This window comes from Saimiri boliviensis, chromosome 2 (assembly GCF_048565385.1).
Source record: "Saimiri boliviensis isolate mSaiBol1 chromosome 2, mSaiBol1.pri, whole genome shotgun sequence".
In the NCBI taxonomy this organism is placed as follows: domain Eukaryota; kingdom Metazoa; phylum Chordata; class Mammalia; order Primates; family Cebidae; genus Saimiri; species Saimiri boliviensis.
Genome location: NC_133450.1, coordinates 168,661,647 through 168,779,150, shown reverse-complemented (window position 1 = coordinate 168,779,150; position 117,504 = coordinate 168,661,647). Strand labels below are relative to the sequence as shown.

At 43.0% G+C, this 117,504-nt stretch overlaps 1 long non-coding RNA gene and 1 pseudogene across 1 annotated transcript; one reads left to right on the top strand and one right to left on the bottom strand.

Moving 5' to 3' along the window:
* The first annotated feature begins 4,027 nt into the window (after window positions 1-4,027).
* LOC141582840 (uncharacterized) lies at window positions 4,028-116,496 on the top strand. Its single transcript, XR_012515754.1, has 4 exons — window positions 4,028-4,383; window positions 56,716-56,889; window positions 68,882-68,949; window positions 116,366-116,496. It is a non-coding gene; the product is annotated as an uncharacterized LOC141582840 (long non-coding RNA).
* LOC101045256 (small ribosomal subunit protein eS1 pseudogene) lies at window positions 37,028-37,864 on the bottom strand (annotated as a pseudogene).
* Window positions 116,497-117,504: the final 1,008 nt, after the last annotated feature.

The window sequence follows — 117,504 nt, the reverse complement described above, 5'->3', positions numbered from 1 at the left end:
AGATAGCCCACACCTGCTGCACTAAAGTGTTCGTTGAATGCAGGTGACAGGGGGAAGCAACAACCAGGGCATACGCATTAAGAGACAAAATCTCGGGCCGGGCGCGGTGGCTCAAGCCTGTAATCCCAGCACTTTGGGAGGCCGAGGCGGGTGGATCACAAGGTCAAGAGATCGAGACCATCCTGGTCAACATGGTGAAACGCCGTCTCTACTAAAAATACAAAACATTAGCTGGGCATGGTGGTGCGTGCCTGTAATCCCAGCTACTCAGGAGGCTGAGACAGGAGAATTGCCTGAACCCAGGAGGCGGAGGTTGCAGTGAGCCGAGATTGTGCCATTGCACTCCAGCCTGGGTAACAAGAGCGAAACTCCGTCTCAAAAAAAAAAAAAAAAAGAGAGAGAGACAAAATCTCCGAGTATGACCTTCTACGGGAACTCTACCGGAAAAGGAAAGAAAGCGTCAGATGGGCATGCATACAACTTCCTACACACTGAGCTGTGCTCACTTCCCAGGGGTAAGGAGGGCACTGCGCATGGGCGATCCACCGTAACGGAAGAATCATCGGAAAGAAATCACCCCTTAGAGTCCTAGGATCGGCCGGGCGTGGTGCATGCCTGTAATCCCAGCTACTTGGGAGGCTGAGGTAGGAGACTCGCTTGAACCTGGGAGGCAGAGGTTGCAGTGAGCCGAGATTGTGCCACTGCATTCCAGCCTGGTGACAGAGGGTGACTCCGTCTAAAAAAAAAAAAAAAAAAAAAAAAAAAAAGCCGGGCGCGGTGGCTCAAGCCTGTAATCCCAGCACTTTGGGAGGCCGAGGCGGGTGGATCACGAGGTCAATAGATCGAGACCATCCTGGTCAACATATTGAAACCCCGTCTCTACTAAAAATACAAAAAAATTAGCTGGGCACGGTGGCACGTGCCTGTGATCCCAGCTACTCAGGAGGCTGAGGCAGGAGAATTGCCTGAACCCAGGAGGCGGAGGTTGCGGTGAGCCGAGATCACGCCATTGCACTCCAGCCTGGGTAACAAGAGCGAAACTCCGTCTCAAAAAAAAAAAAAAAAAAAAAAAAAAATTCTAGGATCAAGGTCAACATCACAGTCGACCTTGGTGCTGGCTTGGTGCTCTTCCAAGCATGCTTTCTTCTTTCCTTTTCTAAAGGTCTTTTAAATAAACTTCCAATCCTGCTCTCAACCTTGCCTCTGTCTCTTTTTCTGCCTTATTGCCCCTCAATCGAATTCTTTCTTCTGAGGAGGCAAGAATTGAAGTTGCTGCAAACCCATACAGATTTGCCCTGGTGACTTGGATACGTGCCACCTGTAACAGGTTTATCCATTTTGTAGTATGTGTCAGTACTTCATTCCTTTTCTAGCTGAATAATATTGCATCGTAAGTATATACCACATATTATTTACGCATGTATTGGAAAATTTCTGTGTTGGCTGGGCACGGTGGCTCATGACTGTAATCCCAGCACTTTGGGAGGCTGAGGTGGGTGGATCACGAGGTCAGGAGTTCAAGACCAGCCTGGCCAAGATGGTGAACCCCAGTCTCTAGTAAAAATACAGAAAACTTAGCCATGCGTAGTGGCGGGTGCCTGTAATTCCAGATAGCTGGGAGGCTGAGGCAGAGAATTGCTTTAACCCAGGAGGCAGAGGCTTCAGTGAGCCGAGATCGCGCCACTGCACTCCAACCTGGGTGACAGAGCGAGACTCTTGTCTCAAAAAAAAAAAAAAGTTTCTACCTTTTGGTTACTATGAATAACGCTGCTATGAACATTCATTTACAAATTTTTGTGCAGATATATTTTCATTTCTCTTGGGCATATGCCCAGTAGTATATAGTCAGCCCTCCATATCCGTGGGTTCTGCATCCTCCAGTTCAACCAACCACATATCAAAAATACAGTATTCCCAGGTTGCAGAACCTGAGGATAAAAGGAATTTTCCTATGGGCGGTTTCCACAGAACTGACTGTAAGATGAGCATCTGCCAATTTTGGAGTCCACAAGGGTGTAGAAACAGTTCCCTATGCAGATGCCAAGGGATTGCTGTATTTATGGTAACGCTATTTTGAACCATTTGAGGAACCGCCAGACTTTTCCAGAGTGGCTGTCCCATTTTATAGTCCTCCCCAGCAAGATTCTCCACATCTTTGCCAACACTTATCTGAACTTTGTATTATAACCATGTTAGTGGGTGTGAAATGGTGTTTCATGATTTTTGATTTGCATTTCCCTAATGATATTGAGCACATTTTCATGTGCTCATTGACTATTGTGTATTTCTTTGGGGAAATGTCTTTTCAAGTTCTTTGCCTTTTTTTTTTTTTTTTTTTTTTTTTTTTTGTGAGATGGAGTCTTGCTCTGTCACCCAGGCTGGAGTGCAGTCTTGGCTCACTGCAACCTCCATCTCCCAGGTTCAAGTGATTCTCCTGCCTAAGCCTCCTGAGTAGCTGGGATTACAAGTGGCTGCCACCAGGTTCGGCCAATTTTTGTATTTTTAGTAGAGACAGGGTTGCACCACGCTGGCCAGGCTGGTCTCAAACTCCTGACCTCAGGTGATCTGCCCACCTCGGCCTCACAAAGTACTGGGATTACAGGCATAAGCCACTGCACCGGGCTTTCTTTGACAATTTTAAAATAAGGTTATTCGTCTTTCCATAGGAACGCTGTTTGTTTGTGTTTTGTGTTTTGTTTGATACAGGGTCTCTGTCACCCAGACTGGAGTGCAGTGGCATGATCATGGCTTACTGCAGCATAGACCTCCCAGGCTCAGGTGATAGTCCTACCTCAACCTCCAGAGTAGCTAGGACTACAGGTACACTGCCACCACACCCAGCTAATTTAAAAAATTTTTTTTGTAGAGAAGAGGTTTCGCCATGTTGCCCCGCCTGTCTTGAACTCCTGGACTCAAGTTGTCCTACTGCCTCAGCCTCCCAAAGTGCTGGGATTATAGGCATGCACTACCATGCTCAGCTGGAGCCCTGGTTTTTATCAGTACATTGTTGTATAGGAAACATCTGTTGTTTTTGTCCGCCTAGCATTATTTCTTAGATTTCGCCTTCCCTGCTCCTTTTGATCCTCCTGGGGCTGCCAGTCATAGAACCATTCCCAGTCTGGCCACAGTAATTGGTCCAAGGATGAGCAAGTGTTTCAAATGTAGCCAATCAGAATCCTTCTGTCAGGTTTTATCTATAAACTAAGAAGCTCTTTATCCATTCTAAGGACCTAAGGATGTGTCCTAGATACAGACTGTGCCTGCCAGTGGAGAGCTAGAAGGAACAGAGGCAAGAGTTTGAACAAGCAAAGGCGGAAAATGGAGAAGAGAGAAATCAAATGACTTGGAGCTATTGGGGCTGAGGCCGTCTGCTCCCATATATTTGCCATTATGTAAAGGAGGGAAAATTTTGCCTCTGCGCTCTTAGGATTTTTCAGGTGGGCCTGAGAATTAAATTGACATAAGAGAGCAACAAGAGAAAAACATGCAAATTCATTTCATACAAGTGTTAGTGTCATAGGATATTTCACAAGGAAGACCCAGAGAAACAGTTACAATTGAACACTTATGAACGGAATTGGTTAAAGAGTAGTAAATTATGAAAAATGTGGCCGGGCGCGGTGGCTCAAGCCTGTAATCCCAGCACTCTGGGAGGCCGAGGCGGGTGGATCACGAGGTCAAGAGATCGAGACCATCCTGGTCAACATGGTGAAACCCCGTCTCTACTAAAAATACAAAAAAATTAGCCGGGCATGGTGGCACGTGCCTGTAACCCCAGCTACTCAGGAGGCTGAGGCAGGAGAATTGCCTGAACCCAGGAAGCGGAGGTTGCGGTGAGCCAAGATTGCACCATTGCACTCCAGCCTGAGTAACGAGTGAAACTCCGTCTCAAAAAGAAGAAAAAAAGAAAAATGTGACAAAGTAAAGCAGTTCACAATAGAGTAGTTAATTGAGTGGAGAAGTGACTCGGAAGATAAGAGTTAGTTTAACAAGGTTTTTTTGTACAGATTTCCTTTAGCCTGAACTTCCTGTCCTTGATGATAAGAATGATGCTGTCCTTCTGGGTATAGGAAGGACAACTTTCACATGGGAATTTCATCTCCTGCTTTTAAGAAACAGAAGAAAAGTCAGAGTGAACTTCTTGCACCTGCTGTTTTCGAAGTGATTGGGCTCCGATGAGTGGAGGAACCAGGGTTCTTGGCCCTCGTGCTGGTTTAGATAAAACAACACGGATACACGTGGAGTGGTTTTAAGGAGCAGAGAGTTTAATAGGCAAGGAGGAAGGGAGAAGGCACAAGGAAGAATCTCATGCATACAGAGACAGAAGGAGGGGGTCTCCAAGCCGAAAGAGGAGGTTCCCCACCTGTCACGGATACCAGCCAGGTATGTGCAGATACTGGAGGAGGTGATGTCTGATTTGCATAAGGCTCAGGGGACTGGTTTGACCATGAAATGTTGTTCATGCAGGCGGAGGAAAAAGCTGGCCCTCCCACTCTACTCTTTTAATATGCAAATATGGGGCACCACAGTTGTTCTACACAAGTGGGGATCTGTGGGGGTGGCCATGTTACCGGAACATAGGGGGCAAGGGCAGGGAGGCCCGGGATCGCCCTGTTGGGTGGACTCGGTTCTAATGGCCTGTATTTACAAATAAAAGGTTGCCAGCCTGGTTCTAAGAGCCGGGGCTGTACAAGAAACTTTCCTGGAAATGCTTTAAAAAATGAAAACTTCGTAAGAACTCATTTTCCTCTCTATCTGCCTAAAATAATTTCTTAATAACTCCTACCACACAAGTGCCTTTAACTCAATATGCCGTTACTTTGGGGTGGCATGTTCTTAACTCTTTCACTAGTAACTTATTTATTTTTTATCTTAAAAAAGTTTGAGTTGGATTCTCTTGCAACCTAAAGTCTTCTGAGGCCCTGAAATACTTGACCCAAATTCATCAACAGGGGGCGCCCTCACTCCAGAGAATGAGGTCATGCTTCAGGTAGAACTGGTCTAACATATATCTAGAGATTTAGTAGCTTTGGCTTCAGGAGTGGTGACCTGAAGACACATAATTGTTAGGTTCACCAGGGTTGAAATGAAGGTAAAAATGCTAAAGGCAGCCATAAAGGCAGGTTGGGTTACCCACAAAGGAAAGTCCATCAGATTCACAGTGGAACTCTCAGCAGAAACCCTGCAAGCTAGCAGAGAGTGGGGGCCAATATTTAACATTATTATTATTATTATTATTTTTTTTTTTTTGAGACGGAGGTTTGCTCTTGTTACCCAGGCTGGAGTGCAATGGCGCGATCTCGGCTCACTGCAACCTCCGCCTCCTGGGTTCAGGCAATTCTCCTGCCTCAGCCTCCTGAGTAGCTGGGATTACAGGCACGCGCCACCATGCCCAGCTATTTTTTTTTTTTTTTTTTTAGTAGAGACGGGGTTTCACCATGTTGACCAGGATGGTCTCGATCTCTTCACCTCGTGATCCACCCGCCTCGGCCTCCCAAAATGCTGGAATTACAGGCTTGAGCCACTGCGCCCGGCCTTAACATTCTTAAAACACAGATTCCTGGGGAGCAGTGGGTAAGGGCAAGATCAGAGTGACTGTAACCAGAGGAGGTGATTCATTGACGCCGTGAAGAGTAACACTTGGGAGTAGCAGCTTCAGAGGTGGGAATTGCAGGGATCAGCGAGGAAAGAAGAATTGATGGTGAGCATCAGCAGCAGTCACAACAACACAACAGTCATTTGGGTCTTAGCTTCCACGTAACACCTCTTCCTGGAAGAAACCATAATCATATTAGCAGCTGCCCTTCTTGGAATAAGATCATGGCAAAGGCAGCATCTAGCTCTGTGGCAAATTTGGTAAAAGATGGGGGTGTTGTAGGCCTGGCACTAGGAATAGCAGCAAGGAAGTGGAAAGATTCAAAGGTCCTGGGATAAGTATAGTCTCTGATTCTGGATGAGCTTTCTATAACTCTTGAGGGGAAAACCCCTAAGGTTTTCTGATTATGGTTATTGAAACCAACCACTGGGTTGGAGTAGTGGTGTGAAATTTAGAGTCAGGAATACTGAGCAGTGGCTCAAACCAAGATGATTATGGAGTATTACGTGGCTCTTGATTTCCCAACTCTGCTTATTGAAGAAAAGATTAAAAATTGGGGAGTGGGAATAGGGACCACGAGCTCTTACAGTTGGCCTCTGAACCAGCTTTGTCACCTGAGATACTTACATGGGCTCTGCAGTTGATGAAAATGAGAAACACTTGCTGGTACAAACGATGGCAAACTGGGGAGCCCTCTATCCTCTATCGGGTACAGTTGTGACGGTGGTCTCTGACAATGCAGGCCTCGCCTACCAGAGGTTTCAGAATTTGAAAAGATCCCAGAGTTAAACCATAGAGGTCTTTAAAAAAAAAAAAAAAGCGGGGCGCGGTGGCTGAAGCCTGTAATCCTAGCACTTTGGGAGGCCAAGGCAGGTGGATCATGAGGTCAAGAGATCGAGACCATCCTGGTCAACATAGTGAAACCCCGTCTCTACTAAAAATACAAAAAATTAGCTGGGCATGGTGGCGCGTGCCTGTAGTCCCAGCTGCTCGGGAGGCTGAGGCAGGAGAATTGCCCGAACCCAGGAGGCGGAGGTTGCGGTGAGCCGAGATCGTGCCATTGCACTCCAGCCTGGGTAACAAGAGCGAAACTCCGTCTCAAAAAAATAAATAAATAAATAAATAAAATTTGAAAAAAAAAAAAAAAAAAAAAAAGAATTTCAAAAGAACGCAGATAGCAAATCTGGTTAAGCGTAAAATCTCTTGATCCTAAAATGTTGGCAATTAATTTATACAAAATTTCAACACAATAGTTCCTTCAAGGCTAGTCTGAGCAACATAGTGAGGCTGTGTGTCTAAAAAAAATTAAAACAATACGCTGGACACAGTGGCTCATGTCTGTAATCCCAGCACCCTGAGAGACTGAGGTGGGTGGATCACCTGAGGTCAGAAGTTTGAGACCAGCCTGACCAACATGGCAAAACCCTGTCTTGACTAAAAATACAAAAATTAGCCAGATGTGGTGGTGCATGCCTGGAATCCCAGCCACTCAGGAGGCTGAGGCAGAGAATCATTTGAACCTGGGAGGTGGAGGTTGCAGTGAGCCAAGATCACACCACTGCACCTCAGCCTGGACGACAGAGCAAGACTGCATCTCAAAAATAAATAAATAAATAAATACAACAGTGTGCAGTATTCAAGCCAAACACAACTCCCAGGTATCTGGTGTTCATGCTCTCTAATCTGAACTGTGATTTCTGATCTGTTATATCTCTAAAATCCATCCACTTCCCAGTTTATGCAATTCCATATGTGAAATTCTTTCAGTTTGTTTTCCAAAGTAATTCTGTCACTGCCCTAAGGCCTTCTTTCTTGTAGAAGACTAAAGGTACCTGGGAGCCTCACTGGGATTGAAGTCATGTCGGTATCCCACCATTGCAATGTTGGCTGTCTAAGTTGTATTTTCAGTTGGTTTTCCCTACTGTCTAAATCAGGCATCCCCAAACTACGGCCCGCGGGCCGCATGTGGCCCCCTGAGGCCATTTATCCGGCCCCCCGCCGCACTTCAGGGAAGGGACACCTCTTTCATTGGTGGTCAGTGAGAGGAGCACAGTATGTGGCGGCCCTCCAACGGTCTGAAGGACAGTGAACTGGCCCCCTGTGTAAAAAGTTTGGGGACGCCTGCTCTAAATATTTCCTATAGAAAAGTCATTTATTTTATTATTATTCTCTGGCTTTGGTTTCTTTTTCTCTGAATGTAGAATTGGTCTAGATTTTTAAAAATTACTTTTACCAGCTTGGCAACATGGCATTTAGTATTTTTCTACTAAAAATATAGAAAGGTTGCTTAGGGTGGTGGGGCATGCCTGTAGTCCCAGCTACTCAGGAGGCTGAGGTGGAAGGATTGCTCGAGGCTGGGTGGCAGAGCAGAGATTGTGCCACTGCACTCCAGCCTGGGTGACAGAGACCCTGTCTCAAAATGAATGAAAAACAAAAATAATAAAAATTACTTTGAATAATTTATAACCTTATAAGAGACATAATTTAAATAACCTTATAAGGGACATAATTTAAAAGATATTATAATAACAAATTATACATGTGATTTATGTTCACTATTTGTTTCTATGTACATATTATTGAATATAATGTACAGATATTATATAGTAAAAGATAATTTTCCCTTCGCTTTTCCCCAGCCATGTAGAGCTCTTTCCTGGAGGCATCCATAATCATATTAGCAGCTATTTGTTTGGTATTCCAGGTACACAAACATACACATACGCACACACAATTTTTGACACACAGTGATAACATGCATACTACACACACTGTTCCATAGTCTATGCTTCAGATTTTCTACTTCACCACGTATCTTAGACATCCTCATATATTAACATATAAAGAATATCCTAATTCTTCTACTCTCAAAATATGTTTAAGTTATTTGTAGTCTTTTGCTATTACAAATAAGGCAACAATGAATAATCATTTTGCTCATGTATATCTGTGCTCTAACCTTAATTAATAATTCTATTTAAGGATTATTCTTTTTTTTTTTTTTTTTTTTTTTTTTTGTGAGAGGGAGTTTCGCTCTTGTTACCCAGGCTGGAGTGCAATGGCGCGATCTCGGCTCACCGCAACCTCCGCCCCCTGGGTTCAGGCAATTCTCCTGCCTCAGCCTCCTGAGTAGCTGGGATTACAGGCACGTGCCACCATGCCCAGCTAATTTTTTGTATTTTTAGTAGAGACAGGGTTTCACCATGTTGACCAGGATGGTCTCGATCTCTTGACCTTGTGATCCCCCCGCCTTGGCCTCCCAAAGTGCTGGGATTACAGGCTTGAGCCACCGCGCCCGGCGGATTATTCTTAAACTGGGCATGGTGGTACCTGCCTGTAAACCCAGCTATGTGGGAGATGGAGGTAGTAATATTACTTAAGCCCAGGAGTTCAAGTTCAGCCTGGGCAACTTAGAGAGACACTATGTCTTAAAAAAATGTTTTTTAAACATTTCTTCTGTTGCACTCTTGGATCATTCACCCTGGAGGAAGCTAGCTCTATGTTATGAGACACTCAGACAAAGTCCTCTTGCGAATAACCAGCACTAACCTGTCAGGAATGTGGGTGAGGTACCTAGGAAGCAGACCCTTCAGCCCCAGTCGAACCTCTAGATAACTTGAGTCTGCCAGTATCATGACTACAGTCTCATAGGTGACCTACAGCAACCTAGCTTAGCTGCTCCCAGATTCCCAACACATAGATGTGTGAGATAATAAATATTTATGTTTGTACGCTGCCAGGCTTTGGAATAATTGGTTACATTGTAATAGATAACTAATATAGAGAATGATATGAACAGAACCATGTGTCTGTGGGGTGAATCTATACAGTGGGCCTGGGGAGGCAGACTGGGAACAGGGAAATACTTTAGGAAATAAGTGCAATAGTCCAGTCAGAGGCAATAACGTTTAAGAATAGAGAAAGGCATTCATGAGAGAAGTAGAGAAGAAAAGGAAATATGAGAGATGCAAGGAAGAAGGCTGCTAGGTCTAAGGCAGGAGTTCCCAACCCCTGGACTGTGGACTGGTACTGGTCAGTGGCCTGTTAAGAACTGGACCACACAGCAGGGGGTGAGTGGTGGGTGAGTGAGCATCGGTGCCTGAGCTCTGCTTCCTGTCAGATCACTAGTGGCATTAGATTGTCATAGGAGCGTAAACCCTATTGTTGTAGGGAGCCCCACACATTGGGTGCCAGAATGTAGGGAGCCAGACCCCATATCACCATGGGTACTCCAAGTTTGGTGGTGACAAAGGATTGAGAAAAAGACAGACTAAGACTGAAAGGGGGACCAGAGGGCCATCGCTTATTTTTTTTTTTTTTTATTTTTTTTTTTTTTGAGACGGAGTTTCGCTCTTGTTACCCAGGCTGGAGTGCAATGGCGCGATCTCGGCTCACCACAACCTCCGCCTCCTGGGCTCAGGCAATTCTCCTGCCTCAGCCTCCTGAGTAGCTGGGATTACAGGCACGTGCCACCATGCCCAGCTAATTTTTTTTTTGTATTTTTAGTAGAGACGGGGTTTCACCATGTTGACCAGGATGGTCTCGATCTCTCGACCTTGTGATCCACCCGCCTCGGCCTCCCAAAGTGCTGGGATTACAGGCTTGAGCCACCGCGCCCGGCGGCCATCGCTTATTACTGGAGGCAGTGAAGGCCCTGAGCTCTAATCTCTCACACTATCTGTTGGTTATAATCACTTTGCTCTATAGGGTAGGGATGGAGTAATGGTGGGGAGAGGGTGACATGATGGTGGAGTGAATCAGTGCGCTGGAAGTGAGTCATCCTAAAGATAACAGTGGCGGGTTGGGAGTTTCACAAAACAAGAACATGTGGTTATCTTCAGCCTCTTATCTATGTGGAGCTGGTGGAACTTGGGCCTTACAAGAAGCCTGCAAGTTTGGTTACATCTTAGTGCTACAAAGGGGTTTTATGTACTTGAACACAATGTTTATGGGAACAGAGCCTAGGTCACCCTGCCCTGGAACGTGAGGCATGGAGAAGTTTGCCTCAATTTGTTGTTCCCAGTTTATATGTTACTCATGACCAATTCACGTAGGCTCTATGTAAGTCCTTTCTTCTTTGCTGCTTCTCCCAACAATTGTGAACTATGCACGGGAGGGATCTATGTTGCATGCTCCTTATGAGAATCTAATACCTGATGATCTGTCACTGTCTTACATCATCCCTGGATGGGACTGACTAGTTGCAGGAAAACAAGCTCAGGGCTCCAACTGATTCTACATTACTGTGAATTGCATAATTATTTCATTATATAATACAATGTATAATAATAGAAATAAAGTATACAATAAATGTAATGCACTTGACTCATTCTAAAACTATCCCCCCCACCCCGGCCCTGTCATGGAAAAAGTCTCTTCTGTGAAACTGGTCCCTGGTGCCAAAAAGGTTGGATACCACTGGTCTAAGGTATTTGGTTTTTTTATTTTGTTTTGTTTTGTTTTTTGAGATGGAGTCTCACCGTCTCACCAGGCTGGAGTGCAGTGGCGCAATCTTAGCTCGCTGCAACTTCCGACTCCCTGGTTCAAGCGATTCTCCTGCCTCAGCCTCCCGAGTAGCTGGGATTACAGGCATATGCCATTACACGCAGCTAATTTTTGTATTTTTTTTTTTTTTCAGACAGAGTTTCGCTCTTGTTACCCAGGCTGGAATGCAATGGCGCGATCTCGGCTCACTGCAACCTCCGCCTCCTGGGTTCAGGCAGTTCTCCTGCCTCAGCCTCCTGAGTAGCTGGGATTACAGGCATGCACCACCATGCCTAGCTAATTTTTTGTATTTTTAGTAGAGACGGGGTTTCACCATGTTGACCAGGATGGTCTCGATCTCTTGACCTCGTGATCCACCCGCCTCGGCCTCGCAAAGTGCTGGGATTACAGGCTTGAGCCACCGCGCCTGGCCAATTTTTGTATTTTTGGTAGGGATGGGTTTTCATCATTTTGGCCAGTATGGTCTCCATCTCTTGACCTTGTGATCCGCCCACCTCAGCCTCCCAAAGTGCTGGAATTACAGGTGTGAGCCACCGTGCCTGGCTTGTCTAAGGTTTTAAGCTTACGTAGCTAGAAAGATGGTGGTAATGTTATAGAAATTGGGAACAATGGAGGGAGAAGCAAATGTGTGAGAGAGAAACAGTAACTTTTAGAGTAGTCTTCTAAGATGTTTTTATTTTTATAGAAATTTGTATTTTGCCCAGTTAAGAATTTGAGGCTAGGCCGGGCACGGTGGCTCAAGCCTGTAATCCCAGCACTTTGGGAGGCCGAGGTGGGTGGATCACGAGGTCGAGAGATCGAGACCATCCTGGTCAACATGGTGAAACCCCATCTCTACTAAAAATACAAAAAACTAGCCGGGCGTGGTAGCACGTGCCTGTAATCCCAGCTACTTAGGAGGCTGAGGCAGGAGAATTGCCTGAACCCAGGAGGCGGAGGTTGCGGTGAGCCGAGATCGCGCCATTGCACTCCAGCCTGGGTAACGAGAGCAAAACTCCGTCTCAAAAAAAAAAAAAGAAAAAAAGAAAAAAATAAATAAAAAATAAAAAAGAATTTGAGGCTAAGAGTGATTCCATGATGGGCTTGGTTTCCAGAGTTATGGCTCTGAGCTCAGAAAACAGTGCCTCAAAATATGGTACTTTGATATGCTGGCTGCTTTGAATTAAAGAAAATTAAAAGGCTTCGGCAATAAGCCTCAGAAACAGGGTCTGTCTCTGTCCGTCCTCTGTTCCCCTGTCTCTCTGATCCTCAAACTCTTAATTGGGAAAAATGCAAATTTCTATAAAAATATTTTAGAAGATTATGAAGGTTACTATTTCTTTCTTTCTTTTCTTTTTATTTATTTATTATTTTATTATTATTTTTTTAAAGATGGGGTTTCACCTTGTTGGTCAGGCTGGTCTTGAACTCCCGACCTCAGGTGATCCGCCCGCCTTGGACTCCAAAGTGCTTGGATTACAGGCGTGAGCCACCGCGCCCAGCCTATTTTTTTTTTTTTTTATGGAGTCTCGCTCTGTCACCCAGGCTGGAGTGCAGTGGTGCAATCTTGGCTCACTGCAACTTCAGCTTCCTGGATTCAAGCAATTCTCCTACCTCAGCCTCCCAAGTAGCTGGGACTATGGGTGTGTGCAGCTAATTCTTTTATTTTTTAATTTTTTTTAATTTTTTTAATTTTTAATTTTTATTTTATATTTTATTGCATTTTAGGTTTTGGGGTACATGTGAAGAACATGCAAGATTGTTGCATAGGTACACACGTGGCAGTGTGATTTGCTGCCTTCTTCCCCATCACCTATATCTGGCATTTCTCCCCATGCTATCTCTCCCCAACTCCCCACCCCACCGTCCCTCCCCTATTTCCCCTCAACAGACCCCAGTGTGTAGTGCTCCCCTCCCTGTGTCCATGTGTTCTCATTGTTCAACACCCGCCTATGAGTGAGAACATGCGGTGTTTGATTTTCTCCTCTTGTGTCAGTTTGCTGAGAATGATGGTTTCCAGGTTCATCCATGTCCCTACAAAGGACACGAACTCATCGTTTTTTATGGCTGCATAGTATTCCATGGTGTATATGTGCCACATTTTCCCTGTCCAGTCTATCATCCATGGGCATTTGGGTTGGTTCCAGGCCTTTGCTATTATAAACAGTGCTGCAATGCATGTGCAGCTAATTCTTTGTAGTTTTAATAGAGACAGGGTTTCACTGTGCTAGCCAGGATGGTCTTGATCTCCTGACCTTGTCATCTGCCTGCCTTAGCCTCCCAAAGTGCTGGGATTACAGGCATGAGCCACCAAACCTGGCCTCTTCTATTTTTTTATTTTTAATTTTTTGAGATGGAGTCTTGCTCTGTCGCCCAGGCTGGAGTGCAGTCGCATGCAAACTTTACCTCTCGGGTTCAAGCAATTCTCCTGCCTCAGCCTACTGAGTAGCTGGAATTACAGGTGCCTGCCACCACACCTGGCTAATTTTTTTTGTATTTTTAGTAGAGGCGGGGTTTCACCATGTTGGCCAAGCTGGTCTCAAACTCCTGACCTCAAGTGGTCTGCCCACCTCGGCCTCCCAAAGTGTTAGGATTATAGGCATGCCCGGCCTGAAAGTTACTATTTCTGTCCCATACGTTTGCATCTCCCTCCACTGTTCCCTATTTCTTTTCTTTCTTTCTTTCTTTCTTTTTTTTTTTTTTTTGAGATGGAGTTTCACTCTTGTTGCCCAGGCTGGAGTGCAATGGCACGATTTTGGCTCACCGCAACCTCCGCCTCCTGGTTCAAGCTATTCTCCTGTCTGTCTCCCAAGTAGCTAGGATTATAGGTGCATGCCACCACACCTGGCTAGTTTTTGTATATTTAGTAGAGACACTGTTTCATCATATTGCTAAGGCTGGTCTTGAACTTCTAACCGCAGGTGATCCACCCTCCCAAAGTGCTGGGATTACAGGTGTGAGCCACCACACCCAGCCATTGTTCCCTATTTCTATAACCAGCATTCTAGCTATGTAAGCTTGAAACCTTAGACCAGTGGTCCCCAACCTTTCTTTCCCGAAGAACTGGGGGGGACACTCTGGAATTTCCTTATCAGACTAGGAAAGCTTCTTTCTGGAAAAAAAAAAAAAAAGATAGAAAAATAAAAAAAAGGGAAACGGGGACTCTCAGCAAAGTGAGAGTCCTGCTAGCAGGTTTCCTGTCTCACAGCTTGAAGCCCAGATAACCACCTGGGACTCTGAGAGGCCAGGCTCCTCCCTGCTGCAAACAGTGTGAACTTTCTGAGGCTCCACCCCAGTGTGCATTCTTCCCAGTGCACAGGCTGGTTGGAGGTTCTCTGGGGGAGCCCTTTCTTCTTGGCTGTCTCAGAAGGTACCATCTATGAACCAAAAAGCAGGTCCTCACTAGACACTGAATATGCCAGTACCTTAAATTTGGACTTCTCAGCCTCCAGAACTAAATTTCTGTTGTCTATAAATCACCTATTCTATGGGATTTTATTACAGCAGCATAAACAGACTAAGAGGGAGCATACCTCAATTCTAACTTTTTAGTGGCAATCACGATGTGCTTAATTTTTTCTTTCTGTTCTGAAGGGCAGGCATTTGTATCAGGTTCAAAAAAAAAAAAAAAAAAAAAAGCTCCTGAGAGACTCACTATGAAATAGCTGCAAGTATGGCCAAATCCCTTTGGCATTTCTAGTGAGCAGGGTGTAGGGGCAAATGCATAGTCCTCACCCATCCCTTAGGCATTGTGAGACTTTAGGAAAGTACCTAGCCAACTCTTCCCCACAAAATGATTGGGGACTTGTTGAAGATGTGAAAAGGAGAAAAATCTTTGCTTGGTGTTTTCCCTGGATCCTCTGCTTCAACAGGTTGAGTGTTCAGGTGGATGATTGCTTTCCTGAATCCAGGGTACCACATGAGGGCTTCTCTGCCAAAGAAAGGAAGAATAAAGTCAGCGAAGGGAGATCAAGAAAGAGAGCTGAAGAGCTCTTAGTCATAAAGGCAGTTGGTAGAACAATAATAAACATTCAGTAAGGAATAGACTTAAAATCATTCTTTTTTTTTTTTTTTATGGCAGTTTTACTCTTGTCACCCTGGCTGGAGCGTACCCACCAGCACACCCAGCTAATTTTGTTTGTTTGTTTTCTTTTTTTGAGATGGAGTCTCCCTCTGTTGCCCAGGCTGGAATGCAGTGGCACCATCTCAGCTCACTTTAAACTCTGCCTCCCAGGTTCAAGCAATTCTCTTTCCTCAGCCTCCTGAGTAGCTGAGACTCATGTACCCGCCACCATGCCTGGCTAAATTTTGTATTTTTAGTAGAGATGGGGTTTTGCCATGTTGCCTGACCTCAAGTGATCTGACCTCAAGTGATCTGCCAACTTTAGCCTCCTAAAGTGCTGAGATTACAGGTGTGAGCCACCATGCTAGCTCGATTTTTTTTGCTAGCTGGATTTTTTTTTTTGTTCAGAGATGGGAGTCTCATTATATCATCCAGGCTGTTCTCCGACATCTGGGCTCAAGTAATTCTCCTTCCTCAGCCTCCCAAATTACTGGGATTACAAGTGTGAGTCACCAACCCTAGCCTAATTACAAAGAATTCTAAAAACTGAGGTGAAAAACCTTAATCTCCTGTCCTTTTTAATTGTAAGCAGTGCTTTTTTCAAGGCTGATTAATTGCTAATAGATACATATTTACATAATGACTTTATTTTTATTTATTTATTAATTTTTTAAAGACGAGGTTTCACCATGTTGGTCAGGCTGGTCTTGAACTCCCGACCTCAGGTGATCCACCCGCCTTGGCCTCCAAAGTGCTTGGATTACAGGGGTGAGCCACCTCGCCCAGCTCTTTTTATTCTTTAAATTGCCTCCAACTAATAGCCTTAGGATATCTCTACTGTTTCTTGTTCCCCCCACCCCCTCACCATCCCAGCTCCACTGATACATAAAAATTAGGTAATTAGCCTTTTCCAATAGTGACAAATTTATTGTAATGTAGCAGGAGCAGACTGCAGGAAATGGATCTCTCATATACCAAATATTGGAGGAAGGAGTTTATTCAGCTGGGAGCCAGGTGGCATATTTGCCTAATAACCAAGCTCGCCTAACAAAGGAAGGTTCCTTCTTTATATAGGCTTATACTTTAGATGCTACACTTGGAAGAATCTTAGGTTTGTAGCTTAACATATGAAAAGGGTTTCAGTTTACAGTCTTAGGAATGAAAAGGGGAAGTTTATAGTCTTAGGAATGAAAAGGGGAAGTTGATCTGAGATGCTTGGGTCTCCCTCTTCAGTAAATTGCTTTAAATCTTGGATTAGCAAAGAGAGCAAGAAAGTTTACTGATAGAAAATACAGAATCAGAGAAAAAAATATGAGTTCAAGACCAGCCTGACCAACATGGTGAAACCCCGTCTTTAAAAAAAAAGAAAGAAATTGACTTAAGTTACCCTATACCTCTGGTGAGACACATATCCTGAAACAAAGATAATGGATCCTGGAAATGAAATAAAATGATTGAAGGTGAAAAGCTATGGGAATGGGTAATCTGAAGCTAATCTAAGATTCTGCCCCCATCTTGCAGGGAAAGCATTTTTCTTTTCTTTTTGTTAAAATGTGTGCTGTGAATGAAGAGACCCCAAACAGGCTTTGTGTGAGAACAACATGACTGTTTATTCACCTGGGTGCAGGTGGGCTGAGGCCAAAACTAGCATCAAAGGGCGGTGGGATAGAAGTTGATTTTATAGGTTTGGGTGGTGCAGTGGAAAGCTACATAAATTACTTTAGGGAGGAGTGGAGTCAGGAGGTTGGAAACAATAGAAAATGTTACTTAAAGTTAAGTAGGCACCACAGGGGTTGATCATTTCTTTTGACTTCCAGTTACTTTAGATTTTCCAGGAACTCATCTGGAGTGTCTGTGTAGGTCACAGAGGTTAACATGGCATCCATGGCACTGTCAGTCAGCCTAAAAGACCTTACACTTTTTTTTTTTTTTTTTTTTGAGATGTTGTCTTGCTCTGTCACTCAGGCTGGAGTGCAGTGATGCGATCTCCATTCACCGCAACCTCCGCCTCCTGAGTTCAAATAAGTCTCCTGCCTCAACCTCCCGAGTAGCTGGGACTAGTGGTGCATGCCACTGTTACTGGGAAGTACCCAGCTTGTAGGTTCTTGGCCTCTCTAAGCCTGAAGAATGGGGAAAGGAACCCCAGAGGCATGGTGAGTTTACCATCAGAATAAAATCGTGGACCCAAAGAGTTTTGCAAAAGAGCAATTTCTTAGAATGAGAGAGAGAAGACAGCTCTCCTGCTTTTGTGGGAGGGGAATCTAGAGAGGGAAATCCATTCAAGTAGGAGCAGCTGAAGTTTTAACCCCGGAATTTTTCCCTCCCCATTCATGTTCTTGTCCAATGAGAGCAGTTCTTTCAGACTTCCTCTGGATTGATTGATCTTTGACTCTGATACTGGATTGGCTATTTGTTTTACAACTCTGAGTCACAGAGCCCCTCCCAGAGCTTTCTGGGGGAATTTGGGACAAAAGAGCCCTACGTGGCTCTCCCCTACATGGGAAGATCAGACAAAGAACTTTACCTGGCCTGTGTGGAGGATGTGCTCAAAGAGCCCCAGCAGCCTGAGGTGGGGAGCCGGGAAATTCTTGTATTTGAAACCCTTTTGGTCTTAAAGAGCACCGTTGCCTGAGTCGAGGAGCTGAAAAATTCCTGCATTTGAAACCCCTCCCCTAGGGACTCCGGAAGAGAAGTTTCTTTAACACAGTCCCTCACCACCACCATACCCAGCTAATTTTCTGTATTTTTAGTAGAGATGGGGTTTCACCCTGTTGGCAGGATGGTCTCAACCTCCTGACCTCATGATCGCCTGCCTTGGCTCCCAAAGTGCTGGGATTACAAGGATGAGCCACCGGGCCTGGCCAAAAAGCATTTTTCCTATTTTTTTTTTTTTTTTTTTTTTTTTGAGACAGAGTTTCGCTCTTTTCGACCAGGCTGGAGTGCAATAGCGCGATCTCCGCTCCCTGCAACCTCTGCCTCCCAGATTCAAGCGATTCTCCTGCTTCAGCCTCCCGAGTAGCTGGGATTACAGGCATGTGCCACCACGCCTGGCTAATTTTGTATTTTTAGTAGTAGAGACAGGGTTTCTCCATATTGGTCAGGCTGGTCTCAAGCTTCTGATCTCAGGTGATCCACCTGCGTTGCCCTCTCAAAGTGCTGGGATTACAGGCATGAACCACTGCAGCTGGCCCAAAAAGCATTTTTCAACTGTAAAGTTCTTTTTCCCCTTTCCATTCACTATTCATTGGAACAAAATTACTCAACACAGCTCATACTTAAGGGACGAATGTTAAAACTTGTGCTCTGAATGAAAAAACCCCCAAACAGTCTTTGTGTGAGCAACATGGCTGTTTATTCACCTGGGTGCAGGTGGGCTGAGGCTGAAAAGGGCGTCAGCAAAGGGTGGCTGGATAGGAGTTGGTTTTATAGGTTGGGAAGGTAGTGGAAAGTTAAAAAAGTTACAGTTGGTTTTTTTGCAAGCTGTGAGGGGGTTGTAGGGTGTGGTGTCATGAGGTTGTCCAGAGTGGATTACAAACTCTAATGGCTTTGTCAATTGAGGCCTGAATAAGAAACAATAGAGAATGTCTCAGAGTTAAGTAGGTGCCTCAGGGGTTTATCATTTCTTCTTCTTTCTATCATCTTACAGCCATTTCAAGTTTTCTAATTCCAGAAGGCCCTCCAGATGTGTACTGCGGTTCATGGGGCCGCTATGCTGTCCATAGTGCTTTCAGACCTTACAGGGAGGAGTGAGGATTAAACCCTATCTCCTCAACTGGGGAATGATTACATAAATTATTTCAAATTCTATAAAAAAAGGTTGTCTTATTTCATCATTCAGTGTTGTATTTATATCAGTATGGGCTCATAGATATTAATTTTATTTTTATTTATTTATTTATTTATTTTTTTGAGGGAGTCTTAGTCTGTCGCCCAGGCTGGAGTGTAGCGGCACAGCCTCAGCTCACTGCAACCTCCACCTCCTGGGCTCAAGCAAGTCTCCTGTCTCAGCCTCCCAGGTAGCTGGGATTATAGGTGAATATTGTAAGGTCAGCCGAGAGAAAGGACGAGTAGACCCAAAGTTAGGCAAACAAGTTTTATTAACCTGCCAGGCTGCTCCGTAACAATCAGATAGCCCCAAGGTTACAAAACGAGGGGTTTATATGGGGTGAGAGGTACATAAGGGAGTTTCAGGACTGAGATAATCTATCAGCTTGTAATAAGCACAAAGATAGTTTGTTAGCTTGTCCCAGACTTACAATACATCATTCTGTGACTTTTGTGGTGGCAGTTTAAAAAACAGGATTTTGGGCCGGGCGCGGTGGCTCAAGCCTGTAATCCCAGCACTTTGGGAGGCCGAGGCGGGTGGATCACGAGGTCAAGAGATCGAGACCATCCTGGTCAACATGGTGAAACCCCGTCTCTACTAAAAATACAAAAAATTAGCTGGGCATGGTGGCATGTGCCTGTAATCCCAGCTACTCAGGAGGCTGAGGCAGGAGAATTGCCTGAACCCAGGAGGCGGAGGTTGCGGTGAGCCGAGATCGCGCCATTGCACTCCAGCCTGGGTAACAAGAGCGAAACTCCGTCTCAAAAAAAAAAAAAAAAAAAAAAAAAACAGGATTTTACAGATATGTGTAAAACAGGAACTTAAACAAAGATTGTTTTCCACGACCTCCCATGTGCTGCCCAGATGGCTGTAATCAGACTTTGCTTAATTGTAGAATATCTGGAAGCCTTGCTGTGGTGACTAGATAGGAATATAGCTGCAGAGCACAGTGGGGAGTCAGCTGCACAGAGTGGGTTTTCGGGGGCAGCTTGTCCCTAACAAGTACCACCATATCCGACTAATTTTTGTACTTTTGTAAAGATGGAGATTTACCATGTTGGCCAGGCTGGTTTCAAACAACTGGTCTCAACTGATCTGCCCACCTTGGCCTCCCAAAGTGCTAGGATTACAGGTATGAACCACTATGCCCAGTTGGATGTTTATTTAATACTTGAGTTATCATCCAATATGACTGTATCAACCATGTGTGTTGGAAGCTTTAGGGATTTTGGGCCTTGCTGACCTTGAAGAGACTGCTCTTCCCAGGGACAGCCAATCCCTAGCGATAATAAGGAGCTCTCCTGTGAGTGGAACTTTCATATGCAAACCAACCAACTCACAGCCTGCATGCCCACCACCATCTCACGGGGCTCTCATACTCAGGGCTACTGTTTCCCTGCCCTTATCATTCAGATGACCAGGGATAACCCTTATGCCCCAGAACCCACTGAAATCACTTAAGCTAGACAATCCTACACCCATTTACCTTTCCTCACTCACTCCCTCCTATGGAAAATACAACAAAGGCTCTCACCCACATTTTCCCTTTACTCTTTTTTTTTTTTTTTTTTTTTTTTTTTGAGATGGAGTTTCGCTCTTGTTGCCCAGGCTGGAGTGCAATGGCGCGATCTCGGCTCACCGCAACCTCCGCCTCCTGGGTTCAGGCAATTCTCCTGCCTCAGCCTCCTGAGTAGCTGGGATTACAGGCATGCGCCACCATGCCCAGCTAATTTTTAGTATTTTTAGTAGAGACAGGGTTTCACCATGTTGACCAGGATGGTCTCGATCTCTTGACCTCATGATCCACCTGCCTCGGCTTCCCAAAGTGGTGGGATTACAGGCGTGAGCCACCGCACCCGGCCCCTTTACTTTTCACCAACCCTGATGCTTCCTTTTTGTTAGAAGCAAAATTTTTTGGTGCCACAAAAGAAATAGTACTTAAATATAAATTTTCTCAGCAAAGCAATTTTTTCTTCCGTAGAAGGGTGTGTCTCGTGGATGGAGCAGAGCACACAGAGCAAGGAGATCAGAGGTTTTCATTATCTCTTTTTGTTTTTCTTTTTTTAAAATACGTATTTTTTAGCTGGGCATCATGGCCCATGCCTGTAATCTCAGCTACTCAGGAGGCTGAGGCAGGAGAATTGCCTGAACCCAGGAGGCAGAGGTTGCAGTGAGCCAAGATCGTGCCATTGCACTCCAGCCTGGGTAACAAGAGCGAAACTCCGTCTCAAAAAAAAAAAAAAAAAATATATATATATATATATATATATATATGTATTTTATTGCATTTTAGGTTTTACAATACATGTGAAGAACGTGCAAGATTGTTGCATAGGTACATACATGGCAATGTTGTTTGCTGCCTTCCTCCCCATCACCTGTATCTGACATTTCTCCCCATGTTATCCCTCCCCAACTCCCCACCCCCTACTCTCCCTCCCCCAGTTCCCCCCACACTGGCCCCAGTGTGTGATGCTCCCTCCCTGTGTCCATGGGTTCTCATTGTTCAACACCTGCCTATGAGAGAGAGCATGCAGTGATTGATTTTCTGTTCTTGTGACAGTTTGCTGAGAATGATGGTTTCCAGGTTCATCCATGTCCCTACAAAGGACATGAACTCATCCTTTTTTATGGCTGCATAGTATTCGATGGCATATATGTGCCACATTTTCCCTGTGCAGTCTCTCATCGATGGGCATTTGGGTTGGTTCCAGATCTTTGCTATTGTAAACAGTGCTGTAATGAACATTCATGTGCATGTGTCCTTATAGTAGAAAGATTTATAATCCTTTGGATATATACCCAGTAATGGGATTGCTGAGTCAAATGGAATTTCTGTTTCTAAGTCCTTAAGGAATCGCCACACTGTCTTCCACAATGGTTGAACTAATTCACACTCCACCAACAGTGTAAAAGTGTTCCTATTTCTCCACATCCTCTCCAGCATCTGTTGTCTCCAGATTTTTTAATGATTGCCATTCTAACTGGAGTGAAATGGTATCTCAATGTAGTTTTGAATTGTATTTCTAATGACCAGTGATGATGAGCATTTTTTCATATGTTTATTGGCCTCATATATGTCTTCTTTTGAAAAGTATCTGTTCATATCCTTTGCCCACTTTTGAATGGGCTTGTTTGTTTTTTTTCTTGTAAATCTGTTTCAGTTCTTTGTAGATTCTGGATATTAGCTCTTTGTTAGATGGGTAGATTACAAAATTTTTTTTCCTATTCTGTTGGTTGCCGATTCACTCTAATGACTGTTTCTTTTGCTGTCCAGAAGCTGTGGAGTTTGATCAGGTCCCATTTGTCTATTTTAGCTTTTGCTGCCAATGCTTTTGCTGTTTCAGTCATGAAGTCCTTGCCTATGCCTATGTCCTGAATGGTTTTGCCTAGATTTTCTTATAGGGTTTTTATGTTGTTAGGTCTTATGTTTAAGTCTTTAATACATCTGGAGTTAATTGTAGTGTAAGGTGTCAGAAGGGGTCCAGTTTCTGCTTTCTGCACATGCCAGTTTTCCCAATACCACTTATTAAATAGGGAATCCTTTCTCCATTGCTTGTTTTTGTGAGGTTTGTCAAAGATCAGATGGTTGTAGATATGTGGCATTGCCGAGGCCTCTGTTCTGTTCCATTGGTCTATATCTCTGTTTTGGTACCAGTATCATTCTGTTTTGTTTACTGTAGCCTTGTAGTATAGTTTGAAGTCAGGTAGCATGATGCCTCCAGTTTTGTTCTTTTTGCTTATAATTGACTTGGCTATGCAGGCTCTCTTTTTGTTCCATATGAAGTTTAAGGTGGTTTTTTCCAGTTCTGTGAAGAAGGTCATTGGTAGCTTGTTGGGGATAGCATTGAATTTATAGATTACTTTGGGCAATATGGACATTTTCACAATATTGATTCTTTCTAACCATGAGCATGGAATGTTTCTCCATCTGTTCATGGCCTCTCTTATTTCCTTGAGCAGTGGTTTGTAGTTCTCCTTGAAGAGGTCCTTTGCATTCTTTATTAGTTGTATTCCTAGGTATTTTATTCTCTTTGTAGCAAGTGTGAATGGCAGTTAGTTCTTGATTTGGCTCTCTTTAAGTCTGTTATTGGTGTGCAGGAATGCTTGTGATTTCTGCACATTGATTTTGTATCCTGAGACTTTGCTGAAGTTGCTTATCAGTTTCAGGAGATTTTTGGGCTGAGATGATGGGGTCTTCTAAACATACAATCATGTTGCCTGCAAATAGAGACAGTTTGACTTTCTCCTTTTTTAATTGAATACCCTTTATTTCTTTTTCTTTTTCTTTTCTTTTTTTTTTTTTTTTGAGACGGAGTTTCGCTCTTATTACCCAGGCTGGAGTGCAATGGCACGATCTCGGCTCACCGCAACCTCCACCTCCTGGATTCAGGCAATTCTCCTGCCTCAGCCTCCTGAGTAGCTGGGATTACAGGCATGCGCCACCATGCCCAGCTAATTTTTTGTATTTTTAGTAGAGACGGTGTTTCACCATGTTGACCAGGATGGTCTCGATCTCTTGACCTTGTGATCCGCCCGCCTCGGCTTCCCAAAGTGCTGGGATTACAGGCGTGAGCCACCGCGCCCGGCCCGTTTATTTCTTTTTCTTGCCTGATTGCTCTGACTAGAACTTCCAATACTATATTGAATAGGAGTGGTGATAGAGGGCATCCTTGTCTAGTGCCAGATTTCAAAGAGAATCCTTCCAGTTTTTGCCCATTCACTATGATACTGGCTGTGGGTTTGTTGTAAATAGCTTTTATTATTTTGAGATATGTTCCATCAGTATCTAGTTTATTGAGAGTTTTTAGCATAAAGAGCTGTTCAATTTTGTTGAAGGCCTTCTCTGCATCTGTCAAGATAATCATGTGGTTTCTGTCTTTGGTTCTGTGTATGTGGTGAATTACACTTACAGACTGGTGTATGTTGAACCAGTCTTGCATCCCTGGGATGAAGCCTACTTGATTGTGATGGATAAGCTTTTTGATGTGCTGTTGCAATTGGTTTGCCAGTAGTTTATTGAAGATTTTTGCATCTATGTTCATCATGGATATTGGCCTGAAGTTTTCTTTTCTTGTTCAGTCTCTGCTGGGTTTTGGTATCAGGATGATGTTTGTTTCATAAAATGATTTGGGAAGGATTCCCTCTTTTTGGATTGTTTGGAATAGTTTCAGAGGGAGTGGTACCAGCTCCTCTTTGTATGTCTGGTAGAATTCGGCTGTGAACTCATCTGGACCTGGGCTTTTTTTTGGTTGGTAGGCTATTAATTGCTGCCTCAACTTCAGCCCTTGTTATTGGTCTATTCAGGGTTTCAACCTCTTCCTGGTTTGGGAGGATGCAAGTGTCCAGGAATTTATCCATTTTTTCCAGGTTTACAGGTTTATGTGCATAGAGTTGTTTGTAATAATCTCTGATGATGGTTTGTATTTCTGTGGAATCAGTGGTGATATCCCCTTTATCATTTTTATTGCATCTATCTGATTATTTTCTCTTTCCTTTTTTATTTTTTTTTATTATTTTTTTTTGAGATGGAGTTTTGCTCTTGTTACCCAGGCTGGAGTGCAATGGTGCGATCTCGGCTCACCACAACCTCCGCCTCCTGGGTTCAGGCAATTCTCCTGCCTCAGCCTCCTGAGTAGCTGGGATTACAGGCACGCGCCACCATGCCCAGCTAATTTTTTGTATTTTTTTTTTAAGTAGAGATGGGGTTTCACCATGTTGACCAGGATGGTCTCGATCTCTCGACCTCATGATCCACCTGCCTCAGCCTCCCAAAGTGCTGGGATTACAGGCTTGAGCCACCGCGCCCGGCTACTTTTTTATTAATCTGGCTAGTGGTCTGTCTAGTTTGTTGATCTTTTCAAAAAAACAGCTCCTGGATTTATTGATTTTTTTTGAAGGGTGTTTTTGTGTCTCTATCTCCTTAAGTTCTGCTCTGATCTTAGTTATTTCTTGTCTTCTGCTAGGTTTTGAGTTTTTTTGATCTTGCTCCTCTAGCTCTTTCAATTTCGATGATAGGGTGTCAATTTTAGGTATTTTCTGGCTTCTCATGTGGGCATATATTGCTATATATTTTCCTCTAGACACTGCTTTAAATGTGTTCCAGAGATTCTGGTATGCTGTGTCTTCATTCTCGTTGGTTTCTAAAACATCTTTATTTCTGCCTTCATTTCATTGTTTATCCAGTCAACATTCAAGAGCCAGTTGTTCAGTTTCCATGAAGCTGTGCGGTTCTGAGTTAGTTTCTGAATTCTGAGTTCAAACTTGATTGCACTGTGGTCTGAGAGACTGTTTGTTATGATTTTCGTTATTTTGCATTTGCTGAGGAGTGATTTACTTCCAATTATGTGGTCAATTTTAGAGTAGGTGTGATGTGGTGCTGAGTAGAATGTATATTCTGTGTATTTGGGGTGGATAGTTTTTATTATCTCTTTTTTTTTTTTTTTTTTTTTTGAGATGGAGTTTTGCTCTTGTTACCCAGTGCAATGGTGCGATCTCGGCTCACCGCAACCTCCGCCTCCTGGGTTCAGGCAATTCTCCTGCCTCAGCCTCCTGAGTAGCTGGGATTATAGGCACGCGCCACCATGCCCAGCTAATTTTTTGTATTTTTAGTAGAGACAGGGTTTCAGCATGTTGACCAGGTTGGTCTCGATCTCTCGACCTTGTGATCCACCCGCCTCGGCCTCCCAAAGTGCTGGGATTACAGGCTTGAGCCACCGCGCCCGGCCTTTATTATCTCTTAACACAGCTTGTCCCTCTTACTGTGTCTTGCCTCCATTGGCTGGAGTTGGACTGCAGAATCTAAGCTGAATCTGGCTGGCTAACTTGAAAAGTACAGGAATGCAGTTACACCAGTGGGAAGGTGGGAAGGGATAAGTCACTGCGGTGGGAGGGGTAATTCACAGAGTGGGAAGCAGATGTGGGCTCCCTCCATGGGCTCTATAGATAAGGACTGGCGGGAAGGTTGTTTACCAGGGCCAGGGGAACACAGAGAGTAAAGAAACCTGGCCCTGAAAGTGAGGAACAAAGGACAAGAAAATTGAAGCAAGCTAAACCTTTAAAGAAGAATCTCCTACTGTATGTAGCATTTGTGTGGCCCCTGTGTGGTAGGACTTTCCCCTCTCACCTTAGGAGCAACCAAACCATCTTTCCAATTGTCTCCTCGATCTGTTGACCTTCTCCATACCGAAATTATAGTAAAACCTCCATTTAGAAAACAACTACTTACTCATTTTTCTTTGCCTATTCCTGAATGAGCAACTACTTACTTATTTTGTTGATCAAATTGTTCTAGCTTTGGCCATAAGGATACCAAGAAATGCCACCCCAAAATATGCCACCTTAGCTTAAGGATTATTTTACATTAAAGGCAATTGAGAACCAGGAAATGCAGAGAAAGCTCTTTCCTCCCCCTAACTACTGAAAAATAAAGTATCAATTTTCCCTTTTGTAAAGAAAATTTCTATTTGTAAATGTGACTGTACCAGGAAGAGAAGTACTCTGAAAGACAACTCTTGTCAACTGAGAGATTGTTATTTGCATAACCAGGCAACCTCTATTTACCATACCTTTCCCCTCTCCATTTCCCAGAGCTTACCTTCTGACCTGGAATCCCCAAGCCCATTTTCCTTTGTTTAGTCTAACAGGATATATAAGCCTCAATCATCTGACTGCCTCCTTGAACCACATTTTTTTCTTTGTGAAGTCCTCTATGCAGGTTTGTGATTAAAACTGGTTTTTCTCTTGTTTGTCTTTTTTCAGTTTGATTTCTAGGACCCACCTAGTGAACCTAGGATAATGTAGAAAAAAGATTTTTTTTCTTTACAGCTATCGAGAGCTGTTTTAGTTTGGCTCCTGTGTCCCTTTGACATGCTCCCAATTCTCTTGTGTTTTGAGGACTTGTTTACTTTCTGGCACTATAAGATGCCATGGCTCATCTTGTATACTTCCTGCCTCATGCCTAGAATCAGCCATTTCTTCCAGGAGCCCAGGTTTCTTTTATTGGAGAATACATTGTCACTGTATTTTGTTAAATAAAGTTTTTATTGGCTGGGTACAGTGGCTCACACTTATAACCCCAGCACATTGAGAGGCTGAGGTGGGTGGATCACGAGGTCAGGAGATTGACACCAGTCCTGGCTTACATGGTGAAACCCCGTCTCTACTAAAAATACAAAAAATTAGCTTGTCATGGTGGGGCGTGCCTGTAATCCCAGCTACTCAGGAGGCTGAGGCAGGAGAATCACCTGAACCTGGGAGGAGGAGGTTGCAGTGAGGCAAGATCACGCCACTGCACCCCAGCCTGGGTGACAGAGATACTCTGTCTCAAACAAACAAACAAACAAATTTAATTAGAACACAGGCCTTCTCATTTATTTTCATGTTGTCTATGGCTGCTTTTGCATTATAATGCTAGAGTTGAGAAGTTATAGGAAACTGTGTGGCCCGCAAAGTTTGAAATATTTACTTTCACAGAAAGTGTTTATTACGCCTATAATCCCAGCACTCTGGAAAGCTGAAGTGGGCAAATCACCTGAGGTCAGGAGCTCAAGACCAACCTGGCCAACATGGTAAAACCCTGTCTCTACTAAAAATACAAAAAGTAGCCGGGCGTGGTGGCACAAGCCAATAATTCTAGCTGCTCAGGAGGCTGAGGTGGGACAATCATTTGAACCTGGGAGGCAGAGGTTGCAGTGAGCTGAGATTGCACCACCTCACTTCAGCCTGGGCAACAAAGCAAGACTCTGTATATAAAAAAAAAAAAATTTGTTAGCCGGGCGCGGTGGCTCAAGCCTGTAATCCCAGCACTTTGGGAGGCTGAGGCGGGTGGATCACGAGGTCAGGAGATCGAGACCATCCTGGTCAACAAGGTGAAACCCTGTCTCTACTAAAAATACAAAAAATTAGCTGGGCATGGTGGCTCGTGCCTGTAATCCCAGCTACTCAGGAAGCTGAGGCAGGAGAATTGCCTGAACCCAGGAGGCGGAGGTTGCGGTGAGCCGAGATCGTGCCATTGCACTCCAGCCTGGGTAACAAGAGCGAAACTCCGTCTCAAAAAAAAAAAAAAAAAAAAAAAATTTGTTGGTGCCTTTTCTATATGAAGATGGTTGTTGTGCCTATTTCTATAAGGATACTGATGTGGTTTGGACCTGTATCCTTGCCCTAATCTCATGTCAAATTGTAATCCCCAATGTTGGAAGTGCAGCCTGGTGGGAGGTGATTGTGGGGCAATTTCTCATTAATGGTTTAGCACCATCTCCTCGGTACCATTCTCATGATGGTGAATGAATACAAGATCTGGTTACTTAAAAGTGTATTTCTCTCTTTCTCCAGCTCCCACTTTGCCTTCCACCATGGGTAAAAGCTTTCTAAGGCTTCCTCAGAAGCAGGTGCTGCCTTACATTTTGTACAACCTGCAGAACTATGAACCAGTTAAACCTCTTTTTTTTTATATAAATTACCCAGTCTCAGGTGTGTCTTTATAGCAGTGTGAGAATGGACTAATACAGATACAGACAGGTCTCATAGAAGCCCAAGAAAGTAGACCAAAATGTTAATGGGATCTGATTCTAGGAATTGATGCTACATTTTATTCTATAGCTTTTAGGCTTTTATTGTACATGTCTTCATTTTTTCCTATCAGGCGGGTCTTACTGCCTCCTTATGTAGACTGTTAAATTATGGGGGAAATTTCTATCCTAGCTCAGTTGAGAAGGGAAATTTATAATACAACAAAATAAGAATATAATTAGAGCCGACACTGCTACCTAGAATGGTAAAGAGAGCCATGTATACCTCTGGTCACATAAGCCAGGCACAGGGGGGGAAAATCTAATTGTTTCTCAACACAATTACCCTTTTGCTACTCTTCAAATTTATATCATTTTTGAAACTCCCTTTGCAAAGATTATAACAGTGAGAAAATTATGACAGTAAAAGAGACCTGATCTAGCCAGGCACAGTAGCTCAAGCCTGTAATCCCAGCACTTTGGGAGGCTGAGGCAGGCGGATCACGAGGTCAAGAGTTCGAGACCAGCTTGGCCAACATGGTAAAACCCCACCTCTAAAAAAAAAAAAAAAAAAAGAGAGAAATCTGATCTAACCAACCCCCATCTTGTAGCTAACCTCCAAACTGCCCTTAAGCATTCCTGGGCTTGGGCCAAGCTAACTTTGGGAGACATTAATTTGCAGTCTAAATGATAATAGCCCCCCTCCATGTATAAAAATAAAAATTTTTTAAAAAGAAAAATATGGTATTAGCCCTTCCCCAAAACTAAACCACCTTTGTAAAGCTAATGAAAGATCATCAGGCTAGGAGGATGAGAGAAGCCAGAATTCTGCTAAAGTGTAGACATAAACAATTACCAGCCATTATTCCAGAGGTTACAAGAGTCTCAACTTCCCCGGTGACTCCTGCAGATAGCATCACTATTATAGAACCTAAGGTTGGGCTGGGTGTGGTGGCTCACGCTTGTAATCCCAGCACTTTGGGAGGCCGAGGTGGGTGGATTACCTGAGGTCAGCAGTTCAAGACCAACCTGGCGAACATGGTGAAACCCTATCTCTAAAAAAAAAAAACAATAAAAAAAAAAACTAAGGTTGGCCTTTTGAGATATCTTTTCAGGTTTTTGCATTTCTGACTACTGATAAATTGATGGCTCCACCTGGAATCACCAATGACTCTGTGGTTCTACCCAGAAGCAGACTCAGCACATGAGGACAACTTTCCACATCCCTAGGATTACATTCACAGTCAGCACACATTCCATTGCCACCAATCTATCCTTGAAAAACCCTAGTCTCCAAATCTTCAGAGAGATTGATTTGAGTAATAACTCCATCTCCCACATAACATGGCTAACCTTGTGTAAATTAAACTTTTTCTCTATTACAATTCTTTTGTCTTGGTAAATTGGCTTTATCTGGGCAGACAGCAAAATGAACCCATTGGGTTGTTACATTTTCAGGAAGAATATTCTTACATTATAGGTGATTAGACACTGTAGCTAAGAAAAAAAATACACACCTTGGAGAAATGTGCCTTGCTTTTTAGATACATTTCTGGGGATGCCAAGTGCATCTAACACTAGGGCTTATCTTCACCTCCCAGAGTCTGCTGTGTCTAAGCAAAGCACAGTCTCTCAGGTGTTCATGTTTGTACGTCCTCCCAACCTGCTCCCACCCACAAGAGACAAAGGGGGAATGTTCTCTTCTTAGGAGGAGGGTAGGGATTCTTTTTTTTTTTTTTTTTTTTTTTTTTTTTTTTTTTTGAGACGGAGTTTTGCTCTTATTACCCAGGCTGGAGTGCAATGGCACGATCTTGGCTCACCGCAACCTCCACCTCCTGGGTTCAGGCAATTCTCCTGCCTCAGCCTCCTGAGTAGCTGGGATTACATTTGCCACCATGCCCAGCTAATTTTTTTGTATTTTTAGTAGAGACAGGGTTTCACCATGTTAACCAGGCTGGTCTTGATCTCTTGACCTCATGATCCACCCGCCTCGGCCTCCCAAAGTGCTGGGATTACAGGCTTGAGCCACCGCGCCTGGCCTGGGTAGGGATTCTTGAGGGAAATGGTGGGGATGGGGCACCTGACAAGGGGCTTCCAAGAAAGGCAACATTAACTAGAAGGGTCTTGAAGAATGATGGAGAGAGGGAACATTTATACTGGAACATTTACCTAGTCAGGAAGGCCCTGGTGTATAGTAGAGAAAAGAGCAAAGTCAAATAGTTACAATGTGATCCCTTGGTGTTGAATATCTACAACTATCGCTGGGCATGGTGGCTCACACCTACAATCCCAGCACTTTGGGAGGCTGAACAGGTGGATCACCTGAGGTCAGAAGTTTGAGACTAGCCTGGCCAACATGGTGAAACTCCCTCTCCACTAATAATATAAAAAAAATTGCTGGGTGTGTTGGTACATGCCTGTAATCTCAGCTACTCAGGAGGCTGAGGTGGGAGAATCACTCAAACCTGGGAGGCAGAGGTTGCAGTGAGTCATGATTGCGCCATTGCACTCCAGCCTGGGCAAGAAGAGCAAGACTCAGTTTCAAAGGAAAAAAAAAAAAAAGAATATATCTTATTCATGGTACAGTGTGTGTGTGTGTCTTGTTAGGGAAAAATGAATAGCAAAGATTCCCAGAAAGAAACAGCAAGTAGCCTGGCACCAGTGGCTCATGCCTGTAATCCCAATTAGAAGATGCAGGTAGAAGGATTAAATGTGCCCAGGAGTTCTCTGGGCAACATAGTAAGATCTCCAGCTCTGAAATGCCAGATATAGGTGAAGGGGAGGAAGGCAGCAAATCACACTGCCATGTGTGTACCTATGCAACAATCTTGCATGTTCTTCACATGTACCCCAAAACCTAAAATGCAATAATAAAAAAAAAAGAACTCCAGCTCTACAAAAAATTTAAAAATTTAGCTGAGCATGGTGGTGGTCTGTGTCTGTAGTCATAGTTACTTGGGAGGCTGAAGTGGATGGATTACTTGAGCCCAGGAGGTCAAGACTGCAGTGAGCCATAATTGTGCCACTGCACTCCAGTTGGAGCAACAGAATGAGACCTTGTCTGAAAAAAGGAAAAAAATCCAAGCTGGGCACGATGGCTTATGCCTATATTCCTAGCACTTTGGGAGGCCAAGGCAGGTGAATTGCCTGAGCTTAGAAGCTTGAGACCAGCCTGGGCAACATGGCAAACCTGCCTCTACTAAAAATATGAAAAATTGGCTGGGCATGTCTGAATAAACCAACAAATGCAAACCAGAAACACTAAGTGCTCTTCAATCGCTTAGTGGGGTTCCAGCAAAGAGAAGACAGGAGACATACCTGCAGCATCAGAGAACAGTCCGCAGGCATCAGAGACAGTTGGATGACCTTCCCCTGTAGGGCAGAAAAGGAGAGATCCTGTATTGCTTTGCCGCATATCTTACATATTCACACAGTGTATAGGGACTCCAGATAGGGTTGCCAGTTTACCAGATAAAAAATACAAGATGCCCAGTTAAATTGAATTTCAGATATCAATAATTAATGAATAACTTTTTAGTATAAGTATGTCCATGAACTATCTGGGACACACTTATACTACATTTGTCTTTTTTTGGGTTTATCTGAAATTCAAATTCAACTGTCCTGTATTTTACTTGTAACTCTACACCTGGTCCACAGTCTAGTTCATAACTTTTCAGATCAGTTCATAGAGCTACAAGAAACTTTTTGCTAGATGTCCCGAGAGGAAGCAAGAGGTAGAAAAAGAGAGGATAAGATTTTCCCAGTTTTTCTTGTTTGGGATAAGCTGTTTGAAACAAGTCATGCTAGTATAGGGGAAAAATAAAAATCCTCATAGAGTCTTAGTTGGAACAGACCTCTGTTAAAAAAAGACCGATTAAGAGGGGAAAAATAAAAGTTTTTTAACATGTGGCTGGGCTCAGTGGCTTACACCTGTAATCCCAACACCTTAGGAAGCTGAGGCAGGCCAATTGCTTGAAGTCAGGAGTTTGAGACCAGCCTGGGGTACATGGTAAAAACAAACAAACAAAAACAAATTAGTCAGGTATGGTGGCCCATGCCTATAGTTCCAGCTACTAGGGAGACCAAGGTGGAAGGATTGCTTGAGCCCGGCAGGTTGAGGCTGCAGTGAGCTGTGATCTCGGCACTGCACTCCAGTCTGGGTGACAGAGCGACATCCTGTCTCAAGAAAAGTTTTTAAACATATATTTTATAAACACATGGGAGACAGAGCATGAGCAGTTCTTAGAGAGACAGCTTTGTATTCCTGCTCATATGGTATCTTCAACAAAGAACACTAAACCAGCTGTGGTGGCACACACCTATAATGTCAAGTATTTGGCAGGCAGAGGTGAGAGGATCTCTTGAGGCCAGGAGTTTGAGACCAGCCTGGGCAACTGATACGGTTTGGCTCTGGGTCCGCATCAAAGCTCATGTTGAATTGTGATCCTGAGTGTTGGAGGTGGGTCCTAATGGGAGGTGATTGGATCATGGAGGTGGCTTCTAATGCTTTAGCATCATCCCCCTAGTCCTGTCTCCTGATGGAGTTCTCACAAGATCTGGCGTTTGAAAGTGTGTAGCACCTCCCACTTAACTCTCTTCCTCTTGTTCCAGCCACGTAAGATATGCCTGCTTCCCCTTTGACTTCCGCCGTGATTGTAAGTTTTCGTAGGCCTTCCCAGCCACTCCTCTTGTACAGCCTGTGGAACTGTGAGTCAATTAAACCTCTTTTCTTTATAAATTACCTAGTCTCAGATAGTTTTTAATAGCAATGTAAGAATGGGCTAATGCAGCAACAAATATTAACAGTATGCTTGCACTGGGTGTGGTAGCTCACACCTTGAAATCCCAGCACTTTGGGAGGCTGACGCAGGTGGATCACTTGAGGTCAGGAGTTTGAGACCAGCCCTGGTTAACATGGCAAAACTATGTATCTACTAAAAAATACAAAAATTAGCTGGGCATGGTGGTACATGCCTGTAATCCCAGCTACTTAGGAGGGTGAGGCAGGAGAATCACTTGGACCCAGGAGGCAGAGGTTGGGCAGTGAGCTGACATCAGTCCATTGCACTCCAGCCTGGGCAACAGAGTGAGACTGTCTAAAAAAAAAAAAAAAAAAAAAAAAAAATAGGCCTGGTGTGGTGGCTCACACCTATAAATCCCAGCACTTTGGGAGGCTGAGGTGGGTGGATCACTTGAAGTCAGGGGTTCTAGATCAGCCTGGCCAACATGTTGAAACCCCATCTCTACATAAAATACAAAGATTGGCTGGGTGTGGTGGCATGTGCCTATAATCCCAGCTACTTGGGAGGCTGAGGCAGGAGAATCTCTTGAACCTGGGAGGTAGAGGTTGCAGTGAGCGGAGATCGAACCACTGCACTCCAGCCTGAGCAATAAGAGCGAAAGTCCATCTCAAAAAATAAAAAATAAAAATAGTACACTTTCGGAGAATTGAGAAAACAAGGAATAGGACTTTACAGGTCTATGATGCCAACGTGGGGGAAGGCAAATAACTGACAGGTAAAGGCTAGTTAGTTAAGCTTGTTTGTTTGTTTGTTTGTTTGTTTAGATAGAGTCTCGCTCTGTCGACAGGCTGGAGTGCAATGGCGTGATCTTGGCTCACTCAAACCTCCGCCTCCTGGGTTCAAGTGATTCTCGTGCCTCAGCCTCCCAAGTAGCTGGGATTACAGGCACGCACCACCACACCCAGCTAATTTTTGTATTTTTAGTAGAGACAGGGTTTCACCATGTTGGCTAGGATGATCTCGATCTCTTGATCTTGTGATCTGCCCACCTCGGCCTTCCAAAGTGCTGGGATTACAGGCGTGAGCCACTGTGCCTCGGCACAGTTAAGCTTATTTACGTAGATTCCTGTGTTGCCACCTCTAGCCCAACAGTCTCTAAAGCTGTCTTTGGTAGTTGACCTTTGTTATCCTTGGTAGAAAGGTGGGCAGAGTACCTTTTTAAAAAACATATAATAAATTATGTCCTGTTTTTAGGCAATAGAAGAGCAGAAAGCCTTCGTACATTTGCTTCTTTTTCTTTTTTTGAGACAGAGTTTTGCTATTGTTGCCCAGCAGGCTGGACTGCAGCGGTGCTATCTCCGCTCACTGCAACCTCCTCCTCCTGAGTTCAAGTGATTCTCCTGCCTCAGCCTCCTAAGTAGCTGGGATTACAGGCATGTGCCACCACACCCAGCTAATTTTGTATTTTTAGTAGAGATGGGGTTTCTCCATGTCTCAAACTCCCAACCTCAGGTGATTCGCCTGCCTCGGCCTCCCAAAGTGCTGTGATTGCATGAATGAGCCCCTGCGCCTGGTCTGCATTTGCTTCTTTTTTACTGTCTCCAGCTCAACAATCCATCATATTTTACCAAGGCGTATTTTGGTCCCTTACCCTAGGCCAGCATTTGGATGGCCCTGTCCTAGCTCTGCCTCTGGCTTAAACAGGAGAGGCCATGGTGATGGGTTTTTGGTGTGGGGAGGGGAGTGGGATGGGAGTGTGTGTGTGTGTGTGTGTGTGTGTGTGTGTGTGTGTAGGATCACATACAATTTGTCTATGTAGATAGAAGGCACTTAGGCATGTAAATTATCTAGCTCACAGGGGCCAGCAGGGTTCCTCTCTCTAGTCCTCATCCTCTCTGCCTTTCACCTTCTTCTTTCTAGTTCCTCTTACCTCAAGTCAATGCTGGTCCCTGTCCTCAGTCTCAAGACTCCCGGATATAAATCTTGTGTTTTTTGGCCTAACTGCCTGCTGATAACCCAAGTTACAGTCAGGTGGACTTTGCTGCCTGCTTCCTTTTTTGTTTTTCGCTTTTGCTAATAATATTCCGGCTATCTAAAATATAGTCACTATAAATCTGTATTCATCCAGATCATTCAAGGTTCCATTAAAGTCCCTCAGGTCTGGGAAATCTTTTCCCACTCCAATCTGTACTGTTGTTTTCCCAGACTTTCTAAGTTATCTAATATACTTAAGCATCTCAAAAGTTTTATTGGACTGTGGACTGTCTGTTTCTCTCTCTTTTTTAAAAAGTTATTTTATTTTATTTTAGACAGAGTTTCTCTCTTGTTGCCCAGGCTGGAGTACAGTGGCGCGATCTCCACTCACTGCAACCTCTGTCTCCTGGGTTCAAGTGATTCTCCTGTCTCAGCCTCCCTAGTAGTTGGGATTAAAGTTGTCTGCTACCATGCCTAGATAATTTTTTGTATTTTTTTTTTTTTGAGACAGAGTTTTGCTCTTGTTACCCAGGCTGGAGTGCAATGGCACGATCTCGGCTCACTGCAACCTCCACCTCCTGGGTTCAGGCAATTCTCCTGCCTCAGCCTCCTGAGTAGCTGGGATTACAGGCACGTGCCACCATGCCCAGATAATTTTTTTGTATTTTTAGTAGAGACGGGGTTTCACCATGTTGACCAGGATGGTCTCGATCTCTTGACCTCATGATCCACCTGCCTCGGCCTTCCAAAGTGCTGGGATTACAGGCTTGAGCCACCGCGCCTGGCCTAATTTTTTGTATTTTAATAGAGACAGGGTTTCACCAGTTGGCTAGGCTGGTCTTGAATTCCTGACCTCAGGTTATCCACCCACCTGGGCCTCCCAAAGTGCTGAGATTACAGGTGTGAGCCACCATACCTAGCCTGTTTCTCTTTTTTAAATGGAAAATAAATATCATAGCAATATTATAAGATATCTTTTTGAAAATTTTAAGTAGACTTCTAAGCTTTTTTTTTTTTTTTTTTTTTTTGAGACAGAGTCTCACTCTGTCACCTAGGCTGGAGTGCAGTGGTGTGATCTTGGCTCACTGCAACCTCTGCCTCTCAGGTTCAAGCAATTTTCTGCCTCAGCCTCCCAAGTAGCTGGGATTACAGGCACTTGCCACCATGCCCAGCTAATTTTTTTGTATTTTTAGTAGAGATGGTGAGAGATGGTGTTTCACCACCTTGGCCAGGTTGCTCTTGAGCTCTTGACTTCATAATCCACCAGCCTTGGCCTCCCAAAGTGCTAGGATTACAGGCATGAGCCACCGCACCCAACCTGCCTTCTAAGCTTTATAACATACACACATAGTTTATGTAGCTACTGGGTGTCCCATATGCATGTCCTTCTAGATTTTGTGATCTGAAAACAAGGTCCCTTCTCTTCTAGTTCCAAATAGCAACAACCTAAGAGGACAATTAATCCATCTTGGGACATATGCCCACCACAGATTGTCCATGGCTTTGAACAAATGACTGGGTTCAAGGGTATGGGCTACTATGTTTGGCCAAATCTAGGTCACTCTATGTGTATTAGTTTGTTTTTGCATTGCTATTAAGAATTACTTGAAACTGGGTAATTTATAATGAACAGAAACTTAGTTGGCGTCATATTGTTCTGCAGGCTGCACAGGAAGCATAATGCTAGCATCTGCTTGGCTTCTGGAGAGGCCTCAGGAAGCTTCCATCATGGTGGAAGGCAAAGGGAGAGCAGATATCTTACAGAACAAGAGCAAGAGGTGGGGGGAGCAGTGCTACACATTTTATTTTTTATTTTTTATTTATTTTTTTCACAAATAACTTTTTATTTGCCACTACTGTAAGTCTGAACTTTAAACAGATTCTTGGACTGGTGGTTCATATCCATCAGCTCGTTCAACTTTAGCACCTGTCTCATCTCCAGAGGCTTTTCCAGAACTACTGCCTTCACCATGAAGCTCCATGAGTTTTCCCAATTCAAACTTGGGCTTCTTCAGCATTTTTACTTTTCTAACGAAGACGTCATGGAGAGGATAAATAGATTGGCAAACCTTTTCTGTGTCTTTTCCAATGCTGTCTGGAATCAATTTATTGACCACTTCTTTCAAGTCATTTGTCTGCACCTCTCGGGTCATGATTTCCATCATCTTCTTCCGGATTTGGCGGACCTGTTGGTGCTGAGCATAAGAGGTCTTCCATATCTGATTGTTGCTTTTTTTAGTAAAACCCAACACAGAACAGACGAAGCAAGTAACCATCGGTAGTCTTGACATCAACATGAGCTTCAATCATTGTCTGCCATTTTTTGACCATGGAACACATTTTGTCACGGGTAAGATCCATGCCACAGAAGTTAGTCAGGCAGTTTTTGCCCTGAACGTCTTCAGTAATGAGCTTGAATTTCCTAAATGCAACTTCATCATTCTGCAAATCAGCAAGACTAACTTCAAACACTCGGCCCTTGAGGCCATCGGATGCAATTTTGGTTCCTTGGGTCCTGGTGACTAGCGTCTTTCCGATGTTTCTTATATTGAACATAGTGGGTGCTTTCACATCATACCAATCTTTCTTAGAAAATGGATCAACCACTTTCTTCCTGGCTCCCTTTTCGCCGCCTTTCGAAAGGCGCTTGTTCTTGACAACCGCCATGGTGCTGCTCAGAGAGCCAAAAGGGCAGTGCTACACATTTTAAAAAACCAGATCTCATTATCAGTAACTCACTCACTCACTCACTGTCACAAGAACAGCACTCGTTCTGTGCTGGTGCTAAATTGTTCATGAGAAACACCTCCATGATCCAACCATCTCCTACCAGGCCCCATCTCCATTAGATGTTGTGATTGATAGTCCCACCAGGTTGACAGAAACAGAGGATGAGGATCAACAGGTGGAACTGGCAGTAATGGACAGACAGAAACAATTGACATCTAAAAATAAAGGTTCTTCTAAGTTTTGGTAGAATGACCCAGTCTCCTCAAATTTGGTCATCCTTTGGTGAATTATAAACAAAAAGTTTTTGAAACTATAAAAATGAGAGCTAAACTCTCAGCCTGTGATACCTGTCAGAGAGCACTCTCATTTGAATAATGTTGATTTTACTTAATTGTATTTTCTTTCATTTGAGTGTCAGAATGAATTTTATAACCAGATGGCATAGAAAATGTAAGATGGGATCATTGTTCCTCTTTTAAAGAGTAGTACATTGTTTGGGTGTGGTGGCTCATGCCTGTAATCCCAGCACTTTGGGAGGCTGAGAAAGATGGATTGCTTGAGGCCAGAAGTTCAAAACCAGACTGGCCAACATGGTAAAACCCCATCTCTACTAAAAATACAAAAAATTAGCCGGGCACGCTGGCAGGCACCTGTAATCTCAGCTACTGAAGAGACTAAGGCAGGAGAATCACTTGAATGCAGGAGGCAGAGGTTGCAGTGAGCCGAGATTGTGCCATTGCACTCCAGCCTGGGCAACAAGAGCAAAACTCTGCCTCAGAAAAAAAAAAAAAAAAAAAAGGAAGAAAAAAGCAAGAAAATGAAGAGCAGTACATTGAGTCTTGGAGGGATGCAACAAAACAAGACAAAAAACTGAAAGCCAGTCCTGGGGATCATGGAAGGCAGGAGGCAGGACTAGATTGCAGCTTCCATTTGGACAGACAGAGCAGTATGTGAAGGCTTGCACTGTGAACTTTTGCTCCAGAATGACTGCAGGAATAAATCAGGAAAGCTATGAGAACCCACAGACCCTCTGAAGGAAGCAGATTGCTCCTGCAGGACCTAAGAGACACTCCAAATTCTGTGAGTGCCCAAACTGTGGAAGTGGAAAAGGATTATTTGCCCCTGAACATGCTCTCCCCATGGGGAACCTGAAGGTCTAGATCACGGGAGAAGACGCTGATCTTACCTGGAGCTGAGTCAATTTAGAGAGCTAAGTGAAATACAGGGTAGAAGAAGCAGTGAGAACTGCTGGGTCCCCTGGTAAGCCATTTCTGCCTTGCCTCACAGGGATCTTTGGCGAGGGTTGCCAGAGAAACTGGGAAAAGGCCACAGGGAGAAGAAAACCTCCGGCTGAACTTCATAACAATTACAATGAGAAGTCTCCTGGCCAGAAGTCAACCCAGAGTGCAGATGCCAGAGGTGGGGGAAGAACAAAAGTCCTACTTGCTGCTGCAGATGGGAGGTGGGTAGCCTAGGGCAGGTTCTCAGCCCTGCTGGCCCACTGTTTGGAAACAGACTCAGTGCTTTTGCGCCAGCACAGTGGGAATGGCCTTTTGAGTTGTGTGGGAGCTGGGTGAGACCTGTGACTGCCGGCTTTCCCCCACTTCTCTGGCAACCTGCATGACACAGTAGAAGCAGCCATAATCCTCCTAGGAACGTAACTTCATTGACCTGGGAACAATCCCCTCATCCCCTACAGCAGCTGCAGCAAGACCCGCACAGGAAGAGTCTGAACACAGACACACATAGCCCTGCCTCCATCTAATGGCCCTTCCCTATCCACCCTGCTAGCTGAAGACAAAGACGTATACTCTTGGGAGTTCTATGGCCCTGCCCACCACCTGATTCTCCCCATAGTACCACAGCTGATACTGTCTTAAAAGTGCCACTCCCCAGCAAGAGGTCAATCAGCACATAAATAGTGTATTGAACAATGCAAACTAAGGACCCGCACAGAATCCATTTCAACCTCCTGCCACCTCCACTGGAGCAAGTCCTGGTATCCACAGCTGAGAGACCCATGGACAGTTCACATCACAGGACTCTGTGCAGACAACCGCTAGTACCAGCCGGGTGCCTGGTAGACTTGCTGGTTGGCTAGATCCAGAAGAGAGATAACAATCACTACAGCTTGGCTCCCAGAAAGCCACATACCTAAGAAAAGGCTGAGAGTACTACATCAAGAGAACACCTCGTGGGACAAAAGAATGAGCAACAGCCTTGAGCCCTAGATCTGCCCTCTGACGGAGCCCACGCAAATGAGAAGGCACCAGAAAACCAACTCCGGTAATATGACAAAACAAGGTTGTTTAACACCCTGCAAATAATCATACTAGCTCACAAGCAATGGATCCAAACCAAGAAGAGATCTCTGATTTACCTGAAAAAGAATTCAGAAGGTTATTAAGCTATTCAAGGAGGAACCAGAGAAAGATGAAGTCCAATTTAAGGAAATTAAAAAAATAATACAAGAAATGAGGGGAGAAATTTTCAACAAAACAGCATAAATTAAAAACACAATTTGGCCGGGCGCAGTGGCTCAAGCCTGTAATCCCAGCACTTTGGGAGGCCGAGGCGGGTGGATCATGAGGTCAAGAGATCGAGACCATCCTGGTCAACATGGTGAAACCCCGTCTCTACTAAAAACACAAAAAATTAGCTGGGCATGGTGGCACGTGCCTGTAATCCCAGCTACTCAGGAGGCTGAGGCAGGAGAATTGCCTGAACCCAGGAGGCGGAGGTGGCGGTGAGCCGAGATCGCGCCATTGCACTCCAGCCTGGGTAACAAGAGTGAAACTCTGTCTCAAAAAAAAAAAAACACACACACACACACACACACACAATTTAAACTTCAGGTAACAATGGATGCATTTATAGAAATGCAAAATTCTCTGGAAAGTCTCAGCAATAGAATTGAACAAGCAGAGGCCGGGCGTGGTGGCTCAAGCCTGTAATCCCAGCACTTTGGGAGGCCGAGGCGGGTGGATCATGAGGTCAAGAGATCGAGACCATCCTGGTCAACATGGTGAAACCCCGTCTCTACCAAAAATACAAAAAATTAGCTGGGCATGGTGGCGCGTGCCTGTAATCCCAGCTACTCAGGAGGCTGAGGCAGGAGAATTGCCTGAACCCAGGAGGCGGAGGTTGCGGTGAGCTGAGATCGCGCCATTGCACTCCAGCCTGGGTAACAAGAGCGAAACTCCATCTCAAAAAAAAAAAAAAAAAAAAAGAATTGAACAAGCAGAAAAAAGAAGTTCAAAGATCAAAGATAAGGTTTGCAAATTAACTCAATCCAACAAAGACCCCCACATACAAGAAAAAAAATATGAACAAAGCCTTCAAGAAGTCTGAGATTATGCTAAATGACCAAACCTAAGAATAATTGTTTTTCCTGAGAAAGAAGAGAAATCTAAAAGTTTGGAAAATATATTTGGGGGAAAAATCCAGGAAAACTTCCCCAGCCTTGCTAGAAACCTAGGCATCCAAATACTAGAAGCTCAAAGAATACCTGGGTAATTTATCGCAAAAAGATAATGCTTAGGTACATTGTCATCAGGTTATCTCAAGTTAAGATGAAGGAAAGAATCTTAAGAGCTGTGAGGCAAAACCATCAGGTAACCTATAAAGGAAAACCTATCAGATTAACAGCAAATTTCTCAGCAGAAACCCTACAAATTAGGAGGGACTGGGGCCCTATCTTCAGACTCCTTAAGCAAAACAATTATCAGCTAAGAATTTCATATCCAGCAAAACTAAGCTTCATAAATGAAAATAGTCTTTTTCAGACAAACAAATGCTAAGAGAATTCACCACTACAAAGCCAGGAATATAATAACTGCTAAGAGGAGCTCTAAATCTTGAAATAAATCCTGGAAACACATTAACAAAGGACCTCTTTAAAGCATAACTCTCACAGGACCTATAAAACAAAATAAAATTAAAAAACCCCAAAACCAAGTTATTTAGGCAACAAACATCATGATGAATGGAATGGTACCACACATCTCAATACTAACATTGAATGTAAATGCCCTAAATGCTCCACTTAAAAGATATAGCATTACAGAATGGATAAGAATTCACCAACTATCTGCTACCTTCAAAGAGACTCACCTAACCATAAGGACTCACATAAACTTAAAGTAAAGGGATGGAAAAAGACATTCCATGCAAATGGACATCAAAAGCAAGAAGGAATAACTACTCTTTTTTTTTTTTTTTTTGAGACGGAGTTTCGCTCTTGTTACCCAGGCTGGAGTGCAATGGCGCGATCTCGGCTCATCGCAACCTCCGCTTCCTGGGTTCAGGCAATTCTCCTGCCTCAGCCTCCTGAGTAGCTGGGACTATAGGTTTGTGCTACTATGCCCAGCTAATTTTTTGTATTTTTTTGTACAGTTGTGGTCTTGTCATGTTGCTCAAGCTGGTCTCCAACTCCTGGACTCAAGCCATCCACCTGCTTGGACGTCCTAAAATTCTGTGATTCCAGGTGTGAGCCACCATACCCAGTAGAGAATTTTCTCAATCTGATAAAGAACATCCACAAAAATGATAGCTCATTTTATATTTGATGATAAAAGACTGAATGCTTTATCCCATGACTATGAACAAGGTGAGCGTGTTCACTTCTACCACTTTTAAGCAGCATTGGGTTGGAGGTCCTTGCCTGTTTAATACAGCAAGAGAAAGGAATAAAAGTTTACAGATTGAAACAGAAGAGTAAATGTTGCAATGTGATTGTCTGCATAGTAATTCCTAAGGAATCTATTTAAAAACTACTAAAAATAATAAGTAAATTAGCCATGTTGCAGGACAAAAGATAAATAATAAACAGCATTTCTATAGTATAGCAAAAAACAATTGGAAGTTAAAATAAAAAATCAGAGTACCACCAAAACCATGAACTCTTAGGGATGCATTTAACGAAATAAGTGTAAGAGCTATATACTGAAACCTGTAACACATTGTGGAGAGAAAGTAAAGGCTTACTTAGAAGATGTATACACATTCAGAGATTGGCAGATTCAGTATTTTTAAATGTTAATTATGCCCCCACTCTTCAGATTATCTATAGATTGACTATAATTCTAATTAAAATCCCAGCAGCTTGTATGTAGACAATGAACAGCTGATTCTCAAATGTATGTAGAAATGCAAAGGACCTAGAAGAGCCAAAATAATATTGAAAAGGGCAAAATGAGAGGATTTATATTTCATGATTTTAAGGCTTATCAGATAGTTACAATATTAAGAGAGTATAATATTTGTATAATGATAGCAATTGAATAGAATATCAAGGTCAGAACAAGACCCACCTATATATAAACAATTGATTTTCAAGGTTCAATGCCATACAGTCTTAAGGCATGCTGGATTAACATGAGAATATATACATATATATGTATATAAAACTTGACCTTTACCTCATGCCATTTACTACAATTAACTTGAAATGCGTCATAGATGTAAAAATAAGAGCTAAAACTATAAAATTTCCAGGTGAAAGTCAAGGAGAAACTCTTTATGATGTTGGGTTAGGCAGTTTTGTTAAGACACAAAAACATTAACCACACACACACAAAAAGCATAAACTGAACTTCATCAGAATTAAAAACTATTTCTCTTCCAAAGATACGCTGAGAACACTAATGACAAACCACACAGAGAAAATATTTAAAAATTTATATCTTATGAAGGACTTGTATCTAGAACATTAAAAAATCTCTTGTAATTAAATAAGTAATGCAGTTTAAAATGGGCAAAACAGTATAGACTTCCCATAAAAGAATATTTTTAAACTGGCAAATAAGCCTATGAAAGATACTCAGCATCATTATTCATTGGGGAAATGCAAATAAAACCACTGTAAGGTAACACTACAAAGCACTAGAATGATAAAATTAAATGAGTAATGATACTAATTTTTGGAAAGAATATAAAGCAACTAGTACTCTGAATAATAGTTGGGTTTTTTAAGTTAAAATACATTTAATATACATGCCAGCAATCTCATTACTATTTACCCAAAAGAAACGAAAACATTTATCTATTCAAAACCCTGTACTAAGATGTTAATAGTGGCTTTATTGACAACATCCAAAAACTAGACATAATCCAGATGGATTATGGGATTACAGGTGTGAGCCCTCACGCCCAGGGGTAAATTATGTCTTAATGCGTGAACGAACCTTTATACTCAAGGGAGACCAAGAAGGGCAGTTGTTCATTAAAAGTCTTCAAATAAAACAACAAATGAGCTAAAAGCATGAACCAGCAATTAACGAGAACACATGGGATTTGGTTTCTTTAGCTAGCTTGATGCAAAGTAATTCCCAGCGGAAACCTCAGAGCTCAGTTGTTTCCAATGTCCAAGTTTGATATACTGATACCAACTTCAAGGAGAAGGTAGGGTGATAAAAAGAAAAACAAGTGGTATTATTTTCTCTAGTCCCAGAGGCCGTTGGTACAGAAGGCAGTTTTGTGGCCTAAATAAATCACTTCAACTACTCTGGGTTGGTATTTCTCTCCACCTCTTCTCTTCTTTAATTATTCTCTTTAACGATAGTAGTAACTGCTGTGGAGTGCCATTGTGAGGTCTGAATAAAAGAAGCATGCAGGACTCCTACCACCATGCCCTTCTCCAAGCATTATATCTAACATGGTGCTAAATACATTAAATATCAAATATGACATGTAAAGGGTGTGTGAATATTTTCTGTGGACCTCTACAAGGCTAAATTGTTGACATTATAGGATTAGCCATGCACAATGGCTCATACCTGTAATCCCAGCACTTTGGGAGGCTGAGGTAGTAGATCACTTGAGCCCAGGAGTTTGAGACCAACCTGGGCAACACAGTGAAACCCTGTCTCTACAAAAAATACAAACATTAGCCAGGCAGGGTGGCATGCGGCTGTAGTCCCAGCTACTTGGGAAGCTGAGGTGGGAAGATCACTTAAGCCCAGGAGGTTGAGGCTGCAGTAAGTTGTGATTGCAGGACTGTACTTTAGCCTGGGTGACAGAGCAAGTCCCTGTCTCAAAGCAAAAATCAAACCAAACCAAAACAAAAAAAGTTACAGGATTAATTCCCAGAAAGTGAAGAAACAGTAAGCATAACAGAGATGCACTTGGTTTTATCAGGGGAAGCAGAGACGAGAGATCCCAGTGAGGGTGGCATGCTGGGGTTATTCTGCTTGTCCCCCAGATCAATTTTACTCCTCAGGAGGCTTTCCCCCAAGAACATTATTACTTGAGCTCCCTTGCTAGATGGCTACCTGTTGGGTTTGGCCAGCGTGAGGCACTGGCAGAAATTCACTGAGCAAACGAAGGGAATTCTAGGCATTCCCTCCCTGCACTGGCCTTGTGTCTTTAGCAGTGTTTGCATCCTTCCAGGACTACAGGCAACTCCTTCCCATCTCAGCCCTCACTGGGCCCCCGGTATTACTGTTTCCTCCCCTTACCCTTTCATATGTGGGTGGTAATGGCGTCCCACTGCTATGAATCTGCATGTACAAGCCATCCCTTCTGTATGCCATCAACTCTATGCACATTTCTATAAGCAGGGCCCTCATCAGAGTCTCTTTGTTTGAAGCACCCGGGGGCAAATGTAGTTTCTGCAAGGACCCTGACTGATCGGGGTCTCCAAAACACTCTCAAGTGTACCCATGAGAGAAAGATACAGCTTTAATTATCTGGCACTTCCAGAGCCAACTACTTACCCACAAGAATGCAAGTAATAATTTTCCTGCTCCCTAGTAATTTTCCTGAAAACATTAGAAGCACAGCTAGCAAGATGGAGGTGGAATAATAAAAGCCCTACGTGATATAGAGAAGCTGGTAACATCTGGCAATAACCAGAGCTGGGAGGTTAGGAGGAGAGAACCCAGCTTTACATGAAGTTCAAAGTTTTAACTATTACATGTGGCTGCTATGTTAAAAATTAACCAGAGGATCTTGCATTACCCATGGATAATTAGAAAAGCCACAGGGCCTGCTATAATGCTTACTCAGAGGGCAGAGGAAGAATAAGCCCCAATGAGTACATTTAAAAGAAGCAAATAAATTTGCTTTATTACATACCAGGAGCATGCTATTCAATATAATGCTTACATAGTTTCAGTGTATGGGTAATTACTAATGGCTCTGGAAAGAATTATACAGCAAAGGTCTTGGAAGTGGGTCTTAATTACATGGCTACTTAGCTCTAGCCTTGTTTCTAAATCATCAACCTTGTTATACTGGGATGGCAATGAACTTGTTCATTTCCTTATCATTTGATGACCAGAGGATGTTTTCTTCCTGTGTTTTTTGCCCTGGCACATTTTTTTTTTTTTTTTGAGATGACTGCACTGCCCAGGAAACAACTGCTTGTCACCCCAATCCCACTTCAGATGGTGGCTGTTTTTTTTTTTTTTTTTAGACAGAGTCTTGCTTTGCCACCCAGGCTGTAGTGCAGTGGCACAATCTCAGCTCACTACAACCTCTGCCTCCTGGGTTCAAGCAATTCCCCTGCCTCAGCCGCCCCAGTAGCTGGGATTACAGGTGCGTGCCACCTTGCCTGGCTAATTTTTAGTATTTTAGTAGAGACGAGGTTTCACCATGTTGGCCATGATGGTTTCGATCTCCTGACCTCATGATCTGCTTGGCTTGGCCTCCCAAAGTACTGGGACTACAGGCGTGAGCCACTTCACCTGGCAGATAAAGGCTGTATTTTGTGAACACCACTTTCCAGGAGATGATGCTTAGCTTTTTAGGTTCTGAAATTCAGTTAGGTCACCCAGAGATGTTGTGTTGCTGATCAATATATCTTGTCCTATCTGTAAAACCTATGTGGGAATAGGAAGCTTCTTGATGAGCACAGAATTAACAAGGAGAATCAACTGGATTACTTTAATGGTTAATGTCATCCAGGTATGATAAATAATAGGAATCTGGCTGTGTCAGGCTATCTGTGTCCATGGGCCAGGGACTCACTGCCCTTACCCATGCTAGAGGCACACAATCAATGTCTGTGTCTTTTTTTTTTTTTTTTTTTTGAGACAGAGTTTTGCTCTTGTTACCCAGGCTGGAGTGCAATGGCGCGATCTCGGCTCACCACAACCTCCGCCTCCTGGGTTCAGGTAATTCTCCTGCCTCAGCCTCCTGAGAAGCTGGGATTACAGGCACGTGCCACCATGCCCAGCTAATGTTTTGTATTTTCAGTAGAGACGGGGTTTCACCATGTTGACCAGGATGGTCTCGTTCTCTTGACCTCGTGATTCGCCCGCCTCGGCCTCCCAAAGTGCTGGGATTACAGGCTTGAGCCACCGCGCCCGGCCTGTCTGTGTCTTTAACTCTCTTTCATGCTTCATTTACAAATCCAACTGCAACCTGATAGACACATTCTATCAGGTGTAATAACTACAGATACTTCAAGTTATGGTTACACTTTACTGGTCTGGGAATCTTACCATCCATCTTTTTACCATAACTTTGCCTATCTCTGATATAAGTTATTTCTTTGCTTACATTATAATCTAGCTATCTGGGGCAGTTATTTTTTTCTTTATCACCAACGTCTTAGGGAATCCTCCTTTTTGGCTGTGTGTACCACCCATGGCTATCAGATGGGAAGGCAGGATCTCCAGGACTCATTGTGCTGACTACAATACTTCTTAATTTCAGGCTTCTAATTTCAGGTTTCTCTCTCTGCAGGTATATTTTCTAATTTTTTTTTTCTTTCTCTGGATCTCATACCAAAAGTGATTCCTTTTCCTTTTCTCCTTTTTCACAGACAGTGTCTCACTCTGTCACTCAGGCTAGAGTACAGTGACATGATCATTCACTGCAGCCTAGAACTTGCAGGCTCAAGTGATCCTCTCACCTCAGCCTGCTGAATGCCTAGGACTACAAGTGCATGCCACTAAGCCCGCTTAATTTTTACATTTTTTTTTTGGAGACAGGGTCTTGCTATATTGCCCAGGCTAGTCTTAAACTCCTAGCCTCAAGCAGTTTTCCCACCTCGGCAGCCCAAAGTGTTGGGAAACTTACAATAGTGGAGGAAAGCAAAGGGGGAGTGAGGTACTTCACATGGCCAGAGCAGGAGGAAGAGAGAGAGGTGGGAGGTGCCACACACTTTTCAACGACCAGATCGTACAATAACGCACTTACTCACTACCATGAGAATAGCACCAAGAGGGCGGTGCTAAACCAAACTGGCCCCACGATTCAGTACCTGTCACCAGGCCCCACCTTCGACACTGGGGATGAGCATGATATTTGGGTGGGGACACAGGACACAGATCTAAACAATTATCACTACTGTCTACTTCCTTCTCCCCCCACACCCTCACCCTAGCCTTTCATGAAACTCTTCTGGAAAATGTTATCATTGGCCTTTTAGTTAGAAAAGACAGTGGACTGTTCTTCTATCTAAATGTGGAAGATACACTGCTGGCCACACTTCCATTAGTGGACTTTTGTCATCCTTTTGGCTGCTCAGCATTAAACTTTCTTCTGATGCTCCATGATATCCCCACTTCATGTGTCTTGGGGAGAGGCAAAAACTATATCTCACTATGGAAGTTAAAAAGAGCAGCATTGGCCGGGCGCGGTGGCTCACGCCTGTAATCCCAGCACTTTGGGAGGCCGAGGCGGGTGGATCACGAGGTCAAGAGATCGAGACCACCCTGGTCAACATGGTGAAACCCCGTCTCTACTAAAAATACAAAACATTAGCTGGGCATGGTGGCGTGTGCCTGTAATCCCAGCTACTCAGGAGGCTGAGGCAGGAGAATTGCCTGAACCCAGGAGGCGGAGGTTGCAGTGAGCCGAGATCGCGCCATTGCACTCCAGCCTGGGTAACAAGAGTCAAACTCTGTCTCAAAAAAAAAAAAAAAAAAAAAAAAAAGAGCAGCATTGCCAGCCTTCCTTGCAACTAGAGCCCTGCTCATGACCTAACCTTGGCCATTCTGATGTACCTGCCCCAGACATGGAATTCATACTTGGTAATGCAAAGAATCCGGGAGAGCTGGCTTCTCTCTGACAGTGAAGAACATGATAGCATAATTTCCCCTTCCCCTTCCCCTTCTCCTTCTTCTTTTCCCATCCCTCCTCTTCCTTTCTTCTTCTTTTCTTGAGACAGAATCTCTTTTAAATTCACATAATTAGTATTTTGCCAGGGACCTTTTTCTTTTCTATCTTTTTAAAAGTTCAGCACAAAGCTTTAAAAAATCTATATTGCTATATATCAAGCAAGTTGCATGTATTTTAGGTTGGTGCAAAAGTAATTGCAATTTTCACCGGTACTTTAATGGGAAAACTGTAATCATTTCTGCATTAACCTAATAACTGCTGGATGAGGTGTTTCTGCCTCAGGCCTAGGATTTTAAACTTCCCTTTATCACATAAGCATTGCAGTGAACATCCTTGTACACACAACCTCATGCTCATTTCTGTGAGAATGCCACATATATATTTTACCAGGAGTGAAATTTTTGGAATATAAGGAACATTTTAATTAAATTTCATTAGGTACTGCCATATTGTCCCCCCAGAATTATTGTAGGAGTCACCTACCAACAGTGTTTGTATTTCTCATATTCTTGCCAATACTTATTATTCATCATTTTAATTCTTTTTTTTTTTTTTTTTTTTTTCTGTGATGGAGTTTTGCTCTTGTTGCCCAGGCTGAATGCAGTGGTACAGTCTTGGCTCACTGCAACCTCCGCCTCCTGTGTTCAAGCAATTCTTCTGCTTCAGCCTCTAGAGTAGCTGGGATTACCAGCGCCTGCCACCATGACCAGCTAATTTTTTGTATTTTTAGTAAAGACAGGGTTTCATCACGTTGGCCAGGCTGGTCTCGAACTTCTGACCTCAGGTGATCCACCTACTTTGGCCTCCCAAAGTGCTGGGATTACAGGCATGAGCCACCACTCCCAGCCTCATCATTTAAATTCTTAAAATGCTTCAATATTTCACAACTACAATAGAGGACTAATACAACAGCTTGATAATTTTTTTTTTTTTTTTTTTAAGACAGAGTCTCGCTCTGTTGCCAGGCTGGAGTGCAGTGGTGCAATCTTGGCTCACTTCAACCTCCACCTCCCCATCCCAGGTTTAAGCAATTCTCTGCCTCAGCTTCCCAAGTAGCTGGGATTACAGGCATGTGGCCCCACACCCGGCTAATTTTTGTATTTTTAGTAGAGACAGGGGTTTCACCATCTTGGCCAGGCTGGTCTTGAACTCCTGACTTTGTGATCCATCTGCCTTGGTCTTCCAAAGTGCTGGGATTACAGGCATGAGCCACTGCGCAGCTAGCTTGATGATTTTTAAAAGATAGTATATGTCTACGAAACCACCACCTGGGACACTAGATTGAGGTGGGTGCCCTGTGGAGGTAGGGTGGGCGCAGTGGGGTTGGCCACAGGCAGATTTTCCTGGTAGCAGGACCTCAATAGCAAACATCTTTGAAGGGAGCCAGGGCCAAACATGGAGAGAATAATAGATACTACAGAGGTTCCTGAAAATAACCAGGAAACTTTACAAGGTGGTGGATGACATTGTGGATGCAACCTCTGTTTTTCCAGGTTGGAGTGGGCTGGGGAGCATGTACTAACTTTCTGCCTGGCCCCTAGATGACATGCTGCTTGAACCTAAGGACTATGTCTTATACGTCGTTATATTTCCACTTTCTAGAATATTTCATGGCCCAGGATAAATACTCATTTAATGTTTTTTTGAATGAAGAGCTACATTCTCTTGACATAATCTCTTTTATCTACAAAATGAAGAGTTTTCTCCCATGTTGAAATGATGTTTATTTTGCCTTTCATTCCACATTGCAGCTAGCACTTAGGTCTGGACTTCCTTACCAATCTTGGCTAAGACGTTTTCAGCCATTTCATCTCAGTTTCAATATAATCTTCACAACTTGGTCCCGATCTTTTTCATCCTGGTCTTACAGCGCTTCATCATGTGCACCTGCAATATTTGGGTCTTAGGACATGTTCTTGAATCACAATAGCTCTGTGCTTGGTTCCTATAGTGCCTTCTCATCAGCCCTGGGAATGCCGACTCACCCAGAGTCCCAGATAAAATATCACCTCTTTAGGTATCACTTCTCCAGTCCCTCAGGCAGAATTAGTCACCTCCTTGCTTATTTCCTCAGTACTTTGTTCTCTCATAGCCCTTACCTTGAGGTGTCCTGATTCCTCTCTTAACATGTTTCTTCTGCATGGAAGGGAGGTCATCTCATGAATAGGTTTATTTGGGTCCTTATTTATTTACTTACTAATACATATTTTTGGGACAGGGTCTCACTCCGTTGCCCAGGCTGGAGTGTGGTGGTGCAGTCATAGCTCACTGCAGCCTTGGTCTCCTAGGCTTAAGGGATCCTCCTGCCTCAGCCTCCTCCTGAGTAGCTGTAACTACAGGCATGCACCACCATATCTGGCTAATGATTTTTAAATTAATTTTTTGCAGAAATGGGAGTTCCACTATGTTTCCCAGGCTGGTCTTGAACTCCTGGGCTCAGGTGATCCTCCCACCTCAGCCTCCCTAAGTGCTGAAATTACAGATGTACTCCATATCACATCTGGCCTGTCCGGTTCCTCATTGATGAGCATAGTGCCTACCTCATGGTGGATGCTTATATTATGTATGATTCTCCAGAGAAACAGAAGTATTAGGATTAATCTCAAGGAATTGGTTCATATGACTGTGGGGGCTGGCAAGTCTGAAACTTGCAGGCTGGAAATTCTGGTATGAACTGATATTGCAGCCCTGAGTTGAAAAATCTCATAGAGGCCAGCAGCCTGGAAGGTCAGGTAGGATTTCTTTGTAGAGGCAGAATCGCTTCTTTTTCAGAGAACCTTGGTCTTTGCCCTTAAAAGCTTCAACTTATTGAAGTAATCTGCTTTAACTTAAAGTCAATTGATTATAAATGTTAATTATATCCACAAATACCTTGACAGCAACATGTAGACAAGCCTTTGACCAAACAACCGGGCACCATAGACTAGCCAACTGGACACATGAATTAATCATCACAGTGCTTAAGAAATGTTTGTTGCATAAATAAATGAATAATTTATTCATTCAGCACAATAAGTGTTACGCAAGTTCAGAGAAAAGAGCAATGGGCTTTGGCATGGATTTACAGACTTACAATGTTCTTAACAAGTAATAGAATAATCATATTTTGTTCATTGAGCAGGATGCCATCAGAAAGCCCTCCAAAAAACAGAGAATATATACATTTGTGAATTAGACAAATTTAGATACATGAACACATGAAGTATATTCATCTAATTACTTTTATTCTAGATGGGGGAAATATGGCATTAATAAACTTTGATCAAAATTATTTATTTTACTATTAATTGTTACGTTACCAATAAAAGCATTTTAAGAGGCAATTAAGAAGGCTTTGAAGTGGTTTTGTTATTGTTGTTGTTGTTTCGAGACGGAGTCTTGCTCTGTTGCCCAGGCTGGAGTGCAGTGGTGCAATCTCAGCTCACAGCAACCTCTGCCTCCCCGGTTCAGGCAATTCTCCTGCCTCAGCCTCCTGAGTGGCTGGGATTACAGGTACGCACCACCGTGCCCAGCTAATTTTTGTATTTTTGGTAGAGACAGGGGTTTCACCCTGTTGGTCAGACTGGTCTTGAACTCCTGACCTTGTGATTGGCCCAAGTGCTGGGATTACAGGTGTGAGCCACTGCACCCAGCATTTTTTTTTTTTTTTAAGATACAGGGTCTTGTTCTGTCACCCAGGCAGTGGCAGGATCATAGCTAACTGTAGCCTGGGCTTAAGCGATTCTTTCACCTGAGCCTCCCCAGTAGCTAGTAATACAGGTATGTACCACCATGGCCAGCTAATTTTTTTTTTTTTTTTTTTTTTTTTTTGAGGCGGCGTTTCGCTCTTGTTACCCAGGCTGGAGTGCAATGGCGTGATCTCGGCTCACCGCAACCTCCGCCTCCTGGGTTCAGGCAATTCTCCTGCCTCAGCCTCCTGAGTAGCTGGGATTACAGGCACGTGCCACCATGCCCAGCTAATTTTTTGTATTTTTAATAGAGACGGGGTTTCACCATGTTGACCAGGATGGTCTCGATCTCTCGACCTCGTGATCCACCCGCCTCAGCCTCCCAAAGTGCTGGGATTACAGGCTTGAGCCACCGCGCCTGGCGGCCAGCTAATTTTTTTTTTTTTTTTTTTTTTTTACATCTGTAATCCCACCTAATGGGCCAGTGGAGGCAGGAGAATTGCTTGAACCCAGGAGGCGGAGGTTGCAGTGAGCTGAGATCGTGCCACTGCACTCCAGCCTGGGCGACAAGGCGAAACATCTCAAAAAAATAAAAATAAATAAATAAAGGAAAGTGGACTGGACTGACATCTTTTTTGTAGAAGCAATCAACATTCTTTCTGTATCCAAAGTTATAACTCCATGAGGTTTTTTTTGTGTTTGTTTGTATATTTTGTTTTTTGAGACGGAGTCGCACTCTTGTCGCCCAGGCTGGAGTGCAGTGGCGTGATCTCAGCTCACTGCAGCCTCTGCCTCCCGGGCTCAAGCGATCCTTGTGCCTCAGCCTCCCAAGTAGCTGGGACCATGCCAGACTAATTTTTGTATTTTTAGTAGAGAAGGGGTTTTGCCATGTTGGCCAGGCTGATCTCAGGTGATCCACCTGCCTCAGCCTCCCAAAGTGCTGGGATTACAGCTGTGAGTCACCATGCCTGGCCTATAACTCCATCAGTTTTGATCACAAGATATCTTTTTTAGACTGCCTCATACCTCACAAAATAATTCTTATCTAAACGAAAAATGTTTTCTTCTGTATCTTGAATTTATTATTATTTTAGTTGGAGTCTCGCTCTGTTGTCAAGGCTAGAGTGCAGTGGCGTGATCTCTGCTCACTACAACCTTCGTCTCCTGGGCTCAAGCGATTCTCCTGCCTCAGCCTCCTGAGTAGCTGGTATCACAGGTGTGTGCCACCATGTCTAGCTAATATTTTGTATTTTAGTAGAGATAGGGTTTCACTATGTTGGCCAGGATGGTCTTGATCTTCTGACCTAGTGATCTGCCCGCCTTGACCTCCCAAAGTGCTGGGATTAACAGGCATGAGCCACTGCACGTTACTTTGTATCTTGAATTTTTTTTTTTTTTTTTTGACAGAGTCTCACTCTGTTGCTCAGGCTAGAGTGCAGCTGGCTCACTGCAACCTGTGCCTCCCGGGTTCTTGCAATTCTCCTGCCTCAGCATAATTTTTTAAAACTCTTTGCCTCAAGCAATCCTCCTGCATTGGCCTCCCAAGGAGCTAGGACTGTGTGAGCCACCATGACCCACCCTTGAAGTAGATCTTTATACAGATTAAAAATGGTTCATTCAGAATGTTCATGTCCAAGCTTTGACTAAGCCGTGAAACCGACAAGGTACAGGAGGAGCAAGAAGGAGCAGGATTTAGGGCCAGTGGTTAAGGGGTTTAATATGGTGAGAACAGGGCCTCCCTTTATAAATGGTGTTTTCCAGGCTGGACTCTTTCCTTCAAGTGGCTCAGGAGGCAACAGTGAGTAGATTGGGGACTTTTATAGGAGCCTCAGTTTCCTCATCTGTCAAATGGGCATACCAATAATGTCAGATACAGGCCATATAAAATTATAGATATTCAACCGTTTTTTGGTTGACAGAAATGGCAATTTCATATGATTAGAACCAGTGGGTTAGATATGAAGTGGAGGAATAGATAGGATATAGGTATTCTAGGGGATCAATCTTAATTAACAGGCTTAGGCTTGGGTTGGAGGCTGAGGTAAACTCTGACCTGAAGAGCCAAAGGTAGCCCTGAGGCTTTCTTTATTTTTTTTATTTTTATTTTTTTTTTTGACATGGAGTCTAACTCTGTCACCCAGGCTGGAGTTCATTGGCATGATCTTGGCTCACTGCAACCTCCGCCTCCTGGTTTTAAACAATTCGCCTGCCTCAGCCCCCAAGTAGCTGGGATTACAGACATCTGCCAACATGCCCAGCTAGTTTTAGTAGAGACAGGGTTTCACTGTGTTGGCCAGGCTGGTCTTGAACTCCTGACATTGTGATCTACCCACCTCTGTCTCCCAAAGTGCTGGGAATACAAGTGTGAGCCACCATGCCTGGCCACTCTGAGCCTTTCAATTTAGCTCCTGGAGCAGGCAGACAGGGGACAGTGAGACAGCTTGAGCTCTAGGCTCGTCAGTGGAGCTGCTGCCTCTTTAGCAAGACCTGGTTTTTTGTTTTGTTTTGCTTTCCTTCCCAACAAATATTCTGGTTCAATATTCTGCATAAAAAGAATCCCAGGGTTGGCTAAGTGTGGTGGCTCATACCTGTAATCCCAGCACTTTGGGAGGCAGAGTCAGGCGAATCATCTGAGGTCAGGAGTTTGAGACCAGCCTGGCCAACATGATAAAACCCCGTCTCTACTAAAAATACAAAGAATTAGCCAGATGTGGTGGCGGACACCTGTAATCCCAGTACTCGGGAGGCTGAGGCAGGAGAATTGCTTGAACCTGGGGGGCAGAGGTTGCGGTGAGCCGAGATCTCAGTCCTGCACTCCAGCCTGGGGGACAGATTGAGACTTTGTCTTAAAAAAAATGGATTAATTTTCTTGTTATACCCTAACTGCACAGGGAGAGCTAAATGAAAGGAATTGAAGTTATCAAAAGCCAGACAGGAGGAGGAAAATATGAGATGCAAAAGGGTGGGGAAATCTTTAAACTGGCTTATCAATTCCCCAACTACTCATATCAAAATTAAGTCACTACTAGTTGAATAAATGAACATCTCCTTTAATTCTGATAACACCTCTACTGGTGTTACTTTCCCACTTTAAAGAGGAGGAAAGTGAGGGAAAGAGAGATTAGACAATTTTTCTAAAATAATTCCAAATAAACTCAAGTGTTATTTCATACCCACCAGCTGTTAAGAATACCGTGCAGTATTGACAGCTGGCTTTGAGCACATTTATTTCCTCTCTGTTGATTTAAAAAACTTTCTTGTAATAAAATTTGACTGCCTGGGCAGTCTTTTTTTTTTTTTTTTGAGACGGAGTTTCACTCTTGTTGCTCAGGCTGGAGTGCAATGGCGCGATCTCGGCTCACCGCAACCTCCGCCTCCTGGGTTCAGGCAATTCTCCTGCCTCAGCCTCCTGAGTAGCTGGGATTACAGGCACACGCCACCATGCCCAGCTATGCTTTTTTTGTATTTTTAGTAGAGATGGGGTTTCACCATGTTGACCAGGATGGTCTCGATCTCTTGACCTCGTGATCCACCCGCCTCGGCCTCCCAAAGTGCTGGGATTACAGGTGTGAGCCACTGCACCCGGCCCTGGGCAGTCTTATAATAAGCCCATTCTCTCTCATGTTGTCATATGCTCAGCTTCTCCAGGTTATCATCTGAGAGCTATTTTTCAGATTGATTTTCTTATTGTAGTTGCTGTTTCTTCTGGTGTTAGAATTTTATTTTTAATGTATGATTTAGATTACTGAAGTTATGTTCATACTTTCTTAAAAAATATGATTAACTAGGATGCAAAATGTGGAGAGAAATTCTTCAGCATTAAGGAGGCTAGAGAATAATAATCGTGTTAGTGGTATTAATGAATGCAAGCTGCTTAGACATTAATTTTTTCATCCAGGAAGGAAATAATAGAAATGTCCAATTATGTGAATTGGGTTTTTAATAAAGATAAACGTTAAAGAAAACAGATTTTCTTCTTCTTTTTAAAAATAGCATTTTTCTACTTTTAGCACCCCATGTGTCTCATCATAAAAACTTTGGAAATTACAGGAACATGTAAAGAAGAAAGAACAATTCCAAATTCTTTCTCCATGAGAGAGCTACTTTGAACCTTCTAGCGTGTGTTTCTCTCCAGCTAAGAGAAGAGATTTCTTCAGATGGAAAGAATCCAGCTGGAAAATAAAGTGATCGGTGAAGTGACTGCCCAACATTCAAGGGAAAGAGGTAAACCAGCTAAGAAACGTTTTAAAGTTTTCCACCCTTGCTCTGATATAATCAGTTCCTAGTAACAGAGGACAGTGTGAACTTTGAGATTGCTCAAAAATGCTGTCAGGCTCTCATAGAAATGTGAACCAAAAAGTAACCGAGGCAGATCTTAATCAATTTAGAGATTTATTTTGCCAAGGTTGAGGATGTACCCAAGACTGTGGGGCAAGAAACACAAGTCACAGCAGGATCTGTGTCCTGTGCTTTTTTCAAAGACAGTTTTGGGAACTTCAGTATTTAAACAGGAAAGAGCAAACAGGTAAGGACACCTAATTCATCCCATAACAAAGGGGAAAATGCAGAAGGGTGTGTCTTGGCTAATCAGCCCTCCTTAAAGAGCTTTCTTTGAAGTCCCACCCCAAGAAACACCACCCATACCTCATCAGTTGTTCTTTGAAGAGAAGCTGAGAAAGTGGTTTTTTTGTAGCTTAACACATTGCTGCACTTAATAAACTTGGGTTTTAGTTGGTAAGGAAGAAGTGGTATGTGGATATTTGAATGATTTAGCCAGACAAGGTTATTGATGTTAATGTGACTTCATTCTTGGCCACAGGCTGGTATGAGCTGTGTAACATATGGCTTATGTCTGTGAAGGATTTACATCTTTGGGCTATGGATATTTTTTTCCTAGGATGTTATATTTGGGTCTGTGTCTATGGCATGGAGTTTGGGGCCTGAGCAACAGGCCTGAATATTGTTGATGAAGAGAGTCAAACTCTGTAAAATATTGAAAGAGATTCATTTGGAGCCAAATGTAAGTGACCGTGGCCCACGACATAGCCCTCAGGAGATGCTGAGAACATGTACCCTGGCCAAGGAGGGAGTCCATTCCGATGATTGGGGGCCTTAGCATTTTATTTTTGGCTTACATTCTCCCCCTTCTGGCCAAGATTAGCCAGAGGCAACATCAAAGGCCAGGAAATCTTTATTTTGTCCCATAGCATTGCTGGGGTGGCAGGACTGCCTGCCCTGGGTCCATCCTGTCCCTTGGTAGGGCTCTATGGCCGAGGCACTTGAGTCAAGACTTACAGGCAATTAATTATTCTAGGCCCAATAGGAATGGATGTGGACAGGCATTCATTTCCTCTTAAAATTAGTATTTTTAGTAAAAAGCCAACAAACAAAAACTGAAACAAAGTTACAAAACTGACTAACTTCCACGTGTTGAGCTACTGAAAGCTTGGACTTAGGTTACAGATTATGACAACTAGCTGTGTAAAACATAAGCATTGTTCTGAAAGAATATTATGAAAAATATCAATCTTTGTAAGTCATAACTGGGAGTATTATACCCAGGAGGCTTTGTCACAAAGTATTTTCATCCTGTCAGTAAATATTTTCTTTTAATTCTACGGGAAGCAGAAAATCCCTTATGGTTGGGGTAGATGCAGAAGTGACACCTAATAGCTTCCAAGGCAAAGTCTCTTGTTTTACCAGCTGTTTAGGCATCTTTGTATGCCTCCTTGATTTGGAGGATCTGACCTTGACCTAATTCTATCCCTCAAAACTCATGTGCCCACCTTTCCCACAACAGTGCGTGGGCCTAGAGGGGAAGGTGTTTGTATAGTTTTAGCATCGGTGTATTTGTAGTGAAAAACAGATTGGGCCCAGTGGGATGCCAAATGAGGGAGATTAGCATCTCTGGTTTTCAGAATACCACGATTTTGGTTTCCTTGGAAGTAAAACAAGGAGAGATAAATAACATCATTATTGTGACAACCAAGAGAGTATGTGTATGTTAGAATAAAAAAAGGAACCCATTTCATTAGGGTACCAACGAAAGACAGGCAGAAAAATTATAATCTGGTACTCTCTAGAGGATTATTGTAGCCAAGAAATAAATCACTCAAAAGAAAACCAAAAAACAAAAGTTAGGGCTGAATCTAGTTACACCTTTTCTTGGAAACAATTTTTCTTTCTCTAGTCCCTGCCTTCTTTCTATTAAAGAAAAATTATAATAAGACTAATTTCTGTGCAAAGTAAGTTTTAGGCTTATTATGTTAGGCCTGATTATTTGCATAAAATTCAACAAGAATTGATTGGCCGTATAGGCCCCTTTTAAGTTAGCTATGCTGGAACTTTACCTAAAAATATGTTATTTTAGTTAAAGTCTTGGTAAAATAACCAGTGTCTCCAATTGTTTTGTTTTAAAACTCTTACTAGCAGGGCGCGTTGGCTCAAGCCTGTAATCCCAGCACTTTGGGAGGTCAAGGCAGGTGGATCATGAGGTCAAGAGATCAAGACCATCCTGGTCAACATGGTGAAACCCCGTCTCTACTAAAAAATACAAAAAATTAGCTGGGCATGGTGGCGCGTGCCTGTAATCCCAGCTACTCAGGAGACTGAGGCAGGAGAATTGCCTGAATGCAGGAGGTGGAGGTTGCAGTGAGCCGAGATCGTGCCATTGCACTCCAGCCTGGGTAACAAGCAAAACTCCATCTCAAAATAAATAAATAAATAAATAAATAAATAAAATAAAACTCTTACTAAACTTATATAAATAAGTATATTGTCATAAAATTATAACACGAATTTGGGAGAACTCAGAGAGAAAGGCAAATTTGCTTACAAAAACATACGTCACCGAAATAACTCAAAAGAAAAATATTTTCTTGACCTTTCTTTAACCAGAGAAGCAGATTTCAAGCAAGATGTTTGTTCAACTTGGAAATGCCATTCACAGGCCAAACAGCTCAGGAGAGCTACCTATCAGGCACTGTAGAATCTAGCAGTTCCTCACATAGTTGGAAAAAGTCCTGTGGAAAAGAGGCTCCCTGCTCATGAGCATCCCCTCCTTGCATCCCCAGATAGCAAGGTCCTGTGTAAGCCATTTTTATCACAGAACTCCTTCAGGCACCATTATTTCCATTAGCATAGGGGTAGCTTCAGTTAACACTTCATAGCAAGGCAGTAAATGCCCCTCAAGTGGAAATGCTTTAGTTTGGTTTTGGTCATTGGGAAGTACTCACAGTCTTTTGCCATAAGCCTCAACAAATAAATGCTCCACAAAGGTCTATGAAGCGGAGACTTTGTCCCGACTGGCACTCCAGCTTCTACCCTATACTTTAAGGGCTCAAGCAATCTTAGTAGTTCCTATTAGTGTGTCCAATTAACATTTCCCAAGAGAGCAGATTTACATGACTTCAGTTTTATAGTACTAGATAGGGAAAACATCCCCCAGTTAGATACAATACTCATTTTCATAAGACATTTAGGTAAATGGGTTACAATTACCTTACATAAAGCCTGTTTAAACATCTTAAATTCCATAATTCTATTAACCCATATGTTTTTATATTTCAGTCCCCCAAAGTTTTTTTTTTTCTATACCCAGATCATTTTACCTTTTCTGGTAAAAAAAGATTTGGGTTCCCAGCACAGAGTTGCATATGTCAGATGCATGAAAGACAACAAATTTGGGTGGGTGTGGTGGCTCATGCCTGTAATCTCAGCACTTTGGGAGGTGAAGGCGAGTGGATCATGAGGTTAAGAGATTGAGATCATCCTGGCCAACATGGTGAAACCCTGTCTCTACTAAAATTACAAAAATTAGCTGGGCATGGTGGTGCACACCTGTAGTCCTAGTTACTCAGTAGGCTGAGGCAGGAGAATCACTTGAACCCAGGAGGCGGTGGTTGCAGTGAGCCGAGATAGAGCCACTGTACTCCAGCCTGGAGATAAGAGTGAAGACTCTGTCTCAAAAAAAAAAAAAAAAAAGAAAGAAAGACAGCAAATTTGATAAAGCTTCTCAAACATTCTTTTAATTCTGTGGGAGAGGCACCCATGTAAAGGGGGGACCCCTTCCTCACAAAAATTACCATGACCTGGGTAATAGGTATATTCAGTGGGAGGATATCCCAGTCATTATAAGGCCAGTCCAACAAGTGAGCTGTGTGTCCTCCATCAACCCAAACAAGCTCTTAAATTCTGTAGCATTTAAAATTAAGGCTTTTGTCCTTAAAGTAGTTATTTTTATTATTTTATTATTTTTTTGAGACAGAGTCTCACTGTGTCACCAGGGCTGGAGTTTAATGGTGTGATCTCGGCTCACTGCAACCTCCGCCTCTCAGATTCAAGTGATTCTCCTGCTTCAGCCTCCTGAGTAGGTAGGACTACAGGCGCCTACCACTACGCCCAGTTAAGTTTTTGTATTTTTAGAGAGGGAGGGCTAAAGAAAAGAAAAATAAATAATTTTTTTGTATTTTTAGTCACCATGTTGGCCAGGCTGGCCTCAAACTCCTGACCTCATGATTCACCTGCCTCAACCTCCCAAAGTGCTGAGATTACAGGCATGAGCCACCGAACCTGGCCTAAAGTAGTTATTTTTACAATGCATTATAGCAAAGATTTCTCAAGAAGCTGATAATACCAACTTACAAAATGGAAAAATTCCTTTACATTGTATCTTGTTTTTAGTAATTACTCGGTTTTGCTCTTTCCCCATGTTTACCATCTTCTTGGTAACCATAAGTCTCAGAGTCCAAACTTTCATTGCCCTAGCTTCAGTTTTCTTTTTATCCACTTAGTTTTGTCTGTATAATTTTTCCTTCATTTTAAAGCAACTCTTGAATAGTTTCTTAACTAGAAAAAAACCCTACATTTTCTTTAGCAAAAGCCACATCCTTCTGTTTTATAAACTTCACCAAAAACATATTTTATGCTCCTCCTATTTTAACTCTTAGTAACCCAAATTCCCAGTGAAAAACTAGAGGGTTTAACATGACTTTAAGATTTTAAACTACTAAAAATAACTTTCAAATTTACCAAATTAATCTTACCAAAGATGACTAAGGTTATGTGAATTAAAAGCATCTCAACTACCCTCTACCAAGCTAATAACCACTACTTTTTTGAAAAACTCAATTTATTAGCTTTTTCATATAGTTTGAAATTTCCCTAAACCTGTTTCAGCTATAGATAAGGTTAAATCCTTCTCCCATGACCTGGATTTTCAGGTTTCTCAGTGGAGATGTGTTTTTAAAGGCTGATTTTTCCTCCTCTTACACTTTGGAAACTCACAGTTTTTTGGCTGTCTTGCGGTGTCTGCAGTGGCAAGCCGCTTCTTTCAAAGGGTCTTTGAATTCCTTTGGTTTTCCTGGTATTTTTTTGCAGTGGTTCTTGGAGCAAAAGTTCACAATGTGTCTTCAGACACTGTTCTGTCTGTCCAAGCAGGAGCTGCGCGTTAATCTTGTCTCCTAATTTAAGTTCTAATTTAAGTTTCCTCTTGAAGTTCTAATTTTTTTTCACCTCTGATATGTATCATTTATCACTTCCACATGATCCATACAAACATATAGATGTAACAGGCATACAGAGTAAAAAGGCAGGTTCAAAAGATTTTTCATTTGCCTGTTTTTGAAAATGTTCACCCTTCTTTTAGTTTATTAATTTTTTAAAGTTACAGGAGCTAACAAAAAGTGAAGGAGAGCGTTGTCATCCAAGGTCTTTTCAAAAAAGAACTGAACTTCTGAGATATCAATCTGAGGAATTTCAAAGAGACAGATTATAGAATTTAAGAATCAAAAACTTCTTGTATTAAGAAAAAGTCAGTATTTTAAATAAAACTTTAACTAATTCTTTAGTCTTGTATTACTGTATTTTTAATAACAAAGACTCTCTAAAAGGACTATGATAATTTAAAAATATTATATCCAACCAAATTATACAACCTTATTTTTGAAAAAACTAATTTATTTTTACTAACCTTATTATGACATACATAGACCATCTATGACATTCCTGGACTATCTGTTTTGTCTTAAATATCTCTCTTAAATTTGTCCTAAAATAAGATGACAATCAGTCACCATACAAGATTCTTTCTCATATAAAATTACTTTAGTTTTTTGCCTTTCTTACCAGAAATTCCTCTTCATAGCTGTAGCTTTCTTTCCATTTCTTCTTTCCTGGTTCCTTTTACCTAGTTATGTATATAACCTTTAAATAAGCTTTGAATTAGACAGAAATGTTTACCTTTTAATAAAAACTTGTTTTAAAAATGTTTTTCTATAATTTTTAAGTTGAAAATTATGCAGATCTTTAATTTATATCTATTATTTTAATATTTATAACCTTAGATTCTAAATTATATGACAAGTTTGTATATAAGCATTTATTTCATTACATTTACTTGATTAATTTACTTAATAGTATACCTACATTATTTATGAAAACTGCGATAGTCAGGCTGGGTGGCCTCCTTTGGGAGGCCGAAGCAGGGAGATCATGAGGTTAGGAGATTGAGACAATCCTGGCTAATTTGGTGAAACGCCATCTCTACTAAAAATACAAAACATTAGCTGGGCATGGTGGCATGGGCCTGTAGTCCCAGCTACTTAGGAGTCACAGGCAGAAGAATCGCTTGAATCCATGAGGCGGAGGTAGCAGTGAGCCAACATTGCACCACAGTATTCTAGCCTGGGTGACAGAGCAACACTCTGTCTCAAAAAAAAGAAAACTGTGATAGTTACTACTTAAAGTTAATTCCCTGTTAACCAATTTTATGAACTATGAATTTCAAATATTTACTTAAGTAAGAAAATGTATGCTTCAATAAGGGTATTTTTATTAATAACTCAGAATTTAGCTGTTTTCATTAAACCCACAATATTATATGTTTGATTTATTACACAAGCAAAGATCATTCTGTTTTTGGGCTAGGTTTATAGTTTTATGATCCTTACACCAAATCCTAACTCTTGTGTTCTGTAGGGACAAGCATGAAACCACTTGATTAATAAATGCAAACAAAAATGCTAACAATTCTTAAGACATTTATATTATTATAATACAAATAATTTTAAAGCCTGCTTATTTATTAAAGATTCCATTTAAGTCACATGATCCTGAAAAAGCATTTGACTTAAAGTCTCTATTTTTTTCTAAAAAAGTATTTTAATGTTTTTATTTTTCTTTAAGCCAATTAATTAGAGCCCTTTTATGTATTTTTAATAATGAAACATTACATACATGACACATAAATACATAGACATATTAAGCATACTGATAGAAGTATATTTTATAGCTACATAAAGCTGCCTCTTTAAAAAAATTGTTTTTTATTTTATTATTTTAGACTTCCAAATTCTTTTTTTTTTTTTTTTTTTGAGACGGAGTTTCGCTCTTGTTACCCAGGCTGGAGTGCAATGGCGCGATCTCGGCTCACCGCAACCTCCGCCTCCTGGGTTCAGGCAATTCTCCTGCCTCAGCCTCCTGAGTAGCTGGGATTACAGGCACACGCCACCATGCCCAGCTATGCTTTTTTTGTATTTTTAGTAGAGATGGGGTTTCACCATGTTGACCAGGATGGTCTCGATCTCTTGACCTCGTGATCCACCCGCCTCGGCCTCCCAAAGTGCTGGGATTACAGGCTTGAGCCACTGCGCCCAGCAGACTTCCAAATTCTTGATAACCTCTTTCATTCCTCAAGGTAGGTGTCAGCTAAATAGCCCTAAATTTGCATATTAAAGGAAACAACTCTTAGGTGAAAAAGTAGAGAAAAAAATTCTGGTGTGCTAGAGGGAAATTAAAACAGATTTAATTGCCAAGTTAAACATACATGTAGGCCTGGTGTGGTGGCTCATGTGTGTAATCACAGCACTTTGGGAGGCAGGAGCACCAGCTCAAGAAAGCACAACCTGTGTTAGTGGAATGGGGTTATAGGCTAGCCCTACATTGGCCAGGATAAGCACTCACTTAGGTTTCTGAGGTGATGGGTGGGGCCATAGAGCTCCCAAGAGTTTATGTCTTTTGTCTTTGGCAAAGTGGATAGACAAAAACCATCAGGTGGGGACAGGGTTGGGTGAGTCTGAGCTCAGACTCTCCATAGGTGGGGCTTTCTATGGCCATTGCGGTGGGTAGGGGAGTGGTTTTCAGGCCAATGGAGTTATGTTCCCAGGGGGATTATGGCTGCCTCTGCTGGATCATACAAATTGCCAGGTTAGTGGGGAAAGCCAGCAGTGACAGGCCTTACCTAGCTCTCATGCAGCCAGCAATGCCAATCTTATTCCCGCCATGCTCCCACCAACCACACTGAGTTCATATCCAGGCAGCCTGCATGCAGAGGTGAGATCTTGCCCCAGGCTACAAACCTCTCTGTTGAAAAAACAAACAGGACTCTCAGGTCTCACCCCTCCCCACCTGCCTGTACTGTCTGCGATGGTTTCTGCACTTGGATTGGCAGTTCCTCATTTGCCCCACCTGATTCTGTTCAGAAAAATTAGTGCTCAGTCAAATTATTACAGAGTTCAGCTAGGAGCTTCCTTCTCTCTGCAGCTCCTCTCCAATTCCACTGGCTGCCTTCACTTCCTCAAGGACCTCCGTGAGATAAAGCCAGGAATGGCTTCCCTGGGTTTGAGCTGGAGACTGGGAGTACCTACAGGGCTCTTCCCATTGCTGCTTCTACTTTTATATTTTATTCAGCTCCCTAAATCTGTTTCAGCTATAGGTAAGGTTAAATTATTATCCTATGACCTGGATTTTCAGGTTCCTCAGTGGAGAAGTGTGTTTGAAGGCTGACTTTTCCTTCTCTTACACTTTGGGAACTCACAGTTTTTTGGCTGTCTTGTGTTTGCAGTGGCAAGCCACTTCTTTCAAAGGGTCTTTGAATTCTTTTGGTTTTCCTGTTATGTTCCTGTAGTGGTTCTTGGACTAAAGGTTCACAGTGTGAGTCTCCAGACACTGTTTTGTCTGTCCAGGCAGGAGCTGCACATTAGTCCTGCCTCCTATCCAATATTTTTCTGTAGTTCTAATTTAAGTTTCCTCTTTTTTTTTTTTTTTTTTTTTGTTGTTGCTGTTGTTGTGTGACAGAATCTTGCTGATTCTTAGATTATTTGTTTCCCACTTTTTTTTTTTTTCTTGAAAAGGAGGAGCTTAGCTGTGGCCTAGGGTTCAGTGTGGTGGGTCGTGTGCTGGTTGTGGGTTGGAATCCACAGTGTGTCATTAGAGAGTTGTTGACACCCTCTCATGTCTCTTTCTGATCTAAGCACCTGTGGGAAGGCTCAAAGCACAGAGTGATCAGGTCCTATATGCACTTCCTGGACAAACCTTTTTGAAACTAATTTTGTTGGTGGTTCCCTGAAGGCTGCTGCCCATCATGGGGTCAACCCCATAGACATTCCCATGTGGCCCCCTGTCACCCAGGGGTGTTTTTTGGCTGGGAGGAGCAAAATGCCCTTTCTCTTAAGAGCTGAGGAAACTCAGTCTCTCATCTACCTATGAAAACAACAGTTAAGTTCCCCAGGTAGTTGTGCACAGACAAGTCAAATCAAGATGACTTTTGAAAGAAAAAGTAATGGAGAAGAACCTTTAGAATGGGCCTCTGAACTAGAAGTAAGATCCTAAACGATAACTTCCTCGGAGAAAAAAAGGCAGCTTAGAATACATTGAGGACCATCAACCAAAGAGAGGTCCAGGGCTCAGGAGGACTCATCAGCACCATTTGTTGGAGAAGCTCGAAGTCAGCGAGGCTTCAGTGGGCCCCTGCCGGTACCTTAGCTCTGAGTTTGCACAACTCTTTGAGGAACTGAGTCTTCTCTGAGGTCCCATGTGTTCAGGTACCAAATTACTGTTGACAAAGAGTTGGCAATACATTTTTTTTTTTTTTTTTTTTTTTTTGAGACAGAGTCTCACTCTGTCACCAGGCGCCAGGCTGGAGTGCAGTGGTGCGACCTCGGCTCACTGCAACCTCTGCCTCCCGGGTTCAAGCAATTCTCCTGCCTCAGCCTCCCGAGTAGCTGGGATTACAGGCGCTCGCCACCACGCCCAGCTATTTTTTTTGTATTTTTAGTAGAGACGGGGTTTCACCATGTTGGCTAGGATGGTCTCGATCTCTTGACCTCGTGATCCGCCTGCCTCGGCCTCCCAAAGTGCTGGGATTACAGGCATGAGCTACTGCACCCGGCCTGAGTTGGCAATAATTTTTAAGGGATTTATTTGGAGCCAAATATGAGTGACCGTGGTTTGTGACACAGCCCTCAGAAGATCCTGAGAACATGTGCCCTGGCCAAGGAGGAATTTCATTCAGATGGTTGATGGCGGGTGGGGGTGCTTAGAATTGTGTTTTTGGTTTACAGTGTCACCAGCAGGGTGAAATGTATGTGGCTGTGTTTTGGAGGGTGCTACGTTTTAGGCTGAGAAGAGGAGAAGCAAAGGAAAAACAAGAAGGAGAAGGAAGTGTGGGAGTAGGGAATGAGGAAGAGGACAAGAAGAAGGGAGAAGCCAGGAGAACAGGTGCCGGGAAGAGGAATCGGCGGGTCTCCTTTCCCAGACATGGCAGCAACCGCCTCCAGTGATAGGGTGGGGGTGGGGGAAGGATCCTGGGGTAAAGTCTGCCAGCAGGGTGAACACTGGGCAAGCAGTCACTATAAAACAAGCCTAAGAAGAAATGCAGGCCAACGGAGAATGATGGCAGAAGGTAGAGGTGGGCTTGAGAGAGAGGCAGAGAGAGAGAAACAGAGACAGAGAGAGCAGCAGAGACAGAGAGAAAGGGAGATAACAAGCAACTGCCTACCATGTGCGAAGGTTTCTGAGGCAGTGTGGGGCTGTGCCCTGAGGGGCACAGCAGGAAATAGTCCTGAAAATCTGGCAGGCTTGCTGCTGAAAACTCCTGCACTTTGTTGCTACTTTGGAGAGAATACTCCCACTTGGTTCCCTGCTCATTGACAAGCTTACTATATTCTGAGTCATCAATTTTCCATTCTTTTTTGGGAGATGATGATGCTAAAGAGAAATACTGTAAACATTGGACTAATTCTGCTCACCTCTGTCAAGGTCATACTGGTGATCCCTGTGACCCCAGCCCTTGTGTACGATCTGTCTTGCAAAGTATTATTTAGTTTCTGATGCAAATGTGGCTGTGCCCTTCCATCAGCAGATGCAGGCAAAACTCCTGAGAGAAAGAGAGATGGTGTTACCATGGTAACGAGATGACCTGGCTGAGCGTGGAGCTAAGCATCTTTCTGTTGAAGGACAGGAGTAGCTGTTCTTAGCCTCTACTCGTACCTGAGGAGTCACAACTGATTTACATAAACCTCTCACTTTTTATTAAATGCAAACATAAAAAAGGATGAAGGAAGGCAAATTTTCTCTCCCTTCTTGAGCTGTGACTTCCATCTTTTAGAAAAATAAAAGCGAATTAAAAATAATAAAAGCTAACATCTCCTACTGGGGAGGAAAATCACTAAGGTCTGGGAAGGGGGTGCTTTTAAACACCATTTAGGTTTTCTGATTTGTTGCTTCTATTAAAATTTTGGGTTCTGCTCAGGGCATGCCTAAGGTAGGTTAGATTTTAAAGAACTTGCCGGCCTTTGAAGGATGAGATATACGAGCTAGTAAGCCAGGTTTATTAGTGATATAACATTTAACAGCTTACGTGCCCTTTTTAACCTACGTTACAACAAATGTACTTCCTCCTAAGGTTAATACTTAAAAGTCAAAACACTCGTACTTAATGTTTGTTTGCAAACAAATTCCCGATGGCAGTGCTGGGGACCATATTATGTTACTCCAAAATATGTGGGTTTTTTTTTTTTTTTTTGGTATAAGGGTTATTTTGAGCTGTTTATTTTGAGAAACTGCAGATGCAGGAGAAATTCTGACAACAGAGTACTAGAAGTTACCATTTTGTAAGATAAATTTATATCTATAAAGGGAATCTCCATTTGTAAGAGTGTCTCCTACTCTGTACCAGGAAGAGATGGATGACGATGTCACTAAGATGTGTATAAACGGAAAAGGCACTGGCTGAAATCTGCTTAACAAACCTTACCCTTGTTTTTCCTGAGCATCTCCACATAACTGGCCTTCCCAATACCATTCTTTCTTCGTTTCAACACGCGTTGGTATTTAATACTAAATTCAAAGCCATCTCTTTGAGATGTACTAATTTCAACAGATATTACCCATGTACACATGTTAATAAACCTGTTCATTAATCTGTCTTTGGCTACAGATGTCTGTCACTCTGTCCTGACCAAGAACTACAAAGGATAAAGAGAAAATTATTATCCCTTTCGTACGGTAAGATTGACTTGTTTTCTTTACATCCCAGCGCTGTGGCAAATTGAATGTATAATATAAGAGTTTTGGCTAAAAGAATGCTTATAAATAATCACTCACATGAACACTCACACACTACAGGTAAGAATGAAAAATCGACAGCCACTTTGGAAAACAATTTGGTAGTTAAACACACTTACCATAAGTGATGGTTAATTTGATCTAATTTAATTTTTACTTTTTTGAGACAGGCTTGTGCTGTCACCCAGGCTAGAATGCAGTGGTATGATCCTGACTCAGGGCAGCCTCAAACTCCCAGGCTTGAGAGATCCTCCAACCTCAGTCTCCCAAATAGCTGGGACTACAGATAAATCCTACCATGCCTAGCTAATAAAAAAATTTTTTTGTAGATAAGGAGTCTCACTATGTTGCCTATGCTGATCATGAGCTCCTGACCTCAAGCCGTCTTCCCATCTCAGTCTCCCAAATGCTCAGTCTTCCAAGTGTGAGCCACTGTGCCTGGCTGATATGTGATGGTTAATTTTATATGTCAACTTCACTAGGTTATAGTGCCTAGTTTTTTGGTCAAACATCAGTGTAGATGTTGCTGTGAAGATATTTTAAAGATGTGATTAACATTGACAATTAGTAGATTGTGAATAAAGCTAATTATCTTACTTAATGATGGAGGGGCGTCAACCAGTCAGCTGAAGACCTTTAGAGGAAAGCTAGGTTTCCCCAAATAAGAAGCAATTCTGTCTCAAGAGCGCAACATAGAAACCTTGCCTGATCTTTCAGGCTCCTGACCTCCTTGGTAGATTTTGGACTCAAAAGTGCATCAACTCTGTATTAGTCCATTCTCATGCTGCTAATAAAGATCTATCCAAGACTGGACAATTTACAAAGAAAAAGACGTTTAATGGGCTCACAGGTCCACATGGCTGGGGAGGACTCGCAATCATGGCAGAAGGTAAAGGAGGGACAAAGGAATGTCCCACATAGCAGCAGGCTAGAGAACCTATGTAAGGGAACTGCCCTTTATAAAACCATCACCAACATGGGGAAACCCCGTCTCTACTAAGAATACAAAAATTAGCCAGGGATGGTGGTGCATGCCTTTAGTCCCAGTTACTTGAGAGGCTGAGGCAGGAGAATCTCTTAAACCTGGGAGGTGAAGGTTGAAGTGAGCAGAGATCGTGCCACTGCACTCAGCCTGGGCAACAAAGTGAGACTCCGGCTTAAAACAAAAACAAAGACAAAAACAAAAACTTACAGTCACATAAAAACTTGTACATGAATGTCTATACCAGCTTTATTTATAATCACCCCAAATGGAAACACAACCTACATGTCCTTCAATGGAGGAACAAACTGTGGTTCTTCCATGTGATGGAATACTGGCAATAAAAAGGAATGGACACGTTACTGGTATACACCACTACTTGGATCAAACTCAGAAGCATCAAGGTGAATGAAATAAGCCTGCATGAGGAATGAAATAAATCTGCATGAGTGTATTTAAATAGAATTTGGGGAGAGCCAAAAATTATACAGACAGAAAGTAGATCAGTGGTTGCTGGAGGCTGGAGCAGGGGTGAGACTGCCACCAAAGAACTAGGAGGGAATTTTTGGGGAGATGTAAGTGTTCTATGTCTTGATTATTATTATATAACTGTAGGCATTTGTCAAAACTCATAAATTTGTATACTAAAAATGGTAATTTTACTGAATATAAATAATACTTCAAATAACTTTAAAAAACAGTAATATTATGGTCACTCTTATAGTCTCATCTTTTCTGTTGGAAATCTTGGTAAGGAAATGAATTCTAATAAATCACTGCGTTTCTTCAGAAGACATAAGTACTTGATGGCTATAATTTAAATTAAACTTTTTTTCTGGGGTAACAAAAATTCACCATAGCTATAAATTCTGATTTATTTAAGATTACATCTAGGCTGGGCGCGGTGGCTCAAGCCTGTAATCCCAGCACTTTGGGAGGCCGAGGCGGGTGGATCACGAGGTCAAGAGATCGAGACCATCCTGGTCAACATGGTGAAACCCCATCTCTACTAAAAATACAAAAAATTAGCTGGGCATGGTGGTGCGTGCCTGTAATCCCAGCTACTCAGGAGGTTGAGGCAGGAGAATTGCTTGTACTTGGGAGAAGTTTGAGGTTGCAGTGAGCTGAGATGGGGCCATTGTACTCCAGCCTGGGTGACAGAGTGAAACTCTGTCTCAAAAAAAAAAAAAGAAAAGAAAAGAAAAGAGAAAAAAAATAAGAGATGGTGAGAAAAAGAAGATGGCCAGAAAGCATGAAGAAATGAAATGTGTGCTGAGGTTTAGCCTAGGTATTTTGATATTGGAAATATATTAATATGTTTATCATATGAGTAGATTTGAAGAAAAATTATAAAATGGTCTGCACAGATGGTGAAAATACATTTGACAAAATTTGACAACTATGCTTGACAAAATTTCTTTTTTTTTTTTTTTTTTTTGTAAAGACAGGGTTTCACCATGTTGGTCAGGCTAGTCTTGAACTCCCGACCTCAGGTGATCCACCCACCTTGGCGTCCAAAGTGCTTGGATTACAGGCGTGAGCCACCATGCCCAGCCAGCTTGATAAAAATATTGACTCAGGTAGATATAGATGGATATTTCCTTAACATGATAAGATAAATTGATCTCAGCTTAACATCATGCTTAATGCCATAACTTATAAATATTTCCAACAAATGGAATAAAATAAAAGATGTCCATCATCACTACTATTATTTCACAGGGTGCTGGAGGTTTTAACCAATGCAATTAGACAAGAGACAGAAACTAGAGGTATAAAAATTGGGAATGGGGAAAGTAAAAACTATCACTATTTGCATAAGTTATTATTGTAAACTTGGGAAACCCATGTTAATCAAATGAGAAACTATATTACCCAGTAAAATAATTAAACAAGTTAGGTACAATCATAATATCTTTATATATATACACAAATCACAATCAGATAAAATCTAGCAAAACCCCAACAAAGCAACTACAACCAAGTGTGATGGTCTGCACCTGTAGTCCCAGCTACTTGGGAGGCAAAGGCTGGAGGATCACCTGAATGCAGGAGCTGGAGGCTTTAGGGACCTATGAATGCACCACTGCCCTCCAGCCTAGGTGACAGAATGAGACCCTGAATCAAAACAAAGCAAAGTGAACAACAAACTATAGCAACTATAATAAAAAATAAAATACTCAAGAGTAAGCTAAACAAAAAATGTGCAAGAGCACATGAAAAATATATATATATATTTGAGGTGGAGCTTGTTGCCTAGGCTGGAGGGCAATGGCACAATCTCAGCTCACTGCAACCTCTGCCTCCCAGGTTCAAGGGCTTCTCCTGCCTTAGCCTCCTGAAGAGGTGGCATTACAGGCACGCAGCACACACTCAGCTAATTTTTGTATTTTTATTAGAGATGGGGTTTCACCAAATTGGCCAGGCTGGTCTCGAACTCCTGACCTTATGATCTGCCCACCTCAGCCTCCCAAAGTGCTGGGATTCCAGGCATGAGTCACTGCACCTGGCCAACTTTAAAAATTTTAAAGACATGAAAGGACAAATTGCAGAACATTTACTGATTGTGGAGAGGAAAAGCCAAGATCAATGATATCTTTTTTTCTTTTCTGAGACAGAGTTTTGCTCTGTTGCCCAGGCTGGAGTGCCATGGTGTGATCTTGGCTCACTGCAACCTCTGCCTCCTGGGTTCAAGCAATTCTCCTGCCTCAGACTCCCCAGTATCTGAAATTACAGGTGCCCGTCACCATGCCCTGCTAATTTTTGTATTTTTAGTACAGACAGGATTTCACCATGTTGGCCAGCCTAATCTCAAAATCCTGGCCTCTGGTGATCCACATGCCTTGGCCTCCCAAAGTGCTGGGGTTACAGGCATGAGCCATCACGCCTGGCTATCAGTAATATCTTAATTGTCCTTAAGGTAGTTTTTGTTGTTTTGGTGTTTTGGGTTTTGTTTTATTTTGTTTTTTGAGATGGAGTGTCAATCTGTCGCCCAGGCCCAGGGTGGAATGCACTGGTGCCATCTCAGCTTACTGCAGCCTCTGCCTCCTGGGTTCAAGTGATTCTTCTGTCTCAGCCTCCCGAGTAGTACGATTACAGGTGCGGGCCACCACAACTGCTAATTTTTGTATTTTTAGTAGAGACAGGGTTTCACCATGTTGGCCAAACTGGTCTTGAATACCTGGCCTCCAGTGATCCTCCTATGTCAGCCAAAGTGTTGGGATTGCAGGCATGAGCCACTGTGTCCAGCCGGATAAAGTTTTTAGTGTGAAAAAGAAAACCTTAGAAATTCTAGAAAGAAGCAGAAGAAATAACCTTTAAAATCTTGGAGTCAGGAAGACCTTTGCAACTATCCCTTAAATTCCTAAAGTGATAAAAGAAAAGTTTGATACAGTAGACTTTATAAAAATGAAACTTGCACAAAAACAAAACCAAAGACAGGCAAAAGAAGTACACAAAATAAAAAGAACTGGGGAATAGCATTTGCAACTCGTATTCTGTCTCTGTAAGAACAACAAAATAATGAATAAAGAATGTGTACACCTGGAAGGCTGGCAAAAATCCCAAGGTTTGATAATTTAGGGGCCAACAGCCTTCTGAAGTTTCGCTGAAAAATCAACTTGCAAAAGGCAGATTAATTGGAGACAAGGCATGCAAATGTATTTAACATGTGTATATGCGAGCCTTCTGAATGAAGATATATAGATATAGGGGAAATTGTTCATTTTTTTCCTTCAGTTTGAGAGCAAGTATGTACTGTTTATTAACTGAACTGATTAGAAAAATGATCATGGTAGACACCTTAGTTCATTCTTCTAAGAAGCCTGTTAATCTGGTCCTCCCTGTTGCCAGCATCTCCACCGTCTATAAAATGGGTGATCATTTTCTTCATTCCACCTCTTGGAGAAGATAATTTGAAGGAGCACAGGAAGTCGTTTGCTTCTTTGAAGCATTTTCCATCAGTATGGAACTCATGAATTAGATCCTCCATGCAGATGATGCCATATTTCCCAAGAGGTCGAGCAATCAAAGCGTTATCTGTCAAAGCAATTTGCTTCTTACTGATTTTGCCATAAGCATGCTTGTAGATTAGCTCATTTTCTGACTTCAGATTTGGGTTCCCCCATGCAATGCATGGCTCTGCAATCCTCAGCATGTGAACTGAAGCCCTGTTGAGCTTCACAAATATTTCCATTGAAGATTTGACGAAGGTGAAGAAACTGCAACACCTTTTGGACCTTGGTGCTCACGCCATTGATGCCTCTGATCCTGATGACAAACATCAATTTGGGTTCTGCAGGTACATTGACGTGGCCAGCTTTTCTTGCCATCCTGCCACTCGAATTTCAGTTCTGTACATCTGCCTATATTGCTTGTGATGGTGCTTTGCTGTTTCATATAAGCTTCCTTTTTGCCTTTCAAAACATCTTTTGGGCAAACTTCTTTCTCAGGTACTTGATCTTCAGCTCTGTGAAATTCTTTCATTTTTTCTTAAGAGTTTCTGACACAGCAGGAATCTGCTTCTTCTCTTCAACATGCTGTATGGTTCTAGCTGGAAAAGAAGAAAAATTGCCCATTTTTATGCTTAGGTTCAACAACGTATGGTCAGCCATTTAGAAATATGAGTGGACAAGGCCGGGCACGGTGGCTCACGCCTATAATCCCAGCACTTTGGGAGGCCGAGGCGGGTGGATCACGAGGTCAAGAGATCGAGACCATCCTGGTCAACATGGTGAAACCCCGTCTCTACTAAAAATACAAAAATTAGCTGGGCATGGTGGCACACACCTATAGACCCAGCTACTCGGGAGGCTGAGGCAGGAGAAGTCCTTTAACCCATGAGGCAGAGGTTGCGGTGAGCCGAGATCGTGCCATTGCACTCAAGCCTGGGTCACAAGAGCGAATCTGTCTCAAAAAAAAAAAAAAGAAAAAAAAGAAAAAAAAAGAGTGGACAAAAATGGTCTAATCTAATGCTAATAGACTAAGTGGGGGAACCCATCAAGGCCTCTCTGTCTAGACTCTTCTCAGCCTTTCTGAGCATGCTTTTCCTTCCTTCTGAGTGTGGGGAAAGATCTTCTCTGGAATGGGGGTCTTATGGCCTGCAGTCAAACAAGGCAGGTCTGATAAATTTTTTATGGCCAGATTTAGACAGAAAGTCAGAGGGAAAATTAGAGTAAGATTTTTTAGGTTTTATGGCTGGTTTCTATGACCCACCTTGGGGAAGAAGGACTCTAGTTTCTAGGACGAGTCTTGTGGGAGAATGGGACTGAGAGATAGGAGGGCAAGAGAAGGTCAGAAAAAAACTTTTGCTTTGAGGCCTTCATTCTGGGGTTGTTTTCTGAGCACCAACAATAACATTCTATGGATGCGTCTGTGTAGAACTGGACATTCTTGCATGTTGCTGGTGAGAGTCTAAACTGGTACAATGTCTATGGGTGGAATTTGGTAATATCTATCAAAATTACCAATAATTATCAAAATTATTCACCCAGAAATTTCACTTCTAGAAATATATGAGACAGATATTTCTTACACATGTTTTAAAAAGTGTCTGTACGAGGTTTCTTATTGCAGCATTACTTCAAAAGCAAGGGGTAAAAAACAACCAAAGGTCTATCAGTGGCAGGTTGGTTAAATACATACATACGTATGTCAGATAAAATCAAATGAAAGGAAATTTAGAAGCCTCCTACGTGGTGTTAAGCGAAAAGCCTTAAAATGTATTATACATGAAGAAGACAAGATGGAGAACGTGTTTTTGGGAAAAAATTGTGAAAAATAAAGGTTTATATTTATTTTTGCTTATATATGCATAAAGAAATTCTGGAAAGATACATAAGAAACTAAGAAAAGGAATGACCTGTGGAGGTGAGGGAACTGGACAGCTGGGGACAAATACAGAAGGGAGACTGTGAGCTTGTAATGTTTCCTGGTTTTTGAACCATGTGAATGACCCATGCAAAAAATAAATTAAAAACTTCTTTTGTTCAGAGAAATTGAGCAATAAATTCCTGTTACTGGAATCCTTTGATAAATGGAAGGATAATTTTGTAGGTCATCTATAAACATTACATTCGGTAGCAATAAAGAGGCAATTCTCTTACATTCTATAGAAACAATTCACAACACTTGATGCAATGCAAAGTTCCAGATTGTAATCTGAGTATAGCAATAGATTTCCTATCAAAATTTTGTGAAACGATCTTTGAAGAAGATGGGAGAACTGTACTAGCAAATGTAAGATGTCAAGTTTTATTTCAAGGCTGTAGTAATCAAGAAAGTATAATATTGGCACAATATTATACAGACCAATATAATAGGGAAAAGCCTAGAAACAGATCCACATGCATGAAAACACTATATGTGATAGAGCTAGTGTTGTAGATTCATTGGTGGATTGTTCCATAAATAGTGCTGAAACAATTTGTTATTTTAACAGTGAAAAAAAGGCCTATCATGACTAACTCCATTTTGCTCCTAACGTTACCTTCCCAGATGATAGATTTTAGGTTAACTTCTTTTGCTTATCTCTGCACATGGGCCATGCTAACTATGGGAGGAATTTAATTTATAGGTTAATTTTAAAACAAGGATGAAAATAGTCCCTTTTTTCTAATCACCAAGGAGATAAGAAGGGCATATGAACAAGTAACAGTGTTTACTATTAAAACTTAATGTTAAAAATTTAGGCCAGGAGAGGTGGCTCACGACTGTAATTCCAGCACTTTGGGAAGCCAAGGAAGGAGAATCGCTTAAGCACAGGAGTTTGAAACTAGCCTGGGAAACTTGGCAAGACACCATCTCTATAAAAACATAAAACCAAAAAGCAAACCACTAGCCAGGCATGATTGGGTGAACACATAGTTCCAGCTACTTGAGAGGCTGAGACAGGTGGATTGGTTGAGTCCAGGAGATTGAGGCTGTGGTGAGCTGTGTTCATGCCATTGCACTCCAGCCCGGGCAACAAAGTGAGACCCTGTCTCAAAAAGAAAACAAAAAACCCAAAACCAAAACCTACTGAGGAGGCTGAGGTGGGAAGATCACTTGAGCACGGGAAGTTGAGGCTGCAGTGAGCCATCATCTCCCCACTGCACTCCAGCCTGGGTGACAGTGAGACCTTGTCTCAAAAAAAAAAAAGAAGAAAAAAAAAAAAAAAAAAAAAAAAAAAAATATATATATATATATATATATATATATATATATATATATATATATATATATATATAAAAGCCTTGAGACCTGACCAAGGACGAGGAAGTTAACCCTTACTGCCACTCAGATGTCTGTAGACATTGGTCACCTGTTTATCTCAATCCCCTCTCTTTCCCCTTCCCTTAATGTAAAAGGATCCCAAAATTCATATAGGCTTCAGAGGGTTCTTTAGGACAGGGCTTTCAAATGCCCAGGCCATGGACTGGGACTGGTCTGTGGCCTGTTAGGAACCGAGCTGCACAGCAGGAGATGAGCAGTGGGCGATCAAGCATTACCACCTGAGCTCTGCCTTCTGTCAGGTCAGTGGTGACACCACATTCTCATAGGAGCCCGAACCCTATTGTGAACTGCACATCTGAGGGATCCAGAGAGGCTCCTTGTGAGAATCTAACAAATGCCTGATGATCCAGTTTCATCCTCAAACCAACCTCCTCCTCTCCCTCCCTCCTGGTCTGTGGAAAAATTGTCTTTCACAAAACCGGTCCCTGGTGCCAAAAAGGTTGGGGACCACTGCTTTAGGACACCAGCCTGCCATCCTCTCTGTCTGCCAACTTGCCGAGATAAAGTCCCTTTCCTAACCCTAACACCTTGTTTCTCATCTTACTGGCTGTCAGCGAGCAGCACAAGCTTGGACTCAGCTACATTATGTATATGGGACCAAATTAGATTTCCATGTCACACACCAGTAAATTCACAGGGCCAATAAATTCTAGAAGGATTAAAAATTGTTGTTCCTGCAAAACTTAAAAACGTTTAGAAGTTAAATAAATATAGGAGGATATATGTATGTCCTCAGGATAGGAAATGATTTCTTAGTTAAGATACAATAAACATAAAACGTGTAAGAAAAGACTGCCATGGCTCATGCCTGTAATCCCAACACTTTGAGAGGCTGAGGTTGGGGGACTGCTTAGCTCAGGAGTTTGAGACCAGCCTGGGCAACATAGCAAGACCCTGTGTCTACAAAAAATACAAAAATTAACTGGCTGTGGTGGCATGCACCTGTAGTCCCAGCTACTCAGGAGGCTGAGGTGGGAGGTTGAGGAGCTGTGATTGTGCCACTGTACTCCAGCCTGGGTGACAGAGCAACACTGTGTGTCAAAAAAGAGTGTATTTGGAATAGTCTTTATAAGAAATGTGTGTATTGCTTCCTAAAGCAAACATTTTGACCACTGTTCAATAAATAATTACTAAATGTCCACAAAGCAAAGTTCCAGAACAGGCACACACTCATTTGGATGTCTGTTGTATTAGGACATATGTATTGGTTTTTGCCACAGTTCCTGGCTCCTACCTCCTATCATCCTTGTTAAAATGTTAGGGCACTTTAGGCCTTGGGAAACGGCTCTAAACAGACCTAAAGATCTCTCTTTGACCTTCTCCTGTTCTCCTTTTACCTGTCCATGGCGGGGCTCTAATCTGATTGTGGGTCAAATGACCCTTATTCCAGAGAGGGTCCTGCTCCCTGCTCTAGAGGAAGAAATGCTACCCAGGCTGAGTCAAATCTGGACAGGTCTTGCTGGGTTTAGATCACGCGCTTTTTGTCCAATCACGTTTCTACACAGTTGTCAGTCATGCCTATGTAATGAAGTGTCTGTGCAAACCCGAGTACAGGGTTGGGAGAACTGCCGGATAGCTGTATGCGTGGAGGTTCCTGGAGAGTAGTGCACCCGGGCAGGGTATGGGAGCTTTGTTCGCTTTCCCCATACCTTGCCCTATGCATCTCTACATCTGTATCTTTTGCAATATCCTTTATAATAAACTGGCAAACATAAGTAAGTGTTTCTCTGAGTTCTGTAAGTCACTCCAGCAAATTAATAGAATGCAAAAAGAGAGTCGTGTGAGCCCTAACTTGAAGCCGGTGGGTCAGAGGTTCTGTGACTGGTAGGGGATGGAACTATTCAGGGCTGAGTCCTCAATCTGTGGGATCCAACACTATCTCCAGGAAGATCATGTTGGAATTGAATTGGAGGTCACCCAGCTAGTGTGTGCTGCTCGGTGTGTGAGGAAAAGCCCCATCTTTGGTCACAGAGTCTTCTTCTGTGATGATCATAGTGGTGATGCGAAAGCAGAGGAAACAGTTTGATAAGTTTTCTTAAAACAGTAAGTAGAGAGTAGAATTGTGGGTATTAGAGGATGGGAAGGGGAGTAGGAAGAGAGGAGGAGGAGAGGTTTATTATTGGATATGAAATTACAGCTGGATAGGACACACGGGCCGCAGTGTTGGGCAGCCCCGTAGGGTGATGAGACCTGTCTTGGGACTCAGAGCTGCCCCAAGGTGTGAGCCAGGACTGTTTCTTGGCGTATGGTTCAGGTGCACACTGACAGCTAGATCTGCACTCCCAGCAGTGCTTGACAAACATTTTTTGCCTCTGACACTCAGTAACACTTCTCCATCACTGTCTCATAGGTTTGTGCTTTTCAAGAGCGGGAAGACTGTGCCAGGTCACATTTACATGTTCTTCAGAGACATGTTTATCAATGTTTGTATTTTTTCCTTCTATTTTTATTTGACATGCAATAATTGTACATGCATGTGGGTTATAGAGTGATCTTTCCATACATGCACATAATGTGTAATGATCAATTCAGGGTAATTTGCACATTCACCACCTCAACCATTTATCATTTATTTATGTTGTGAACAACTAGAATCCTCTGTATTCTCACATTGCTATAAAGAACTACCTGAGACTGGGTAATTTATAAAGAAAAGAGGTTTATTTTTTATGTTTTTATTTTTTATTCTTTTCTTGCCACCAAGTTACCATGAGAAAAGAAAAGAGGTTTACTTGGCTCACAGTTCTGCAGGGTCTAAGGAAACAGGTCTAGGGAAGCCTTGGGAAAATCACAATCATGGTGGAAAGCAAAAGGGAAGCAGGCACGTTCCACACGGCTGGAGCAAGGGGGAGAGAATGAAGGGGGAGGTGCCACACACTTTTAAACAACCAGATCTCATGAGAACTCACTTTCAGGAGAATAGCAAGGGGTAAGTCCGCCCCCAAGATCCAGTCACCTCCCACCAGGCCTCACCTCCAACATTGGGGATTACAATTTGAAATGAGATTTGGGTGGGGACACAAACCATACCATCTTCTCTTCTAGCTTTTTGAAACTGTATAGTAAATTATAGTTAACCATATTCGCCCGGCAGTGCTGCAGAATCCTGGAACCCATTCATCCTATCTGGCTGTAATTTTGTATCCATTAGCCAACCTCTCCTCATGCTCCTCTCCTGTCTTCCCTTCCCAGCCTCTAATACTCATAATTGTACTCTTTACTTATGTGAGCTCAATATATTTTTTTAGTCTCCCATTTGTCAGTAAGAACACGTGGTATTGACTTTTCTGCCCATGATTTATTTCACTAAATAAATGGTCCTCCAGCTTCATTCATGTTACTGAAAAGGAAAGATTTCATTACTTTTTATGACTAAATTCCACTGTGTATCCTTTTTTTTTTAGATGGAATTTTGCTCTTGTTGCCCAGGCTGGAGTGCAATGCTGCAATTTCGGCTCACTGCAACCTCCGCCTCCTGGGTTCAAGTGATTCTCCTGCCTCAGCCTCCTGAGTAGCTGGGATTACAGGCATGTGCTACCACACCCAGCTAAATTTTGTGTTTTTAGTAGAGACAGAGTTCCTCCATGTTGGTCAGGCTGGTCTCAAACTCCCAACCTCAGGTGATCTGCCTGCCTCGGCCTCCCAAAGTGCTGGGATTATTGGCCTGAGGCACTGCGCCTGGCTCCACTGTGTATCTTTACCACATTTTATTTACCCATTCATTCATTGTTGGACACTTAGGTTGATTCCATAGCTTAGCTATCATGAATAATGCTACAGTAAACATGAAGATGCAGGTGAGACAGTAGGAACAGCACTCAGCCCCCATCACCACTAATGTATTTTTTCCAAATAACGCATCTACCAGACCTTGCACCACCCCCTCTACTGGAATCATCCCTGCTAACAGTGAGACCTTAAGGAAATTAGGATAAGCAGCATCCCACCATGAATCTTACTCAAGGGGGTTAACCCTATTACCTGCAATTGCAAAAGAGCAGAAGAATGACCAATCTTTACCCTTTGCCTCATTATGATACAAAAATCCCCACCCAGGCAGGGAATTAGCCACCATTTTTGGATAATGCAGTGTATATACTAACATGATTTCTCACAGCAAATGTATACCCTGTCCTCCACCCCACGAATTTAATGACACTTGAACACCTCATGCCTATTCACAGCATCCTTCTTAAAACACTGCAAAAAGGTGGGGTGCACTGGCTCACTCCTGTAATTCCAGCACTTGGGGAGGCCAAGGCAGGCAGATCATGAGGTCAGGAGTTCGAGACCAGCATGACCAACACGGTGAAGCCCCATCTCTACAAAAATTACAAAAATTAGCTGGGTGTCGTGGTGCGTGCCTATAATCTCAGCTACTCAGGAGGCTGAGGCAAGAAAATTGCTTGAATCTGGGAGGCGGAGTTTGCTGTGAGCTGAGATCGTGACATTGCACTCCAGCCTGGCTAAAGAGTGAGACTCAGCCTCGAAAAAAAAAAAAAGAAATAAAAAAAGAATTATTGGAACATAATTAAGATTTCATACACAAGCCTGTAATCCCAGCACTTTGGGAGACCGAGGCGGGTGCATCACGAGGTCAAGAGATCGAGACCATCCCGGTCAACATGGTGAAACCCCGTCTCTACTAAAATTACAAAAATTAGCTGGGCATGGTGGCGCGTGCTTGTAATCCCAGCTACTCAGGAGGCTGAGGCAGGAGAATTGCCTGAACCCAGGAAGCGGAGGTTGCAGTGAGCCGAGATCGTGCCATTGCACTCCAGCCTGGGCAACAAGAGCGAAACTCTGTCTCAAAAAAAAAAAAAAAAAGATTTCATACACATATTTAACGACTACAAGAATGTTGATTACACTGTTGCTTTAAAAATAGGAAAAAACTGGGGACAACTGACATGTCTAATATCTGGAAGGTAGTTAAGTAACAGTAAATTTAAACAATATAATACTATGCAATTGTTTAAAATGATGTTATATGGCCGGGTGTAGTGCCTCACGCCTGCTGTAATCCTAGCACTTTGGAAGGCCGAGGCAGGTGGATCACTGGAGGTCAGGAGTTTGAGACCAGCTTGGACAATGTGGTGAAACCTTGTATCTACCAAAAATATAAAAAATTAGCTGGGTATGCGGCACACACCACTGTAATCCAAGCTACTCAGAAGGCTCAGGCAGGAGAATTGCTTGAACCCGGGAACCTGGGAAGTGGAGGTTGCATTGAGCTGAGATAATGCCACTGCACTCCAGTCTAGGCAACAGAGTAAGACTTTATCTCAAAAAAAAAAAAAAAATTGATGTTATAGAAGGAAATATAGAAGGAAATATCTTGATGTGGGAAAGCTGTTTATGATTTGTAATATTGTGAGGTGAAAATAGTATTTGTATTTGTAAAAATGCATACATCATATGACCTTTAATAAAGTGATACACAGGAATATTATTCATAGGAAAAAGTTCTAGAATGATAGCTTCCAGTGGATTTTAAACTTCATTCTGAAGAACTGTAAGGTGTAAAGAAGGTACTTCAGGACTCAACTTGCGGGGTGTTTGCAGACCAAACTGTTGGGATTTCAGGCATCCACCTCCTAATTTTATGTTTTATATATTGATAACCTATATAAGATTCATTGAAAGAAGAAGTTTTGCAAGTTTGAAAAATTTGCAAATCACTTATGCATACTGAGTGTAAGAGTAGTAGTTATCTCTAGATGTTTTTCTCTTTCTGTTTTTAAATCACTCAAGTCTCAGCTGACCTATTAGGAAGCCCAATTACCTGCGGTTTCTTTTCTTTGCATGTCTTGCATTTTCAGATTTCTCTATAATGCTAAGTATTGCTTTTGTAATTAGAAAAAAGGTAATTTTAGTTTTTAAGAAGCTAATAAGACAAGAACAACATTACATTCACTTGATAATGACATTTTAATACATTAAATCAGAAGAGTCTCAGGCAAAGAATTGTAAGGGGTTTTTTATTCTTGAGTAGAGCACAGTGGTTTATTTTTATCTGTGGGTTTACCTGTTTCCATAGTAGCAACCTAGATCAACTGAGAACAGATGGATTGGCTTTTCTGTTGAATGTGACTTCTTATTATCTTGTAAATTAAGTTCTTGCCCTATTTGGCTGTTTGAGACCAATGACTGCAAGAATCTAAACCAAACTAGAGAGTAACTAAAGGAAATAATCAAAGCAAAAATATGGAAAAGTTTGTTTTAAAATCCTTCTGCATTAGCTGGGCGTGGCAGCGCAATGCCTGTAGTCCCAGCTAATTGGGAGGCTGAGGCAGAGGGATCACTTGGGCCTATTGGAGGCAGCAGGGAGCTATGGTTATACCACCGTGACTCCAGCTTGGATGACAGTGTAAGACTGGTCTCAAAAAAAAAAAAAAAAAGGAAGAAGAGAAATGACCAGCTAAAAATCCCTCTGCAAATAATTATATATTATATTCCTGAATTTTTCCCACGGTGAACCAAATAACAGTGTTAGCATGGCTATTTCTCAAGTTCAGTAGGTAGTCCTATGCATTGTGTTATTTATTAGTTTATATTAAGAAATGATCTACTGGCCGGGCATGGCACCTGTAATCCTATCACTTTGGGAGGCCGAGGTGGGCCGATCAAAAGATCTGCTAGCCAGTCAGGAGATCAAGACCTGGCTAACACAGTGAAACCCCGTCTCTACTAAAAATTCAAAAAATTAGCCAGGTGTAGTGGCACGCAGCTGTAGTCCCAGCTACTCGGGAAGCTGAGGCAGGAGAATCGCTTGAAGCCGGGAGGCAGAGGTTGCAGTGAGGCGAGATCACGCCACTGCACTCCATACTCCAGCCTGGGTGACAGAGCGAGAAGTGATCTACCTAACGGATCTCAGCCTTTTAAAATTTAAAGCACTCCTCAAGGGTTTTAGGAAGTTAATAAAACACTGGTTTCCTCAATTTTTAGAGATGATAATGAGAGAAATAAGCATGTGGACTTGGTTAAAGCAAATCTTTTTAATTTGTAAAGGTGTATCTTGTGACTTCCTACCATTAGTGCATATATTGCCTGGGCAAGTTAAAAGTTTTTTTTCTTCATTCATTTATTCTTTTTTTCCTTTCCTTTTTTTTTTTTTTTTTTTTTTTTAAACTTTTAAGATAACGGGTGTCGATGAAAAGAGTCAAACTCTGTAAAATATTTGAAAAGATTTATTCTGAGCCAATATTAGAGTGACAACAGCCCATAACACAGCCCTCTGGAAGTCCTGAGAACATGTGCCCAAGGTGGTCGGGGTACAGCTCGGTTTTATACATTTTAGGGAGACAGGGGACTTCAGTCAAATACATTCAAGTAACTTGGTTTAGTTCAGAAAGGTGGGACAAGTTGAAGGGTGGGGCCTTCGGGTTATAGGTAGATTTAAATTGTTTCTGGTTGACAATTGGCTGAGTTTATCTAAAGACCTGGGAACAATAGAAAGGAAATGTTTGAGTTAAGATAAAAGAACTGTGGACACCAAAGTTTTTATTGTGTAGACAAGGCCTTTAGGTAGCAGGCTTCAGCAATGATAGGTTGTAAATGCTTCTTATCAGACTTAAGGTCTGTGTTGATGTTAATGTCATGGAGGTATAATGAGGCATGTCCAATTCCCACTTCCTGCCATGGCCTGAACTAGTCCTCAGGTTAAATTTTTTATTTATTTATTTATTTTTTTTTGAGATGGAGTTTCACTCTTGTTTCGCTCTTGTTACCCAGGCTGGAGTGCAATGGCGCGATCCTGGCTCACCACAACCTCCGCCTCCTGGGTTCAGGCAATTCTCCTGCCTCAGCCTCCTGAGTAGCTGGGATCACAGGCACGCGCCACCATGCCCAGCTAACTTTTTGTATTTTTAGTAGAGACAGGGTTTCACCATGTTGACCAGGATGGTCTCGATCTCTTTACCTCGTGGTCCACTCGCCTCGGCCTCCCAAAGTGCTGGGATTACAGGCTTGAGCCACCGCACCCGGCTTCCTCAGGTTAAATTTTAACCAGGCCCTGCCCCGGGAGGAAGTCCATTCAGATGGTTGGGGGGGGTGTCTTACAATTTCATTTTTGGTTTACAGGGTGCAAGGGCAGGTCTTTTACATAGATATACTTGTGTCCTGGGGTTGTTGTACAGATTTATTCTTTCATTCATTCTGTAATTACTAACCAGGAGCTTCCCAAATGCAAGATTAAATGTCTATTGAGTGCTAATGGTGTGAGCACTGTAGTCTTTGTGCCTGGAAGCCTGAAAGCAAGCCAGGAGAAATCCGAGTCTGACTTAGCTTGACAAATGTATGTTTAGCCAATGTTAGATATTTCCTAACACAAGTGAAACATAACCGTTAACTTCATTTAGTAAAGCGTGTGAAACCATGCCTGCTTTTTTTTTTTTTTTTTTTTTGAGACGGAGTTTCGCTCTTGTTGCCCAGGCTGGAGTGCAATGGCGCGATCTCGGCTCACCGCAACCTCCGCCTCCTGGGTTCAGGCAATTCTCCTGCCTCAGCCTCCTGAGTAGCTGGGATTACAGGCACACGCCACCATGCCCAGCTAATTTTTTGTATTTTTAGTAGAGACGGGGTTTCACCATGTTGACCAGGATGGTCTCGATCTCTCGACCTCGTGATCCACCCGCCTCGGCCTCCCAAAGTGCTGGGATTACAGGCTTGAGCCACCGCGCCCGGCTCTTTTTTTTTTTTTTTTTTGAGACAGAGTCTCGCTCTTGTTACCCAGGCTGGAGTGCAATGGCGCGATCTCGGCTCACCGCAACCTCCGCCTCCTGGGTTCAGGCAATTCTCCTGCCTCAGCCTCCTGAGTAGCTGGGATTACAGGCACACGCCACCATGCCCAGCTAATTTTTTGTATTTTTAGTAGAGACGGGGTTTCACCATGTTGACCAGGATGGTCTCGATCTCTCGACCTCGTGATCCACCCGCCTCAGCCTCCCGAAGTGCTGGGATTACAGGCTTGAGCCACCGCGCCCGGCCATGCCTGCTTTTTAGGAACGACTTCTCTACAACTTGTCTTTCCTTTCTTCCTACTATGGCAAAAGTGTCCTGTTTTTCTTATCCAAACTGAGGACTAAGCTCTGATTTTTTTTCTTATCCTACCCAAATTCCTATCTAAGGGGTTTAGGGAGTCATGCCCTACAAATCGTAAATTCTCAACAGATGGGTTTTGTTTAACCCTACATATAATTGTAACCGGATTAGATGCAACCAGATTTTCTGGAACTCAGGCTCCTGGCCTCTCTGACCCCGATGCCTGTGGGGAAGAGGACCTCGGTGTCACAGTCAGTGTTCCAGCTCAAACAGAACTCGTGGACCCAAAGAGTGTGTGGTAGTGTGGTTTATTAGTGAAGGACAGCTTCCTCACCGGGAGACGGGACCCGGAGCGGGTGCCGCTGCAGGCTTCTGCGGCTGGAGCTTATACCTTTGAGTTATCCCTACCCATTATTGTTCCAGTGAGAGGGTTGCTTTTTTTTTTTTTTTTTTTCAAACTTTCTCTGGATCAGTTGATCTTTGAATACTTTACTAGATGGTTACTGTTTTTTTTTTTTTTTTTTTTTTTTTTTTTTTTTTTTTTGAGATGGAGTTTTGCTCTTGTTACCCAGGCTGGAGTGCAATGGCACGATCTCGGCTCACCGCAACCTCCGCTTCCTGGGTTCAGGCAATTCTCCTGCCTCAGCCTCCTGAGTAGCTGGGATTACAGGCACGTGCCACCATGCCCAGCTAATTTTTTGTATTTTTAGTAGAGACGGGGTTTCACCATGTTGACCGGGATGGTCTCGATCTCTTGACCTCGTGATGCACCCGCCTCGGCCTCCCAAAGTGCTGGGATTACAGGCTTGAGCCACCGTGCCTGGCCTGATGGTTACTGTTTTAAATCTGGGAGTCATTGAGCCCATGCCTCCAGGGGTCAGAGACAGGAAAAGTCCCTGCCCTTGAGCAAAGCCCCTAGGAGCCAGAGGCGGGAAAACTGGAAACAAGGCCCCTAGCTCGAAGTTCCCCTCACACAGTCCCTCATAATGACTACTGTCCAATTTGACTTTGGTATAACATTACATGACAAAGAAGAAAAAATATTTTACCTCACAACATGTTTCTTTGCCACATTTTGAAATGACCCTGCAAAACCATCCTTTGCGGGGGGAAATTTGCACCTGTAAAGAATCTCTGTTTATTTATTTAGAGACAGAGTCTTGCTCTGTCGCCCAGGCTGGAGTGCAGTGGCATGATCTTGGCTCACCGCAACCTCTGTCTCCCAGGCTCAAGCAATCCTCCTGCCTCAGCCTCCCAAGTAGCTAGGATTACAGACACCCACCACCACGCCCAGCTAATTTTTTGTACTTTTAGTAGAGATGCGGTTTCCCTATGTTGGTCAGGCTGGTCTCAAACTCCAGACCTCAGGTGATCTGCCTGCCTTGACCTCCGAAAGTGGTGGAATTATAGGCGTGAGCCACTGCATGCAGCCTCGCCCACATTTTTGAGGATGGATCTTCCTTACTCAGTCTACCAATTAAAATGCTGATCTCCTGGAAACTTCCTCACCATCACACCCCGAAATCATGTTTACCAGCTATCTGGATGTCCCTAAACCCAATCAAGTTGATACCTATAATTAACCGTCCCTCCAGTTGAATCGGTTTTCATTTATTCATCCATCAAACTTTACTCGCTATGTGTGGTGTACTGTGTACGTGCCAGATACTACACGCTGTGGCAGGCAGTGGAGGACAAAGATAAAGACTAAGCCCCAGCCCTCAAGAACCTCACACAAATGTTTGTGAGCTCCTAGTTTGATGATAAAGGCAAATCAGAAGTAAATAGGAAGGATAAGGAGATGTGAAAGGAGAGGCCAAGGAAGCCTTCCTAGAGAAAGACTGGGCTGGGGTAACACTGCTACCTTCTAACTGCCCAGCAAATTCTCCTTGCCCACTGCCCAAATAGAGGTGATTTATCAAGACAGGGGAAGTGCAACAGAAAAAGAGTGTAATTCACATACAGCCAGCTGAACAGGAGTCCAGAATTTTATTACTCATGAGGAAGGAGACCCTTAATCCTCTTCAGCCTTCTACATTGCATCTCAAAAGGAGAAGTGAGAAGTCAGCCAGAGGAGGGACCAGTTGGTGCCACCAGTGGGGTTAAGGATAAGATCCCTACTGCTAACCACAGTCCTATCTGTAGATCATGGATATGGTATGGAGGAATCTTTCCGGAAGGCATTGTTTTTACTTAAACATGATCAACCCCACCCCCAAGTCACGTACCCCGCGCCTACTTCATGGATCAAGACCCTTTCACATATAATTTCTAGAGTTGTAAGCCTTTAGAGGGCAAGTATTTCCTTTGTTGAGGAGCTCTGCTGTTAGGCATCTATGCCGCCACAGCTCCCGGCAAATAAATCACCACTTCCTTCCTAGTTTGCTGTTCGAGAGGTTTGTTTCATGGCCTTTCCTGCTTCACTCAAATTAGTCTCCCCAAAATTCAGACAGTGGGCTTATTTTAAAGAGATAATTTGAGAACGGGCACAGTGGCTCAAGTCTGTAATTTCAGTACTTTGGGAGGCTGAGGAGGGTGGATTACCTGAGGTCTGGAGTTCGAGACCAGCCTGACCAACGTAGTGAAACCCTGCCTCTGCTAAAAATACAAAATTAGCTGGGCTTGGTAGCAAGTGCCTGTAATCCCAGCTACTCAGGAGGCTGAGACAGGAGAATCACTTGGACCCGGGAGGCAGAGGTTGCAGTGAGCCAAGATCATGCCACTGTACTCCAGCATGGGTGAGAGGGCGAGAAACAGTCTCGAAAAGTAAAAAATAAAAATAAAAAAAGATAATTTGCCAGGTAATAGGGCCAGGGTGTGGGGAGTATTGATTGGTCGGGTGTGAGATGAAATCCTGGGGAATCAAAGTGGGTTCTTCTTGCTGCCTTCTGTTCCTGGATGGGACTGCAGTATTGGTTGAGCCAGATTACTTGTATGTGGCTGCAGCGGGTGCATCAGTAGCAGGGTCTGAAAAGTATCTCAAGCACTTAAGTTTTACAGGAGTGATGTTATCTCTAGGAGCAACTGGGGAAGTTCAGAAACTTGTGGCCTCTATCTGCATGACTTTCATACCATAACTTCTAACCTTGTGGCTGTTAGTCTTACAAAGGCAGTCTGGCCCACAGGCAAAAAGAGAGTTTGTTTGGGAAAGGGTTGTTATCTCTCATCTTTATTTCAGCAATACACTAGCTTTGTTTCAAGGTTCAAGAATACACTATCTATGCCGAGGAAGGAGTGTAGGTATGCCCTGTGCGAGGTTAAGCTCTGTCTTGTGTGACCACCAGCAGGCTCTCTTGGGAAAGGGTGCAAGGCCAGGGCTCAGACGGGTGTTGCAATTATGGATGCATGGAGGGGCCGCCATGTATTTGCGGACCCTAGTCTATATCGTAATTGTTTGTAGTTGCCCTCTGTGGTTACTGCACCGTGCTGTAATGTTTGGTTATGTCTGAATAGCCTCACATGCAAAGAGACAGATTTGCCATCCGGAATAATAATTGGAATGGCTAAAATGAATTTCCTTTTCATGTATATAAGTAAATCAACTGTTTGTAACCCTGGTGACACATTAGAGTCATTTCTAGAACATAAGTGTTTTTAATGTCTCGGCCTCACTTCAGATGGAATGAATCACAATCTCTGCAGTGGAACCAGGCATCAGTATTTTCAGAGAGATCCTGGGTGGTACACAATAGTCAACCAAGTGCTGAGTCACACCCTGCGTGCAAGTGGTCATTATTCAATCCAGGTGTGACCTTCTCCGTCAGTTGGTTCTAGAACATGATGGTGGAACATAGCGAGTGGTTGTGATTACCAGCGAAGCTTAGCTGCTTCATGAGCTGTGTCTGTTGGGTGAATAGTGGCAGGCAGAGCAGATGGCATCTGGATGTTTGCCATTTTTGGTGAAAAGGGGAAGGCCGAATGCGTGGGGAGTTCCTGTCTTCAAACTGACCATCGATAACATTGCTGGTGTTCAGCTACTTGCTCGCCGCTGCCCTCTACCAGGGGAAAGCAGAAGCAGAGGAGATGTGGTCCTTGCCCTCAGCGGAGGAGGTGAAGAGGTGAGGGGGAGGGGAGAACACTTGCAAAGCTACTCTTAACCTCTAGGCACTTTCTTTCTTTCTTTCTGTTTTTGAGACAGAGTTTCGCTCTTTGTTGCCCGGACTGGAGTGCAGTGGCACAATCTTGGCTTACTGCAACCACCGCCTCCCAGGTTCAAGTGGTTGTTCTGTCTCAGCCTCTTGAGTATCTGGGATTACAGGTGCCTGCCACCACGCCCAGCTAATTTTTTTGGTATTTTTTTTAGTAGAGATGGGGTTTCACCATGTTGGCCAAGCTGGTCTCGAACTCCTCCTGACTTCAGATGATCCGTCCACTTCAGCCTCCCAAAGTGCTGGGGCGACAGGCATGAGTCATCATACCCAGCCCCTCTAGGTACTTTTTTTTTTTTTTTAAAGATGGGGTTTCACCATCATGGCCAGGCTGCTCTTGAACTCCTGACCTCAGGTGATTCACTCACCTTGGCCTCCCAAAGTGCTAGGATTACATGCGTGAGCCACCGTGCCCGACCCCTCTAGGCACTTTTTATGTGTTATCTCACGTAATCCTCATGATAGCCTAGAAAATTAGATGTGACTGTCCTCACACAACAAAATGGATTCTGACTCAGAACGTGTGTATGTGTGTGTGTGTGTGTGTGTGTGTGTGTGTGTGTATGTGTGCGAGCACGAGCTGAGAGCCACTGGGCTAGATGATCTAGATCTATGCAATTTTTTCCAGCTCTAATGGACAGTTATTTTTAACCTCATGAAGGAAATATGATGGGTTTAACTTTGGGAGACTGAGGCAGGAGGATCACTTGAGGCCATGAGTTTGAGGCCAGCCTGGACAACATAGTGAGATCTTATTTCTACAAAAATATAAAAAATAAAAATGTTAGTTGGGCATGGTGGTGTGTGCCTGCAATCTTGTCTACCCAGAAGGCTGAGACAGGAGGATCATTTCAGCCCAGAAAGTTGAGGCTGCAGTGAGCCATGATCATGCCCCTGCACCACAGCCTGCACAACAGAGTGAAACCCTGTCTCTAAAAAGATAATAAATCGGCCGGGCATGGTTGGCTCACGCCTGTAATCCCAGCACGTTGGAATGCTGAGGTGGGTGGATCACGAGGTCAGGAGATCTAGACCATCCTGGCTAACATGGTAAAACCCCATCTTTACTAAAAATACAAAAATTAGGTAGGCATGGTGGTGGGTGCCTGTAATCCTAGCTACTCGGGAGGCTGTGGCAGGAGAACTGCTTAACCCAGGAGGTGGAGGTTGCAGTGAGCTGCGATAGTGCCATTGTACTCCAGCATGAGTGACAGAGCAAGACTCCGTCTCAAAAAAATAAATAAATAAAAATATATAAATAGAAACAAAACCAAACATCCCCTCCTCCCTCCCTCTGTCTTTCTTTCTTCCTCTCTCTCTTTCTCTCTTTTTATTTCTTTCACCATGCCCAGCTACTTTTTGTATTTTTTGTAGAGACAGGGTTGTGCCATGTTGCCCAGGCTGGTCTCAAACTCCTGGGCTAAAGCAGTCTGCCCACCTTGACCTCCCAAGGTGCTAGGATTACAGGTGTGAGCTACCATACCAGATCCAACTCCAGCTATTTTTAAATTATTTGTGGTCTCCATCTATATGCCGAGTATGAAATTAGAGAATGTCCCCTGGGATTTCTCCCTTCCCTCCTTTGCTTATTGGATTCTCATTAGTGTGCAAGAGCCTTGAGGTCAGAGACTGAGCTTCACACTCATCTGCCACCGCACCTGGTCCAGACTACGTGTGTGAGCTTCATCGTTGCTTCAAATATAATTGTAACAGTGGGCTTGAGTTGACTCAGTGTGGACAGATGCACTGCCTTGCAGTTTATGATGAGCACAGAGCTCTTTGTTCAGAGAGGGTGGCCAAGTCTGAGTCAGCAGCCAAACTCCTACTCCTGCACTGTCGGATTTTGTTCTTTTTGTAAAAAGAGATTGCTCAGAACAGTGCTTTCTTCATAGCCATGACAAATCTCACTTACAAGACCGCGTAGCCATCTTAGGAAAAAATGAGTGAGTGTGTAAATTTGTATAAAGTTGTATGTCCGTGTGTATGGCATTCTCTGTTTCTTGATTGAGATTTTATAAGTGTGCTGGTATTTTGTGACTATATTTATCAGAGGGGTGGTCAAACACCTAATGGAAACTCTTCTTCTAGTCACACCATGCTCATTCCAAACCTTACCTAGAGATGGAAGTTGATGTGGCACTAAACATTAGAAATCATATTCAGAGATTTTTTTCCCTTCTAGATTGTTTTTTTCTTTTCTTTTCTTTTCTCTTCTTCTTCTTTTTTTTTTTTTTTTTTTTTTTGAGACGTTGTCTAACTCTGTCTCCTAGGCTGGTGTGCAATGCAACATCTCAGCTCAGTGAAACCTTCACCTCTGGTTTCAAGTGATTCTCTTGCCTCAGCCTCCTGAGTAGCTGGGATTACAGGTGTGCACTACCATGCCCGGCTAATTTTTCTAGTTTTAGTAGAGACAGGGTTTCACCATGTTGGTAAGGCTGGTCTCAAACTCCTGACCTCGTGATCCACCTGCCTCGGCCTCCCAAAGTGCTGGGATTACAGGCATGAGCCAGGGTACCTGGGATGATTGGTTTATTCTTGATATCTCAGAGATGGTTCCTCTTGATGAACAAAAACAACGTGTCCTTTACTATGTTCTCCTTAGACAATTTTTGTCATTTCTCCTACAAGCAGTCTCTGCTTTTGCCCATACTACACTCTTGGAAATGTGTTGATAAGTTGAGCAACTGAAAGTCAAGCTGCAGGCTCACATGTTATAAAGAGCACTCCATTTCTAGAGCCTGAAATATATCCAAGGAGTTATAGTTTACACACGGGCTTCCTTTCTTGGAAACAGGTGGCTCGGCATGAAATAGAATCTTCATGAGCACCTTGCTCTGGAGTGAGGGTAGGTAGGGAAGGCGGGAAGGTGAGAGGAGATGTTGGGTTCAGCCAACGTTGCCAAAGGGACTCTCCAGGGCATGGTGGGCTGGAGGAAAGTACGCTAGAGGGCTCCAGGGACAGGAGTGTGATCAGAAGGCCTGAAGAAGGGCTGTCTGTTCTGATATGTATGTTCCCATCATAAGTAAGGCAAGCCACTTGCCCTGACACTTTGCCAGAGACCGACTCTCCACAGCCACAGCTTGAAATCATCATTGGCCAGCTGAAGCAGGAAGACTGAAATCCAGGCAGGACGTTTTGCAGTATGAGTGCACAAAATATATAGAGTTGAAGGCTGCCCATAGTGGAGTTTCTTCACATAATTGAACATCATCAGCCTTGTCACTTATAAAGGAGCAAACAAGTAAACAGAAATTTATTCTATGAGTTGTGACATTTTGTTTCTATACATTCCTGGATTAGGTTGCATGAGCGATCATCTAGAAAACTGCAGCCCAACGGCAAACATCTCCTTGTACTTGAAGTCATTCAAAGAAAAGATACATTGTCCTTAGAGTAAAGCTGTGCTTCGCTTAAGCAATGGATGCTTTCCAAGTTAGCCAGATGTTGAATTTTTTAAAACTTGAAAATTTTGGCAGGGCACGGTGGCTCACGCCTGTAATCCTAGCACTTTGGGAGGCAAAGGTAGGCAGTCACCAGAGCTCAGGAGTTCGAGATCAGCCTGGCCAACATGATGAAACTTTGTCTCTACTAAAAATTAGCCAGGCGTGGTGGTGAGTGCCTGTAATCCCAGCTACTTAGGAGGCTAAGGCAGGAGAATTGCTTGAACCTGGGAGTTGGTGGTTGCAGTGAGACAGCATTGCACCACTGCACTCCAGTTTGGAAGACAGGGAAATTCTGTCTCAGACAAAACCAAACAAACAAATGAACAACAAAAACCTGGAAAGTTTTACAAATTTACAAAGGAATAATAATCACTTTTCATGAATACTTATATAGTATGAATCTTCATTCTTCATTTATCTTTGTGGTAAATTTTAATTTTAAAATATTGAGTCCAAGAGCCAACTCTAAGAGGGCTTAGGATAATCTCTGCCTTCTGATATCCACACCTATGGAGTCTTCTCTCACAGTGAATTGGGGCTGGCCCTGTGTGATGAATAGAATAGGCAGAAGTGATGGTGTGAGAATTCTGAGGCGAGGTAATGTAAGAATCACTTGCTTAGCAGACAGCCAGTCACCATACGATGAGGACACTCAAGCGTCCCTGAGGAGAGGTGCATGGGCAGAGAAATGGAGGCTCCTGAACAGCAGGCAGCAGCAACCTGCCGGTCATGTGGCGAGTCCCAGTCCAGCCTACCTCCTGAGTAGCTGGGATTACAGGCACGCGCCACCATGCCCAGCTAATTTTTTGTATTTTTAGTAGAGACGGGGTTTCACCGTGTTGACCAGGATGGTCTTGATCTCTTGACCTTGTGATCCGCCCAACTCGGCCTCCCAAAGCGCTGGGATTACAGGTGTGAACTACCGCACCCGGCGAAGTTTCTTATTCTTTTTGTGATTGGAGTTGATTGAGTTTTTGGATCTATGGGTTTATAGTTTTCAGCAAATTTGAAAAGATGTTGGTTATTTATTTATTCAAATACTTTTTCTGTTCTCCCTTCTTTCTCCTCTCCTTCAGCAAATCCAGTGACACATATTTAGGGTGTTGAGATTGTCGTGCAACTCACAGATGTTCTGTTTACTATCATCTAGTCTTTTTGTGTTCATTTCTATTGCTGTACCTTCAAGATCACCACTAAATTATTCTGCAGTATTGAATCTGCTGTTACTACAACCTGTAGTAGTTTTCACTTCAAACAATGTATTTTTTATCTTCAGAAGTTCAACTTTTATCTTTTCTATACTTCCATATATTTACTTAATTAACATGCTTGATCTTTCCTCTACTTTCTTGATAAATGCTGTAAAACTGTCTTAATGTCTATTAAGTCATCTCTGTCATTTCTAGATCGGTGTTTACTGAATTTTTTTCCCCTTCCTCATTATGGGTCACTGTATTAATCAGGGTAATGCTGAGAAAGATTCAAAAGGTGTGGTGGCTCACACCTGTAATCCCAGCACTTTGGGAGGCTGAGGCAGGTGGATCACCTGTGATCAGGAGTTTGAGACCAGCCTGGATAACGTGGTGAAACCCCATCTCTACTAAAAATACAAGAATTAGCCAGATGTGGTGGTGCAGGCCTGTAATTCCAGCTACTCAGGAGGCTGAGGCAGGAGAATCACTTGAATCACGGAGGCGGAGGTTGCAATGAGCTGAAATCGCGCCACTGCATTCCAGCCTGGGCAACAGAGTGAGACTCCATCTCAAAAGAAAAAGAAAAAAATCAAGAAGAGATTTATTTCTTTCTAGAATTGGCTCACACACTTATAGAGGCAGAGGAGAGTCCCAAGATCTGCAGTTGGCAAGCTGGAGACTCAGAAGAGCCAATGGTATTGCTGTAGCCCACGCTGAAGGCCTGAGAATCAGAAGAGATGGGTGTAAATTCCAGTTCTAGTATGGGCCCAATGGCAAGGGAAGACTGCTGTCCTTGCTTGATGAGAGTCATGTCATAAGAGCAACTTCTCCCTGACTCAACCATTTTGTCTATTCAGGCCTTCACTGAATTGGGTGAGGCCCCCTCACACTGGGGAGATCAACATCCTTTACTCAGGCTACACATTCACATGTTCATGTTTGTCCAGAAACACCCTCATGGATACGTTCAGAGCAATGTTTAACCAAATATTGGGGCACCCTGTGGCCAATCAAGTTGACACAAAAATTAACCATCACAGTCATGTTTTCCTACTTCTTTGCGTGTCTGGTACTTTTTGATTAAATGCCAGAAATCGTGAATTTTATCCTGTTGAGTGCTGTGTATTTTTAAATTCCTTTAACTATTCTCTAGCTTTGTTCTGGGACACTGTTAGTCACTTGGAAATGTCTGTATCCTTCTGGATCTTGCTTTTAAGCTTTGCTAAGCAGGACTGGAAGAGGATTTGGTCAAGGGCTAATTTTGCCCCACTACTGAGAGAATACTCATCTGAGTACTCCACTTAATGTTGCATGAGTTGTTCTGTCTGTCGGGCAGATGAATTATTCACACACCAGATGTGTGTGATCTCCCAGGACTGTTCCTTCTAATCATTCCTGTGCTGATAAGCCATTAGCTGAGGACTTGAGAAGGATCGGTCACAGATCTCCAGATTTCTCTGTCTCTGCAACTCCCTCCTCTCCAATACTCTGCCCTGGGAGCTCTAGCTGCCTTGGCCTCCCTGAACATCCACTGTCACAGTTCATCTGGGCTGGGCTTCATCTAGTTTCCTCACCCTGAGCTGCAGCCTGGAAAAATGTGTCCAGGCAATAAGCTTGGGGCAGTTATGGGCTCACTTGGCTTGTCTCTCACCTCTTAGGGAACGCTTTCTTGTGTTGTCTGATGCCCAATGTCTGAAAACCATTGTTTACACGCAATTTTTTTAGTTGTGTCTGTTAACCTAGACCTTGTTACACTACATCTTATTGGGAAGCAGAAGTCACTTTCTTACTGCTTTTGAGGTTGGGATTGAAAGATGCCAGAATATGCCTCCTTCAAGTATGCCACTTTGTCATATGAATTATTTCAAGTTAAAGGCGCTTGAGAACTAGCAGACGCAGAAAAGCTCTTTACCTCCCTCTAACTGCCTAAAAGCGGAGTAGCTATTTCCCCTTTCATAAAATACATTTACGTTTATAAAGAAAATTCCTATTTGTGAAAGTATCTCTGTACCAGGAAGAAAGGTACTCTGGCGGACAGCTTTTACCACCTGAGACTCTTAGCTGCATAACAAGACGACTTTTATTTATTATATATTTCCACTCCTCTCTCCCCCATAATGTTCCTCCCCAGCTCAGAAGCCTCAAACTCCTTTTCATTTGGTTAGCCTAAGATGATGAATAAGCCTCACTTACCTGGCCACCTTGAGTCTCTTTTCTTTGTGAAACTCCTGTGCATACATATGTTATTAAATTCTTTATTTCTCTCCTTCTCTCTTTCTTTCTTTCTTTTCTCCTGCCTTCCTTACCCTCCTTCCTTCCCTTCCTTTCCCTTCTCTCCCTCCCTCCCTCCGCCTCCCTCTCTCCCTCCTTCCCTACCTCCCTCCCTTCCTCCCTCCCTTCCTTCCTTTCTTCCTTCCTTCCTTCCTTCCTTCCTCCCTCCCTCCCTCCCTCCCTCCTTCCCTCCCTTCCTTCCTTCCCTCCCTCCTTCCTTCCTTCCTTCCTCCCTCCCTCCCTCCCTTCCTTCCTTCCCTCCCTCCTTCCTTCCTTCCTTCTTCCTTCTCACTCTCATCCAGGCCGGAGTGCAGGTGTCTGACCTCATATAGCCTCAACCTCCTGGACTCAGGTGATTCTCCCACTTCATCCTTCCGAGTAGCTGGGACTGCAGGTGTGCACAAGCACAACCTGCTTATTTTTGGTATTTTTAGTAGACATGGGGTTTCACCATGTTGCCCAGGCTGGTCTTGAACTCCTGGGCTCCAGCGATGGGCCCGCTTGGGTTCCCACAGTGTTGGGATTACAGGCGTGAGCCACCACATCTGGCCTCTCTTGTTAATCTGTCTTTTATCAGCTTAATTTCCAGGGCCCCAGTGGGAGAACCTAGAAGGATAGAGAGAGAAAGCTTTTCCTCCCCTGTAGCATATGTATAATAAAAGAAAGGCTCCATTTGAGCCTGCAAGCCTGCAGTGTGGTTATGTGTGTTTGTGATGGTTGATGAATGTGTATAACAAGGGGGAGGTGTGGGGGAGGGTGACAGGGATCCAGGTCATTTGTTTTTTGCTTTCTTTTTTTTTTTTTTTTTTGAGATGGAGTCTCACTCTGTCACCCGGGCTGGAGTGCAGTAGTGCGATCTCGGCTGACTACAACCTCCACCTCCTGGGCTCAAGCAATTCTCCTGCTTCAGCCTCCCAAGTAGCCTAGTACCATGCCTAGCAAATTTTTTGCATTTTAGTAGAGACGGGGTTTCACCATGTTGCTGAGGCTGGTCTCAAACTCCTGAGCTCAGGCAATCTGCTTCCCAAAGTGCTAGGATTACAGGTGTGAGCCACCACTCCTGGCCTCATTTGTTTTTATAAAAAATGATCTTCAAATGCATTTTTGAAAAGTAGTTTTATTTAAAAATATGAAAAGAATACATATTCAAGTAGATAGTATAAACACAGCATAGATAATACAAAGTGCAAATTAAGTCTTCTGACTGATTCACAACTCCATTATCCAGTCTCATCACAATCAGCAGAATGAATTGTGGTGTTTTGTGTGTGTGTGTGTGTGTGTGTGTGTGTGTGTGTGTGTGTATTATTCTGGTGTTTCTGAATTGTAATATAGTGTTATGATTTTATATAATTCAAGCATAATATGATATTTTTGACACCAATGATCATTAGAAACCTAGTTTAAATTCTTAATATTCTATCATTATTTTAACAAGTAAATATATTGAATATATTTAATAATATAATTTTTTGTTATATCTTTTATTTTTATTTATTTATTTTTATTATTTATTTATTTATTTTTTTAAGATGGAGTTTCACTCTTGTTACCCAGGCTGGAGTGCAATGGCACGATCTTGGCTCACCGCAACCTCCGCTTCCTGGGTTCAGGCAATTCTCCTGCCTCAGCCTCCTGAGTAGCTGGGATTACAGGCACACGCCACCATGCCCAGCTAATTTTTTGTATTTTTAGTAGAGACGGGGTTTTACCATGTTGACCAGGATGGTCTTGATCTCTTGACCTCGTGATCCACCCACCTCAGCCTCCCAAAGTGCTGGGATTACAGGCTTGAGCCACCGCGCCCGGCCCTTATTTATTTATTTTTGAGACAGAGTCTTGGCCTGTTGCCCAGGCTGGAGTGTACTGGCACGATCTCAGTTCACTGTAACCTCTGGCTTCCTGGCTAAAGTGATTCTCCTGCTTCAGCCTCCCAAGTAGCTGAGAATACAGGTATATGACACCACATCTGGCTAATTTTTTGTATTTGTAGTAGAGACGGGGTTTCATCATATTGGCCAGGATGGTCTCCTCAATCTCCTGACCTCGTGATCCTCCCACCTCGGCCTCCCAAAGTGCTGGGATTACAGGCGTGAGCCACCACGCCCAGCCTGGTATATCTTTTAAATTTTGTTTTATGTATTTTGAAGAAAGGTGAATAAAGTGGGACCATTTTCCAAGAGAGCTCTATAGATTTTTCGATAATAAACGAATAATATGTGTTCATCTTACAAATTAAAGAAGGCTGGGTGTGGTGACACTTGCCTGTTTTCCCAGCTACTGTAATACCCCAGCTGGGTTCTTATTGCCCACTGCCCAGGAAAGCCAAGACACTGAAAACAGGGTGAGATGCAGTAGAGAAAGAGTCTAATAACTGCAAAGCTAGCCAAGCCAGGAGAACAGGAGATATTTCTCAAGTCTGCCTCCTCAAGAGTTCACAGGCTAAGGTTTTTCAAGTGTAGTTTGATGGGCAGGGGACAAGGGAATGGAGAAGGCTGACTGATTGTTTGGGTTAGGGATGAAATTATAGGGGGTTGAAACTGTCTTCATGCACTGAGTCAGTTTCTGAGTGAGGAACCCGTTAAGTCATTTCCTGGGTATGGGCCACGAGTCCAAGTGTTTTAGCAGATGAGAATGCAAAGTCTGAAAAATATTGCAAACACCAGTCTCAGGTTTAACAACAGTGATTTTATCTATAGGGGCAATTAGAGAAGTTACAACTCTTGTGACCTCTGGCTACATGACTCCTATGTAAGTTAGAAGACAATGACTAGTTACTATTTTACTAGGCCTAGGTCTTAGCAGAATTCAGGCCTCTACCATAATTCTAGCCTTATAGCCTTTCATTAGCTTTACAAAGGGCAATTTCAGTCTGTGAACAAGGAGCAGGGTAATTTTAGGAAGGGCTATAATCATCCTTGCTCTAAGGTTAAGCTATAAACTAAATTCTTAGTATAATTAGCTTGGCCCATGCCCAGGAATGAGCAAGCACAGTTAGCTTGTGAGGTTAGAAGCAAGATAGAGTCAGTTATGTTAGATTTCTCTCACTGCCATCATTTTTACAAAGGTGGCTTCCATTCTTGGGAGGTTGGGTGGGAGGATCACTTGATCCCAGAAGTTCACGATCAGCCTGGGCAACATAGTGAGACCCTGGCTCAAAAAAAAAAAAAAAAAAAAAAAAAGAGAGAGAAACAAAAATAAGAAAATAAAAATTATTTTGAATCTTACCACCCAGAGATGACTTTGACCACTGTAACTACTTAGTGATTCTTTTACCAATGGAATTAGCAGAAAACATCCTTACCCCTAATAAAATCATATGGCATAGTGAGTAGGATTGTTTCGAGTATGTGTAACATGTACCTAGTAAGTTTTTATTCTCTCTTTTTTCTCCTCTCTTGCTCTCTTGTGCTCCCTTATTTTCACTCTCCTTAGTTATTGTTCTCCTGATGATATGATTTGGATCTGTGTGTCTTTGCCAAATCTCATGTTGAAATGTAATTGTTGGTGGAGGTGGGGCCGGGTGGGAGATGTTTGTATCATGAGGGCATATCCTTCATGAGTAGCTTTCTGCCATCTACTTGGTGATGAGTGAGTTCATGTGAGAGCTAGTTGTTTTGTGTGTGGCACTTTTGGGGGCGGTAGCTCACGCCTATAATCCTAGCACTTTGGGAGACTGAGGCGGGCAGATCACGAGGTCAAGAGATGGAGACCATCCTGGCCAACATGGTGGAACCCTCTACAAAAAATACAAAAATTAGCCGGGTGTGATGGTGCACGCCTGAAGTCCCAGCTACTTGGGAGGCTGAGGCAGGAGAATCACTTGAGCCTATGAAGCAGAGGTTGCAGTGAGCTGAGACTGCATCACTGCACTCCAGCCTGGCGACAGAGCGAGACTCCATCTTAAAAAAAAAAAAAGTGTGTGGCATTTCTCACTCCCCATCTCTTGCTGCTACCCCAGCCATGTGATGTATCCGTCCCGCCTTTGTCTCCCACCATGACTGGCAGCTCCCTGAGGCCTCCCCAGAAGCTAAGCAGATGTTAGCACTATGTTTCCCATAAGGCCTGCAGAACCATGAGCCAATTAAACCTTTTGTCTTTATAAATTACTGAGTCTCAGGTATTTCTTTGTTTCTTAGTTTTTGTATTGCGACAGAGTCTCACTCTGTTGCCCAGGCTGGAGTATAGTGGCATGATCATGGTTCACTTAGTTTCAAACTCTCCAGCTCAAGCAATCCTCCCACCTCAGCCTCCTGAGTAGCTGGGACTACAGGCATGTGCTACCAATCCCAGTTAATTTTTAAATGTTTTATAGAGACAGGGTCTCACTATGGCCAGTCTCAAACTTCTGGGCTCAAGTGATTCTCTTGCCTTGGTCTCCCAAAGTCTTCAGATTACAGGTGTGAGCCACTGACCCTGGCCAGGTATTTCTTGATAGCAATGCCGGAATGGCCTAATACACTTGATAAGGTATAAATTATGTTCAGTAAATACAAATTGATTAATTAAGTTGGACAGTTGATTCCATTTGTTAGTTCAAAATACATTTGTTGAGCAAAACAGAATATATAGCTCCTGCACTGATGAAGCTTTTACAGTCTCATGAGAAACTACTATTAACCAAATAGCCATACAAATAAGCATAACCCATAAGCCATGCTAAATACTATGAAGCTAGGCTAAATATTATGAAACTATGATAAATACTTGGACCTGACCAAGCTAGTCGGTCCAGGATCATTTCCTGGAGAAGCAATTTATCGGTTGAAAGAGTCATCCTGAGGAAGGAGCAGGACAGGACTGTGTGAGCATCGCACACACAAAGGCTCCAAGGTGGATGGCAGGTGATGCTGAGAGAATAGAGAAGGTGCACGGGCAGACACACAGAATGGGGCTTAGTGGGCTTAAGAGGCAGAGAGGGGCCAGACCACACTGGGCCTTGTAGGCCACATTAAAGACGTGGGCCTGCCGGGCACGGTGGCTCAAGCCTGTAATCCCAGCACTTTGGGAGGCCGAGGTGGGTGGATCATGAGGTCAAGAGATCGAGACCATCCTGGTCAACATGGTGAAACCCCGTCTCTACTAAAAATACGAAAAAATTAGCTGGGCATGGTGGCACGTGCCTGTAATCCTAGCTACTCAGGAGGCTGAGGCAGGAGAATTGCCTGAACCCAGGAGGCGGAGGTTGCGGTGAGCCGAGATTGCGCCATTGCACTCCAGCCTGGATAACAAGAGCGAAACTTCGTCTCAAAAAAAAAAAAAAAAAAGACGTGGGCCTTTAACTTGGGAGTGGCATGGAAACATTGAAAAACTTTAAGAAGAGAAGCATCAAAATTGGATTTGTGTTTTGAAATCCAATTTTGGACTGTGTGGAGAATGGTTAGAGACAAGCAAAAATTAATGCAGGGGAACAGTTAGGAGCCTGTCAAAGTAGGACAGGTGAATGGGGTAGAGGCTTTGACTAGAAGGATAATACAGGTAAAAGGCATGGCAATGGAATGTTGGGGAGAGTGGGAGAGAGAGGGAGAGGGGAATGTTCAGGATAACACAAAGTTTCTCAATTTTAAAGGTACATGGACCAACACTGTATAAGAAAAATTGTACACCACAACCAAGTGGGATTTAGTCCAGACATGCAAGCCCAGATCAACATTAGAAATCAATCGGTGTAATTAATCTACCATATCAAAGAGCTAAAGAAGAAAACTCACATAATCGTATCACAAAGAAAGCCTTTAACAGAATCTAATATCTATTCATGATTTTAAAAAAGGTATCAGCAAGTTAGAAATGCAGGGGATTTATCTCAACTTGATCAAGAGCATCTACAAAAACCTGCAGCAGATCTGGGCAACAAAGTGAGACTTTGTCTCTCCAAAACATAAACAAAATTAGACAGGTGTGGTGGTGCACACCTGTAGTACCAGCTTCTTGGGAGGCTGAGGCAGCAGTGAGCTATGATTATGCCATTGCACTCCAACCTAGGAAACAGTGTGACCTTGTCTCAAAAAAAAAAAAAAAAAAAAAATTTCAACAGCTAAGATCCTATTTCATTGTAAAAGACGGGATGCTTTTGCTCTCAGATTAGGAACAAGGCAAGGATGTCAGCTCTCATCACTCTTATTCAACATAGTACTGGAAGTTCTAGCCACTGCAATAAGCACACACAAAAAAAGAGAGAGAGAGAGAGAGAGGAAGGAAGGAAGGAAGAAAGAGAAAGAAAGAAAGAGAAAGAAAGAAAGAGAGAGAGAAAGAAGGAAAGAACAAGCATTTTAGAACAGAAGAGGAAATAAAATGATCTCTATTTGCAGATGACGTGATTATCAACAGAGAAAATGCCAAGAATTCTATAGAAGAAAAAAAAAAAGATCTGCTAGAACTAAGTGAGTTAAGCAAGACCACAGGATACAAGATCAACACAAAAATCAATCACATTTCTATATGCTAACAGTGAACATGGAGAAACTGAAATTTAAAATGCAATACCTTTTTAGGCTGCTGTTGCTGTAATAAAAATAAAATGTAATACCGTTTGATTGCTCTAAAGAAAACAAAATACTTAGGTATACACTCAACAAAACATGTACAAGATCTGTATGCTGAAAACTACAAAATATTGGTTAAAAAATCAAAGAGAATCTAAATAAATAGAAAGACATATTATATTTCAAAAGAGTCAACATAACAGAGATGTTGATTCTTCCCAAATTGATCTATAGGTTTCATGCAATTTCTGTCAAAATCCTAGGAAACTTTCTGAAGACGGAGAGAAGGTTATTCCAAAATTTATATGGAAAGGCGTGGCCCTCCAAAATACCTAAACCAGTCTTGACAAAGAAGAATGGAGTTGGAGGAATTGCTCTGCCTGATGCTAGGGCTTACTCTGTATCTGAAGTAATCAGGACAGCATGGTATAGGTGAGGGGTTAGACAAACAGATAAATGGAACAAAATAAAGAACCCAGACATATGAATCCGCTCAACTGGTTTTTGACAAAGGTACAAAAGCAATTCAATGCAAGAAGGATACCCTTTCCAACAAATATGGCCGGAACAATGGGACATTCATGATCAGGCAATGAAATTTGACTTAAAACTCAACTTCATACAAAAATTAACACAAAACGAGCCATGAAATTACATGTAAAATGTAAAATATAAACTCTTGGCTGAGCATGGTGGCTTACGCCTGTAATCCCAGCACTTTGGGAGGCCGAGGCAGGTGTCTCATCTGAGGTCAGGAGTTTGAGACCATCCTGGCCAACATGGTGAAACCTCATCTCTACTGAAAATACAAAAATTAGCCAGGCATGTTGGAACATGCCTGTAATCCACCTTCTCTATAGGCTGAGGCAGAGTATCACCTGAAGCCAGGAGGCAGAAATTGTAGTGAGCCGAGATGGTGCTACTGCTCTCCAGCCTGGGTGACAGAGTGAGACTTTGTCTCAGTAAATAAATAAAATAAAAGAAACTTTTGAGAAAAAAAAAATAGGAAAAAAATCTTTGGTATCTAGATCCAGGCAATGATTTCATAAATGATTCATGAAAGCACTATTCATGAAAACAAAAATTGATCAATTTGAGATCATCAAAATTAAAAACTGGGTTTGGTAAAAGCCAATGAGAAGAGGGTAAAAAGACAAGGTACAGAATGGAAAGAATATTTGCAAATGACATATGCAACAAAGGACAAGTATCCAGAATACTCTGAAAACCCAAGAGTTAAAGATACAAACAAACCAATCAGAAAGGGGCAAAGGCGTGAACGAAGTTTTGGATGTTTCATCAAATCGGATATATGGAGGCAAATAAGCATATGGAAAACTGTTCAGCAGCATTAGCCACAGAAGAAGGCAAATGAAAACTATAGTGAGTTATTACTTCACACCTCTCAGAATGGCTAAAGTAAAAATGGCGAAAACGCCAAATGCTGGTGAGGATTGTAAAACAGAATAGCTACTCGGGCAGGGTTTGGCTTTTTCTTATAAATTAAACATGCAATGACCATATGACCCAGCAATGACACTCTTGGGCATTTAACTCAGAGAAATTATAACTTACATAAAAACCTGTATACAGGTTTATTTCTAATTGCCAAATATTGAAAATAGCTCAGTTATCCTTCTCTTTTTTTCTTATTCTGGGGTAATTGACGAATCAGACATCTTTCAACAGGTAAATGGTTAAACAACTGGGGTAGATATATTCCCCTGAACACTACTTAGCTACAAAGGAACAATCTAGTGATACATGCAAGAATTTGGATGAATCGCAAGGAAGTTGTTCTGAATGAAAACAGTCAATAGCCTAAAATAACATATGTATAATTCATACATGACATTTTTGGAATTATAAAAATTTTAAAATTTGCAGCCCCTTCCAAACTTCTTGCCCTTCCTCCATTGTGACATAGGAGGGCATATGTCCCCAAATCTAGCTATGTGTGAGTCCCTTTCTTGTACTGCCCAGTATAGTGAAGGGATCGTGATTTTGCTTGGGCCCGTGTTCATGAATTTAAAGTTCTCACCCTAAATTCTAGTAGCTCACCAAAATATTTTTCCAAAGAAAGAATGTCCTCTCTTATTCTGGTACTTGTGATTAAGCTGAAAATGTCACTTTTTGTCTTCTTTTATTAGTGGTTCCTCTGCCCAGCATTTCCCGCCCCCAGCTCAGACAATCCCTCCCTTACCTCCTCTAAAACTACCTCCTTGTTAAAGCTTGCTTGTTCATTCAGCTGTAATCACTTTCTTCTTTGAAATCCCAAAAGGCTTTGCCCGTGCTTCAAGTGTCAGTTCCTATTCTCTGCCTTACATTATGATTACTCCTATCCCAGTTTCATATTTTTACTAGACTATGAACAACCTTGTGTAGACTCCATCACCTCTTTGTCCCTCATAGTGCTGGGTGCTGTGGGGACAGATGTCAAAAAGGCACATGTTAAGTCCTTGAAGAGCTCACAACGCTGAGTGGGGAGATAGTTGTATCCATAAATCCTTTCATCTTGCACAAGCTGTGGACAAGCCAAAGAGTAGTGTCCCATTTCAATTTCTCCTGATGTTCATTTCTCCTCTTAAGACCCCACTCACTGAAAGAGGCAGATGAGATCGACAGAGAGTGATTCTCTTCACATACAACTTTGGGCCTGTTACTGTTTCACCTGAGTTGCTGCAGCCAGAAATTCTCAGGAGGAACACCCGCTTGGGAAACAGATATAGAGGCTGGAATGGCCAATGTGGGAGTTTCACCCATGAGGCAAAAAACAAAACAAAAGAAAATAGACACATGCACAACAACAGAAAAGAAAACCAGATGTATTGCTGCACTTGTTTCCTTTCAAGTTTTACTCACATTTGGGAACATAAGTAATGTAAAAGTGATCTAAAATCACAATAGCTTTGACTAGGAAGTCTGTACTATGCCATGATCCTTTAAATTATTTTCCAGTATAATTTTAGAAGATGGGCATGGGGGTAATAAGAGTGGTATATAGCTGAAAGCATGCTATTTTTCTTCCTCTTTCTTTCTTTCTCTCTCTCTCTGTCTCTCTCTCTTTCTTTCTTTTCTGTATTTTTTGTAGAGAAGGGGTTTCACCATGTTGGCCAGCCTGCTCTCGAACTCCTGACCTCAGGTGATCCACCCACTTCAGCCTCCCAAAGTGGTGGGATTACAGGTGTGAGCCACCGTGCCCAGCACTTACAATCTATTTCTTTGGTGCTAAATCGCATTAACTTTTGTACCAACCTAATACTTGGAAGGAAGATGGTCCTTTGAAGGTCAAGCAGGCATCACAGGTTTTAAGTTTATCATCAGGACTTCATAAAATTCCTTAACTGATTATACATTTCACCAACATTGCCATGTGCACTGTATTGATGTCTGTAGTAAACATCTATCATTTTGCCTACCCTGTGTCGATTCTGTCTTCTTTGGGAGTAGTTTCCTGATTTTCCTGGGGAACCTCCATTCCTCTGTTTTAGTCCATGTGGCTTCATGGCGGATGGTCCCGCCCTGTAATAACTTTGACAAATAAATGAGAACTGCAGACATTCCTTTGTCCCCAGATAACTAGAACTTTTGGTGTCTGCTAGTTCATTTGTTTTAGGAAATCCTACATATGTTGGGGCCTATCCCCAGGATTAAGCAGTAGGAAATGACATGTCCTGTATTAGCTGTGATACCATCTGCTAAGCTTTGCTGTGATAATAACAGCTCCCTAATCTGAGTTGTTCATACTGGGTGTCTATTGCAACTTGAGACCCAGGCTGAGGAGTCTCTACCATCTTGTTAAAGTGCCACCTGGAACACGTGGGCTTCTTGGTCATCAAAAGGGAGAAGAAAGCTCATCAAAATCTCATACTCAAACTACGTTTTGGCTCATTTGCTAGAACTAGTCACATGGTCCCACTTAACTGGAAGGTGGTTGGGAAGTGAAGTCTTCCATGTGCCCCAAAAGTGAGAAAACCTAGTGTGCACTAGTCATGTCTAGCACATGATGAAGCCTGTATTTGTATAAATATGATGAAGCCTGTATTTGTTAAGTATTTATTTCTATAAATATTCTTTCTCTCTCTCTCTAGTCACACACAAATATTTAGACAAATACAGGCTTCATCATTTAAATACAGGCTTCATCATGTGTTAGACATTAAGAGTTATGATATAGCCAGGCGCAGTGGCTCATGCCTGTAATCCCAGCACTTTGGGAGGCTGAGGCGGGTGGATCACGAGGTCAAGAGATCGAGACCATCCTGGTCAACATGGTGAAACCCCGTCTCTACTAAAAATACAAAAAATTAGCTGGGCATGGTGGCGCGTGCCTGTTATCCCAGCTACTCAGGAGGCTGAGGCAGGAGAATTGCCTGAACCCGGGAGGCAGAGGTTGCGGTGAGCCGAGATCGCACCATTGCACTCCAGCCTGGGTAACAAGAGCGAAACTCCGTCTCAAAAAAAAAAAAAAAAAAAGAGTTATGATATAACAGGTAAATATATTAAGTACTTGTGTGTACTAGACATTTTATGTAGATTATCTTATGTACTCCTTACCACATCTTTATGAGTTATTGCCCCATTTTCTACATAAAGCAGTTGAGGTTTAGTTGGGTGAGTTGACTTGCTAGGAGGCACACACCAGGGGAGCGGAGATTCTATTTGACCCAGGTTGGAACCTGGCCACTTACTCTGTGCCATCTTGCCTCCAAACCAAGAAGCATCCATTGATGAGGCAAGAAATTGGAGTTGGTGAAGTCCCTGAAAATTCAGGTGAGAAATGATGAGATGCTTTCTTGCCCCGATTCTGGGCAGATGGAGAGAACAGGCATTGCAAAGGTGAAACGATACCACTCAGTGATTGATCAAATGTGGGGGTGAGGAAGAGGAGTGAGTCAATCATGACTGAGTTTTCTAGCGGTCTGACTGTAAGAGGCTTGATGCACCAGGAGAAGCGTGAGAGGCGATGTCATGGTGACTGATGGAAGCGTAGACTTGGAGCTGGGGTGGAGGGCTGGCTGCAGCATTTGACTTGAAAATCCTGTTCTTACAAGGGTGGCAGATAAGATTATCCAGAGAGAAAACACACAGAATGAGAAAGGGGTCCAGTCAAAACACTTTAGGGGTTAGGTCAGAGGAGATGTATGTGGAATTCTATAGTTTAGAGAAGAAAAGAGAAAGAAGAGTAAGGAATCATAAGGAACAAGAACATCTATCAGAGGAGCCCTGACCTCTGTCTCCATGACAATATGGACCTCAGCAACGACAAATTCCCTTTTATGAGTGTTCATGTCTATAGGTTAGAGCATGACCTAACTAGACCTTACCTTTAGAAATGTACGTATTAATATGTATTTTGGCCTGGATGCTAACAAATGCTGGTGTTTAGTTTTAATCTCTTGGTCTTTAAGAATGGGCATTATACTGAAAAGATTGAAAAACAGATGGGGCTGGGTACTGTGGCTCACATCTGTAATCCCAGCACTTTCAGGGGCCAAGGTGGGCAGATCACAAGGTCAGGAGATTGAGACCATCCTGGCCAACATGGTGAAACGCTGTGTCTACTAAAAATACAAAAATTAGCTGGGCGTGGTGGTGGGTGTCTGTAATCCCAGCTACTTGGGAGGCTGAGGCAGGAGAATCGCTTGAACCGGGGAGTTGGAGGTTGCAGTGAGCTGAGATGGTGCCACTGCACTCCAGCCTGGCGAAAGAGTGACTCCATTTAAAAAAAAAAAAAAAGATGGAAAAAGTAAATCTAAAACATAAAAGAAACTATTCTGAGACTGAGATGAAAGAGAAAATGTGTTCTCTTTAACATTATAGGGAAGACTTCTGTCTTTCCAGGAGTAAGATGACAGTTGAGTAAGTGTTCCGTTTTTTGTTTGTTTTTTGAGAGAGTCTCATTCTGTCGCCCATGCTGATCTTGACTCACTGCAACATCCGCCTCCCGGGTTCATGCGATTCTCCTGCCTCAGCCTCCTGAGTGGCTGGGACTACAGGCTTGTGCCACCACACCTGGCTAATTTTTGTATTTTTAGTAGAGACAGGGTTTCACCATGTTGACCAGGCTGGTCTTGAACTCCTGACCTTAGGTGGTCTGCCCGCCTTGGCCTCCCAATGTGCTGGGATTACAGGTGTGAGCCACCACGCAGAGTAAGTGTTTCAGTGGTGTTTTGTAAAAGCCAAAATTCCCAACTGGGTAGAAATCCTAGTTCCTCTTCCGTTTTTCACCCATTTCTTTGTTGGCTTCTGTTAAGCATTAACTTTGCTGGGAAATCTTCCCTGACTGAAGCAAAGCCATGTCCTCCTCAAGTGCCCTTGGTACTTTGAACCTTATTCTGAGAGTATTTACAAGGTGCGTCTGCTCAGAGGCAGATTAACTTTAACAGTACTATGGACTTTACTGAGGTTTAAAATTCCAGGTCCTCCGCTTGCTCGGGTTCTGTGGCTGCTGGGACTTACAGAGAGTTAACGGGTGATCTATGTGAAAGGGGAAGCCAGATTGTAACCAGGATGCATTTATATAAAAGCATTTCTGATAAATTGCCTAGGTCACAAGAAAGGGACCCGAATCTCCAAGCCTCTAGTAGTTGGTAGTTTGTGGTGATTTCTCACTGCAAAGGCTCATTTTTAATTACTAGTTTTGTATTTCTAGTTTTGTTCTCCAATTGCTCTTTTGCTGAAACAGAACTCCTAATACCCAAGTTTCAGTTCACAAAGCATGGATCTCTCCTACATGTGCCACTTTTCATGACTAGTTGCCAGTCAGCAAATTGCCTTAATCCGAGCCCAGTATCTTAGCCATTTTTACATCTGCAGGTCTACAGTGGTGCCTTGCTCATAGTAGGCTATAAAAAACATTTGCTGAATGAATGAACGTAAGGGGCAAATCATGAGTTAAAAAAAAAATTCAGAGTTTGGACAAGGCAGTGTGGTCGTGGGTGCTAAGACGTATGACAGAATGTGAAAGCACAGGAACAGACCTGCAAATGGGAAGAGGGGATCGAAAGAAAAAGTGCCTGACTTTTCAATTTTGTCTGGGGAAGTCAGGCCTAGCACGTAGGGCAGTTTTTATTTTCTTTCATTGTTTAATATAGCAGAAGCTTCAAAAATAATTAGTATTACATTCTCTACTGGCTGCAAAATGCTGCACTGAAATCATAGGAAAGGAAATTATAGTAGAACTAAGTTATCTACTGTAAGATTATATATTCATTGCGCCACTGCACTCCAGCCTGGGCAACAGATTGAGACTCTGTCTCAAAAAAACAAAATTATATATTCTTCCATTCAAGATCAGGTCGTTAGGTCAGGGATCTTTCTTTAAAGACTTTTATGTGATTAGAGTCTAGCTCAAAGTTCCTATTTAAGGAAGCAGGGCAACGATCAGATGTTTTTAGTTTTGTATTATACTATAGGGATCTGAAACATGGTGTGTATCCCTTTAATGAAAAATGTTCCTTCCTGCCCCTCCTACCCCTCCCTCCCTTTCCCCTCCCACCTCCCTCTCCCCTCCATCTCCCCTCCCACCTCTCTTCCCCCTTCCCTCCCACCTCTTTTCTCCTCCCCCTCCCCTCCCCCTCCCACCTCCCTCTCTCCTCCCCCTCCCCTCCCCACTCCCTCTCTCCTCCCCCTCCCCTCCCCACTCCCTCTCTCCTCCCCCTCCCCTACCACCTCCCTTCCCCTTTCCCTTCCGCCTTCCTTCCCCCTTCCTCTTCCCTCCCACATCCCCTCTCCCTTCCCCCATCCCTCCCCCCTCCCTTCCTCTTCCCCTCCTCTTTCCTCTCCCCTCTCTCCTCCCTCTCCTCTTTCCCACCTCTCCCCTCCCTTCTCCTTCCTTCCTCTCTTATCCTCTGAGACAGGGTCTTGCTCTGTCCTCTAGGCTGGAGTGCAGTGGTGCAGCCTTGACCTCCCAGGCTCAGGTGATCCTCCCCATCAGCTTCCTGGGTCCTTGGCACTACAGGTGCCTGTGCCACTACACCCGGCTAATTTTTTCTAGAGACAGGGTTTTGCTACATTTCCCAGGCTGATCTTGAACTCCTGGGCTCAAACAGTCCACCCACCTCGGCCTCCCAATATTCTGGGATTACAGGCATGAACCCACACACCCAGCCTGAAAAATGTATTTCTTTATTATAGGTGGCTTGTGCCCTGCTAAAAGTTAAATTTTCTTTTCTTTCTTTTTTTTTTGAGATGAAATTTTGCTCTTGTTGCCCAGGCTGGAGTGCAATGGCGCGATCTCGGCTCACTGCAACCTCTGCCTTCCAGGTTCAAGCGATTCTCCTGCCTCAGCCTCCCTAGTAACTGGGATTACAGGCATGTGCCATCATACCCGGCTAATTTGGTATTTTTAGTAGAGATAAGGTTTCTCCATATTAGTCAGGCTGGTCTTGAACTCCCGACCTCAGGTAATTGGCCTGCCCCGGCCTCCCAAAGTGTTTTGTAGAAATGGAGTTTCACCTTGTTGCCCAGGCTGGTCTTGAACTCTTGGCCTCAAGCAATCCACCTGCTTTGGCCTCCAAAAGTGCTGGCATTACAGGCATGAGCCACTGCGCCCGGCCTAAAAATTGGATTTTCTATTGCTGAGGAAGAAGAAGAGAATAGATAAAGTGGTAGCGATTGCATTCTCTGCCACACGTCTCCAAGCTTCAGTTTCCTTATCTGTAAAGTGAGAAACAAAACAGTATCTACCACATAGAATAAATCAGAGACTGTAAGTGAATATACTGAGAAGGGACCTGTTTGCTCTCCACTTCCTCCACCCCCATTCTGCTGGCTGAAATGTAGATATGATAGTGACAATCCACAAGATGACCACGTAGACCAGGGCAACCCTAGGCACATGGTCAAGGTGAGGCAACTAGGACAGGGAAGCAACACAATCGAAGAAACCTGTAGGTGACCTTGACAATCTATGCCACTCAAACTTGCTGGACCACCTTTTAACCTTGACCTTCAGTCAGCAAATAGTAAATCTTCTATATTATTTAGAATCTTGTAACTTTAAAATTGTAATTTTGGTCTTGGCACTGTGGCACACACCTGTAATGCCAGCACTTTTGGAGGCCGAAGCAGGTGGATTGCTTGAGGCCAAGAGTTCAAGACCAGCCTGGGCAACATGGTGAAACTCCATTTCTACAAAACATACAAAAATTAGCCAGATGTGGCGGTGTCCGCCTGTGGTCCCAGATACTTGGGGGCTGCAGTGGAAGGATCACCTGAGCCCCTGAACCCGTCTCAAAAATAATTTAAAAATAAAATAATAACATTTTGCTCTTTGTCAAACTGAATAGTATCTAGGAGGACAATCACACACACACACATGCATGTGCATGCACATGTATCCATATACATATGTGTGTAGGTATGTATCAGTCTGGATTTGTAGTTGCCAGCAGCAGAAACTGTTTCTTGAAGACTGAGGGAGAATTCATTAGAAGGATGTTTTGCTTGTTTTCTAGAGGCCTCAGAGAACTGAGTCAGTCAGAGACTTTACAACTAGAAATAATGCCTAGTATCACGTCACAGGGCTGCTCCCGTGAAGATTACTGCCACTGTTTACAGACGCTGTGGCTAGTGCTGCCCATGCTGCTAATGCTGGATGGGCACTGACCGCCATCACTAGAATTATTGCTACATTTGCCTCTGGAAATTGCTTGTAGCAGCTTCCACTCTCACGGTGGCCCATCTCCAGAACGGATTCTGTAGGATGCCCGGTTGTTCATGTACAACTCAATACCTGGGTCTGGCATTTGTGATCAGTGGAACCTATGTCATAGCTCACATTCTAGCTACAAAGGAGGTTGGGGAAGAAAGGCTTTGGCATTTTTAGCTTTTCAAGCTGAAGGTAAAGAAGGTAAAATTTATCTTGTAGGGGAGGGAGTTCCCTGAACACAGAATTTAAAATGCTCAGTGGCTAAAGCAAATGACAGAAGTCCACTCTAATGGTTCATGCTTCCAACCGGTGATTTCCAAAGAGCAGAACTTCATTACAGGATTGAGGAAAGATCTTTGTATGGCTTTAAGTGTATCATTCAGAGAAGTAAGTAATGGTGAGAAAAGGACATTTATGTCGGGTGCGGTGGCTCACGCCTGTAATGTCAACACTGTAGGAGGCCAAGGCAGGTGGATCACCTGAGTTAGGAGTTCGAGACCAGCCTGGCCAACATGGCAAAACCCCGTCTCTATTAAAAATACAAAAATTAGCCAGGTGTGGTGTCAGGCGTCTATAATCCCGGCTACTTGAGAGGCTGAGGCAGGAGAATCACTTGAACCCAGGTGGCAGAGGTTGAAGTGAGCCGAAATTGCGTGATTGCACTCCAGCCTGGGCAACAAGAGCAAAACTCCATCTCAAAAAAGAAAAAAATAAAAGTAAAAAGGGCCAGGTGCAGTGGCTCATGCCTGTAATCCCAGCGCTTTGGGAGGCCAAGGCGGGTGAATCACAAGGTCAAGCGTTTGAGACTAGCCTGGCCAACATGGTGAAACCACATCTCTACTAAAAATACAAAAAATTAGCTGGGCATGGTGGCAGGCGCTTGTAATCCCAGGTACTCAGGAGGCTGAGGCAGAATTGCTTGAACTCAGGAGGCGGAGATTGCAGTGAGCCGAGACTACGCCATAGCACTCTAGCCTGGGCACCAGAGTGAGAATCGTTCTCAAAAAAAAAAAAAAAAAAAAAAAAGGAAAAAAAGAAAAAGACATTTAGTCATGTGTCTAGGTACTTAGCTAGCTGTTGGGCATTTAGTGAGATATTATCCTTGTCTTCTAAAGCCCAGAGTCCAATGGCTGAGATAATTTAATGTAAGTTTTTACATAGAAGATTTTTTTAAAAATCATGGTTTTAAAGGTAAAATAGCTATATTTTTTTCTGGCTTTCTCATTTTAAAAATAACATTTGTTGCCAGGCGCGGTGGCTCAAGCCTGTAATCCCAGCACTTTGGGAGGCTGAGGCGGGTGGATCACGAGGTCAAGAGATCGAGACCATCCTGGTCAACATGGTGAAACCCCGTCTCTACTAAAAATACAAAACATTAGCTGGGCATGGTGGCGCGTGCCTGTAATCCCAGCTACTCAGGAGGCTGAGGCAGGAGAATTGCCTGAACCCAGGAGGCGGAGGTTGCGGTGAGCCGGGATCGCGCCATTGCAGTCCAGCCTGGGTAACAAGAGCGAAACTCCGTCTCAAAAAGAAAAAAAAAAAATGACATTTGTTTTGAAATAATGTAAACAATAGAAGGATTCAGGAAAAAGAAATCATTTTTACCATTTTAAATCCCACCACACTCAGAGAAAACCACTCATATTACTATTTTGGTGAAAATTATTTCAGGTGTTTCTTCTTACTATACACATGCATTTTATGTAAATTGAATGATATACTTGCAATTCTTTCTTCCTTCAACATGTAAATTATAATTTTGAAAATTTCAGAAAGTTAAAAACATGTCTAATATAATCATATAGTAAGTACATGCTAAAAATGTATTTATTTTTTATTAAGGTAGCCGGCAGGATAGTAAATGCTGGTTGAACGGAGCATAGTAGATGAATGGAGCACAGGAGAGACCCACATGTCTATACCCTCGGAATAGAAAGAACGTAAAATGAGGCAGCTAAGAGGGATGCAAAACTGGCTAATGTACAACAGGGCAACACTACAAATGTAAGCTTTGGGGAAACCTTTTCTGTTGGACAGAAGTTGTTTGCAACCTATCAGTCTCTTATAAGCTAACATGAACTTGCAACCTATCAGTCTCTTATAAGCTAATTTTAAACGAGTCCAGGGACCAAGCATTAGTAAACAATAAGTCAAATAAAAGTTACAAAGAGTCTAATACTCCTAAGGCAGGCTTATGAAACAAGGCTCAATTAACTAGGTGTGGTGGCTTACACCTGTTGTCCCAGCTACTCCAGAGGCTGAGATGGGAGGATTGCTTGAGTCCCGGAGGTCAAGGCTGCAGCGAGCCAAGGTCATGCCACTGCACTCCAGCCTGGCTGACAGAGTGAGACTCTGTCTCAAAAAAAAAAAAAAACCAAAAACAAAAAACAAAGGAAAAAAAAAACGATGCTGAATATAATCCTTGTCTCCTGGTTTTGGAAGATTTGAAGGCCTAAAATAAAACAGTGGGTGCCAGGGACTTTCACCTTCACATTTACATGGTAAAACAGGACTAGACCATCTCTGATGAACATGCAAAGGGAATGAGTTTCCAAATTTACTTTGTGACCTTGGCTTATTATCCACTTTGAGATGATGCAAGAGAAGGGTAAGAATTCTTAGGGGTCACTGAAGTAGTAAGATTTGGGGAGAGAAAGTCTTAGTGTCTTGTGCAGTTCTTCCTCTCCCCATGATATGGCCTGGCTCTGTGTCCCCACCCAAATCTCATTTTGAATTGTAATCTGAATTGTAATCCCCATATGTTGGTGGAGGGACCTTGTGGCTGGTGATTAGATCATGGGGGTGTTTCCCCCATGCTGTTCTCATGATAGTGACTGAGTCTCATGCGATCTGATGGTTTTCTAGGTGTTGGGCATTCCCCTGCTGGTATATCTCTGTCCTGCTGCCATGTGAAGAAGGATGTGTTTGCTTCATCTTCCACAATGATTTTAAGTTTCCTGAGGCCTCCCCAGTCCTGTGGAACTGTGAGTCAACTAAACCGCTTTCCTTTATAAATTATTCAGTCTTGGGTATTTCTTCATATCAGTGTGAAAACTAACTAATATACCCCCAAAACTGTGGAGGAACAGAGGAGAAGGGTGTTCCTTCTCTTCTACTCAAGTGGAGTTTCGGTGAAGCCACTCAGAAAGCTTGATATGCACCACTGGAGCTTGGGACATAGGAACAGTGTTTGACAATGCTGGGCGAGGTCTAGGTGAAGGTCAATGCAGGGGCTGGCTGGGAATTAGCAGAAAGGAATGGCTTCACTGGAGACAAGTTATGCTTCTTCATACCTCAGAGATAAATGTGTGTTTCCCAGACTCCATTAGATGAGGTGTCTTTAGTGGGATCCTCAGATACTCTCCAGGAACACCTAGAGGGTTAAGGATCCTCTGAACCCGTATCCAGGCATGCACTGACACACATGCACGCATGCACCCCTCTTAGTTTGACGAAGTAGGTCCCCTGTTTCTCCTTTCTGCCCCGCAGTGAGGTTCTGTTCCTTGGTGTGGTTTCCCTTGCACCGTTAGGATTCTGTCTGGCATCCGCCTGCAGCTGAAGGAGCCTAAAAATCCTTGTTGTCCTCGGACCAGCCAGCCCTGTGAATGGGAAGCTGTTTCCACCCCCCATCTGCCCATCCATCACTCATTGATCCCTCCATCCCTTCGTCCATCCCTCCCTCCACCGCCATTCATCATCCATCCCCCGTCTATCCTCCTGTGAACGGGAGGGTGGCACAGGAACAAAGCGGGCCCCAGGCTCCAGCAGCTCCTGCTTGGACAGCAGCTTTTTCTTTGAGTTCGGACTGGTGGGGTGGGGGGCAGGGCAGAAGTGGGAAAGAACTGTCTTCCATGGGAAACACTGGGGATGAGGGAAATTAAAACCCATGTCTACTGGGAGTCTCCAAAGAATGACAAATGCCTCCTGTGAGAGGGAGGATCAGCATTTGTCATCTGCTACACCCAGACGGCACCTGCACTAGCCAAGTGAGAGTTTTTGTGCCT